At 37.3% G+C, this 142,999-nt stretch overlaps 3 protein-coding genes across 9 annotated transcripts; all 3 read right to left on the bottom strand.

Moving 5' to 3' along the window:
• Positions 1 to 5,638: 5,638 nt before the first annotated feature.
• On the bottom strand, positions 5,639 to 52,857 carry LOC132117561 (gamma-aminobutyric acid receptor subunit gamma-2-like). 4 transcript variants are annotated; one of them, XM_059526926.1, is made up of 10 exons: positions 52,502 to 52,857; positions 44,350 to 44,492; positions 40,582 to 40,649; positions 38,817 to 39,037; positions 37,675 to 37,757; positions 28,436 to 28,573; positions 12,809 to 12,961; positions 9,527 to 9,732; positions 7,987 to 8,010; positions 5,639 to 6,091 (listed from the first exon to the last, which is right to left on the bottom strand). In XM_059526926.1, exons 1-10 carry the CDS (start codon positions 52,618 to 52,620, stop codon positions 5,813 to 5,815), a joined length of 1,434 nt encoding a protein of 477 aa, XP_059382909.1. In that variant the 5' UTR covers positions 52,621 to 52,857; the 3' UTR covers positions 5,639 to 5,812. The 4 variants fall into 4 exon arrangements, with proteins under 4 accessions (XP_059382909.1, XP_059382908.1, XP_059382910.1 ...); XM_059526925.1 differs by having other exon boundaries at positions 5,639 to 6,094; positions 52,502 to 52,855; XM_059526927.1 differs by lacking the exon at positions 7,987 to 8,010 and having other exon boundaries at positions 5,639 to 6,094.
• An 18,338-nt stretch (positions 52,858 to 71,195) lies between these two features.
• Positions 71,196 to 96,362, bottom strand: LOC132117551 (gamma-aminobutyric acid receptor subunit alpha-1-like). Of its 4 annotated transcripts, none has more exons than XM_059526911.1 (10): positions 95,908 to 96,362; positions 94,093 to 94,193; positions 91,493 to 91,599; positions 87,630 to 87,697; positions 86,067 to 86,287; positions 85,273 to 85,355; positions 84,731 to 84,874; positions 83,198 to 83,350; positions 75,802 to 76,004; positions 71,196 to 74,753 (listed from the first exon to the last, which is right to left on the bottom strand). In XM_059526911.1, the coding sequence occupies exons 2-10, from the start codon at positions 94,170 to 94,172 to the stop codon at positions 74,436 to 74,438; spliced, it is 1,377 nt and encodes a 458-aa protein (XP_059382894.1). In that variant the 5' UTR covers positions 94,173 to 94,193; positions 95,908 to 96,362; the 3' UTR covers positions 71,196 to 74,435. The 4 variants fall into 4 exon arrangements, with proteins under 4 accessions (XP_059382894.1, XP_059382892.1, XP_059382893.1 ...); XM_059526909.1 differs by lacking the exon at positions 95,908 to 96,362 and adding an exon at positions 95,242 to 95,559; XM_059526910.1 differs by lacking the exon at positions 95,908 to 96,362 and adding an exon at positions 95,142 to 95,275.
• Positions 96,363 to 120,961: 24,599 nt separating this feature from the next.
• On the bottom strand, positions 120,962 to 142,715 carry LOC132117550 (gamma-aminobutyric acid receptor subunit alpha-6-like). Its single transcript, XM_059526906.1, has 10 exons — positions 142,503 to 142,715; positions 142,281 to 142,399; positions 141,983 to 142,050; positions 141,243 to 141,463; positions 140,621 to 140,703; positions 140,391 to 140,534; positions 140,011 to 140,163; positions 129,002 to 129,237; positions 124,229 to 124,476; positions 120,962 to 121,298 (listed from the first exon to the last, which is right to left on the bottom strand). The coding sequence occupies exons 1-10, from the start codon at positions 142,535 to 142,537 to the stop codon at positions 121,289 to 121,291; spliced, it is 1,317 nt and encodes a 438-aa protein (XP_059382889.1). The 5' UTR covers positions 142,538 to 142,715; the 3' UTR covers positions 120,962 to 121,288.
• Positions 142,716 to 142,999: the final 284 nt, after the last annotated feature.

Raw genomic sequence — 142,999 nt, 5'->3', positions numbered from 1 at the left:
ATGTTCTCTATAGGTGAAAGATCTGGACTGCAGGCAGGCCAGGTTAGCACCCGGACTCTTCTACGACGAAGCCATGCTTTTGTTATAGCTGCAGTATGTGGTTTTGCATTGTCCTGCTGAAATAAACAAGGCCTTCCCTGAAATAGACGTTGTTTGGAGGGAAGCATATGTTGCTCTAAAACCTTTATATACCTTTCAGCATTCACAGAGCCTTCCAAAACATGCAAGCTGCCCATACCGTATGCACTTATGCACCCCCATACCATCAGAGATGCTGGCTTTTGAACTGAACGCTGATAACATGCTGGAAGGTCTCCCTCCTCTTTAGCCTGGAGGACACGGCGTCCGTGATTTCCAACAAGAATGTCAAATTTGGACTCGTCTGACCATAAAACACTATTCCACTTTGAAATAGTCCATTTTAAATGAGCCTTGGCCCACAGGACACGACGGCGCTTCTGGACCATGTTCACATATGGCTTCCTTTTTGCATGATAGAGCTTTAGTTGGCATCTGCTGATGGCACGGCGGATTGTTTTTACCGACAGTGGTTTCTGAAAGTATTCCTGGGCCCATTTAGTAATGTCATTGACACAATCATGCCGATGAGTGATGCAGTGTCGTCTGAGAGCCCGAAGACCACGGGCATCCAATAAAGGTCTCCGGCCTTGTCCCTTACGCACAGAGATTTCTCCAGTTTCTCTGAATCTTTTGATGATGTTATGCACTGTAGATGATGAGATTTGCAAAGCCTTTGCAATTTGACGTTGAGGAACATTGTTTTTAAAGTTTTCCACAATTTTTTTACGCAGTCTTTCACAGATTGGAGAGCCTCTGCCCATCTTTACTTCTGAGAGACTCTGCTTCTCTAAGACAAAGCTTTTATAGCTAATCATGTTACAGACCTGATATCAATTAACTTAATTAATCACTAGATGTTCTCCCAGCTGAATCTTTTCAAAACTGCTTGCTTTTTTAGCCATTTGTTGCCCCCGTGCCAACTTTTTTGAGACCTGTAGCAGGCATTAAATTTTAAATGAGCTAATTAAGTGGATAAAAGTGTAAAATTTCTCAGTTTAAACATTTGCTACGTTATCTATGTTCTATTGTGAATAAAATATTGGCTCATGTGATTTGAAATTCCTTTAGTTTTCATTTTATTAAAATTTAAAAAACGTCCCAACTTTTCCGGAATTCGGGTTGTATGAGCGAGTCATTGAATCATTAATATAAACCAACTTTTGAAAAATAATTCATTCAAATTCAAACAGTTTAAAGAGGTGGTTGACCTTTTTTTTTCTTCAGACCACGATTTCTCAGGAACTTCATTAAAGCTGTAATTGTTTTATCAAATTCTACTCCTGCCTTTAAAATATTATTTAAGGTAAATTCCATAATACCCAAAGCTTGCATATCTCTTATAAGATCATTTTTTTTCCTTTTTGTATTAGTTTATATATATATATATATATTATCAAAACATTCTCTACAGTTTCAATTATGCACCGCATAAACCAGAATTATGTTTGCTGATTATATGAAGAGTTGCATTAAGTATGACCCATTCTTAATCTTGTAAATATAATAAAGTCCTTCCTATTTATATGATGATTAATTTGACCTTGTTTTGTTACTTTGTATTTTATAAACATTTTTTTATACGATTTCCAGTATTTCTGCCATTTGCTCCTACAAACTTGCTTAATAATCACAGACTTTTCTTCTGCCCTGCTTGCAGTGACTGCTACACTAATATTATCCATTCTCAGTGCTTCTTTAGCCACTTTGTCTGCTGTTTTATTCCCTTATAACCCTGCATGCACTGAGACCCATGAAAACTGCACTACACTTTCACAGTTGACTTATTCTCCAAAAAAAAAAAAAAAAAAATCTGGAAATACCTCGCACCAAATACTGTTTTGGTAATTTGCCCAACGGTATTTCGTTATGAATATTGTAGTGGAATACAATCACAAAAATCTCTGGTACTTCTTCTTATTTAAGAAATACATCCATACACCTTATGAATGCAATATTTTATTGAAAAATTCCACAGCTCTGTGCTTCTCCTTCAGTAAAAGGATTTTAGTACATATAATAATACAATGCAAACCCTTACATGAAATCACCAGTGTCCTTTTAGCACACTACTCCATAAATATATAGATACGCTGAACAGCTGAGAGCTTACTTTCAATCTTTTTGCTTTGCAGCTTGTCATTACTGCTATAGAAGCATGGTAAATGATTTAGTTTTTCCCACAGGCAATAAAGTATGTAACAATATTTATTATTTACATGTGCTCTTCACAAATGTTGTATTTGTTACTAAAACACTTTCAATTTCTGAGATTTATCCATTTATATATCTGATTACATTTGTGCAATCAAGTAAGAAAAGAAATATATTTATATAATATATAAACATATTCATAATTTAATAATGCTTTATCCATACGAATATTTTTTTCTGTGCAAACCCAAACAATCATCTGCCGCTTAAGTGAAATTATACAATATGAAACCTTTTAACAATTTAGATCATGTTTGGAAGATACAATTAGCAATAAAGCTCAGTTACAATTATTGTACTTAACAAACAAGATAAAAGAAAAAAGATACCACATTAGATCAGATTTCACATATACAAAACACAAATTTACTCTTAGAAACAAAATTGCATAATGTAATAAAACTAAGTGTAAAACTAAATTTTCCCCTTTGTTTTAAGCATAAATAAAACAATCTCTATTCAGGTTTATATGAGGAAAAAAAAATAAAAAATCAAGAAATATTCTCCGGAAACAAGTCTTCATATCTTACATTTTCTTCTCAAATAGTGCATCTTTTTACCTTAAAATAAGACTACATTCTGATTAAGAAAGCGTCGGAGGCATGTCAGTAATGTCAGCACACACACACACACACACACACACACACACACACACACACACACACACACACACACACACACACACACACACACACACACACACACACACAATAGCCTAGCCTGTAAGTGCAGAAGATGTTGTCTTAAAACATGATTTGTGATTTTTTTTTTTGAAGTGTATTTTAATCTGACTCTTAGCCGGCAGAGCTTGAGACTGTTTGCATTTTCATCATGAGGTTTGTCGTAAATAATTATTAATTCATTTTTCTAAACGAGCTCTCTTTGATACAAGTTGATATTGTTATTTGATATTGTAAAACGAGTTTTTCTTTATGCCAGAAAAGAATACACTTACATTAAAATAATAATAATAATCCTCAAAACAACCAAGAAATTGTGAGAACAAAACAAAAGTGCTGGTTAGCTCTATGAAAATCTCGAGTAATGTCCCGATGGTGGCTTTTACAGTGAGACTTTATTTCCAGCATTAAATTATAGCATTTTGACATTAAAAGTACTGATAATATGTATTAAAACAAAGGGTTAACAACCACATTTATCATGCATGATCAACAGCATTTCAATACAATGAAGACAAAAGGGCTTTTAATTTCACTTAAGGTTGCACTTGACATGGAAATGTCAAGTAGTATGTCCAATTTTCTCTTTGTATTTCATAAAAAAACAAAATGGATAAAGCATTTGGTGTAAAAACAGGAAGCTTGCTGAAATAAGCTATTTAAATCGATGGTAGAAAGCAAAAGGATTCATAGTTTGGCACCAAAGCGATCCACATTCACACAGTTTCTATTGCTACCACATCCATGTGTCCTACAGCAAATAATAAACAGTACATTACGAATGGCTAGGTGATGTCTCTAGGGTGTGGCTGTTGGTTTTCAGGACAAACATCCAGAATAGCTATTCAAAAGAGAAACAAATCGAGCATCGCTCTATAATTGTGATTATTCTAGTGTAGGTGGCACACAAACAACAAACTGATTCTACAAAGGGCTGATAGTAAAGTTGATATTTCTCAAAAGAGGATTTTTCAGAAGTCTAATTTTAATACGAGTATAAACAAATCAAAAATTAACCATGCTCACGTGTATGATGCAAAAATATCAAGATGCATAAATAGGCAAAAAATACAAAAGCGTACCATATGCTGGTTTGTTCAGGTGGAAGGTTAATGCATAGGGATTGGAAATCAAACTGTATACAGGTCTAGATTATGTATTACTGATGTAGCTGAAACATTTTGCTTATCCGTCATTTTTGCTAGCAAACAGTTAAACTGTTGATTTTTTTTTTTTGGGAAGAAAAAAAAGCATTGATTTTAACTCCATCACTGGAGAACTGACCTATACATCTGATTATACCCTCATACTTTGGCAAGTCTCTGATTTTTATCCACAGTGTTTTAGTTGCATTTGTTTAGGTGTTTTGTACTTGAATTTATCAGTGATAAAACTTGAGCAGTGGTGTCCAACACCAAACATAATTATATCACAGGCATAGTTACTAACCTGGGGTGAGATTTCTGAAATTAATGGGTTATTAAAATAGAAAGTTGGTCGTGCTTGCATATGTTACATTTTATTATTGACAGTTTGTAATTTGTTTCCCATGTATTCATGTTAATGCTCTGTCTAAATATAATATTTACTACATGCATGCATGTCATTTTCTAAATGCAACAAAACTGAAGCTGAGTAACACACACATAAACATATCCATCTACAGATTATTTACTCAACTCACTGAAATAAGCAGTTTAGTTTTTTGTCAACTGAAATGTATAGTATTGAGTGCAAGCGTGACCCTCCTCCTACGTTTGAGCCAAATGTATTATTACAACATAAATTAATACACGAATCAAAAATAAAAATACATAAAGACATTTTTTTTTTGGACAACATTCTGTTACATGTGTATATTACTAATTTTGTTATATATCCAAGAATGGAAAGGAGGCTCATACTGATACCCAAAATTATACAAAAAAATTAATACAGTACTTATTTATACATGTAATAATATCATTGTGTATTTACTGTGGGAATGAATGACATCTAATAGTGGCAAGAAATGATGTAAAATGTAGCCTGAACGGTTCTAGTTAAGCTTTCCTGACCCTTTTTTGCTTTTCATTAATTGATGACAATAGAAGACTTTTGCTCATTTTTGGCCTAAAAGGTGCATGCAGTATGATCACTACATTATACAGTATTCATCTATTTACAACATCTGTACGTTTTACCAGCCGTGACCACAGAACGCACAAATAATAAGAGCAAATACGAGTGTATACAAAGAAATTCTCTGACACATTTATTTATATTTGATTGATTGCTTTTACCTCACATAGGCCTGAGAGCCATGCATTTGAAGAAGTTTCCCAAAATCTCTTTAGTGCTTGCTCTTTAGGGGCTAAAAGGACATGTAGGCATGCAGTCCTCAGATCTTCTCCTGTTTGCTCTACACGATTCAGGAATAATCTTACAGATGCAGGTTTTCATCGACCTCCCCGTCTGCGCTTTTTTGTTTTCTTTTTTGCTACAACTTTTGCTTTATGCACAATGTATTTTTACTTAAAAAAAAAAAAAAAAAAAAAAGATGTAAACATAGACAAACTGACAATAACACATTACATAAATGCGCACACACACACACACACACACACACACACACACACACACACACACACACACACACACACACACACACACACACACACAACATCCTAAAATTCACGTAAAAAAAACAAACAAACAAACAAAAAAACCTTACATAGAATGGTAAAACAACAACAACACAATGCAACTAATTTTTATTTCAGTGGGTGCATGTTTCCAAGAAAGGGTCTTGCTGGAATCTGTAACATAAAATAAGGCCAACCTATTTTTTTCTAAATATTTTAAAGATAGAGATAGGAAAACCAGTAAACTACGTTGAATAGACCAAATGCAGTAGGAAAGAAAATGCGGGCGTAAGAGTCTATCTTAGTGACACGGATGTGCAAGCGGCCGTGCCGCCACGCTCCTGAGCGACAGTCCTCAAAGCAGCAGAAGAAGCTGGAGCAGTCCTTCCCATCCAGACACTCGTAGCCGTACTCCTCGTCCCGCTCCTGCATGTGGGTGGCGTTGTTCATCTGGATGGTGGTGGCCGAACGCGGGCGAATGTCCACAGTGGGGGCCTGCTTTTAGAAGAGAAAACAGAAACAGTAAGAGTCCGACATCTCGACCAGCTGTCAGGGGCTGCGTTCAAACGTCTGTCAGTGGATACTTTGCACCTAATATTGCAGGTAGAGTGCAATAGTTGGCTGTAAAACAGGCTTCTTGATTTTGCTTTCTTTCTTTAATACTTAAAAAGTAAATTATGTATATGGTTTTTCTTTGCACATTTATCTGCCTGTGTTTTATATTTGTTGTGCAATGATTATATTACACTAGTATATGCACCATGCAAAAATAAAGCATAACTTTATTATTTATTTACTAGAATGGGGTCCCACTTTTTATTAAGTGGCGTTAAATCCTATGCACATACATCAGAAAATAAGTGCAATGTACTTATGTTGTTCATATTTTACTGCAAAACACATTACATGCAGGTATTTTTAAAATGTGAGTACAAACATGTATGTACACAATAAGTGCATTGTACCAAATTATTAATTTAAATGTAAGTACACAGTAGTTAAGGCCACTTCATGTAAGTCACTACAGCAACATTTCCCATGTGAGACCACATGGCTTCTGTCTAACATGGTACTAAGTGTCAACACAGAACTGCTAAATAATATGATATTATATACTTTCAGTCTTAAATCTTGGCCAGCATCAGTACTAAAATATAAGTCTAAAAACGCACTTGCAATACACAAATGTTATGAGACCTCCATGTAAATATTTCCCATCAAAACCATGGGATCATTGGGACATATCCACATTTCTGGATTCACAATCATTTTGCCCAGCACTGGAAGAGTGCTTCAGATCCCTTTGAAAAACGAAGCATGACCAGCTGTTCACGCTGGCTTCTCCGGGTGCACGTTATGCAGCATTTAGGACAGAGCCACCTGAGGCTGTGCGGAAACAGGTCATGTGACTCGCTTCTCAAAGGGTTTCGCAGAAGCGTTTGGAAAGCACAAGAGCACAAATAGCTTGCTATGTGGAAAGAAACAAATACAGTGGAATTCACAGCTTTAACTGAATGAAATACGACAACCTTCAAAGAGAAAGTTCCTCTTCCGTCTTACATTATTTATCTACATTTATGATTTTATTTTGTTTTGAACTGTGGATCACAACTGGTGGGCTGTGATACAAAAATAGATTGTACATCTGAAAGGATCGCAGGAGGAAACAATAAACACATTAATATGTAATATGATAAAATCACTTACTTAGAATAGCCTACTAGAAATTCATAATTAGAACAAAGTAAGGAATACACAGTTATGTGCATACTCACATCAATTTGGCAAAATTTAAGATGTAATTTGTATAGAAAATGAATAATTTGTCACATTTTTTAAAATCAAGGTCCTGAAGCAAAACTAGTTGAGAACCACTGGAATAGTCTGGTATGTTAATTTCACATTGATCTATTTTCTTTTTTTCCGAATTCTTGAGAACTATCTTTTAATTCTTAATAGAAGCTAAATGTAGGCCTGTGCCCTCATGCACATTGACTTTTAAAAGATAACTATGGCTAAATCCGCCAAAGCCATTGGGCTCATGCTCTTTAATTGGGATAAAGCTAATCAGTGTGGTTGTCTGTTTCAAGCTGTTAAGGCTCTGTCGACTATTTCTGTCAGGTTTAAAGCCTCAAACACACAGAGAAGGAGGAAGGCGGCCACTTTTTAATTAAAAAAATAAAGCAAGTCTTTCAGCCATCGCTGTGGTTTTATTGCATTGAAGTAAAATAAGAGGTGAGTGTGCCCCACTGCTATTCACAGCACAGGAGGTTCAGTGCTAAACTGACTAGATGTTAGTGCAGTGAATCTAAAGACCAGACACAAGAGCAGTGTGGTTGCGCAGAATGCAGAAACATGCATTATTAGTGAACTTTACATGAGCAATATACCTTTGAGGAAAAGAGCCGCAGGAGCTTTTGTCCACACAGGAAACAAAAGAAAATTTGAAATTGAAACAAACAAATACAAACAAACAAACAACAACAACAACATAAAACGGGCATACAGTATAATGCAAAAAAGTATCTGAAAGTGGAAAGAGAACAGATTACTCCAACCTCACACACATATATAGACACAGATGAAGGGTGTGCAAGGCAGCATATATTAAGAGGTTCACTGCATATCTTAAAATACAGACTAGAAATGACTGCTCATTCCTAAGGAAAACACATCTACAAAGTGCATTAATTTCACATATGATCTAAAATGCAATCACATATAGTGTAAACTATTAGAACTGCCAGAATTAATCACATAAGGGCAAACAATCACTACCAAAGAACAAAAGACGAACATAATCATCTAAGGAGGAGACTGGTACTCTTCAACTCTGCAGGGATCAAAACTCTTCTTCAGCAAAAGCTTCTTGGTCTTTTATTTGAAGAGTTTTACTTCAGAGCGTGCCTTTGACTGGGAACCGAACTGTCGAATGTAGTTTGAAAATCATTACTCATTAATCTGCCTGATATTCTAAACCCCCTAATCAAATAAGACATTTCTGGCACCCCTTTAATCATCTGAAAGTGGAACGACCCATTTGCTGAGATCAGCCCTCCTCACACTACGGATATGAACGCCCTGCTGAGATGAAAATCTAAGGCTGCACTTCAAATGTGCTGCTGAAATGATTCAGATTAAGGACATCACTGCTCAGTGACACTGTTTGACAGAGGTGGTCCACGATTGCAAATCTGACCACATGTAGAGGAAGTTCAGAGAAAAAGGTTCTAGTATGGACACTTATGTTCCAAAACCTAGTGAGCTGTCTCATGGTGTACCGCCTACTCAGGTGTAATGGAAACCCATTAGTGACTGATTAGAAATGCTCTTCATAGACAATCAACGATCACTCTTAGCTGCATCACAAATTGCTTTCCTCACACAAAGCACTCAAAGTGGATTCCTACAGAGTTAACAATAAAGACTTAATTGCTAAGCTAAAAACACAAAACTGTACCAATTACACATAATTCACATGCCTTCTGGACACTTTCTGGCAGCTTTTTAGGCAGGTTTATTTAACTACAAAACTCAATTTATGCATTTAAACATAAAATATCCGACACTGAACTCAAAGTAATATCATTCTCATCCAGAAGTGAAGCTGCCTTAGAATTTTACCAAAGCGAGATATCATCTTCACATTGGGAGCACACTGAGCCTAGAAATGCTGTCTAGGTAGCTTGCTAACTTGTGGAAGAGTGTTATTATTTGGAGTACTTTGAAGAACTCAATCTTGAATAGACTTTAAAGTTAGCAGCTAATCCCAACCCTAAAAAACCCTAACAATTGCAGTTCTCAAATAGGCTAATCTTAGAATTAGAAATACTAGTAGTAAATAGAAATACTAGTAGTTAAAAGACTTTATAATGTTGTATTGGTAGTCGATAATTCATCGATAATGACTTGTTCCGGAAGTGTACTCACAGGATTTTTCCTCTTCTTGTCTTTGTTTTTGCTGGGCTTGCGGTTGCTCACAAAGTAGTGGAGCGTTCCGTACTCAATCAGAGCGGCGAAAACAAAGATGAAGCACACTGATACGAAGAGGTCCATAGCGGTGACGTACGACACTTTGGGTAAGGACTTCCTAGCAATGGTACTCAAAGTGGTCATGGTAAGCACAGTCGTGATTCCTGGGGAGCAAAGTAAATAATACTCAAATAAGAACAAGGAGATTTCAATATCTGTTGCATATGGATTAGTGAGGTTATCTGTGATATGTATCTTTTACATAGCAAGGTCATGTTTGTGGTTTGGCTATATCCCACTGTACAAAGACAAGACTAAAAGAAATAATCACTTAAAGAGTCAGAATAGGGCCAAATCCAAAGCCTCCATATCTTCAGCTGAGGATGCCAAAACCTGCACTGGGACAGAGAAACCATATCTTTCCTGAAAGGTAGGAGGTTCATCTAGAAATGACACAAAATCTATACTCTTCAAAGGGCTTCTGGTTGGAGGCCCATTGGTGTAAAGCAGGGGTGTCAAACTCAATTCCTGGAGGGCCAGAGCCCTGCAGAGTTTTGTTCCAACTCTGCTCCAACACACATACCAGGTAGTTTTCAAATAAGCCTGGAGGGCTTGATTAGTTGGATCAGGTGTGTTTAATTAGGGTTGAATCTAAACTCTGCAGGGCTCTGGTCCTACAGGAATTGAGTTTGACACCTCTGGTGTAAAGTCATACAATTTTGCCTCGGGTGAATCCTGTGCTAGTGCATCCAAGCTCAGCAGTGCTCAAGGAGAAAACCAAACGGGACACTGAGTCATCTTGAATGAAAAGATCCAATTAGATCCAAGTCTGATTTTTTGAATTTCTGCTATTGTAGAAATTCTGGCTCACAATCTGAGGATGAAGCCTTCACTCCCTGGACTTCAGACCTTCTTCTTAGCACAACTCCAAACTTGCGACAGTGGTGTTGAAACCCGGGATGAACTGGCAGATGCTGTGGAGCATGATGAGCCAGAAAGGCAGGGCTGTAGACAGAGTCCATTGTTACCCATGTGCCACTCAGCAAAAATGGTCCACAGGATAAACTAGATGCATTTGTAGTGTCATTCGAGAAGACAGCAGAGGCATGTGGATGGCTGCATGCTCAGTGACAGGCATGCCTCATCTGCTGGTGTCCGGAGTAGCATCTCAACAGATAACCATGCAGAACTTCCTGGATTATGAATCTCAAGCAGGTCATCCTGTTTGGATCACACCCTAGAGCAAAAGCAGCAGTGCATCCATCGAACTGGGGAAAAAACAGTCAGCCATTTGTGATGATCCAGCAGGTCTGTGACACCTGCCAATCTGGTGGTCCAGCTCATTGCTGAGCTTCGAAAAGATGTAGCCAAATGGGTCCAGTGCCACCACCTGATGTGCCCCCTTTCTCCCCCCTTTCTCCTGCATTACCTCTCCAGTCCTTCCCTTACTCCCTTCCTCTTCTCAACCCTCAACCTCTCCCTCTACCCAGGTTGTGCAGTAGCATGCCTCCCTTACTGTTTCATTTGGGGACAAGTCTGGAACAGTGGCTTCCACCTCTCCTTTTTCAGCTACTCTCTCTCTTCACCAGAGTATTGCCACCTTCCTGCCATTATGGCAGTGGGGGAGCCAGTTCAGGCTGCCAGCAATGTGCGGACCCAGGTCATTTCCAGGATCATTGTCCAGTCATGAAATTAAAGACTGATGTGTACACAGGGATGTGGTGGACTACCCCCTGGTGCCTGTCTGCTTGTCTGGGGACAAATGCATAGAGTAAAGGTGGTGGTTAGTGCCTCTGGCAAATGCTAATTTTAGGGAAGGATTAGCTACAATTATTTAGGGAGAGTCTATGTGCAGATGCCTCTTTGGAAAAAAGTCAGGGACATGGTAGGTGGGGTTCGGATGTTAAGAACACTTCAGTACTTTCAGGTACATTTCAGCCCTTTTCAGTATAGTACTTTTTTCCAACTGAACTCGGGAACCTGCCGGCAGCCATATCACCCTGTAGCCCAAGACTGGTCACCCACTGAAGCTAAGTAGGGTTGAGCCTGGTCAGTACCTTGATGGGAGACCTCCTGGGAAAACATTTGCCCATTGGCCTCTGACCATCATGGCCTTCTAACAATGCCCATATCTTCTGATTGGCTTCATCACTTTGTCTTCTCTCTACCAATAAGCTGGTGTGTGGTGGGCGTTCTGGGAGCAGGGCATGTCAAGTGTACCATCTCAACCTCCTTAAACAATGGAAGGAGAAGTTTCTGAATGCACTGATGATGGCAGTCTTCAAAACTTTTTGAAAGGCGAATTCAAAGTGCAATTGTTTTCATCGCTTCCACAATAGGATCACCTCTCACTCTCTTAGCTCACTTGCCAAACTGCAAGATGAATTTACAGATGTAGTCTTGCCAGTTGTATTGCTCACATACAGCAGCAATTTAAAATGAACCCTGGATTGGTGGTGCATCTACTTATTGCCTCAGTCCAAACACATTTTGATTACACCCATTTGTGATGCTTTCTTTCAGGATCTTCATGGAACCCACACCCACCATCTTAGACAGAATACTTAGGCCAAACACTGCATGTGCAGGACATCACCGTGTGGATCACCTGTTGGTATCTGGCACTACAGTCCTTTCAGTTCAAGGTGGGCCACAAGATGGGGGCACAGATGGCAGTAGCAGACTACCTCTCCAGGAATGGGGTGCTACAGGCCGGACGGTTTACTGGCTTGAGTAGGGAGGCCAGTATGTGGCAGAAAGGGTGTGGTTGACTAAGGACTGGCAACAGGAGAGCAAACGATCGGAACTGTGAGTGCTCCATTATGAGGCATCATTGATGCAACACCTCGGTGGGCAGAGCTTGTGCCATCTGCCAATAAGTTGGTGTAGACTGGTGTGTAACTGCCCATCATTTTGCACATCTAGAAGACTTAAATTACATATTAAACAAAAATTAAGAGTTTAGGTCTGATATTTATATTTTTGTTTCAGCATAGCAAATAATTCAGGGTAAAACACTGACGTCAGAAGTCATTGCAATTGCTGAATAAGACAAATGGTGTTTATAGGTAAGACAAGATGAGATCTTAATTACGTTTTTTAAATTTACACATAATTTTTATTCTCAAGTGAATTTGTTTTAAGGACGTTTATATTTACTGTATATAAAAAGACAGAAAAAACTTGTGTTTCATAACACAAAGTTTGTTTATCATGTAGAATGTAAACAGAGAGTCTTACCCAAAGAAGTTCTGGCTGGTACTGCATCCTTGTTGATCCAAAATGAAACCCAGGACAGAACAACGATCAAGGTACAAGGGATATATGTCTGGATGGTGAAATAACCCATTCTTCTGCTTAAGTCAAAGAAGACGGTCAGAACCACGTAATCTCCTGGAGAAAGAAAATCATATTATAAACAAATGTACACACCTGCGCTCTCCTTATTATATCAGTTTTCTTTAAAAAAATCATTCAAAACCATTCCAGCACTGCCTAGCAGAGTCTAGGCATTCTATTAACAAACTTCATTCTATTAACCACTGTGATCAGCACTACTGAGTCACCATGTTTCTTTTAAATCAAAGGGATTTTAAGATAACAAGCAACAAATTCAGTCAAATGTTTGACTGGTAGGGGAACCTTTGGCTGAATGTCGGACACAGCGGCTGCTGTTACATCAATTGACCTATCAGTAATGTAAGAGCCATAATTAAAATAATTACAATTAACATTAAAGTTAGAAGTGTTTGAGTAGATATGATTTTAATATGTTTAGATTTATATTTACATTAGTTACCCCCCCCCCCCCCATCTTTATTTTGTAATGGTTTGCTCTCTTATTGGATTGCCTTTAAGCACCTAACTAAGGAAGGGCGCTCCCTTTAAGAAAGAAAGATAGACAAAGCAACAGCAGAGTTTTTTTTTGTTTCTGTTTATTTTACAAGAACATTCAGTAAATGGTTGAAATTTGAATAAAGACATGAGTCAATTCTTTGCCCGAAAGACTATAGAAGCTTATTGCTACAACAGGTAAGCCCCGTCCTGCTTAGTTACTGTTGCTTACTTGGACAAACAAACGGAGTTGCTACTGTCTTACAATGACAGCTGTCAGTGTGAAAACCTTGTCCCAAGAGGTTTTTGATACATTTTCGACACAGAAGGACCATCATTCAAGTGGGACTTAAATATGCCATGGAAGGATATATAAAATATTTCAAAATAAATTTGTAAAAATACAAATCACAGTGCAAACAGGAGAAGTCCCATGTTACAGTTGTTATTGTAACGACAACATCCCGGATCAACACTGTTCATGTACCATAGAGTAAAATTACATTAATTTACATTTAACCAGTTTAATATGGAAAGGCACTGAAATGTAGACCTTCGTTTTTGTGTACGTGATGTTAGAACAGTTTGCTATTTTTTTTGTGCGTTAGCATTGACTCACTAACTTTAGCATCAGCTTCATCCAGAGAACCCTTGCTAAAGCACAAGATGATATTAACGTTCTGTTTGAGCAGATGAGAATTGCAATTTAATGAGAATATGGCAACCAGAAAATGAACGTTTTCGTCTTCATTGTGATTGGGATTGAATGCTTTTTTGCTCTGTTTTGTTTTTAGGAAATGTAAAAAAATAATTGATATTGCCCATCCTCTCAGGATACCAGGGATCAGTGTTATAAGTACCCCAGGCACATTGTTTTCCCATTTTTGTCACATAAACATCATCAAATACATGCAAGCTTCAGATCTTCCAATGTTTCTCTATGGTGAAGAAACTTAAAGTTCTGCTCCCCCTGCAACTGATACACGAAAACCATTGGCCCATCTGCGTCCGAGGGGAGGGGCTTACTGATAGGTCAATTCCAAGCAGAAGCTTTTCCAAGATAAATCACAGGACTCTTCAGCTTTTCAGCATAGAATGGATGTTAAAGAACAATTTAAAGGTCAATTAAGCATACAAAATAAAACAGGACTAAGTTGCCGGGTCTAAGCCACTATTAGGTCTCCTCACACTGATACAACGCATTCCACACAGAAACACAAAAGGAGGACATCCAAACATGAGTGTAAGTGTAGGTGTGAGTGTAGCTGAAATGCATGGAGGACATGGGGGTGATTTCCAATGTTGACTCAACCCACCCTGTGGTGTATCAGCATGGTTGTAGAGCCCAAGACCCTAGACAAAAATCCAGCTGTGCATTGATTTGACTCATGTAAATAAGTGGGTGTGACAAGTAATAATTATCCTCCTGGCTGTTGAACAGGCATTCACAATATTTGCAAAAGCCAGGGTATTCACAAAACTGGATACTACCTCAGGTTTCTGGCAAACTCCATTGTGAAACGTGGCCTAATGGTTGGAGTTAGACTTGTTCGATTCTCAGTACTGGCAGTACTGGGTACGTAATTCAGACACAATATCAACAGCTCGTGTGAAACACATATTCACAGAAGCAAGAAAGGATAATTTGAGTATGTTAAAGTTTTTATGGATGCTGTAATGTGAAGCTATTCAGCTACAGAAGCCAGGCTGAATGTAATAAAGAATCAGAAGGCAAACTCCAACTGTGCTTAACTCATCCAGAACAATACTGGCCTGAAACAGAAAACCTGCCCATTGCTGGAGAGCTGCTCCTCAGGGCCATAGAATTGTGTTTTCCCATGATGAAAGAGATCCTTCCTTCCTGAATTCAGATCCCGAATTCAGCCTACATTAAATTATCATGATTGCATCACACTATGTTTTAAACCTCAAATATTTTACTTATAACTTCATTATAATTCTTCATTAACAATTATTCAGTTATTTGTAATGTTCATTGTAAAATAATAATATAATAATAACTAAAAAAGCCAGCTGTAGCCAGCTAATTTTTGATAGTAACTTGTAGTATAGCTAGCTACTTTTTCAGAAGGGTAGCTTGAATATAACTTAACTAAATAACTTTACAAGTAGCTAGTAGCAGGTCAAGCTACAGTTTCAGAGTAGCTTCCCCAACACTGAGTGAAGCAGCACATCTCAATGTCGCCACAGTCAACAGAGTCATTACAGCCCAGTAAGAAGCATTCAGTCGCCACCGAATTCCAGACACTGTTATGTCTGATAACGAGCCACAGTACTGTTGTACACTTTATAAAGTACGGTTTCACACACATTACCAGTAGTCTAAGATACCTGCAAACAGAAAGTGAGGTGGAGTGTGCTGTGGCTACTATGAAAGTACTCTGGAAAGGAGGAGGGGAAAAACAAAATATTTCTCCCATCCGAACATCAAAGGATTTAGGAGTCAGAAAATCAAGCAAATGAAAAACAACATGGCTGTACTGTACAATCTGCACGTCCCTCAACAACACTGCAGACTGGGAAAAGCATGTGGCTTCTAAGAGAGGAATCACAAGGAGCAGTCATTTCTCAAGCAAAAACACCCAGCAAGAGCACAATCCCAGATACACTGACATGGGCAGAGCAGCCTATGGGACAAGTTCAGGCCGAGTGTCTCCGAGTGACTGGATTTGTAGAAAAGATATAACAATTGGAGCAAAAACATTTGCAATTGGGCTAGGCTTTGTTCTTATTAATAAATGTTACATGTCATATATACTTAATATTATAATAACAACTACATAGTAAAGTTTGTAGGCAAACTTTAAGTTGGCATGAAAAAGCCTAGCCAGGAAGTTAGACGTAGTTTTAAAAGCTTAAAGTTTGAGGGTTTTCAGTTTTAACTAATTTGAAAATAGTGACTAGCATGATTAGCAAGTTACTGGTATGTCGTTATCATGTTTCAAGCATGTTGCTAGAATGATTAGCAAGTGACTAGCATGTTGTTGGCAGGATTAACAAGTGACTAGCATGTCAATATCATGTTGTTAGCATGATTAACAAGTGATTAGCATGTTGCTAACATGATTAACAAGTGACTAGCATGTTGCTTGCATGACTAGCAAGTCACTTTTATGTCATTAGCATGATTAGCAAGTCACTAGCATGTTTCCAGAATGATTAGCAAGTGACTAGTATATTCCTAGCATGATTAGCAAGTGACTAAAATGTCACTAGCATGTTGTTAGCATGATTAACAAGTAGCATCCTGCTAGCATGATTAGCAAGTGACTAGCATGTCTTTAACATTTTGTTAACATGTTTCTAGCATGTTATTAGCGTGATTAGCAAATGACTAGCTTATTGCTAGCATGTTGTTAGCATGATTATCAAGTGACTAGTATGTTGTTAGCATGATTAACAAGTGACCGGCATGTTTTTAACATGATTAGCAAGTGATTAGTATGTTGTTAGCATGATTAGCAAGTGACTAGCATGTCATGAGCATGATAAGCATGTAAATAGCATGTTTCCAGCAAGCAAGTGACTAGCATCTTGCTAGCATGTTTCCAAAGCCAAACTCTAATCCCAACCCTAACCATATAGTAAGTACAGTACATGTACTTAATTAATATTACTCAGTACTTAAATGCATGATTACACTGTAACAAGGACAGTGTAAAATAAAGTGTTACTGTATCTTGCATGTAACTGGACAGACCTAATTGAGTGTAACATGTCTTCATGTGTTCTTTAGCCAAGGCTATTCTGTGCACAGCATATCTGTCTATAGCTAATAGTTATAGTTGTTGCACAGGCTTTGTTGGTTGCTTTTCCTTATTTACTGCAGAATCTCTGTAGTTGTTCTATGTTTTTATAATAATCTTTCCTAATGCACCTTTAAAGACTTCCCTTTTTAAAAAGTTAATGATGAGAGCGCGGTAACCTATTTGCGCTTTTCTGACACAACACTTCCTTCCTTATTTCTCGGTTACTGATGGTATCATTAGGGTACCTACACCTGCAGTCTTTCATAAATACTGAGCCTACTCTTTCTACTGACAGGGCACTTTTCTGATGGACTACTCCCAAATTATGCTTACCGTGGTCCACCATTTCAATTTGTATTCATTACGACCTGCATTAGATGAAGCCCCTAAGCAACAGTCTGTCTTTTTTCTGCTGGCAAATTGCTGTAAAAACACCCTAATTTAGCATACTCAGCAAAGTCAAAGTCAAGGACCATTACTGTCTGTGTTTACTAATAAGGCATCATCCAAACGGCTCCCATGACCTGCTGTCAAAAACACCAGATGAAAGTGTTTGATGGGTTTTGCAAAACTCATTAGAGGAGACATTCATCTTGGGGAAACATACTGATAACATTCAATCACATTAACCCATGGCTCAACAAAGTAGTGGCGATGAAAGAAGAATAGCCAGATAGCTTCCAAACAGACTTTCTATAGCCAAAACTGTGATTGCTGTATGCAATTTTATGATAAAAAGCATTATTGATTATAACAAGTAACCGTAAAAAAGTAAAAAAAACACTGGGTGAACAGACATGCATATACAAATAGAATCACCTCTCACCATTTTCAGATTCCAACCATTACATTCACCAACAGATAAAAGCACAAGAGAAATACAAGGGTATATATATACAGTATCTAGTATAGTATTGTGATATATGATTGGTACACTGGCAATTTCTGAAATATACTCTATTATAAAAATAATTCTTGTGCAAAACCCTAATGTTAGATTAAAAAATATATATATTATTATTCATGACCATCAGCACGAGCATGTTCTGTATTGTCTATACTGCAGTAAATTGCAAAATAAATAAAGAGGGAAATGTATGAATTAAGGAGAACATAATTTTGAATCCCTTACGCATAACTGATCACTGATGTCAAAGCTGCAGAGGCGGAATGTGTTTTTGAACTAAAAATGATTTCTTCCTGTTGCTGTTTTTTTTTTTTTCAAATGAAATCTAGAAGGTACAGGGAAGTGTATCTCTCTCAGATGCTGTGAATGTTTGACTGAAGTAGCTGCGTCATCTCCAATGCATTTATCTCATTCTCAGCTCACGGACTTCAAAGCAGCTCAGTGCTTAGATTGTCCCTAATGAGAGCACAGCGCAGCACCTCAAAGGCTGAATCTGCCAGGAGATCTCATCTGACAGTCTGCTTGCCTGTAATGGAACAAATGGTGCACGAAAAAAAAAATGATGATATGAGATGTCTGTTTGCCTTTTATCTCTGCACAGTGGGAACATTCCCAGGCTTCTCTTTGAGGGCAGCGTTTTTTATATCTCTCTTTTCCTTCTGTCTCTTTCATGCATTGTTGAGACTTATATGCAAATCACAAGCAACCATGAACAGAAAGAAAGCTTGCCAAAAGATGGTTAAAATAGCTTCAGCACAGGGCAGGGACCTCTATGTACAAATGTTGATTATGCACAAAAGGGTCATTAAAATGTGTGTTATTTTGCATTTAGATTTTTTTATTCAAAAATGATTTTTGCAATGTATTAGCACAAATAGCATTTGCAGTCTTGTAGGGTTCCCGACTCTATTTCTGGAGCCCCCTGGCATTGCACATTTTGTAAGTCTCCCTAATCAAACGCATGTGACTTTTTTTAAATCCTTGCCCCTTAAATTTGGAAAAGAACATAATAATGATTAAGCATTGTTGTTAAATCGCTTGCATTTTAAAGGTCGTTTTAAACGGAATTTAAACCGAATTTGGTTGACCTTCAAATGTGGAAAAACCTTATTTTTCCTCGGTTTTACGTCTAAGCTCCATGACAGTTACATAACTAGCTCTGTCAAGCTGTGTTGCAAACCCGTCCAGACACCGAAGATCCTTTTTATTCTCCCCTTTTTAACTGGTTTAAAAGAGGCTTATCTTCACAGAACAATCAGGGCGCTGATGAACAAACTAATCCTGTATATGTGCTGGGGGAGAGAAAAAATAATAATAATGTGCATTTCAAACAGACGTGATCTAATTAGTGAAAAGCAAAAGAGCTGCAGCTTTAGTCAGTGATAAACTACAGGCTCTCGTCTAATTCACAGAATATGTTACAGAAGCTGGGATACTGTGAAATATTCTGTGAATCTTATATAGCTGTTTATATGCCAGAAAAAAATAAAATACAATTCTGTATTTTATGCACCTCCAAAACTGTATGCTGTTGTTTTCTTTCCCAGAAATATTTTCTCGGCCAATATTTATTTGTCTGTCAATTTAAGCTGTTATTAACTAACAATCTCCTTCTCCGCTGAAAAAAAAGAGAGGGATGAAGTTTAGATATATCTGGCAAAAAGCAGTCAGTGTCTGCATTGTTTCTTCAATATTCTATTACAGTAGAAATAAATCTCACAGTTAAAAGGTGATGATGACGTCAGATGAGACGCACTGCTGATTGAACTGAGAGAAGCAGAGATGCAGGCATAGTCGCAGTGATTATCTCATTGCATAAGAAAGCAAGCAAAAGGCAGGGGTTTAGACTCAAATAAAAGCATTGGATTCTCACTCTGTCAAACAAAATGCTGCATGGTTTTAAAAACGAGAATCTAAATCATCTAGATTGGGAGGGGGGGGGGTAATGAATAGAAAGTCTGTGATTTAGACACTTTGATTGTAAAGTTTTTCACTTGCATAAATGTATAAAAAAGTAGGACTGATGCACTGATAAGCTCAGAAACACCAACAGGCCAGGCTCACTACAGAAAAAACTGTCTTATTATCAAAGTCCAGAGGACTTCATCGAAGTAAAAATAAAAAGAAGGTTTACAAGGTGCAAAGCAGTGTTAAGCATCAGGAACAGGAAGGTCAGTATGAATAATTTATTGTGCATTATGTTGTGAGCTGGTAGATAATAATAATATTGATGCACTTCGGATAAAAGCATCTGCCAGATCAATGAATGTAAATAATGTCCTCCACCTTTAAGAGCAGAAGTGATAAAGGTATGTAATAAGTGCATTACCCTTTATGCTTAAATGCTTTAAAATATGTTTTCCTACACTTCAAATCCCATAACAACAAAGCCAAAACAAAACGACAACAACAAGTCACGCACACTACTGTGAGGGAGTGTGGAACGAGGAGACGAGGAGTTGAATTCAAACACGGAGACTTCAATAATCTTTGAGGAACCAGGAAAATCACACGTACTGTACCTGGAAAGATGACATTCAAAACCGGACAAATATACTAAGAGGATGAAACACTTTAAATACAGATGACTGGACTATGGGATGACGAGACACACCTGGAACTAATGAAACATAATTAAACATGAGGGAAAACTGGGTCATGGAACACATGGGGAGCGAAACACAAGACACAGGACTGACACAACATAACTTTAACATTTAGTCAAATGAAAAAACCTGAAATGTCACTTTGACATTTAGTATTCAGACTTTTTGCTATGGGTCATCCAGGGTTAGATTCCAAGGGAACATGCATGCTGATAAAATATGAATACTTATTACATGCACTGCCTCACTGTAATATTCTGCGCTTGAGTAAAAGGGTATAACACTTTTCACCCATTCCACCAGACATGAATCATAAGTCCTTTAACATGAAGTAATAGGGATGCATGTGTTGATAGTAATTGCATGTGTAGTTCCATAGTTCTGCAGCGAGATTCGACTCACTGTGGCACTAAGTAGGCTGATTACATAAGAGGGGAGAATGGTGTCATGGCTTGCATATTTTTTCCTTTGTCTTTCTTTATAAGTATACCCATAATTTTCACACTACAATAATTCTTTATGCAGTCTTATTTAAGCATAGGTTGCAGTTATTTTAAGTGAATGCTCAGGGGCAGCCTAATTACCTGTAGGTACAGTTTTAGTTCCCTGACAAGGGAACGAGGCACTGCGTCCCCTTGGCATACTTCCGGCCAATGAGAAGCTGACAATGTTTTGACGATGATACTGCTAGAAAGCCAAAAGCCAAAATCCTACTATAATAAGATATATTACACTCTTGGCCATGGATAATAATATTCTAATACTGACCAATATTATTTAAGAGCATGCAGCAACAATCGGCATGACTAGGAAAGTTTAAGCAGAATAAAGTTAAGCAGAATAAAGAATAAAATCATGCAGTTTTGCCAAAATCTGCAATACAGCAGATCAACAGCCTGAATGAATCATCCTGATTTTCAACACATCTTTTGAAAAGAGGTGAGTAATTCTCACTGCATCAAATAATAAGACTAAACTTGATACTTGCATGTCTCGCCCATCTGAAAGAGAGAGTCCTGTGTCAGTTTGTTGAGGATCGAGTTGGTGTTTGATGAGAGAGAGGGAGAACTGGTTTGATGCAGAAGATCTTTGATGAACGAGAAACTGCAGCCTGGAGAAGCTTAAAAGTTTGTGAGGCATCATCATCATCTTCATGTCAGAAATTCTAATTCTCCCCTTTGTGTTCTTAAGACAGTGATCTGTGGTGACTGCAGATCTAAACGAGATGAGATAAAAGCATGTATCTTTTTCAAACTCTGAAAAGGCTAAAAAGCACTTAACCTTCGCTAAGAGTTAGTTTACCACTGCATTTATCTGATTATCATATTTCAAAGTAGAATCAAATGCATCCCTTTTTGGTTTTTACTTAGGATTTAACATAGCCATGATACCCAACATTTGATTTATGCTTCATGTACCTGCTGTAGCTACTGTACAGGCCAAAACACTTTTGCCTTAGTCTTACTCTCATTAAAACTGAAATCAAAAGTTTAAGGGCATCCCAGCTTTCATATCCTGCAGACACAGGGAGGTAAGAACTGAGATAACTGATGTTGCTTTGCCTAAAAGACACAGAAATTTGAGAGTTGACAGGATAGCAATGAAACAATATGCAATGCTTATTAAAAATCAGTATAGAGGAGAATAAAATATGGGCAAGAAGAGCTTTGAGGAAGAGAGCTGCACGGGTCCAATTTTGTAAATCCGCACCCGCCCGTACCCGCAGTGCTTAAAACCGCATCCGACCCGTTTTCCGACAGCAGCACTAATTAAAATCCGCACCCGACCCGACCCGACCCGACCCGCTTGAAATAGAAATGACACCCGACCCGCACCCGAAATCAAATCAGTTAAGCCAATCACATTAGACACACTTTTTAGAATTTTATTGCCAGTTATTTATGGAAAACTCTTTTTAAAAGATATTATTTTTTTTATACATTTTATCTTCATTTTGATCAATGTTTTATCAATCAATTGCCCGTATTTAATAAATAGGAAGCAAATATACAGCACACAATGTAACAACCTTAGTGTAATTGACAGAATTACTAAAACATATTTTGCTACCTAAAAGTTAAAAAATGTTTGTGTCACGCATGCATGCATGTGTATTTCCCTCATATTAAATATAAAACGCATGTGGACTGATATTTTTCCAATGTCTGGACTCCTTTATTAATGGAGTATATAAACAGACGTTTCAATATATTGGTATTAAATGTATTTTCTGAGAATTTATATTTCACGTTTTTACTGCAAATGTCGAAATACGTGCTCTTTGGTCCATCAGTGCTTGAGTCACTGATCACATTAGAATAAAATATCTCATAATAAAATACAAAATTGACTGATTTATGAATGTATATGCATAGTTCTCATCAGTCGAAAATACAGATAAATGCTTTCATTTGTTGTATTTTTGATCTTGAAAGAAAACAGAACAACAAAAGAGCGAATCATACCACCGTCTGAGGTTGTGCTTCAAGTCGAACGGTTCACAGCTGAGCATCGCGAGAGGCGGATCTGCGCCAGAGCACACATGTGAATGAGCTACACAAAGTCACTTTCAGATGCAATTAAAAAAAAACAACCCTGGATAACCTAGATTAGGCCCATATTCACAAATGTCTTAGCTATGGAATGAAATATCTGATATTCCGATTGTCAAATATACATGCAAGTGGAAGTGTAGCCTATTGTTGTTTAAACACCTTTATAACGATCGCATTAGTTGAGCTGTATGCGCGGTATAATTTTATGCACATTTTAATTCAGATTCTGTATATATATATATATAAACGGAAAAAAAAACAGCTGGCTGATATTTTACGTCTGTTAACTAATGAGCCGTTTGCGCAGTTGTGCTTTTTAAAAAAGTGGAACGTAGGCCTATTTTTACGTTTGCACGTGACTGTTTAGAACCTGTGTTTAGACCCGTGTTTCCCCTGTGTCCGACCCAACCCGCACCCGTGTCCGACACAGTTGGATATTTTTCACCCGTTTCAGCCAAATTTGCGTGCAGGACTCTACTTTGAGGGACCCCACAGGTCAAAAATGATTATGTTAGGGGAAAAAAACTGGACAGAGAATTAGAAACCGGCCTAAACTTAGGTAAGACTTTTCACCACAGGTCTAACATTCATGTAAGTAAAGTATGTATAGGAATGGTTCTTTCAACAAGCTTGTTTATGGTAGATAGAATACGTGACCCGATATCATCAAGAGTCTGAGTGAAAAGGCTTAATGGAATTAAATCAAATTTAGAAGTAGTGGGTTTAAATCCTGTCAGAAAACAAGGGAGCACTTATCACCTGTGCAATGGCATTTCAACTGTGAAGAATGCTCTGCATTTAAGTTGACATTTTTTCAGTAGTTTGGTCATTCATCTGTTTCAAAAAGAGTGTTGTGCCTAAGAAAGATCAGTCACTGAATTATGCCTAAACTGCAATCTCCCAGCCCGGCCATAATATGAGAGGCTGAAAAAAACCAGGCTGAAATAACTAGATTATATAAGTATTCTGACCTGTAACTCAGCTCTAGCTGTGATTAGAGCCTCAAGTCTTTTTGGATATGATTCAACAAGCTTTAATCATCTGGGGATTTTCTGCCATTTTTCTCTGCATATCCTTTCAAGCTGTGTCGGGTTGGATGGGGGCTGCCAGTGGACAGACATTTTCAGGTTTCTCCAGATTTTCTCAAATCCAGGCTCTGGCTGGGCCACTCAATATTCACAGTCATCCCTAAAACACTTTTGCATTGTCTTGGCATGCTTAGGATACTTGTCCTGTTGGAAGATGAACCTATGGCCCAGTCTGAGGTCCTGAGCGCTTTGGAAAGTGTTTTAATAGAGAATTTGTCTGTATTTGCAAACTGCATCTGTTACTTCTACATTTTGCAACTCCTAATTAGTATAGTGGACAGTATCTACGCCTGTCAGGTGGAAGACGGGGGTTTGATTACATGCCCTATTCAGATTATAATGTTTCACTGAAGTGCGCAGCTTGAATACGCCCATACAACAGAAATAAAGCCGAGAGACTGAGAGGAATAAGACATAATTCAGCCCAAGAAGATGTGATGAGGATTACCTCAGGATTTGAGATTTCCTCAGAAAAAAGAATGAAGCGCTTGATCCAGCATAGATCATAAACATGAGTCTCTTTTTATTTATTTATATACTTTTACTAGTTTTCACATGACGTGGACACATTTTACTAGTTAGACTTTTTCTAAACTATAATTCCTGACTAAATGTATAATCAAGTGAAACATTGTGAAGTTTCAATAATAATATACACTACTACTGTAGGTAAGGAATGTATATTGTCATTCCTTACCTACTTATTTGTATATACTGTATATATATTTTTAAATTCTTTTATTATGTGTTTTTTTTGTTCTGTTGCTGTCATTCTGTTGCACTGCGGAGCTTCTGTCACGAAAAAAAATTCCTTGTATGTGTAAACATACCTGGCAATAAAGCTCATTGTGATTCTGATTCTGATACTATACCATTCAAAAGCTTGATGTTAATAATATAAATGTAAATGTTCTTTCAATTTATCCCAAAAAACTGAAAAAAAAATATCCTCTTTTCAAAATTAATAATAATAAGAACAATAAAGTATTATTGTTTTTTTCTTTCTTTTTTTTTGTAGAAAATCAGATTGTTAAAAGGATTTCTGAAGGATTGTGTGACTGGAGTAATGATGCAAAAAAATAGTTTGAAAGTCAGCTTTGATTGTTCCTAAACTGCACTCACAAGTGAATATTAATGTATGTTGTGGGATAATTAAATATATTCTAAAGAAACTACAGACATAAAATTATATAGATTTATTTTGTCCTCACATTCTTTCTTGTAACTCCTTTCTCTCAGTGGCACACAGCTGACTGAATGGCTTATTATGCAGCTCATTATGCAGCTCATTATGCAGCTTATTATGCGGCTCATTATGCAGCTCATTATGCAGCTCATTATGCAGCTCATTATGCAGCTCATTATGCATCTTATTATGCGGCTCATTATGCAGCTCATTATGCGGGCCTTTGTCTTCTAAGGTGTGAATCACAATGATATTCATGATAGTTGACGCCTACTCGCATATGACTTTTACCAACAAAAAGTGTCTTAGAAAATTTAAATCAATATATTGTTTTCTGTGAGTGGGTAAACAAGATGATTTTGACATAATTTAGAAAGAAAAATTCTAGGCTATAAGCTCCAGTTCTCAAAAGTCCCGGGAACTAATGTTCTGTATTTATTTTATGGCCTTTTTAGTTTTTCACTAACCACGCATAACATTAATTTTCTCTAAAACACAATCATGTACATACATGCTGCTCACATATGATTATAGCCCAGTTTGTGATGATTACAGTAAGACTAGACTTTATCCATTTAGATATTTATAAGAAACTGAAAAAAGCACAAATGTCAGGGCATGAAAAACTTCTCCAGGCCCCAAAAATACCCTTAGACTCCAGAGGACATGTTCACAAGTCCCAAAGGACCAAGTCCAGTCCAATTATGTTTTTTATTAATATTAGTAGTAGTATACAGTAATATATTATACTGTAATACAACTGCAATGTAAAATAAATGTTAATGAAAAATGTATATTTTATAATACATATATTATACAGTTTTGCAATAGGAAAACTTATTTTTTGTCATAATTTCTTCACTTGCTGATTCTTTTTTTTTCATGCAGAAACTTGCAGTTTCAATGAAAACAGGTTAACAAATGTGTCTCATCATGTGAATGTGAAAATAATGCTTAACTGTCCGTGTTGTGTGCAACTGAAGCCTATCGTGATGTGGTAATGACAAAAAGCAATATCACGCTTTTGGTTTTAGTTTGTTTGACAGATGCTTTGCCAAAGCAATAATTTGAAATACAGTTTATGTTATTAAGATAAGTGTAAAAACATCTTCCATTCTTTATGAAACTGTGTCGGTAAGCCTATGCTATTGTTGCATATTGGTTGTGTATTTGAACGTCTCAATAATGCCGAATCAGTGTGTTTAGAAAATAATTGTTGTGTTATTTGCTGTTGCAGAACATACTGACAGAGAATGAAAGAATAAGGAATGAATAGAAAAGTATGCCGTTTGATGCTGTGAAAGAGAGAATATAATTGGCAATGACTTGTGTTGATGAGTCTCTGTCTTCAAGTCTAAAGGCCCGTTCACACCAAGCAAGATAGAGATAAAGATATAGTTTTAAAAATCGTTCTCAGTGTTGAGTCCACACTACAGCTATAACGATAAAGGCGCATAGAAACGATAGCGTTTGTATCATTATCTTTATAGTTATCGTCAATTTTTAAGTGTAGACTTAAGTGTAACTCGAGTCCAAGTCACAGTTTCCATCTCTGCTTAATAGTGTTGCTACTTTCAGAAACCAGCTTTATATTTTTGTCTTTATGTTGTAGCCTGAGGAAAGAAAACGAATGTAGAAAATATTAGTCTGTATGGTGGTACAAGGGCATTTCATATCTTCTGTAAATCTGAACCAATCAAGAGAGTTGAGAGGCTAAAAATGTATACACATGCCCTCAAAAAGAGGCATGTTCATTCACCACCACTGCCTCCAGATTAGCACTGCCAGAGTCTCATCTGCAAACCGTGGGTGTCTGTAAACGGAGAAGGAAGTTGATGTGTCCCAGGGCATTCATGACTCAAGCCAAATCACACAGACCGATGCACACAGACAACAGCGTGACTGCATGTCACAGCATCAGGTCACTCTGAGAATAGCTCTAATCCGAAAAAGGAAGCATGTATCTACACTTACACCTTTCACAATCTTTTTAAAGCGATTCCCATGATGCAAGAGAATGGTGGCTGACTCCCTCCACAAGCCAATCACCGCTCTCTCTTGTTATTTTTGTCATAGTCTCTGTCTCACTCAATTCATCATCTCACACCACCCTGCAATGTTTTCGGTACATTTTAAGCTACATGCTGGTAAATGAGATCACACATGCTGTCGTGCAATGTGGCTCTGTTTCGCCACAGCTGTAATTCAGCCATAGGCCAATGCATTGATCTCCATGAAGTGAAGCATTAGATATACCCCAAATTAAGTATATCTCATGTTTAACCACTACAGAGACATCTGAGCCAGCAGCAAATGTCAGAATGACTTGTTGAGATAAGAGCATTCTCGGTGGATCGTCCGGTGATCACTTGGTCCTCACAACTCTGAAAACACTGGAGCAAATTTTCAAATAGAAGCTATATTTAAAAACGTACCTCAGATTTCAGTGTACAAATAGATTCTTGCTCTTAAAATGACATTTTGTGACAAAAACACTAGTATTTAAAAAAATTAAGTGGATTTTGCCATTGCTGTTCACTGTGGGAAATGCTGAAACCCAGGTACCAACTGCCAAGACACTTGATAAAAAAAATCAATGTGTCAAGTCACTCGATTTATAAGCTTTTTGATCAATTGACCAGGTGCACAAAGCATAGTTTATTATAAAAGACCCGCTTGTGGCAGATATCGGCCAAATAGAAAAACCTATTAAAAATATGCTTGTCAAGAACTACTTAAACATATATTTTAGTACACAAACTAACTATTACTGTTAATTAAATTACAAATGGTATAACATCTAAAGAATTGGGCTCTTCTGTTCAGTTAACCTTGCTTTTGCAAACAAGTTTGCAACAAAGTTTAGAAATGTAAGAAAAAGCATGCAAGTATTTAAGATGTAAAAAAAGCTGTAACCGTACCTGACACAGTCCTGACAACCTCTGTGGTGTTTCTCAAGCCAACAAAGGAGAACTGGTAAAGACGCCAAGAGCGGATGTCTCCAACCACCACTGAGCTGCGCTTCCACTTGTATACAATCTCTTCCTTGGGGTAGCCATCTGCACAAACAAAGAAATGGAGTTGGTCCAAAAAAACAACAACAAATATCTGCACAGTGGCTATTGGAAAGTAATAAAAACATTGCTTTGGATAAAATGCATAAGTGCATAAATGTACAGTACAGACCAAAGGTTTGGACACACCTTTCTCATTCAAAGAGTTTTCTTTATTTTCATGACTATGAAAATTGTAGATTCACACTGAAGGCATCATCAAAACTATGAATTAACACATGTGGAATTATATATGGAATTATATACATAAAAAGTGTGAAACAACTGAAAATATGTCATATTGTAGGTTCTTCAAAGTAGCCACCTTTTGCTTTGATTACTGCTTTGCACACTCTTGGCATTCTCTTGATGAGCTTCAAGAGGTAGTCACCTGAAATGGTTTTCACTTCACAGGTGTGCCCTGTCAGGTTTAATAAGTGTGATTTCTTGCCTTATAAATGGGGTTGGGACCATCAGGTGTGTTGTGCAGAAGTCAGGTGGATACACAGCTGATAGTCCTACTGAATAGACTGTTAGAATTTGTATTATGGTAAGAATAAAGCAGCTAAGTACAGGAAAACGAGTGACCATCATTACTTTCAGAAATGAAGGTCAGTCAGTCCGAAAAATTGGGAAAACTTTGAAAGTGTCCCCAAGTGCAGTCACAAAAACCATCAAGCGCTACAAAGAAACTGGCTCACATGTGGACCGCCCCAGGAAAGGAAGGCCAAGAGTCACCTCTGCTGCGGAGGATAAGTTCATCCGAGTCACCAGCCTCAGAAATCGCAGGTTAACAGCAGCTCAGATTAGAGACCAGGTCAATGGCACATGGAGTTCTAGCAGTAGACACATCTCTAGAACAACTGTTAAGAGGAGTCTGTGTGAATCAGGCCTTCATGGTAGAATATCTGCTAGGAAACCACTGCTAAAGAAAGGCAACAAGCAGAAGAGACTTGTTTGGGCTAAAGAACACAAGGAACGGACATTAGATCAGTGGAAATCTGTGCTTTGGTCTGATGAGTCCAAATTTGACATCTTTGGTTCCAACCAATGTGTCTTTGTGCGATGCAGAAAAGGTGAACGGATGGACTCTACATGTCTGGTTCCCATCGTGAAGCATGGAGGAGGAGGTGTGATGGTGTGGGGGTGCTTTGCTGGTGACACTGTTGGGGATTTATTCAAAATTGAATGGCATACTGAACCAGCATGGCTACCACAGCATCTTGCAGCGGCATACTATTCAATCCGGTTTGCGTTTAGTTGGACCATCGTTTATTTTTCTTCAGGACAATGACCCCAAACACCCCTCCAGGCTGTGTAAGGGCTATTTGACCAAGAAGGAGAGTGATGCGGTGCTGCGCCAGATGACCTGGCCTCCACAGTCACCGGACCTGAACCCAATCGAGATGGTTTATGGGTGAGCTGGACCCCAGACAGAAGGCAAAAGGGCCAACAAGTGCTAAGCATCTCTCGGGGAACACCTTCAAGACTGTTGGAAGACCATTTCAGGTGACTACCTCTTGAAGCTCATCAAGAGAAGGCCAAGAGTGTGCAAAGCAGTAATCAAAGCAAAAGGTGGCTACTTTGAAGAACCTACAATATGACATATTTTCAGCTGTTTCACACTTTTTTGTCATGTATATAATTCCATATATAATTCCACATGTGTTAATTCATAGTTTTGATGCCTTCAGTGTGAATCTACAATTTTCATAGTCATGAAAATGAAGAAAACTCTTTGAATGAGAAGGTGTGTCCAAACTTTTGGTCTGTACTGTATATATATGTAAATGTCATTCAGCGAAGACAATTAATTACCAATAATAAAAATAAAAAAAATATTTATTTTTATAATCTATATTGAAATCTACACAAGATACCAAATATAAATGAGAAAAAAAATAATTTATTCAAAGCCTAATATCAATAAACAATTACATGGTTTTTCCATCGATTGTATAAGCTTTTGCAAATTGAAATTATGAAATATTTGATCAATCTTCTATGTAAGTTATGCAAATAAGATGAAGAGTATCAGTGAACAGCAACCTCCAGGTGAAATCTGAGGAGGATTCATGTCTGGGCTTTGCTGCTGCATTCTGGGATTATTCTTTTTTATTTTTTATGCCTTGATGAATCACTTTGGTTTAGGTCATAGTTATACTATAAAACTACTACTACTATATTTGCCTGTTTCTGTGTCAAAGAGATCTAGAATATATCACTATCTTTATGCTTCACAGTAGCTATGCTGTTTAAACATTTAAACGTTTAAACAAAACAGCCTTACGTTTTCATTACATCAAGGGATAGTTCACACAAAAATGAAAATTTGCTTATTTCAATTTACTTATCCTTTGACAATCCAGGATGTACATGATTTGTTTTTCTTCAAGCAGATTTTCAGCTGAAACCATATTCCTTGGTGATTTATAAAATGCAACTCAGTGGTTATTGAGAGTAAAACAAGTATATCATGCTACACAAAATTAATCCCCATGGCTTCTGTTGATATGTTGAGTTCTTATGAAACTGAACATTATTTACAACATTATTACCTGTAATTCAGAGCCTCAGGCAAACGGGGAAAATTGATTATTTTCCATTAACTGATTCTTTTAGACAGTTCATTTCAACTAACTAATGCAAATAACTGATTCGTTTACATAATCATACAATGATGAAACTTATCTGCAATTTTATTTCTTAAAGAACCCCATAATGATGTGAAATGCAGATGTTTTACATGTACTGTATTAAGCATCTTTTTACATTAACCATGAGAAAACATAAAAATGTTAATATGTCCTCTTCATTCAAGTTTTGGGTTCACACATGCGCATATCAGTGGCTCATCGGTCTTCAGTCCAAGTTGAACTGTTTCCTCAGTCCAGAGACTGTTGCAGGAACTCAGTTCATAATTTTTTTAGATTTTTTAGCTTTTATATATTTTGTTCTACTGCCGCTTCAAACTTTGCTGAAACCAGGAAGCATGGCCTACACTTGTTATGGGCTACAAAACGTTTGGCTCGTGTGTTTGGTTGCTCCGTTACTGATTCTACTCTGTCACTGCTGGGTTTCGTATGACAACAATTCAACTGTGCAACAACACCCTCAGAGCTTAGGACCTGTGCTTCAGTTTACATGAACAAACTGCCCTAACAACATCCCTCCATGGTGCATTCTGGACCCTGACTGGACCCATTTCCCTGACTTCTGAAGCACATCTGCCTGTTTGAACAATGCCCTCGGAGCACTGGACTCTTCCAGCTCATGGCAGGAAATGCATTCCCTGTTGGAGAAAGGAGCTTTTCTTTAACAAGGAAATTAATTTCATGTCATGTGGGCATCAGGATGGACAGCATGTGTCTAAAGCGGTTTTCAAACTAGGCACATTTGCTACAGTCCAAACCTAAGTGTGATTGTTCCAGCCCACTCCACAGCAATAGACAACACAATACAGGTCAATATTAGGGCTGTCAGCATTCCTCTATTCCAATCAAGTACTCGATTTTAAAAAACCCTCGATTGCATTTTACTAATGTCAATTAACCAGCAAACTACTGGAAGTGGTGCATTTCATGCACAATAATTCATGAAACACATTATTAGACCATTTTCCTGGCTGCATGATATATTAAACCCATTTAAAATCAAAATAAAGCATTATGCCATAGTACATTCAAAATCGCTATGACGCAATTAAATAAATATATGCAATGCATGTTTAATATGTGACCTGCAGTAATAAGGTGGATTTCACATCATCTGAAAGCTAAATAAATAAATAAATGTATGGTTTGTTAGGATAGGACAATATTTGACTGAGATAAAACTATTTGAAAATCTGGCATCTGAGGGTGCAAAAAAATCACCTGTAAAGTTGTCCAAATTAAGTTCTTAGCAATGCATATTACTAATCAAAAATTGTTATTTCATGAAATTTATAAAAACATATCTTTACGGTAGGAAATTTACAACATATCTTCATGGAACATGATCTTTACTTGATGTCCTAATTATTTTTGGCATAGAAGGAAAATCATTACATTTTACTCATACAGTGAGAATACATTAATATCTCTAATTATGCTGTTAATCGAAATAAGAGTTAATATTAATATTTACACAATATAGCACTGTCAAACAGTTAATCACAATTAATTGCATACAAATTAAGTTATATATTAAGTATATTTATTATGTTTATATAAATACACACATATACAATATATATTTAGAAAATATTTACATGTATTAACATGTCTATATTTATATACATATAAATTATATTACAAATAGTATAAGTTATACATTCATATAAATTATATTACAAATACAATGCCAATCCTATTGGTGCACATGGCCCATGACTTCATAGGCGGGGTGCCCGGAAGTATAAAAGGGCATCTGCTGAATAGGTCACCAACTTAACTATCTGAAGGAGACCTAAACAGGCCGGCCGAATGCATAACCCAAGACGTTCCCCTTCTTGGGAACTTCATGCTGTACAACATAGGGGCCACATTGGGGAATGAAATCCAACCATGCCACTCCGAGGCGCATGCCTGTCCACCTTGTGGGAGAGCACCAAGAATGCAACAGGCATACGCCAAGCCTTTCCTTATAAACCTTACCTAAAATAACCTGGCAGAAATGGGAACACCTCACCCAAGTAAAGAGCACAGCTTGCCTTAGATAGCTATGCTATGTGAGCAATACTAGCCTGGTTAAACAAAACCAATGAAGAGGCTCAACTAGAAAGCCTCTAGATCAGCTCAAGAGATCACCACGTAAATCTCAGGTGATAAGAGTAGCTGCTGAGCTAGAACACAGCTATCCTCAGATGGCTATGTCCTTAAGTGAAAGTGTGAACTGAAAGTCGTGACATTTGCCAAGTATGGTAACCCATATTCAGAATTGGTGCTCTGCATTTATCCCATCTAAGTGCACACACACAGCAGTGAGAAGTGAACACACCGTGAACACACACCCGGAGCGATGGGCAGCTATAGATCCAGTGCCGGGGAGCAACTGGGGGTTCAGTGCCTTGCTCAAGGGCACTTCAGCCATGAGTATTGAGGGTGGAAGAGAGCACTGTTCATTCACTCCCTCCCACCTACAAATCCTGCACCAAGACGCGAAACTGTGACCTTCGGGTAACTAGTCCAAGTCTCTAACCATTAGGCCATAGCTGCCCCATTAAGTGCTAATGACGGCTTGTAGGCCAGAATAACAATCAAGAAAGCCTTCCTGCAGAGCTGTCTAGACCACAGAGATTGGGATATCTACTTACAACCCTAGTGGTTGTATTAAAATTGTTTAATGCACAGCTAGCCAAGCATGATCCCATTTATACTTTGGTAATTTGCCAGCATTGACAAGTTAAAGCTGTTAACATTGTTCGTAGCACAATATTTGACCGAAAGGCTAAAAATTATGATTATTTTTACAGCTCGTTAGCTCTAGCATTCTGCCTGCTTTAACATTAATGACCACCACCCAATGGAGTAGTAAATGCATCAAGCATAGCTTGTTTCCCTCACTCTCTCCCCTCACCATCACACTGACCTTCATTGCAGGGTGATTGTGAAGCAAAGACCAATGCCCCATTATAAAAGTGGAAACTGCCAGACAGTACTAAATACCAGTGATTGCAGCAGGGGAATTGAGTAATAGCCCAAAGGTGAGGGCATGCACAAGGATGCAGTGTACTGACCCCAAGTGACCATCATGATTCAAGGGGTCAAAACCTCACTTCAGGCATCTGCTAATTTGGTGGATGAACTGGCATGGGTTTTTGCAATTATTAGGAAACATGAGTGTGAATGCTTCTCAAGGGAAAGAAGACAGAGGCGTGAGGGTGCGGAAGGGTAAGGTAAAAAATGTGGTAAAATAAATATATATGGTTTTGCAAATATAAATGACCTCACGTGACTCGAAGCATAAATACAAAAGACATCATGACCCAGTTGTTACCACCACAGAGCCTTTAGAAGTGTCATTCATGGCAGCTCGCCATAATCCTATGACAGGATTTTTCTGGCCAGGCATTTGCAGTAACGTTCACAGATGGTGTGCAACTTCCCGTGATCACAAAAATGCCCCATTGCCTCAAAAGCACCATTGTGTCCTTTTCCTCTGATTGAGGTCCAGTTCAAGTGAATTTGTATGGACTTTATCAAGCCATTAGGACACTCAGCACAGGGGCATCACTCTGCTCGACTATGCAAGCTGATGCCTAGAAGCAGAAGTGATCTGTACCATTGCAGCAAAAAGTGTAGTGAAGGCTATGTTTGTGAATATATTTATATAATATCTTTTTATATACATACACAGTGAATATGCCACATCCTAATTTCTTTTGTTTTTGTGTATATTTCATTTAGATTATCAAATAAAATTTTGAAGAAAGTCGATCTGTTTAGATAAAATAACTGACAAAAATGTACTGTTATTTTCCTCACAAACAAAATTTGCACAGCTGATGGGCTAGTATTATCCAAAAATAAATAATTATAAAAATTATATATAATAAAAAATAATAATAAAATAAAATAAAGTTCTTTCCAGCATTAAGGTAATAACATTACAGTTTTTTATCATCTTGTCTAAGTTACAAGTTTATAACTATATTAAAACTTGTTTTGAAAAATTTCTTTGTCATTTGAATATTGATTTTAAAATCGATTTAAATCATAAATCTGATTTTTAATTTTTTTTTAGGCCATATGCTATCGCCCAGCACTAAAAGCAAGTAAAGAAGGCTCCCTTTAAAATCACTTATGTTGTCAGTTAATGAAGCTCTTTTTTACATCGTATGCATTTTGTTGATTATAATGAGAGAACTTGAGTTTAATCGTGAAGACAGTTTATTAATCCGTCCATTTATTAGAGTTTCAAAGATTTAGCTAAATCGTGCAGGTTTCATTTATTCGTTTCTTTTTTTAGGCTAATTAGTCATAATTAATGTGAACGAAATTATACAGCGCTTCACGTTTAAACATGCAACAATTTCTCAATCAGTTTACAGACAAACGTCTTTTTTCCAAGAAGTTATCTGTCAAAATAAAGGACAGGTAATGAATAACACAAATTCATGTTGTTTTATTAAAGGAATTTTAAAATATAAATTAAAATATAGGCATAATATATGAAAATATTGACATTGCATATTAATCCATGTAGCCAACCCCCCTAAAATAGGCTACCACTTTTAATGCTCCGATGCAAAGTAAACCACAATTTCTTTTGAATAATATAACACATAATTCATGTAATATAAATAATACTGCACACCTTTTAAATGTGTCAAATCTAAAATATGGTTTAATACCATGTAGCTTAGAGAAAATATAATCACAGGTTGAGGCACAGGCTTGACATTTATCCTGCTTGAATTCGTTCTAATAAATGCACATAACTTCATAAAAACCAAACTTTCATCTGTGAATATTACATTTTAAATATATTAAATATTTAAACTATAGTCTTTTTCTTTCATTTTCCGTGACTGAAGCAGTCAAATGTAACACATCAGCGAGGCAAAACTGACGTCTATTTGTGAAAATGTGCAGTGATGCGCTTGTTTGATAACTTGTGGTTAAAGCGCCACTCAGCGGTCAAAAGCTGCAAATGCACTTTACAGACGCGGCGTTACCCGCGGCGGTAAAAAGGGCCTTTAGGCTGTCTACTTAGTTTATATATATATATATATATATATATATATATATATATATATATATATATATATAATAGGCTATATTACATATTGTAATATTATATAATGTTGTGCGCTATCCGTCACGCCCCCTGAAGGCTCGCTGAAGTGAACTAACCCTGGAATCCGGAGCTCCGGAGCAGGTTAAGTTCAGAGAGTGAGTTGCTATGACTACTAACATACCCTGAAAGTTACCTGCGTTTTTGGAACCGAAAGTTGAGGTTATCCGCTTACTTACTCTTAAACATACCCGGGTATGTCACATAACCCGCTTTCTGGAATATCCCCCAGGACAAACACTTTTTCACAATACACACACACACACAATGGTTTTTATACTGTACAGATAATTCTGTATGATTTATAAGCTGCTTTCCTCATTGGGACAAAAAAATAAAAATTCCCCACAAGGACAAGGTTTTTGGATATTGCCATTTTCCCCCAATAATGTAAGGTATACACAATTAAACAGTCTTCAGTCATACAAATATACTGTATTTGTGTGTAAATTAATTTGAAAATTGATTGTGAAATTATTGCAATATAAAAGTTTATAAAAAACTTTAATTATAGGCGGGATTAGTCACGATTACTTAATAATTAATAAGGCCAATAATTGCCCAAAAATGTGCAATTAATTTGTAAAATAATTTAATAGATTGACAGCACTAATATATATATATATATATATATATATATATATATATATATATATATATATATATATATATACATTATATGATTGATTGATTTATTTTTATTAGAAATAGCATTCCTTCATTAAACAGCTGCAGAACTTCAAGACATTGATATCTTTAGTACTTTTCCACAAACTCACTGTCAGTCCATGTGGGTTGAGAAAGAAGTGTGGATTTCAAAGCACGAGGAGACACAAGCTCACTAGCTTCTTCCCACTGATAATCTACAACAATTTGCAAACTCTCATAAAATAACACAAAACCACTATGTTTTTTTCATTTCTTTTGAAACTACAGATGATGCTATCCCATTAGACTGTCCATGGTACATCTGCTGCTTCATTATTACCATCATAAACCATTTCCCCTACATCTTCTTCAGAAGTCAAAGGAAAGGAAGAATTCCATGGGGGTGGTTTCTTCCTGGCACAGCTTGCTCGTGTGAGCATGTGAAGAAAAGTCTCTCCACATCAGGCCAAATTTTCACTCTCCTCATTATCCGTCCTTAATATTTCAGGACGAAAATAGAAGTGCAATGTCTGTATTAGCATCCTAAAAATGGTTTCTATGCTCTCAGCTGCATCTGAGTGTGGAAGCAGACATGAGGTGTAGAAAACTGTTGAGAAAAAGCAATAAAGAATGGAAGAGATGTGGATGGATTTGCATGTAGGGCGTATGGCCAGACTTACAGCTTGAGAACTCCAGGGGACATGAATGTTCATCCATCGGAAAGTTATTCAGTTTAAGCTGGCACTCTGCATCAATGGTCAACCTACAGACAGAAATGTCCTTAATTACAATCCTTTTTAAAAGCCATTTCATTAGCACACCCCTCATTAATTCGCTGATGTACATACAACAGCACAATAATAAAATGACTGAAAAATCAAGTGCTATTAACAGCAGACAATTGCTCATTGTTATAACTGGATGAATTCTTCCTGAAAGCAATTACTAAGACTAGAGATGCATGGTGAATCAATTAAACAGTTAACAATACTAACGATTAAATGGACTTGCTCTCAGGTGACATTTCATCAATAACAAACAAATAAACAAACATAAATAAATAAATAATGAGGCGCTAGTAAACAACATCTTTAAGACTTGAAACTTTGGGCACTTGCATTCATAATACTGTAAAATTGAAGCATTGTTATTGCATATGTACTGTATATATATATATATATATATATATGTATATATATATATATATATATATGTATATTTATTAGTGCTATCAAACAATTAATCGCGATTAATCACACCCAAAATGGAAGTTTTTGTTTACATTATATATATATCTGTATTGTGTATATTTATTATGTATATATAAATAAACACACATACAGTATACATTTTACAAATATTTACATTTATACATTTATATGTTCATATTATATTCTTATTTTATTTTATATTATATATAAATATATTTAATATATCAACATTTTTCCTAAATATATGCATGCATGTGTTTGTAACGTATTTTTCGGACTATAAGTCACACCTGAGTATAAGTCGCATCAGTCCAAAAATACGTCATGATGAGGAAAAAAACATATATTTTAACATCGCAGTTGATTTATTTTGTTAATTTCAATGATCATTCAAAATCAACAAGAATCTAGAATCAAAATCAGCAACTATTAAAAACGTAACACTGTTTTAACATTACCTGAGAGGGCAGAACTGATATTGAACCAACATTGCTTTGTAACTAATTCAGTGCAATTTGCATTCAACAATGACTTTGCATTGTTTCAATGCTTGCTATCTGGGTACGCTCGGTTTATGCATGATAATTCACAATTAAAAACATTGCATGTACCTTAAAGTGTACAGTATACGCCCGTCGTTCCATATCCGAAGCATGCGATTAGGTGTGGTGATCCAGTGGGCATCTGCCTTCTTAGAGTTGCGGAAAAACGTGTCAGGGATCCAGATTTTCCCCACCATGTTGCTGTTGAGACGCAGAACCTTCATGGTGCTGTTGAACTTTAACCGCCTGTCATACCACGTCTGGGCGAAGAAGATGTCAATCGTGTACTCCTAAGGAATCAGAAAGGGCAGACCTTTCATTTATTTGTGTGAACACCAGTGCTTGAATGCATAGCCCTCTATACCATACAGAAAAAAATGCTGCCAGAAACATTTCATGCAGGTCACCGTGAGCGGTTTTATTTTGTGTTTGGTTTTGTTTGTGCGCGGCAGTCGTCCGTGAGGGGCTGTCGCGCTGTTTTGGTTTTATTTTGTCATTAAAGTCTTGATTTGATTGTCCTCCAGTTCCCGCCTCCTTCTTCCAGAGATTATGAAGTTTGTATATTATTACAACTGTACTGTATAGTCATATGTTTCAGTTGATATTTGTTCATTATTTGTTAATTTGAATGTTTGTAGTTTCCTTAGGGTCTCTTTGTTCTTGAATTATCTTCTTATTTAAAAAATAAAGCTGCAATTAGATAGTCGCCTCAGTCCTGGGACTGACAGAGAATACTGGACAGTATTCACTCCTTTAATTGTATATCTCCCAGAATTACCTTTGTTTGGACATACAATGTTCAGTTACTGTAGATATCCTCAATGATTATGTATAGAAGTATGGGAAGTCGTGGCCTAATGGTTAGAGAGTCGGACTCCCAATCAAAAGGTTGTGAGTTCGAGTCCCGGGCCAGCAGGAATTGTGGGTGGGGGGAGTGCATGTACAGTTCTCTCTCCACCTTCAATACCACGACTTAGGTGCCCTTGAGCAAGGCATCGAACCCCCAACTGCTCCCCGGGCGCCGCAGCATAAATGGCTGCCCACTGCTCCGGGTGTGTGTTCACAGTGTGTGTGTGTGTTCACTGCTCTGTGTGTGTGCACTTTGGATGGGTTAAATGCAGAGCACAAATTCTGAGTATGGGTCACCATACTTGACTGAATGTCACCTCACTTTCACTTTCATAGAAGCCAGTTTCTACCACTGAATATATAAAAAATGGTCATTGGTCAAAATTCTAATCTGTTTTGCACAATTCTGGCTTGCAATTTAAAGTTCTAAAGTCAGAATTGTGTGATATGAACTTGCAATTCTGGGAAATAAAGTCAGAATTGTGAGATAAATTATTATAGTATTTTTTCTCTCTCTCAGAACTGGACTTTATAACTCACATTTGCAGGTTCATGTCTCAAAATTCTGAAAAAAAAAATCAGAATTGACTCAGAATCTTTTTTCGTGCAATTGCGAGTTCATATATCACAATTACAGATCCATAACTCACAACTGTGAATTTATAACACACAAATAAAAAAAAAAAAAGTAAGAATTGGAAACAAGCTCCCATACTTATCATTATAGAATGTAAGCATTAATAAACATCCAAAAAATATAAATACAATAAAATAAAATTGGCTAAAAGAAAATAGACTGCATTGCAATTTGTAATATCACTCTGACATACAGTATGTGTAAGAATATCAGCTTCACAGGTTTTTTAGTTTCTAATGTTAATAACATTTGTGTATAAAAAATATGCTGATACATTATAAAATAAAAATGCATTCATGCATATATAATGCATATATTCATAAAAATGTGTTAGAGGATATCTCTTACCATGTTGATGGCGTTTACTGGACCAATACTGTTGACAAACATGTCAGTTTGGATCACGGTTGGTTTGACTGTAGAGAGCAGAGGAGGGAAAATGTCAAATTAGTTCAGCTAGTTCAGAGTAAATTTGACAAGGTTTATTAAGGTAATAACAATGGAGTAAGTTCTTTTTTTTTAACAAAAAACAATCAGAGCAGATGAAATAATTAAGCAGAGCAGATGAAAAAGCAGATGAAAAAAGCCAGATGCACATATGACACAACATACTGTCACTGTCACATACTGACTTCAAAGGATATTCATTAAATCATTATTTGTGTTATATCACTATTTGTGTTCTGCAGAAGAAATGAAGTTATAAGTACAACATAACACTGAGTAAATTATGACAAACTTAGATTTAATGAGATATTATGGTGATCTATGTACGTTTCTAGAAGTTCCTAGAAAATGTTTGTCAACACTAAATCTGTAGATGTATAATTTAAAACAAGCTTCTCTTTAGGAAATGTTTTGCTTGATATTTTAATGACGTGCCATTAATCGATCTATGTACTTTAATTTAATAGTTTGTGGTCATTTCACAGCCAAATTTGATGTACGATTAATTTGTGATTGATTAGATTTAGTGTTATTAATTAGATTCATCTTTTTTATTGCTTGACAACTCTACACTTTAGAATTAGAGAATACACACTTTTGTTTTGTATTTTGACATGAGATTTAGTGATGTAGCATGAAAATGTGAGACTGAGCTTGAAAGTGTGTCCAAATCAGAGGAATCATTTAATATTTAATATTTAATAATAATACAAATCGGAGACAGTTCTCTGTATTCTATACAAAAGCACTGATTTTGGTAGATTGGCAAAAGTCATTTTCACAAAAAGCTAAAAGTTATATTTTATACAATTTTTAACACAATTCAAGAAGCCTCAAACACACATATGACATAGGGACAAAAATGCATTAATTGTGGCCTTGAATTAAGAATTTGTTCCCTTGTTTTATGAATTTTAGTTAAACTATGACAATGAATTAACAGTTTTTTCATTCGTATATATATTTATTTATTTATTTATTTATTGAATAATAAATGCAAAAACTCCACTGAGGCTATTTGCCCAATATTCATTTTCTGTCTCCATTAATCGACTAACATAATTATCTAATGTACACTTTTTCATATTTTGGACTGCACTCAAAAACACGAGAGGTCACAAACCCCTGTGTTAAATGATGTAGTGCAGAAGAGATCAGGAGTTTGTGTTATCACATCTCATCTAGGGTTTCTGTAACAGAATATCTTTGTCTGTCTATTATTCTGAGTGCAATGCATGCTGAGCTCAGTACATAAAGTAATTACATTCCTTTCATGCTGAAAATGTAAACTGCAGAAAGCTGTGCACTCAAATCTCATCTCATGTGGTCCAGGAACAGTAACTTTGTTACTTTTTTCTCCAATGTGTGTTTTTGGCCCAAAGATGCAGGCATCATTTTCTCTTTTACCATGCAAACTACATAAAGTTTGCTGATGGTTGGATGTTTTTGGCTTAATTTTGAAGGTTTTATGTTCAGACAGACATAGAGTAAGTAAGATGAAGACAGGAAAATCAATAAACACTATGAACACCACATTAAACCACTTTAGAGCCCATTAAACTTCAACCGACCCCTCGGAAACCACATCAAACCAGTTCAGACCCAAATAAACCTTTTCAAACCCATTAGACATCATAAGAGCAAGATGTAGCTAGCGTTGATAACATATTTCAGAATGTTTGGTGCTGGGCCCCAATATAACTGCTTGCAACTCTTGTTTTTATTAGGGGCCGAGCACTGAAAGGACTGTAACCGCTGACGCAATTATTATTCCACCCCAAATGTTGTCTATGGCAGCCCTATGAACCATAGGAAGGAGAATGATGAAATTTGGCACACTTAAAGGGATGGCCCTCAATAGAAATATAATTAATTCTGGTGTCTCTAGGGCCAACTCTGTTGTGTGTAAGAATTCTTAACTTTTAAACCCTTTGTCCTAGAAACAAACTAAGATCTCAAAGTCAGTATGTTACATTGAGGCCCCATACATTGCAGTTGTTGCCATTTTGAAATGCACTGTATTCCATTTTTTTCTACTCCTTCAAATTTTGTCAGATGATTACTGGAACTACCTGCACAGCAATGACTGAAGAGCTTAGCATGAATGTTTAATAAATACTGTAATAATAATAATAATAATAATAATAATAATAATAATAATAATAATAATAATGTTCTATTTATATAGCGTATTTCAAAACCCAAGGACACATTATATAAAGTTGAAAGACAACATGAACACAAATACAGTACATATAACATGTCACATGATCAAACAAATAAAGCAGACAGAGATTATCTTATGTTCTAGATAAGTAATACAAGCAAACATGGACTTGTAAAATGAAGCAGACAATCAATTAACATAAGTGAGTTTGAGATCAGTTTTAAAGGTCTGGAGCAAAGAGACAACAGCATGACGGTTTTGAGGAAGTTTGTTCCAGAGCTTAGTAGCTGAAATGCTGAAATCTCTGCCACCCACACTAGAAAGTCTGAATTTGGGTACTGCAAGCAAATAGAACTCAATCTTATATGCGTATGCAGAGAGGTACAAAGCTGCAGAACAATGACAAGCTTTGAAAACTAGGATGAGTATCTTAAACTGAATATGATAGATAATAGGGAGCCAATGTAATTGCTTTAAGACAGCAGTGATGTTGTTGCAGTGGGTTGATTTTTTGGTAAATGTAAGGGCACAAGCAGCTGCATTTGAGTTAGATATGAGCGATTAAGGGCTTTTTTATGTAGGCCATTTAACAAAGAGTTACAATAGTACAGGCGTGAAGTTATCAAACCATGACTAACAGTTTCAGCATCTTTAAAATTTAGTGATTGTCATAAACGGACATTATTGCGAAGTTGGTAAAAACAGGACTTGGCAAGTTGGATGATATGGGAATCATTTTGCAGAATCAAATAGTACACCAAGATTACATACAGTAGGGGAAGGATGTACTATAACTCTGTTGATATTAATAGAAAAATCAAAATGAAAGAATACAAAGCCAACTAAAAGAATCTCTGTTTTTTCAGTATTCAATTTTAAGAAATTCTGAGCCATCCATATTTTAAGATCATGTAGGCAAGATGTTAAAGAACTAGAAGAAAAGACAGTTGAGCTGTGCAGAAAAAATTATTTGCGTATTGGTGGCGCTTGATGATCTGACCCAGGGAAAGCATGTAGATTAAAAACAGAAGTGGACCAAGAACAGATCCTTGAGGCACTCCACGGGAAGAAGTGACGGATCAAGACTTGTGAGACTGTAATTGTGTGGCGACTACTTTTTCTAAGAACTTAAAAAAGGGAAGGTTGGACAAATTACCCAGGACAGTTTCATCAAGGCCAGTTTTTCATCAAATAATATACCAAACACAACTCAAACACAATTGAACTTAAATAAAACCCCAGCTGAAAGAGTAAATCAGAAAGATGCAGTATTCCGACAAAACACGTTGTATGCTTGAACAGTCAAACAAACACAATGAATCACGGTTTGGAATTGAGAGGGTGTTTGCTGTGTTATTAAAGCTATTAAATCAAAATGTAAAGAGGTTCAGTATTCTTGGACATTAAACATGCATTTGAGTCAGTTATTAAACAAAATGACACACTTGCTGAACTACCTTCAGTAGCTCAGATCTGAATGTAAAAAAAGAAACTGAATCTACCTCCGATGTCTGGCCTCAGCTTGTTATCGTAGCCATCTAGTAAGCTGTTCAAAATATGTGTGACGTCGCTCTCGTACACTTTGGGGGTCAGAACCCACGTTTTGTTTGTCACTTCATCATCATCACTTTCCAGCTGGACAGAGCTAAAGGGAAACAAATACAACACAACATTAAAAAAGGTGAATCAAAGTTGCTAATCTGTCACTCTTTTAAATGTCTAACATTTTCGTAAATGAACTTTTATTTCTGTTGTCTCTAGAGTGTAAGCTCATGTTGACTTTGGATTGACCACATAATAAATGTCCATCTGATATGATTTTGCTCTTATACATGTTACTGTTAACAAGCTGTCAAGCGAGTATACTGTAATATATGGTAATATATGGAAAAAATATCTTCCACATGAAAATGTTAACTATGTTCATCAAAACAGAGAAATAAATTACATACAAACACGAGGTATCTAAAATAGCAATTATAAATGTCAAAAAATGAAAAGCAATGCTTCTCCTGGGCTTTACACAACAGATGGAAGCAGATTCAGGATTCACGTGTTCTTAATGTGACATGTGACCATGAAACTCAACAAAGTTCTTTAAAAGGCCATTTAACTAGATCCATAAAAAAGGGCGTCATCTAGAGGAGGACAAAGATAACGTTCAGCCTTTGCAGAGTGTGGGTGTGATGGTGGAGGCTGGAGACAGACAGACAGACGCACAATAATAGTCTTGCATTAGAAGTGGAAATGTGCTCTCGCTCCGTCTTTCTGCCTGGTAGCGCTCCCAGAATCAGATTGTGAGGGGAAGGTGCGACAAACACAAGCCTCGGTCTTGCATTTACAGCATTATCTCATGTGTTCTATGAGAATAGGCTATAATCATTTTAATCACAGCTTATGTGTTTCATAAACTACCTGCTTGGGTTAAGATTAGAGTTTATGTTTGCATAGCAGTGCACAGCTGCCATCTATCTATCTATCTATCTATCTATCTATCTATCTATCTATCTATCTATCTATCTATCTATCTATCTATCTATCTATCTATCTATCTATCTATCTATCTATGTAATTTATTAAAATATTAAAGTATACCAGATCCTTCTCAAATGAATGCTGTGGACCTTGGCAAAGCAATCAGACAACAATGGATGGTGTGAGGCAGTAACCATGGAGTCAGTAGAAGACAGAAAGCACATCTCTGAGAGAAACATGACAGAGCTTTGCTGCTCTGACGAAACCTTTCAGAAAGGCGAGACTGTAACATTTTCAAGACACTTCACTGTACATTAATATGGGGACCCTAGTGAAAAATAAATAAACTCAATGTATTTGAAATACATTTATTTCATGCTAAGTATACAAATACATTTACATATTTATGTAATGGATAAAGTATGAATAAAGTACTGGTATACTTCAAGTCTGCAAAACTTAATGCACTTTAATGGTGAGGAAGTAGTGCTAAAGTCCAACTGAATATATACCGAAGTATATTTGATTATGCTACAGTGGAACTTTTGCAAGTATGCATCAGGTACAAATTAAATATCTTGCATTTAAAGGCTGGTATTATTCAAAGATCATACAGTCTTCATCAGCAGTGACATTAAAACAAAACATATTTTTAGGCTTAATATTAAGAAATGTGCATTGTGCAAAAGTCATACTCTAAATAAAGTGTAATTGAGTTTTTTTATATCAAGAAATCTTGAGCAATATATGACCCTGGACCACAAAACCAGTCTTGATTCTCTGGGGTATATTTGTAGCAATAACCAAAAAGAAAAAGAAAGAAAAAAAAAAAAAAGAAAAAAAAAACATTGCAAAGGGTCAAAATTATCAATTTTTTTTTAATGCCAAAAATCATTAGGATATTAAGTAAAGATCATGTTCCATGAAGATACTTTGTAAATTGCCAATCGTAAATATATCAAAACTTAATTTTTGATTAGTAATATGCATTGCTAAAACTTAATTTGGACAACTTTAAAGGAATTCTCAATATTTTGATCATTGGTTGTTGTAGTTGTAATTCGGCCAAATCCTAACAGTCCTATCCTAACAAACCATACAATTTTTTTTTCCCTAGGCGAGTAGGACTCTCTTAATGATTGTCTTTTCAACGACAAACAGTTTCTGAAGCCATTTAAAACCTTCCTGCTGAACTCTACGCATATTCATTTAAGCAGTTAATAAAAATGAAGACTTTTAGCATCCCAGAACAATTTGAACATCAGTTAGACCTGTCACAAAGATTACATAATTTTCTCATCAAGATATAATTAGAAGAGGATTGGAAGAAGCGATTTGGTGGATGGATGGATGGACACTGTATCCCAAATAAATGATTTTGTAAGTGAAAACTAGAAATGCTTTGACATTTCAGACCATCTTGAGTTATTTCGAACACAAAGCACTACAGGTTTATTTTACTGTCAATATTTTGATCTACCATACAAAGATAATGCAACAAAACATGCAACATGGAACAAAAAAGAAGAGCTTTGTCCTTAATACAGAATGATATAAAATATACAATACACATTAATGTGTATTTATATAATTGCATTATTATTGTGTTTACATTATTGTATACTGTATATGCAATAATGTAATATATACTCAACTACAGAAAGTCTTCATTAATGTAAAAGGAAAGATTGTGGGTTTAATTGGACTGCCTTTAAAAGAAATGGCAAGAGAACAGCTGCCTTTCAATTAATCACCGATCACAACAATTATCATATAATAACTATTAATTACCTGCAATAATAGTGATAACAGCATATAAGTGACAGGCCTAATATCAATCAAGTTATTATATTTCACACATTTTCCCAGCAGTTTAATTGGTGCATCTATAATGTGAAACTTAATATCACACAGAGCTGGAGAGCACTGGAGCTGCTCTTCTACTGAGAACACTACAAATGAAGAGTTTAGAATACAATATATTATACTTCACATATTAACAGTACATTTTCAGATGCTTGTTCCAGAAATTGTCATATTAAAAATAAAAGCCATAAATATAGCCTCAAATGGGGATTTTCAAAGGGCAAGGACAAGTGACTCAAGTAGACGACACAGTGATACAATAGTCATGCAAAAACAACAACAACAACAACATAAAAGATACAAACAACAACAACAATTAAACATTAGAGAAGTACTGTAGTATGCATTATTGCAGGAGATATAAATAATACTGAATTGAATGTGTATGGCATCAAGTGTCATCTGCTTCCAGCTGTGCAATATTGCGCACCAGTGTTTCATACCATATTCTTTTTAAAGCATTGTCTTAATTATAAACACACGGGTTTGAAGCATAACTGTTTTACCTTTTACTGCACTTTGTTATTCTTCTCATTATTACTCTATGGCGGCTCTCTCTCTCTCTCTCTCTCTCTCTCTCTCTCTCTGTATATATAAATACAGTACACGTCAATATACTGAACTATTTATGGAGATTTTAACCTGAGACTTAAGAGGATTTCCTATCATGTGCTTTCCTCTGGACAGCATTAGTTTTACAGCTGATCTTTTAGAAATTGCTGTTAGTCCCAGGAGCTTCAGGGTAATTCCTGAAATTCAGCCGGGATTTCTAACAATCTCACCAAGCTCTGTGACTGTTTCTGATGTACAGATGGTTTAAGGAAGAAACGGAATAATAATAACTAGAAAAACATGAAAAGAAAGTCAGAAAGTCTATGTTCACAGCTTGAACCATTAATAAACACTCATGCCTGGATTGGAAAATAAGATTTTTAATTAGTCTTAAATTAAAAATTCCTTGCAGTGTTCTTGAGATGTAGGTCTTCATCAACCCCTAAGAACATAACCAATGACAGTAAAATGACAAATAAATGAACAGAAGTAAAATCTTAAGATGTTTAATGAGTAGGCCTACCACACCATCTTTTATTCAGAATCAGTGTTGGGGAAAGATACTGTGATGCACTACAATATTGCTTTACTTCTTAAAGCAGTAACTTATTGTGTTACTTTTGCAGTTTTCTCATCTGACTGGTCTTGCTTGTTCTTTTATAATATAGAAATTTATATTTTTGGCAAATGTAAAAGCCCTTTCAGATTTGTTTCCAAATGTGAATTCAATAAGCCTCAGGCTGAAGGAAATGTACATTCACGTCTGTACATTAGAGGACGCAGGAAAAGAAAGATGAACAATAAAAAAAGGAACACAGATGTTATGCTTATTTACGGTCATTGTTGCTTATTCGTATAGTCTAGAACTACAGTAAGATCATGTTCACACAGCTCACATACCACCTCTGCACCTAATCATGATTTCTCTCAACATGTGAACAGGAGAGATGTCAGTCAATACATGGACAAAAGTCAATTAAAAAGCGATGCGTTACTTCACTAGTTACTTGGAACAAACTAAACTGATTAGATATCATGCTACTTGTAATCTACTCTTCAGAATGCAATATTAAAGGGGTCATATGATGAGATTTTGATTCGTCCTTTCTCTTTGGAGTGTTACAAGCTCTTGGTGCATAAAGAAGGTCTGTAAAGTTGCAAAGACTAAAGTCTCAAATCCAAAGAGATATTCTTTATAAAATTTCAAGTCAACCACGCTCTCCTAAAATGCCTTGTTTAAACACCCCACACATATCTACATCACTGTTTGGAAGATTTGCATAATGCTGCTCAAGTGTTCGAGCTGGTCTTTTTTATCACTGTGGATGAAGCTGAGTCCGGCCCGGGATCGTCACATGTGTTTTCCACTTCTGATTCACAGCCTGTAAGTACGTTCTTGATATTTAAAGAATTTGCCACTGATGATTCAAACACGTGTTTTGAGCAGTGTAGAGTAGCACTTTTTGTTTACATTTCTCCGATCACAAATCCAGACATGGCTTTATGTTTACGTGGCACGATACACAACGTAACGCCTAAAAAGACAGTATAAGTCATTATAATCAGTTATTATGTCCCCACTGGATGCAACAAATGCCTCATTTTTAAAGGTTTATTGGTTTTGTCTCGTCGTGCTGGGACACACTGCATCACAGTATGGTCACATTTCCGTCACATGCTTGAGGTATTCAGCCAATCACAATGCACTGGAGAGCTGGCCAATCAGAGCACACCTTGCTTTTCAGAAAGATGAGTTTTGTAAAAATCAATGGGTTTCAGAAGGTGGAGCATGGAGGAGCAACAATAATGTACAGAATCTGGAAATTAACGTGTTTTTTTAACCTTAAACCACATAAACACATTGCATTACACCAAATACATAACTTAATGTTATTTTATAAGGATGCCGAAGGTCCTAAAAAGGCATAATTTTCTTCATGGTACAATATAATGGTATTCAATGGTATACTATGAAATTGTTTCAATTTTTGCAATGTGTGAAGAAATAACTTGGCTCAAATGGCTTCTGTGTGGTCATGAGAGCCATTGCATCAGATTTTCATTTCATACTTATTGAGTATAATGAAATAACCAACCTGCGATTCAAAAATCAGCCCATGCAGCGATGCAGGAACACGCTCACCGTAACCCTTTTGTGACGCTTCTCAGTATAAGATAGCTCATAATGAAAAGGAGATGATATTTCCCATGATGGGATGCTGATGCCAGTTTTGTTTATTGGGCCCAGCTCCTCCACTGATTTACATCATCTGGTGCATGTAGCCCACAGAAGAAATCAGATGTGCCCATCTACACTGTCCTGGAGACAAGGCACTATTAACAATACATCAGCTGAGCTGTAATGGCCTTCAGTTCCCTAATTATATGACCTTTAAACAGTCTGGATATTGACAGGTCTTAAAGCTTAATCCTAACTAAATAAGATCGGTCCAATTCTCTAACTAGACCTTTTCCTCAATAAACTCCTAATTTGTTGCATATTTGCTTAATATGTATGGTATAGGATTAAGAGATCAAATATGCAGAATAAGGCATTAATATGTGCTTTATAAGTAGTAATAAACAGCCAATCTGCTAGTGATGTGCATGCTAGATAATAGTTCGAATTGGTCCTTAAAATGAAGTGTTACCATAAGATCCATTTGGAGTTTAAATAGGGTCAGTTTTAATATTCAAAAATAATTATTTGAAATAAATAAATAAATACATTATAGCATCTTTTGTTGAGTGGTTTCACTTCAGGCCTGTTTATTTTGCTATTTTGACTACAATATGCATTATAATATTTTTTGGGCTGCAACTCACCGAGAACCACTGATTTATGAAACTGGACCAACATTTTTTAATACTGCCCTTTTCATTATAGTTTTAAGCAAGGCAATCAAAGACATAGCACATATTTGTGTTTATGGATCAGTAACACTTCAATCAATGTGCTTTTACTGTGTCCTGGACACTTGGGAAGATTATACTCACTTCTGAATATCATAATGTTCGTCTGTGACACATCGGATGCATTTGGGAGTCAACTTTCAATCATCTGAGCTTAGGTTCAGAACATCTTCCGTGATAAGGTTGAGGTGTTACCACAGGCCTTGCTCTTAAACCAGCATGAGAGATATCAAAGGTAGCAGCAACCTTTCATCTCAACACTAGTCAGTGTATATTAGTCCCTGTGGTGCGACTTCAGAAGAAAATGGCATGTAGTCTTTGGGTGCCGCCGACACGTGCCACATCAACAGCCATCTGATGAGCTTTTGATCCATGTGAATCTGACTCTTGCCTGCTATTCCTTATGGGTCAGAAAAATATACCCTTATATCTTTCAAACAGCCTAATGAACAAAGTAATTTATGTGCAAAATAGTAGAACACCTATAGTCTGAAGAAGATTAGAGCAATAACCCTGAGTGTCAGTATTAGTAACTCTGTCAATGCAATTCCTTCAGTAAGTCACTGTTAATCAATCAATGATTTCTGCACGGTTAAATACACTTTAGGTTTGCACAGCTACAGTATTGACAGTTTGAATCCCTCAATAACTGCACACAAGGTCTAGCTGTCCTTTCTCAATCAATTATCGCTAGCCTATCTCAAATACAGGTGCCTTTCTGGACGGATGCCCTGTGTGAAACTGGCTGGGAAGTACTGTATGATAAAACATTTTATGACATTGATAGCAAAAGTATTGATCGCATTATCCTGACAATGGAAAGCAAGTATTATATTACAAAGTACTGGAACAAAAGCAGGCTTTTACTATAATTACAAAACATGCCTTTGCCAGTAATCTCCTCGGACGTAGAAAGCCCAAGTAACTGATGCAACTAAAAGGTAAAGGTGATAAAATGCATAATGTTTTCATTTAAATGTGTATGCTCAGAATCCCACCTTGGTCAAAATACCCCCAAAACTAAAAAAACAAGCACCAGCAGTGCTTTGTGATGAGAAGTTTCATTAGTACGTGTGAATATCAAATTAATAGCTTCATTTCACAATGATTATTTGTTTTACTTTTGCACACACAGCACTGGGATCTCAAGGAAGCACACGTAAAGTAAAGCCATCTCACCAATAAAACCACCTTTATTTCAGTACTTTAATATTATTATTTTCTTCTAATGCTTGTGTGACTTGTCCACGCACAGACTGTGTAGTTACAGGCCAGAATTATTCCTGATTCTTCATCAGCAGGTGGAGAGGAGGAGTCAATCCCTGACTTAAATCTTCTTAAACAAACGTCTTGACTGAAATGGCGTCACGCACACAGCAAAGCTTTGAACTTTAGCCCTTGACTAAATAAAAGCATGCTTTCGCATTTATCCTGATTCTGTCCTGAATTTGGTTTAATGGCTGTTTGAATCAAGACACACCTCCCGACCGAACAAGATCATTAAATGACTAGTATTAGTTATATAATTATTACTATTATTATAATTATTATTACGCGGACTACTCGATAGATTAACACATCTCTGCCTCATTTAGTGATTTCCTGGAGCTTATTTATAAAGGGGTTCGCCACCAGCAACGTAAAAAAAAAAAGAAATGTCGACAGATATATATCAAATTTCATCTTCATAATGTCACAATCGGCGATCTGAAAACATGCACCCATTCCTAGCCTCTAAGGAGGACAGATTAGAGGAATCCATGTGAAATAGAGCAGCACCAATCACCGCAGACACATAACGTTCGCCAGCCAGCACATCAACATGATCAATTCGTCTGATATTCTTACCTCAGAGGAAGATGGGCGATAAGAAAAGCCCACAGACAGAGCTTGAGCGAGATCGCGGGGATCATCATCACATTCAAGCATTTAGAGGAACGATGAGAAGAAGAAGACATGATCACCATCTTGCTCTCTCTTCACGCAGACGGACGCGTCCCCTTTATTTACTGCCTTTCTTCGCTATGACACATAGCAGATCGCGTTGGCTTTCGCGAGCTCCTTCACTACTGAAATATTACTGGCAGCTCTCTGAAGAAAAAAAAAAAAAAAAAAAAAGCAAGACCGGCTCTGGAACAACTGCTAAATGTTTGAATGCAGATGAAGAGTGTGAAAGCGGATCTGATGCACGTCGCTGCAGCAATACAACACATGCGTGGTAGAGATGCAACCCAAGCTCACATGCTTCTATTATAACAAGCTCTCCATTATACCCAGATAATATTATAACTAACACGCAAACAACGTTATAAACAAAGCATCAACTCATGCATATCAAGGAGTCTTATTTATTTATTTTTTGTTGGTAATAGTTTTATTATTATTACCCTTTAAACACAATGATATTTAATAAAAGGGAATAAACAATCCGAGCGACTAGAATGTCCGTGTTTATCGCGGTATTTTAGTATTTTATTCTTATTAAATCAGAATTGATAAGATACTGTTTTATGTAGGCTATTTTGTTAACGTGTTGGGGCATTTATTAATTTTAGAATACGCTGTTCTCTGACTAAAATCTCTCTGCATTTGCACCTTTGAATGTTTTGCTCATATATTGATGTATTTTTTATTTTATTTAATTATTAGTTTTTATTGCATTTCATTTTCTTTCTAGCTTCTTTTAAATGGATGCGGGGATTTTATATATATATATATATATATATATATATATATATATATATATATAGAGAGAGAGAGAGAGAGAGCGAGAGAGAGAGAGAGAGAAAGAGAGAGAGAGAGAGAGAGAGAGTAATGGTGTGAGCACAGGAAGCTGTCATTCCTCACAGCATGAGGAAAAAGAAGAGCATGGTAATTCCACGTGATATAGGCGACCAATCGCTGCGTACAGCTTACAGATGTCACATATGAGTCTAAACTGAGGTAGAGTGACAATTTTAATGACAACAGCTATTTATAAGAAGAAACTCAGTTTCAGCACCATGTACAAATCTAGTCAGCATCTAGTGTAGGGGATTGTATTCTAGCACCATGGACAGCTCCTCAGCTGTCTCCATTGTGAAATCTCTGGGCAAACTACGTAGAGGGGGAAAAAAAAAACACTTGACACTATATTTAGGGTGGCACAATATCTATTAATCTATGCATGCATGTGTTTATTTATTAATTCACCACTGTTTTGCAACCCTCCTAAAAATAAAGAGATAAATTGGTCAAATGATTACATTTAAGTTAACTTATCCTCTAGCAATGGAGAAAACATTAGAATATCCCTTATATAACATAATGTGTCTAATGAATTAGCTAATGTTTTTAAGTGAGACATTGTGGTTAAATGGTCCATCCACTTCTTTTAGCCACTGGGAAGGAAGAAAATAGAAAACAGATTATAATTCACGCTCCTGGCCTGTTCTACTTTCCACTGATGTCAGCTTACTCCATGAACGCTCAGTATTAGTGCTCAACGCAGAAGTTAGCCGCGGGACGTTTCGTGCCTGTGGTCATGCTTGGTTAGCACATGCATTCATTTTCCTCTAATCTGTTAGATTATCAAAAATCATTTAAATCAAATGCATGTCGACATCTCCTTCCCAAATGTACTAAGCTGTTGGTGAGACCATTACTTGCATATTAAAATGTTGAACTTTTCTGTGTATTCGTATAATCATGTATCTCGCTTTAGTTTCATAGGAGAGGTAAAAGGGAAAATTTGCACAAAACTGTTTAAATAAAATAACAATAAAAACAGATATTATATAGAGATGGCAAAAGAGAAGCGTACTAAAACATGATGTACTATGACATACACATCCCAGTTGAAGAAATAAATGAGCATCTCTCCTGGGAAGAATTCTGCGGATTAATAATAATAATATTAATAATAAAAAGTAAATCAATAATGATAATGCCTTCATCCCATCCACTGTTTGTTTCCAAAGGTTTGCAGAACGTAATAACGTATTTGTCATGAGGTGTAAAGAGTTCATGAAAACCTTACTTGAATAAAAGTTCAATTACTCCAATACACGTCACGAGTCACCACCTCCGAAACAACTTGAGTAAAAGTCTCAGAGTATCTGATTTTAACAGTACTTACTTATAATAAATATAAGCTCAAAGATGCACTAGTCAAAGAGACATGCCAGTGAAAACTGTATTGTTGTGGAAAAGCTGAGGGAAACAGGCAAAGACAAGGATCTATGCGCAGGGATTTAATGGAAAGAACTAGAACCACAGGGAACAAAGAACAGACTGATGGACTAACACAACCATTACATTCAACAACTCACAGAGAATGTAAGAAACACTAGGGCTATATATCCACAGGGGGCTTACAAGTTGAAATAGATAAGATACAAACTGACTACAAACACCAAGGGACAGGAAGTGACATACAAGTCCAAGACAAGGCACAGAGAGCATGTGCCAAAAACAAGAAACAGTTGATTTGATAAGAGAGCAGTCACATTTATATTTAACACCTTAATATTGTATTATATTATATTCTACTCAGATTATTCAGAGAAAAACACCTTTATTTCCAAGTATTTATAGCCCAATTTATTTGTTATCAACACAATTATGTGTGAAAATATGTGTTACTTGTTGCCCCATTGAAGACACACTGATAGATAGATCAATGAGATGGATGGATATGCTGTCATGTGGCTCAATGTATTTCTAATTAATAATACAACAATGTGTTGTAAAAAAAAGAGATAATCAGTCCACATACACCTCCCAGTCTTGCTGAAAAGGAGTAAAAAACTCCAAAATTTAGACACTATCTTAGACACTAACTGCTTACTGGTGAAACCAGTTTATATTCTTTCAAATGATCATACTTGACACTTTTGGGGCTCTAGCATTATGTAAAACTGTTAATTGTAAATGATTAAAAGTTTAAATGTTCTAAACCCGTTAAAATCTGAAAGTGGCCAAGAGTTTAACATAATATATCGTTATTCTTCTGCAAGTAGTCAGCGAATGAGGACTGTACGTTTTGGCCAGAGGGTGGTGCTTGAGGAAAAGTCACAAGTCTTCAAAGAAGTGAGAAGGTTCATCTAGTAAGGACCTGCTTTCACTTGGAGTAAAGTTCTGCATGGACAACCTACAAAGTCACACTTAAGGGAAGACTCTCCTCAAGGAAACTCGTTAACAATATTTCCTATATGTTTATGTATGGATATATGTAAAGTTTTTACTATTAGGGACCAAATGGCATCCTAAACCCTCACAGTCTTTCTCTGAGTCCATGCTTTTGTGATGTAATGCCGCTATGATTGTTGGGTAGAAATTGGGCTCGGCCGAAGTGTGCATCAAAGGTGCATTCTTTAAGCCAGTGACTCCTTATTTGTCTTCTCCTGCTGGTGCATCTCATTTGGTTGAAACTACTGAACAAATACACCATGCTTCAGCAAATCGGTCATCTCATTCTCAAGGTTATGCTGCTGATTGACTTTTGCAACACTGGCAATGTAATGTAAACTAAAAAAAAAAAAAAATCATGCACATTTTGATGTTTGGATTGTTGCACCTAAGTAATTAAAACGATCACTGACTTTTATTTTTGACTTAATTTCCTGCAACTGGACTGACTGGAACTTTCAGATGCTAACTAATGGAAATGACATACAAACAAATAAATCCTTGTAGCTGAACATTAGAGTTCGTACTTGTGCTGTGCTCCTCTCCAAACTTGTGAAGAGTAGAGCATCTCTAAAACTCAGCTCGTAAATCATTCATATCATCATCTCTGCAGAGAAACATGTTAAATATTTATGAAAGATTATCTGAAAGAGAGAGAAAGAAATTATAAAGCTTTAATATCATGGGGATGGGTATAAGGTGATTCATACTCGAACACTTGGGCACACGTTTCTCTGAACTTTGGTTGAATCCAATGTAAGATCATGTTAAAAATTAAAGCACTGATTATTTGAGACTCAAGTAAATTAAATCAACTAAAAACAATACATTCAGGAAGCATTCAGATCCCTGTGTTTTTCATTTAACTATATTGCAGCCTTTTATAAAATGCTTTTTTTTTTTCAAAAATATTTTTTCACATCAAAAAATACATACTCTATAATGAAGAAAAGATTGTGAATAATAAAAAAGAAAGACAAAACTGAAATATCTCACAGTGACAACTATTAAGAGCTTTTGCTATGACACTTGAAATTAAGCTTAAGTGCATTTCTGTGGGTCATATTTGAGTAAGAACTAAATGCCAACAAACTCTCATTAGAGTATTAGTCGACTGTGTAACACTTTATTTTACAGTTACATCTATTAGTTGCTTATTAGCATGTATATTACTAGATTATTAGCCATGTATTAATAGCATATTAATGCCTTATTCTACTTGACCTATTCTACCCAATACCTAAACCTAACAACTACATTACTAACTATTAATTAGCAGAAAATTAAGAATTTATTGAGAGAAAAGTCATAGTTATTAGTAATAAGCAACTTATAGATGGTTAGGTTTGGGTCAGTAGGAAAATTTAACATGTATTTGCAAAGATAGCATATTGTCTGAAGCGTTGAAGATTGAGTCCAACTGTGGCAACTTTAATTGAAAATGCACACGTCTTTATATAAACTCTAAAAGATGAAACTGCATATCGAGGGGAAAAAAAAACAAACAAACCATGAAGTAAAAGGGACTGTCTACAAAGTTCAGAAATATTGTCAAATACAGATCTGGGCTGGACATAAAAAATAAAAATAATAATAAAAAAAAAAAAACATTCCTGCTGCATCTTGGTTCCCTAGAGCCCATGGGACTTCATAATTTGGCTGAGCATTTGGGAAAAACAGAATTGGTCTTTTTTGGGAAAAAATGATGAGAGTTTATTTATTTGTGTTTTATCCCATGCATGGCCCTACTGTCTCTTCCGCTTAACCCCTGGATTTGTGATTTGGATTTGGTTGCTTGAGTGGATTGTTTTTGATCCCCTTTCTGTTCTCCAATTGTATTTCTGGTTTAGGATCCTTGTGAGCCCTCAGTGTCTTCTTCATCACAGAGGAAGACACATGAAAGACTGCTTGGAATTTCCCAAAAGTTTCCACTGCGGTAGCATCATGCTGTGAGGTGATTCAGTTCAGCGTTAGGGACACAGGCTAGAATGAAAGCTGAATACAGAGATATCCTAGATGAAAACCTGGTTCACAGCGCTCAGGCCAGAGCACAAACTTTAACTGAACAAACTCGACCTCTCTGGACAAACTGAAAAATGTCCACCAGCTCCTCAGAGAAGAATAGCAGAAAACCCCAGAGTATTGAAATGCAAAGCTCATCACTTTAACCTCTACCTAAAAGTCTTGAGGAGACTGCAGCCAAAGGTGCCAAAATATGAGAAACAGGTCTTGTGTATGCTTTAAATTTTAATTTAAATTTAAATGTTTTTAAACCGCAGATCCTAATTAATGTCATCAATAACGAACATGAAACAATATATATCAGATAACATATTTTGTGATTGTCTGAGAAATAAATGTTTAACTACTCTATAATTCTTCATATACTCAAATATTTTAAGTAAACAAATATGTAATACAACCCGAATTCCGGAAAAGTTGGGATGTTTTTTAAATTTTAATAAAATGAAAACTAAAAGACTTTCAAATCACATGAGCCAATATTTTATTCACAATAGAACATAGATAACATAGCAAATGTTTAAACTGAGAAAGTTTACAATTTTATGCACAAAATGAGCTCATTTCAATTTTGATTTCTGCTACAGGTCTCAAAATAGTTGGGACGGGGCATGTTTACCATGGTGTAGCATCTTCTTTTCTTTTCAAAACAGTTTGAAGACGTCTGGGCATTGAGGCTATGAGTTGCTGGAGTTTTGCTGTTGGAATTTGGTCCCATTCTTGCCTTATATAGATTTCCAGCTGCTGAAGAGTTCGTGGTCGTCTTTGACGTATTTTTCGTTTAATGATGCGCCAAATGTTCTCTATAGGTGAAAGATCTGGACTGCAGGCAGGCCAGGTTAGTACCCGGACTCTTCTACGACGAAGCCATGCTGTTGTTATAGCTGCAGTATGTGGTTTTGCATTGTCCTGCTGAAATAAACAAGGCCTTCCCTGAAATAGACGTTGTTTGGAGGGAAGCATATGTTGCTCTAAAACCTTTATATACCTTTCAGCATTCACAGAGCCTTCCAAAACATGCAAGCTGCCCATACCATATGCACTTATGCACCCCCATACCATCAGAGATGCTGGCTTTTGAACTGAACGCTGATAACATGCTGGAAGGTCTCCCTCCTCTTTAGCCCGGAGGACACGGCGTCCGTGATTTCCAACAAGAATGTCAAATTTGGACTCGTCTGACCATAAAACACTATTCCACTTTGAAATAGTCCATTTTAAATGAGCCTTGGCCCACAGGACACGACGGCGCTTCTGGACCATGTTCACATATGGCTTCCTTTTTGCATGATAGAGCTTTAGTTGGCATCTGCTGATGGCACGGCGGATTGTTTTTACCGACAGTGGTTTCTGAAAGTATTCCTGGGCCCATTTAGTAATGTCATTGACACAATCATGCCGATGAGTGATGCAGTGTCGTCTGAGAGCCCAAAGACCACGGGCATCCAATAAAGGTCTCCGGCCTTGTCCCTTACGCACAGAGATTTCTCCAGTTTCTCTGAATCTTTTGATGATGTTATGCACTGTAGATGATGAGATTAGCAAAGCCTTTGCAATTTGACGTTGAGGAACATTGTTTTTAAAGTTTTCCACAATTTTTTTACGCAGTCTTTCACAGATTGGAGAGCCTCTGCCCATCTTTACTTCTGAGAGACTCTGCTTCTCTAAGACAAAGCTTTTATAGCTAATCATGTTACAGACCTGATATCAATTAACTTAATTAATCACTAGATGTTCTCCCAGCTGAATCTTTTCAAAACTGCTTGCTTTTTTAGCCATTTGTTGCCCCCGTGCCAACTTTTTTGAGACCTGTAGCAGGCATTAAATTTTAAATGAGCTAATTAAGTGGATAAAAGTGTAAAATTTCTCAGTTTAAACATTTGCTACGTTATCTATGTTCTATTGTGAATAAAATATTGGCTCATGTGATTTGAAATTCCTTTAGTTTTCATTTTATTAAAATTTAAAAAACGTCCCAACTTTTCCGGAATTCGGGTTGTAATAAGATTGTAATAATAAAATAGAGTTTGAATAGAGAATAGAGCTTGACTAAGAAAGGTTCAGCCATGGCAGAATCTAAGCTCCAAATTTAAATAAGCATCACACATACTGTATATACAGTATATGCATGAATTATTATTTTCTTTCAGACAGCTTTTTGGGAAAGTGGTGCTTCTCTCACTCTGAACGGATGTCTCCAAGGATGAGTGCTTTCTCATGTCCTCGACATTCTTGACGTATTAAAGATGTGCAAACTCATGATGACTGTCACTGAGTGTTGTGTAAAAGGCACTGAGCTTTCAGGAAAGCCACGCAGGGCAAATTTAGTATCAGGCTGAGCCGTGTGCAGTGGAAGAGATACCAACAGGAAGCACCTAGAGCTGCATTAGCAAACTGGACTAAAATGAGAGATACAGAACAAGATGAGACCAGACATGGCTGAAGAGCAGAAGTGAACGAAGCACGAAACAAACAAGAGGACAGGAACCACAATAAATAGGAAGGTAAACAGGTGAGAACAATTAACAAATAGCTTAAATGACTTTCAGATCAACCTCCAATCAATGTAACAACTGATGAATTGAGGTCTTGCCATGCATTTTTTTACATTTCACTCATATGTACGACAACCAGGAAGAACTGTCCATACTATAAATGCCACACGAACGAACATTCATTAAGGGAAAAGTAAAAACACTGCATGGCCAGAGTAAAAATAAAGTAAAATATGCATGCAAATTACAGTGAAGTGGAGTAGTTACTGATGTTGTTAGGCAATGGTAAAACAGTTGATTTTAAATTGAGATTTGGATTCACACACCAATTCAGTTCCAGCATGACGTTTGTGTTTGGAGTTCAGAACCTCTGGTCTAATTTACTTTATATACTGTACTTGGTGTAAAACGATGAAGATAATTTCCCCAGTGATGATGATAAAGGTCTAAGCCCTTCAACAGTCACAGAATATGCTTGCATTATGTGAGATTTTATACAATTCAGCAGTAAAAACATCATTCATGTGTGATAACAGATCAGACCAGTTATGGTTCTAAATAAAAATCAGTATCAAAAGTTATTGCAAAAGCAATTTTCTCTACATTTTTTGAAGTAGAGTACAAAACCGATTCACAAAACCTCAGTCTAGTTGTTTCTTCATTTCGTGTGTATTGATTACACTGTAAATCCAAAACGATGTGAATTTGTGTATTTTAATAGAGCCATTTATTCAATTACCAGCTGGGTTTTTTTTTTCGTACCAGGTCAGTCTCGTCGACAAGTTGACAGAATGCAGTGCATCATTGCTGATTTGTGGGCACCAGTCCAACCACCTCAAGGCCTGGTTTCACTCGACTGACAGATAATCAGATATCACACTAACAGGGCAGCCAAGGGCATCCATATCTCAGCAAAGTCCAGAGAGCTTCCGCTCGAAAATGCTCAGCTTTCTAGCTCCTGAGAAAGAGGTGAGAGGATCCATGAACCTGAATGGTTAAATAATCCATCATCCAAGTTTTGAACACGTTCCAGAGAAAACATTAAAAAGTTCTTAACTAAAATAAATTATGCTTCAGTGAGGCAGTTACCTCTGTCTAAATTGGATCACAAGACCGAGTAATTGCCCTCTGGCTTTAAGAAAACTGAGCTTCTCTTTCCTGGATGTTGTCGAGAGGCTCTTAGAGTTCTGGATCAATTAGACTGAAAGCATTTAATGTGGAAAGACAGAGGCTTGTCTAGTGTTATAAATGCCAGCATGTACACATCAACATGTTTTTCTATCTTTTTTAATACGGTAAACAACTACTCGGCTTCTGAAACTTTAGCACTGACAATCAAAAACCACCAGAACAGCGCCTGAGAATTCATGCAGCTCTAGCCTTCAGCTTGAATGTAATGAAAACTATGACTCTTTAAAAATATATACTTACTTTTCTATTCTTTAAATCCTTCCCTGCTTCAACCTGTACAATTACAGACAACGTTTGAAACTTTGTATCGTTTCGAATCTTTGTGCTTTTCATGTTTTTGCCTGCTTAAGAAAAAAAAATCCTTTAATGTATACCTAACTTTGCATTAATGCATCTACTAAATGAGTAATATGTACTGTATATAATAATAAAACTAATAAATTATGTTTCTATAAATATATTAACCAAAATACAAAGATCACTGTTTAATTGTTTAATTCAAGCAATAGTGTTGTTGATTACATCAAATCCTAAAGGCAATTCTTTATCTTAAGTTTTAGTTAACAGAAGCTTACAGAGAGCTAATTTTTAATGTCCAGTGTCATTGTAAGAGACAAGATAATCTATATAGTACGTGACCTGACCTTTCCATGAGAATAGAAATGGGACTATGGGCGAAGCTTAAAAAAAAGCCCCAGCGCTTTCTGGAAAGTCTTGACTGGAAAGCACTTCCATATTTTAAAAACTGAGAGAGAATGATGCACTGCAAAGAAAAAAAAAGAAGAGATTATACAGAGAAGTATTAAATTACAATCAGAACATAGATACAGTTCTAAATAATTACAACTTAAATCCAGTAGTTGGGAAGTTGATTAATTAAGATAAAATTAAATTAAATGGCCATGGCATTTATTTAGTCGGTTGCCACTTGGGGTCAATCTGTGCACTTGCTGACAGTAATGTAGTCTGGAGGTCATGAATGCATGAATTAGCATCAGATACAGAAAGCTTGTGTCATAATGTAGCAATGTTTCTGGGCTGAAAGAAGTCTGTCCTTCAAACACTGGCAGAGTGACTGATATCAAACTCAACACCCTGTAATTATCTATAGAGAATGATAGCAATGTAATGTAAACTGATTCCACGTAGAGGTGGGCAATTATACTACATAATATTGTGGTGACCATATTATTGGAGAGAATGTTAGATATTTTTATTTTTTTTGCATGTATATATTTTCATCCATGCAGCAGAGTTTTTTTTTTTACATTAATGCAAAAAAAAAAGCAACATAGTGGCAGTTATGCTCACACACAGTTCAGTTATTTATTGGAGCAACAACTGCATTGTGAAATAAAACATAATTTTCAGTTTTCAGAAGAACCCTGCTTTGCAACTAGACTGTCTGTTTAGTACCTGCTCACTCTTCATTTTAATGGTCCCCCAACATACAGTACATTCATCTTACTATATAAGTTTGCAACTACTGAGCATTATTCTACTGGCCCTAGCCTTATTACTTACTTGACATACATTTGCAAAGTTAATTAAAATCAGAATAATTTCTAAAGGGGACCATACAAATAAGTGTAACCATTTTGGTCTGACAGATGAACTCCCACTTTTAAACTTTTGTTATTTCAAATATGATAAGACTTGACAGTTTATGGGCATTGCTATCTCCAGTGAAATGACACAGCATGAGAAATGCTTATATTCAGGCTCAGCCTACGCTGTTCTCTGTGTTTGATTCTCGCAATGACTCTGCCCCCCCCCACCCCCCCCAAGAGCTGGCATTAAGGACTTGGTTAAAATGATCTGTCCCAGGAGACCATAGACAGATGAGCAGGGCTGATTGAGAGGATTGTCCTTCTCGCTCTGTGTCTTTTGTCTCTGTTGTCTTATTGGACAGCGTTCAGCCGTTGAAACGCCTCCCCCTGCTGGAGGCTCTGCATTGACAAACAAAAAAAAGCCAACCAAGTCTCTTTTTTTCTCTCTCTCTCTCTCTCTCTCTAACTTCTCATGCAGGTTGTTCGATATGCTCTCCATATGCAAACCGAGATATTGCTTTTTGGACAGTGCAGTATCAAATGCAATCAGAATGCTGAACTGTTGTTTGTCAGCACTGCCCGCTGCTCATATCCCACAGCTTTTTTTTCTTTCCACAAAGGGCACTCAGAATTTGCATATTTTTGATTACAGACTGCTTCAAAAATTTGTGAGGGAACCAGAAATCTGTCTCACTCCTCTCAGTCAGTCATCTGCATTCTTCCTGCAAACCTGCCGACTGTAGCACGCACTTTCAAAGCAAAGTCAAAGGTACAAATGGAACAAAATTCAATTTTGCTAATGTGATAAAGATTCCAATTGGTTGCCTCTCATTCACTGTTGGCTGAGTGTCTAGTTGCAGAAGATGTGAAGTGACTGAATTAAGAAGCTGTGTAGAGACACACTGGCTTACTACGGTTTTGACCTGAAGGTTAGGAGAGAGGATCTGCCCAACAGAACTATTAAGAAGACCTGCTTAGGGCAACATGGAAACCAGCAAATACTTTGTTGGTCTTGTAGTTGGACCAGTGCACCCATGCTGTTCATCCACAAAGGGACTCGTCTCATGGTGCTTACATATACACGCTGTTCTGTTGCCCCTACAAAAACAACAACAAAAAAACAATGTAAGTCAACTATCATGCAAAACATTGCATGCATGAAAACAAGCTATGCCAATACACAAACCCATCATTTAACTATGCATTCTTACCCATTTCCCCCAAATATTCTTATTTCATGACTGTGTACGAATAATTAAGTGAACTAGCATGGAATATCTTTTAAATTATTCTTCCTATGCAGCGGTAACTTACAGCGGTAAATACAGTATGTGATGGATCACAAATTATTTTTGCACTTCAAAACATTCACACATACAGAAACATGATAAATGACCTTGATTAATTAAAAGCGTTTCTTATCTGGTTAAAGTGTTTGGACAAACTTGGAATTTTCCAAAATATCAGCACACATTTGCTACAACTCGCAAGCAGTTTTAGTTTTGGTTTTATTTATAATTAAAACATTAATCTCACAACATCATTTATGCAATTGTAATTGCAGTGTCTCTCTCTCGGGTCTGGCCTTGACGTGGCGAGGGGGCTTGTGTGTTCCAGGAGAGTGACCCTGGAGAGTGATACCGTCTGGAGCTCGCTCCTGGTACGGTCCCCCTAGGCGGGCCGGTCTCCAGGGTAGGTTCCAGACAAACAAAGACCCCAGCATGTCGGTACGCTGTGAGGTGGCAGTCCCACCAACCGACTATCCTGCGGAGGGCTAACAACCCACCTAGGAGAAACCCTTTTGTTACGAAACCGATCAGAGAAAGTAGCCGGACTGCCCAACACGGTAACGGACCCAAGCCTGCCCCCGACCAACGAGTACGCATCAACCTTCGTCGTACCCGAGTCGCCACATGGAATGTCCAGACACTCCTTCGCTCCGGAGCTGCCACCCTGCTGTCCCGAAACCTCTGCCGCTATAACATCTCCTTGGCAGGGCTCTGTGAAGTTCGATGGCATTGCAATGGTGAAACAACAGCAGGCGACCATTGCTACTTCTGGAGTGGCCCCGAGAGACGGACAGGCCTTTATGGTGTGGCACTTGCCATCCCAAAGGCCCTCCGCAAGTCTCTCATCAGCTGGACACCCCTGAGCGACAGATTACTGTCGGCCCGCTTTCTCCACCAACACGGCAAGATGACAGTAATCGTTGCTTATGCCCCCACCGATGTGGCTGATGAGGATGCGAAGGATACCTTCTTTGACCAACTCCATCAGGCTGTTGGCCAAGCCTCACCACATATCACCATCATCCTCACCGATGCCAACACCACTCTATCTAGCAGTGATCCACAGGCTCACCTGTCGGCACAACCTTTGCTGACGGGTCCACAAACGACAACGGCAACCGCCTACTCCTTCTCTGCCACCACAACAACCTCTGCGTTGCTGATACCTGGTTTCCCCGGAAGCTTATCCATCACTGGACATGGTACAGCCCAGATGGCAGAACAAGGAAAGCGCTGGACCATATCCTCATCTCTCTACGCTGGAAGCCGTTTGTCACCAACTGCCGTGTGTACCGAGGAGCAGAGCTTGGCAACACAGGCCATCGCCTGCTGGTGGCCCAGCTCAAGTTAAAGCTGCGAGCCAACCAGCACACCAAGACTCAGCATCGCCTGGACTCCTCGCTACTCATTGATCAAAACATCGCCACAGAGTTCAGCTGCACCATCTGCCTCATCTTTGATAACCTGGCTACTGACAAGGTGAACGACTGGCAGACCTTCAAGGAAAGTGTCATCCAGTCAGCTCACAATGTCTTCGGATGCTTTCGACCTTCCCCGAAAAAGCTTTGGATATTGGAGAGGACACTCAACATCATCGACCGGCAGCGAGAGGCCCGGCTACGAGGTGACCTGAGAGAGTATCAGCGACTGAACCGCCAGCGCAATGTGGCTATAGCCGAGGTTAGGGAGAAGTTCTGGCAAGCAGAAGCTAAACACCTAGAGTCCGCGGCCAATAACAACAATTTGAGCAGTGTCTTTAGTCTGCTGTGCCAAGCCCGTAATGGCCCATGCATCAAGACAGCCCTGGTGAAAGATTCTGATGGCAACCTTATAGCAACTGAAGCAAACTGCCTCGAATGCTGGAAAGAGCACTTCAGCCTCCTTCTGCACCACGGTACCTCCCCGGCTGATCCAGCCATCTTATTGGCCGTTAACGCTGCAGCCCCTAGTGCTGTCTGCAGTACAGACCCTGTCACACCTGACGAAGTCAGAGCCGCTCTAGAAAAACTTAACAACAAGAAAGCCCCCGGCATCTGTACATTAACCCCTGAGATGCTAAAATCAAGCAGTGAAAGCATCATTGAGTGGCTTACCCACATATTCAATGAGGTGTGGGAGACAGAGAGGCTTCCCAGCGACTGGACCAGAGGAGTGAGCTTGCCCTTCTGGAAACATAAGGGTGACAGGCTAGTCTGCGGCAACCACAGAGGCATAAACCTTCTCTCCATCCCCGGCAAGCTCTTTACCAGGATCTTGCTCACTTGTGCTCTCCAAGCCATCAGAAGCAGCCGCCATCCACAGCAGGCTGGCTTCATGCCTAAGCGCTCCACAACAGACCAAATCTCCGCCGTTCACTTGCTGATAGAGAATACCTATGAATTCCGTAAAGATCGCCATCTTTACATCGGGTTCATAGATCTGAAGGCTGCCTTTGACACCGTCTGCCACACTTCACTGTGGAGTATCCTACACGCCCTTGGAGCACCACCCAAGATCGTAGCCCTGTTCAAGTTGCTTTATAGCAATGCTCAGAGCTGTGTCCGCATCAACGGCAGAGACTCAGACTGGTTTCCCATCTCCAGTGGAGTTCGCCAGGGCTGCATGGCTGCTCCTGACCTCTTCAACTGTATCATTGACCATCTGATGTCCAGGGTTTGTGAGCGGGTCCCCGGAGTGTCCTTCGGCAATTACCACCTGACTGACCTGGAGTACGCTGGCGACACCATCCTGCTCAGCACGTCCTTCAGCCAGATGAGAGACGCTCTGGGCATATACAGTGAAGAGGCTGAGAGGCTTGGCCTCCAGGTGAGCTGGACGAAAACCAAGTTCATGTATGTCGGTGATGGACCGCATCCACCTTCCCTTCGGCTTGGGAATGACATTGTTGAGCCTATCAAGAACTTTGTGTATCTGGGATCCATAGTGACAGATAACGGGACCTAAAACCAGAGATTACCTGCAGAAGAGCCCTGGCTGCGTCAGCCCTGCAGTCTCTCTGGAAACCACTCTGGCGGCACCAGACCATCTCATGTAAGACGAAGCTCCGGATTTACAACTCAGCAGTACTCTCCATCCTGCTTTATGGCTCGGAGATTTGGCCCTTAAATAAGATACTGGCTGCAAGATTAGACGGCTTTGACGGCAGGGCTCTCAGAACCATCGAGAACATCAGGTGGCCCCAGCGGATTTCCAATCAAGTGCTTAGAGCCCGCATGTGCCAGCCCAGAGCATCCTGTCTGGCTGCGCAATGTCGCACCTGCTGGTTTGGCCATGTCCTCCGCCTCCCTCCTGACCATCCGACGAGAGCCATTCTCCAGTTTGATTCAAGGGCCGCAGGCTGGAGACGACCACGAGGTAAACCCCGCACCCGATGGCTTGACGTCATTGCGGGCGACCTCCAATAACATGGAGTTGCTATGGAGGATGCAGAGCAGCTGGAACAAGACCGTCAGCACTGGAAACAACTCGTTCATCTGGTCGGATCAACGCACAGGGATGGGATGACCGCCTACCCATCGCAGGAGCCAAATAGATAGATAGAATTGCAGTGTCAATGGATTTTGTTGATAGTGAAATCATTAACAAAGTGAAAGATGTTGAACAGTATAAAACTATATTTTATAGAAAATAATGATGAGAGGAATGCATCCATCAGTCTGGAGTGAGTCAGCTCCAAGCATTGTGTTTGCTTCTGTTTAAGTGGCATGTTTGCTTTGGCTCTCCTCATATGTCATCTCGCCAGCACGAGGCAGATATTTATGCAGGATGGCAGCTCTTATGACTAGCTTTTGTTTTTTGAATGTTGTCTGGCCTCCAACTATGCCTCAGTCCAGCAACCCCTGTTGTGAATTATTATTGTAAAGTCTGGTGCGAAGAACCACGGAGCACAGAAATCTGTCATTAGAGTCTGAGCACATCTCCACTGTAACATTTGGAGAACTCAGAGACAAATGTAATATCAAAAATACAATTAATTCAGCAACTGGAACACAAAACACTACCTGAATACACTAACACAACATCTGTGATGGAACTATAATAGACAATCAGAAAACAATAGAACTACATACACAGGGAAGCTAACTGAACAACAAGACAAAGAGTAGTCCATATTACCAAACAAGAGCACAGAACAGGCAAAATATGACATAACCCTGATGGGGAGAAAGTAATCTATTTTCAGTAATCTAGATGGAATTTACATTTTTTTATTTATTTTTTATTTTTGTGGTGATATGATGGATGGAAACAAAAATATTGTAGCATTTATAGCAAATCAGTTAATTCAATGAGTCAATAACCTTTTGATTTGTGCATCAGCTGCTTCACATTATTTGAGTAAAACCAAAAGACAATAAGACTGGGTGGGCAAAGTGTAGCATATGAAAACTACATATCAAATTACCAAACAGAAAATTGAGTGCACAACAGATGATTCAATACACAAAAAGACTAAAGCATGGAATAAATTAATGTTAATTTCAACATTTACTAATACATTAGAGGGAAAATTAATAAACTGCCTGTAATTGACCATGAAAACTCACGTTAAATATATTTTAAAGTGTCACAGTTTACAGCATTTGCTATAGCTTTCTGCTTGGTGACGGACGTCACCGATACACCGCTTTATAAACTCTAAAGTAGGATTTTGGTTGACGCATCTCTACCGACACATGATATATATACAATCTTACCACAAAGCTCACAACAAAGAACAAATGTCAGGGCTGTATGGCTATTTATATACTGTGAAATTCTGTGCAGTTGCTGGGCAAACCAGCAGAATCAGTATCCTACATAGAATCTATTTGCACTTCCTTTGGGAAAAAGAGCTTGCACACAACAGTGTGAATAAAAACAGAGTGCCGTTTTTAATTGCATTACATAAGTTGGGTTATGTAAGCCTGCCTCACAAACATAGGTATTCACGAACTAAAATGAGGAAATGATATTAGGTAGTGTTGATAAAGAGATGACACAAGGATGGTGAGATTGTTTCTGTCTTCACACACCTCCTCCTGTCATATCGTCCTGGGGGCAGACGCATGCAACAACAGCTTCTGCCGTGAAGGAAGGATGTTTACCTTTGCTGTAACATATATCTCCTTTGAACATGACACAAACAAACAGAAATCACCAGCTGAAAAAAGATTCAGGAATAAAAGAACAAAGCATTGCATTAACAAAGTGCGTACCAAAACTAACATATTCAAATATATTTTACGTCTGCAAATGATCCCATGCCCGAGTGCTACAAAGTGCACTGATTTCATGTGATAGTGTGTCGAGTAAACATGCACAAAGTAGATGATGAAGGCAAATAGAATTTAATCAATCCACAAACAGGTAGGCAGGAGACAGATCATGATTTAAAGAGAACATAACCTCCTATGATCAGCATCCTAAATAACACCATTTTCTTCTTATTGGTTCCTTATCATTAACTAACAAGCACATTCAGATTATTACACTGTGTGCACTGTTTGTAAATGATGTAATAGTGTGTAATAATGGTCTCTCTGACTCCCTGCTCTCCTCTGATTCCTCTTGCATCATGGACAAGGAAGCGTGAGAGGGTTTGAGAAGACGAGGTGAGCACAGGAACGCTCCACTGAAGGAGCACCATGCTTATGTAACCGTCCTGAAGCACACCTCAGCTGCTCTGGAGGAAGAACAAGCAGTGCTTCACCTGAGGAGGGGGAACAGACTCATCTATGGGTCTCAACCAATTAACACTCCATCACCATAAAATGAACTGATTCTCAGAGCACATTATGATTGCCTGTGCCCTGGAGATGACTGGAAGAGAACTGTAAGTACTGAGAGAGAGAAAAAAAACTATTAGGTGAGCTGCAAAAATAAATTTAGTTCCTTTTTTATATTAGGCAGCCTTAATTACTATATACTTACATTAAATTGCATTTATGGTAACACTTCTACAACCTACACATAGGAGCCTGATAAAAAAGCAAATTTTATAAGAAAATTTCAAACCGCGCTTAGGGAACTTTTGCATCTGAACTCTTCTTTTTACTAATACAAGAATAATGTGAAAATAAACAAAAGACAGCACAATAAATACATATAAAGAATTTCTTTGTTAAAACAGATAACTCTTGTTTTCTTTTAATTTTCAAAAATTGTGTTTCTTTATTGTTATCGTGTTTTATTGTGCTGTATTTATTTTTATTTTTTTAACCCAACTGCAGTTTGATTGAGATGAATTGAAATGCAGGGTGAAAAAAACTTGACTTTTGAAAATGGTTAAATGTTATCTGTTTTTGCAAATAAACTCTTTATATATTTATAGAAATATAACAAACACATATCCCAAATGCACCTGACTGATGTCTCGTCATTGCTAAGGTTTTTGGCATCAGCATGACATCAGAGTAAGTTTGCATGCATCTGGAGGGCAACACATCCATGAGACTGCAGCAAAAGCCAGTCAGTTTTCAGCGAATCGTGTTGCTGCTGTCAAACAAAGGTTGTTATTTCTATCGCTCACTACTCTACAGCTCACTACTACTGTGTTGCTTCTTCTCAGGCTTTAACCAAGGGTGCATCTTTGGAGGACAGCTGTCTGATTTGATTCACTTTTGTCAGATTTTATAATCTGCACATGGATTTGTCTTCTGTTTTCCTCCTGTTTGAACAGGTGTTAGTGCATATTCCTCTATGTGCTGTGGTGTAGTGTTCACACTGCATTAGCTACTGACACAGCGTCTAATGAATCTCGTTCCCTACTCAGGGATACCCGTAGAAAACTTAATGCAAAAATATGCATCAAGCAAATTAAAGCAACAAAAACGACCAAAATGAATCGATTTCTTTTTTATTTTATTGTATGACTAATGAAGATAATCAAATTCTACAGGGCCATAACATTTAAGAAAGCAAACTTTTACAAAGACGATTTCCCAGTGTACAGTACAGAATAAATCATACTTCGCCTCAGGACTTGTGCACATTGCTGACCGTTTATGCACATGTTCAACTTTTGCCAAGCACAAATGCAGTGTTGGATTTCTTCAGTACATAGCAAAATCAAAAATGTTACCACTTTTACAATCTGGTATGTATATGAAATACTATAATCTCCCATAAGACAAATAAAGTAAAATTACAAGTTCTTAATCCATAGCACAGGTCATCAAAAATATATATTATTAGATGCAACAAAACAATCTAAATATATCTATTATTCGTTGTGTAAATAATATAATACATAAAGCTGAAATGTTCTTTTCAATCTATCTTTTTTTAATTTATTTTTGTATTGCCACATTACCCTGTCTTTAAAATGGATTATTCTAGATCTGAAACACCCGTCTTTACATGCTTTCAGAATGACAAACAGTCATAAACAGCTAAATAGGGTGAACAGTTCCTAAATGACTTTTTACAATATATACTGGAAACAACAGTGGGGAGGGGTGTGAAGCTAATTAATACGGTTCAAAGCTACCCTTGCATAGCACAAAGCTGACTACATACATATTGAATATGCCTATAATGTGCAAAATGCAAGAGGTTGGTACAAATAAAATGTTGCATCTTTAGAACAAGTATCATCATGGAATGTGTGTGTGTGTGTGTGTGTGTGTAACTGTGTGTGTGTGTGTGTGTGTGTGTGTGTGTATGTGTGTGTATATAGCATAAGTGAACTCATAATTTTACCGCATTCACAAAAGTCTGGCTCCAACGACTGTGCATTTACATACTGTTTCACACATATCCCAGAATCAACTTTCCATCTTTGCTCAATCTGGCACAAACTCAGCAAACTCTATTCTGTCAAAAAGCTCTTTGTGAAGATCAGAGAATTAAATAAAGAGGGATAACACAACATTTATCTGCATCACAGAAAATGTGAGAGAGATACTGATCCAGTGTCATACCCCAAAAACATAAATTACAAATTGTGTCTGTGTGCACATTATTTAAAATAAACAACAACAAAAAAAACAACAACAAAAAATCAAATCGACAAAAAAAAAGAAGAGTAATGCCAACTTATAAGAGCTTCTTATTTCAGGCATTCATAAACATACCAAGAAGAGCAACTGAATTTAATCCGAATGTTGTGCCTTTTATCACTCTCCGTCACAAAAAAGCCCTTCCTAACCTATATTGCTACATCAAAGTAAAGTATGATAATGTCAAAGTTCCTCATTAAAGAGAACTTCTTCTTTTTTTTTAACTCTCAGTCCAAAAGTAGAGAGCATACTCTTTATAAGTTTGGTTTCTTTTCAAAAAGAGCAACTGACATGCCACAAACATAAAGAAATAAATAAAATTGGCATTGTTATAGCACTACAAGACATATTTATATGTAGAACAGTGTATTCACATACATGGCTAATCGCTAGACATGTGTTCTTTTAGTTTTCATTAACGAGCAGAGACAAACATGTCTGGAATGGAATATATGTTCACTATGGGCTGTGAGACAAAAGGCAGTGTGGCTGATACTTTCTTCAGTGATGTTTTTGAAAGGTTGACCATATCTAATTTAAAGAAACAAGGAGAGCACCTTCTAAGAAAGTGCCCTCTTAACTTGCAAATATATACAAGGCACTACTCTTGATCCGCTCGGACTCGTTCACTTTAAGTGATGCTAGCGAGTAACCCTAGTGCCATCATTTATATATCCCATATGCACCCGCCACAATTTCTCTTTTAAAAAGCATCTACTAAAATAAATAAAGAGTATTTTAATGCTAAATATAAAATTGCATTCCGACACCAAGACAGACGTTTACATTCTTTCTAAGCATCTACTTTAGTCCCTCCTTAAAATACTAGTTTTTACTTATATCGGCACACGCATAATCATCAAAAGGTAAATCAAAACTAGTGTCTACTGGATCTAGAAAACAAAAAAACATAAATAAAAATAAAATCAATATTCATATACACAATGCTCTCTCTCTCTCTCTCTCTCTCTGTCAAGCACTGAGTTTGTACCTTGTAGTTACATTTAGCAAAGCTCAAAATTAATATTGACATCTCTAAGATTTTATAATATTTACATGAAAACAAAATAAATAGTATGCTTTATGATATACACATGAACCTTTTCTCTACACTTGTTATATCCAAGAGTAAATGATTGTTTTTTTCCCCACTGAGACATGTTTTATTGCTGTTAATGGAATCCTAGTAGAATATAAGGTCAAATAACAGAACACAGGCTAAAGAGAAGAAACAGAGGAACACAGGACTGTTTAAAACTGGGTATTCTGCATCACCCATGCAAACGTATTCCATGTACATTGCTAACGTAATGCAAAAACATATTTCATGTTAAAAAAATCTTAAAAGAACAGTTCACCCCATTTTATTATTTTTTTTATTTCTCCCTCATGTTGTTTTAAACCTGTTTTGTCTGTTTTTTCTTTTAGAAACACAAAATTAGAAGATTCTTCAGAACGGTTACACGTACAATAACGCCAACAGCACATATGTCCAAAAACAAACAAACAAACAAAAAAAGACAATGTGAGCGACATAAAAAAATAAAAAAAAACTGCATACAACATATATATTTCTAAGGGGTGAGGAGCACATCAGAAGACTTGGAATAAAGTGCGTGATTTGCGAAGACTACGTTTAATTTTACGCTGCGTGTTGTTGTTTTTCACAAAAACTGCCGTTATAACAGAAAGAGCAAAGTGTTTTGTGTTCAGCAATAGCATACAGGATTGGAACAACACAAGGGAGCGTATTTAATGAAAAGGATCTTCTTATGGGGGTTAACTATTCTCTAAGGAAAGAGTTTTAAACTATAATTCTATGTGCATTTGCAGAATAGCATTCTCTTAGGTCTGATATACTGTGTCTGTTTGTATATATAGTATGAGTTTTCTTCCAGTGCAGTGGTTTGTACATAATACAATCCCTCTCGTTATAATATAGGAAGATACAGTAATGTTAAATATGTCGACACAAACTTGAAAGTGGGAGCTTGACTATCATTGAAACAAATCGCTTCGCTTCACATTTTTGTCATTGTTTAGAAACATAAGAAAGAAAAGAGAGAAAAACCGGGGCGATAGAATTAGTGTGGCTGCAGGGCGCCCTGTAATTTGGGTTTTTTATTCAAGTAAGTTGCCCAATACACCAAGTTAAAGGTTCCGAAGAGCAGCGGGAAAGCTATTCTGGCGATCCTGTCGATCTTGCTCACGCTGTTGAAGGTCTTCTTGGCCTCGGGGGCTTTGGGTTTTGGCTCTTCCTTGGGCTCGGTTGGTGGAGGGGGGGCACTTTTAGCAATAGTTGCCAAACCAGGGTCTCTGGCAATGTTCGGAGCAAACGTCGTCGCCGTCGCAGCCGTGTAGGTGTTATTCTTTTTCAGCAATGACTCCTTCTTCTTCTTTTGCTGTAAAGAAGGTCAACAGTAAGTATGTCATCAGCTCTTACTATTGCTGGTATTTTTGATACCTAACTATAGCATCATTGAGTATCGTTTTGTTCATAAAATGCGCTACAAATGAATAAAATATACAATAACAGATACAATATATTTGATGCTATAATTAAACTCTAGATCATATTTGAATGAAAACAATTACTGTGCATGATCTTCTCACATTAATGCAGATTTGACCGGTGGATGTCGATTGTGTAATTATTAATTATTAGAAGAACATGTCTTATTATTATGAAAAACTCAATTATTATGAAATAAGAAATTGTATCATTATGTGAAAACATTCATTTTTTTACAAGATAATTATTTCCATATAGTAAGTCAATACAATGCATAGTCCTTTTGTTGAGATGTTAGATCATTACTGTCTCTAAATTTCACAACATTTAATTGTAATTATGAGAAAGTTTCTCATTATTATGAAATACAAAGTCATAATTATAAAAAAGTTTCCTATTATTAAACTGTTTTAGGTTATTTTGGTGACACTTTACAATAAGGTTCATTAGTTAACATTAGTTAACTACTTTAGTTAAACAAACTAAGAATGAACAATAGTTCTTCAGCATTTATTAATCTTAGTTCATGTTATAATTTCACCATTTACTAATGCATTATTAAAATGTTGCTTGTAAACAGTTAATGTACTCTGAATTAACACAAAATAACAGTCAACAACTGTATTCTCATTAACTAACTTTAAAAAAGAATAATAAATACTGTAATACATGTATTGTTCATTGTTCGGTCATGTTAATTAATACATTAACTAACATTAACTAATGGAACCTTATTGTAAAGTATTACCATATTATAAGTCATTGTCCTAATATATTATACAGTAAATGTAAACACGATACACTGTCAGTGTATGGAAAACAGTAACTTCAAAATATCATGAGAGTGAGAAAATTACAAATTACAAAACAAATCCTTTATTGATGTATGACTAAAACTTTTTTCTCCGTCGTTTGTTTGAAAACTGAAATGGTTTTACCTTTTCGGGCACCACACTTTTCCCGTCCCAGGCGTACCCCCTCTTGGTGAAGTAGTTTACAGTGGCAAACTCAATCAGAGCCGAGAAGACAAAGGCATAGCAGACGGCAATGAACCAGTCCATGGCTGTGGCGTAGGCCACCTTTGGCAGAGAGTTTCTCGCGCTGATACTCAAGGTGGTCATGGTAAGGACAGTGGTCACTCCTGCAGTGGACAAAGCATGAGAAAAGCGCTTGCATTTAACAACTATATGTCAGGTTTTAATCAGTCTGTCAGAAAACGTAATAGTGTTTAATAGTAATGGGCCCCTTTGGTCTTCAGAACTGTCTTAACTCCTATTTTCAACAAGGTAATCAACAAGGTTACGAAAACATTCCTCAGAGATTTGGGGTTATATTAACATGCAAACACAGGCTCACTGGAAAAACGTGCCTCTTGAAACCAACATGGAAATGACTGAAATTTAAATTGCATCTTTAGAGCAGAAAAGTGAACAAAAGTGTACTAGTACAAAAAGTGATTTCGGTCTATATAGCAAATTTTGCCCCCATTACAACTATGAGGGGGTTGATTAAAAAAAATTATAATTCCACTTAAATTATATTAAACCTTACTGTGTGTTCACACAAGACGCGACTTGCGCGAATAAATCTATTAAAGCTATTCGCGCGTGGTTGGACGCTTGAACGTTTTGAGTTTATTTGCTTCATTCGAACGTGAAATTAACTTCAAAACAGACACAAATTCGCATCATTGGGGGGCTTCAGCCAGTTGAGTTCACGCAACATTGTGATTTCAACCACTATTTTTTTGGATAATTTTCAAAATATTACTGTTATCATGTCATTGAATGTAGTTTTAAAGGTATTTCAGGCGAGAATGTAGTTGTTTAAACCTCAAATCTGCTGGTTATTTATAAAGACAGAGCCTATTTAAAAACATGTTTCGCCGATTTCATAAACTCATTCGCGCGAATCGCGTAGCAGGTTGTCTATTCGAGTCTTTGCATTGACTTAACATGTAAATCACTCGCGCGTAACGCTTCATTTGCATCTGGTGTGAACGCACCATTAAAGTTCTGAATAATAAAGGGCGTGGCCACTTGAGTGACAGGTGGATTGTCCTGGTTCATAATTCAAGAATCCGTGTTTTTTTTTTTTTGAGAAATGTAGGTAGAGGCACGTATTTCCGATGAGTCTATGTTGTTCATATGACAGCATCTCTGTTGTAACAAGTTGCTATTTGTGATGCCATTGCCTTTCTATAAACTCAAAGTTGAAATCTCCCGATGTTTAAGAATATTTATGGTATGCACTGTCAAAAATGGATATTAGTATGATAAAACAATGTTTCATGTAGCTACTCTTTAGCTGTTTTAGTCCTTAATCTATCTATATGTTGAAAATAATCTAATTTATGTAGCTCACAGCACGTATCTACATTTAAGATTCATTCAAAGCTACATAAAATGACTGTAAATGTTGTATTAGAATGCAACATGAATTCAACAACTACTTCTTTGCACAAGCATGTCTTTCAGACGAACACTAGCCTATATTAAAACATTTTGGTGACTCTTACCGCATCAATAAAAGCCTTCCAAAAGAATAACTGCAAATAAATACATGCTCCTGGTTTCTGCTGTTCCATAGATGTTCTAGTAACATTAGCATACTCTGTCACTAATTCAGTTCAGAGATAATTTATACTGACCTACATGAAGTACAAAGAACTGCTGAGAGCTTTTAATGTTTTGTGACCATGGTTCCTCAAAGAGATCCTGTAATGAGGCAAGATCTCCAGCAGACAATGCACTCAGTTTTCTACACAGTGTTTCTATACATTTTAGAACATATTTTCAATGTGAACTGTGTCGGCTGGCAAACATTCGTTATTATGAATTATGTGTCCTGATTAATGTAATTAAACTGAAATTGTAGTGCATATTTTATTACTGCTATCTCTTCTGCTCAATACGTGCCTTCATCCTGAATCAGGCTGATCCTCTTGGCAAACACTGATTCTCATCGCTGCATTAACAATGTTTATCTGTTCTTAAGCTACAAAAGTAATACCAGAGAAAAATAACGCCTCATTTGCTGTTTGCTTTCACATGACAAACATGTCAATAACGTATCTTTGGTACTTCAGTACTATTCATAATAAAAATAGCTAAATATTTAGGGCAGATTTTGCCGAAAGTGTCCATGTGAAACAATGCTGTAAAGATACACCCAAAGGTAAAGCTCTAATTAGTTTAGTCAGCATGGTTTTGAAAAAATTCCACTCATCTTGTTTAAACACTGAACATTTGTTAAGATGATCTGTATCCTTTCACAAAATTTTCCTTGACACACAACAGGATAAGAGCCAAATTAAGGAACAATGAATAATGATATTGCAACAAAAATGAAATTAAGTCTCAAAGGTGTTCAGTAATGTTGTTAGGGAAAGAAAGCCTGTGGAGACTATAAATGATGGAGAAAAAAAGAGCTAATTTTCTTTTTGGCAAGCATGTAATATAGCAATAAAATGTCGATAAAATTATAATTTTTTCTTTCTTTCCTTTACTTTTTTTTTGATCCACGAAGGGGGAGATGGGGGAGTGTTCAAGAAACATGTCTGAAATTATTATTTTTGCTTTTCTGTTTGGTAATGAAAATAAAATAAAATAAAAAACCTGGAGAAGATTCTAGATGCTTTTTCTTTTTCTTTTTATATATTAGTGCTGACAAATGATTAATCGCAACTATTAGGGCTGGTTATTTAACATGTTAATTATATTAATTAATTATGGGGAAAAATAACACATTAAAATTATTAACGCATTAGACACACTTGCCCTGGCCCAGACCTCTGTGGATCATCTGCCATTTCATTCAGTCGACTGATGACTAATATGAGGCAGAGCATGGGGCAAAATGCCCCTTTTTAAAATTTTGTCTCATATTTACATCACGTAGTTAAGAAATATCACACGAGCTGTAGGCTAAGTGCAATATCACACTATGTGTGTTTATATGTGTATTAAAATGTTTCTGCCCTTTTTATTTCATTTATCCATTAATCAAAAAATATTATTCTTTTTTTTTAGTAATTAAATTTCAATGTGTATTTCAATTTTTTCTGCCCTTTTAAATTATTTAATTTATAAATTAATAAAATAATAATAAAGTGTACAATAAAGCACAATCAAATCCTTATATTATAATCACATTGCACTTGCCGATTGTCCTGCAGGTGATCACATAAATCTTTCTTCTTACGATGCACTTAGGGCTTTATGATTACTCCAGAGCACCTGTAGATCTACGATGATTTTCAAGTGCTACTTAAGTTACGATGCTTTTGGGAAACAGACCATTATATTAAGAACAGTTGAACGATCGTTTTTACGAACTTCTTAGGCTTACGAAGCTTTTGGGAAACTCAGCCCTGTTCATCCTCGAGCAACCCACAGTGGCATTTAATTTCTTAATCCATGTTTTGAACAAATTTGGTGAACCATTTGGCGTGTTGAAACACTGGCACATGCGTTGGCTTTGAAGCAGCGCTGCACAGACCGATCGGTGTATGACATCACAGTACCGCGAGAGTGACAAGGAGTCGTCTGCTCTCTAAAGCTCTTGCGGTTCTTTGATGCCACACACCGATCGATCTGATGGTGATGATCCGCTTCAAGCCGAAAAAGCCTAACGATTCAATGAACTATTCACAAAGAACCATTTACTTCACTCCTGAATGAATCAGCCATTTGAGCGAATCAAACGAATGAATAAATGACTCGATGACTTAATAATTAAGACATTACCATCACCTACTGGCAGCTTTAGTTTATTAGAGTATCATTTCATTAAAGAAATAATTTAATAATTTCATAGTAATAATAATCAAAAAATAAAGTTATAGTTCACCTAACCAAAAATGACAATTTTGTCAACATTAACTCGCATGGTTCAAAAGAGTATATGTAATAAACTTTATCAAACTAAATATTTCTTGCTGAATCTACTTTTTGTAATCTCTGTTTGATGCTTTGCACAAGAAAAGACTTTAAATGATCTTTTAGATAGAGTAATTTCTCCAAATTTGATGTGCGATTAATATACATATATATGTTATATTTATATATTAAGTAATTAATTCTGTGAGTTCCTTATGTTCTATTAAACACTTTAACATCCTTGGCCTAATTTCCATATTACTCTCAGAATTGCATGGTAAACTTGTTCTTGGTGTTGAAGATTACTTCTTAAAAGGGTCTTTTCAGCAGCTTTGTTTGGGTGGAATTTGAGTTTTGGCTGTCTTGAGTTATTTAGTCATTCCTCTCTCTCTCTACACTGATAATATCGTCTCAACAATGTTATCCTGGTCTTGAGACCTATCCAGAAGCAATAACCTTCTCTCTGGTTTAATTTGCTTTGAAAACCCCAGGTCTCCGGAGTAATATCTTCAGCACAATATGTTCAGCCTTGTGCTGCTGCTTCTGTGATATACAGGTAGATCCCCCATGGACCCATAATACTGGTCATCATTTTCCTTTAACATCATAGTCTTTACTGACTTCTTCATACTAACATAAACCAAACTATCGGCTTTATGCTTTGTTATAAATCAAATTATGAACCAGCAGGGTAGTTTACCAGCGTGTTGTGCTATCATAGAGATTTACACCATTGTCTAATCTTAAAGGGATAATTCACCAAATAAGATTTAGCAAATGTTGATGAACTGGAACTGTACCCTTCGGATAAGTTTTCCCATCAATCAAGCATGTACAGAAAAAAAAGGTACAGAAAATAATTAAAAAACTGTTTGTACGATTGTACAATTTGATGTTTCCATTTTAAGCCTTTCTCAACCAATTCTGATAACATTCAGATCCACAAAGGGGGATCTTGCATCCCCACTATTTATGCTCCCTGTATTTATTCAGTTAAGTGCTTGTGTCCTAACACTTGTTAAGGTTGCTCATTTGAGATGTAGTTCATGTAGTTCAGTTTCGTGAATCAAGATGTTGTTTCTTCTGGAGGCAAATGACAGAAAACTTTCCTCAAGATGATGCGCTAAAAAGCTGACATTATGGGATACCCTTCAGGTGTGATGAGAGAGAATTTTTATCCTAGTTCATTAGCTGATGGCATTAATTGCCTTAAAAGAACGCACCCTCGCCATTACTTCTCAGATCTCTTTTCTTCAGGAAAACAATTATCTACCCATGCAATCTTCAGAGTTTCATTGTGTTTCAGCAACTCACTTTACGTGGAGTTTATGTTCCTTTAAAGTGGAATGCTGTTTCTTTTTGAGAATGGAGAAAGCTTGGCCCGTCACAATGGTTCTGTCTATGTACGTTCGTTTTGTAATCTGTGGAGTTTGGCAGTGATGCTCTACCTCCACGAGTGTTCAGGATGCATGGACCGATTTGTTTCTTCAGGCTATCAAAATTTGGCTCGTGAAGTTAATTGCTCCATGGTTGATTCTGCTATGTCTGCTCTATGGTGGTTTGTACATGATACTGAGACTTGCATTTGGGGATGAATTTCACTAGTTCCAGTGTTTCCATTAGGCCTGGCCTTATCACCTTGTTTCTTCACAGAGAACATGGACACTGCTCTGGCTCCATTCAGGCTGAATGGCATGCGTGTTTCTAATTACCTCGAGGACTAGCTGATTTTAGCACAGTCTGGGAATTTTAGCCAATGAATATAGTAATTTTCATATTTAATAAATGACTTGCGCCTCAGAACGAGGAGATGAAACGCAATAAATGCAGTCAATGCTTTCAGAGGTGGATGCTGCTGTTTGGCAATGCAGTTATGGAACAGTTCAGGGAGGCAGTTTTACAGAAATACTTTGATAACAGACTTTGCTCGAGCATTTCAGAATGACCAAAACATTTCAGACGCTGTGGAACGAGATCGGTCCCGTGGTTAGTCAGGTTTTGCCATCCCATAGTGTAAAGTCACATGACGTTTTTGATGCACATGGAGAAATTGACTTGGTAAATGCGTTTCCATCTCCCATCATTCACATTAACCCTTTTCACACGTCAAAAACCACCTCAAGCAACTGTAAAAACTTTTTTTTTTTTTTGCGGATTAAGGGATTTTTTATCAGAAATGTAGCAATTTTTATCACTCGTTTCAGATGTAGTACTTCAAAATGCACATAAAAACAGGGTGATGGAAACACAGCTACTGTCTATTGACTCAGTCCAGCCGTATTTAGCCTTTGTTTGAATTGACTCAGAGCTAACCTAACTCATAATGAATAATAGTTTCAGTGGTAGGCTGAAAAAAGAAAAACCAACTTGTTAGGCTATTTCTCTCAGCTGTTAAAGTGACGTTTATAGAATAATTATGAATTGTAGAATAATTGTGTTATCTTGAAAAAATAATTTCTTAATTTCTGTCAGTAGTGCAAAATCAGTTATGAATATTTCAAATAGAATAATGTGATGTGAAAAGAGAGAGAGAAAACAGGAACAGAAAAGGGTTCATTCAAACTTGGGCCAATCAACCAGGCAATGGTGCACAAAGTTATTGTAAAAGCCTTTGCCAACAAGGCACTCTTCTTTTATTATTTTTCCCAAGAAAAAGTAAACAACAAATCACATCCTTGGGCCCTTGGATATGTTTCAATCAGAGTGCATTTGTGAAATACAAGTTAACAGAATTGAGAATGTGAATATAGTTTTGCAAAGCTACAGTCAAGCTACCCAGCAAGAACTAAGGCACAGACAGCTCTCAGAGGCAACTTTTAACATTTGTCTGAGATGCCAACGCTTGGGAATCCAAAGTGCCCAGTCAGGAGACTTAAATCAAGGTTAACCCGACAAGCTGACAGAAATCTCTCCTCTCTGATATGTGTTACATAATACATCACACAGAATTCTCCTGGCACAGTTTAAAACTTTGAAAACTGTTGTGCTCACTGTCAAATTAAGGATTTAAGATTTTGCAGTTTGCATGCTTCTCCTAAAAAGCACAAGCAATCGGTGCATGCAGCCTTTTAATAAAGTATTGAAGAAAACATGAGGATTTCATTAAGCTGTAACTGGAAATGGATAATTTTTTAAGACCAAATAAATTTGAGCTAGATCCTTGAATCCTCTTCTGTTCCAAATCCTGCTGACCTAGATATCGTACAAAGGATTTTCAGGATGTGCCTGAAGCTGAATACCTTAATCAGAAAGGCTTGGATGATGACTTCTAAACAAATAAATAAATCATTTTTAAATAATTTTGCCATTGTTACAGATTCAGACCCAAATACTAAAAGTGGCTTTGCTTCACATCCTGAACAATTATGCTTGATATTTGGTCACACCTTAGTTTGGGGACCAGGTCGCACTATTAACTATTTATTTTATTTATTATAACTCAAAGGACACTCACCAAACACAGTTCTGGCGGGGACAGATTCCCTGTTGAGCCAGAAGGACACCTGGGACAGGATCACGGTCATGATGCACGGCAAATATGTCTGGATGACAAAGTAACCGATCTTCCTTTTGAGGTGGAAATGTGTTTTCATGACAACATACTCTCCTGGAAGTGAAAGAGAAGGAGATTTTTTAATAAACATTAATTAATGCGTATATTAGGACAGTCAGTTAAACATGTTAATTTACCATGGTTCATTATAAAGAAATTAACACAAAATGAATGCAATTAATCATGCTCCCTAATCCATACGTGCAACAGCAGAGGCACAGAATGAGACTACTTCACAGAGACAAACCTGTTTTCTAAAACTACTTTGTCTAAGCAAAGATTACTCAACTTCTATAACAGATCTTCATTTATGCATGATGAACTATAATACACAAACAGATATCATGTAGTTATTTAATTGACTATTTCTTTACTCTATTTTATAGAGTACTGCTTATACAGTATGCATGTGTTATTATGGCAGATCATGCATTATTCATTAATCACTGCACTGCACATTTTTTGTTTCATGCTTTTCCGTGGATTGTCCATATTCACGTGTATGGAAAACATCATGGAGTTTAAGCACTTTATGTCTGATGCTGCTAATCTGCACCTGCATTTCCCAGATGGGAACAAATATAGTACCATATAGTGCTCATATGTGTTTTCATCTGGAAGATGTGATATTTAGAGCATGTGCAAATGCTACAAAATCATTCTTAGTTAATATAAGAGCAATTCAGGAGACGCTCATGTTTTAGAATGCATATGAATCTGATGTTTATCAGATGGTTTATATGCAAATATGGTGCTTAAAATAGAACATGTTCTATGATGCTCTTTTCACATTTCAGTATTGTGCTTACTGAAAAGCAAAGTATGATTTTTGAAATGATCAAATCTGGAACATGCTACTTTGGCTAAACTTATTAAAAAATCAGCATCCAGTCAAATGATAAACATCCTCTTGTCACTTAAGGTGCAACATTTAGATTGCATTATTAAAATGTTTGGAATGCATATGTAACTGTCTGTAAATTACTTATTTGCCAAACAACTGCAATTTTCTGCAAATCTGAGACAATTCCAGAGAGATTCAGGTGAGTGCATCCACATCAGCTTTGGCGACTGAATCGTCATTATTGTTCTGCGTTCTCATCGGTTTGTTGGCATGTTGGTGATTTCATGTGTATTCAGGAAATCAGTCCACAAACTCCTCACCCAAGCACAAAAACGTGAAACATTGTAACTTTATATCGTCATGTTGCCTCAAGCAAAGAATTTCGAAACTTCACTGAAAACTCTTTTGACAAGTATGGCATCACAATACTATTTATTTAATAGTTACTAATTAAAGGGCAATTTATTTGATTATATTATTCAAATTATTATACATATACAGTATATTGGAGCATTCTACTTTGGCTAAACTTAACCATAAAACATAACCATAGGCTTAATTTCTAAGCATCAGAGGGTGGAACCACGCACCTGTGCTGGACTGCACCACACCTGAGTCCACCGTCTGTCCCATTAAGTCATACTGGTTGAGCCTAGAGCCATCGTCAGCCACGACCACAGACTGAGCCGCCCCTCGTGTCCAAACGTACACCACCTCAGCCCTCGTGTAGGCATCTGACAAAAACAAACAACACAGAATCAAGCGTCACTTGTCAGCCGTATACTGCAGCGGATTCTCAAGCACAGCGGAGACGCAGCAGACGCTGAAATATTTAGAGCCTCATGGCTTTGAGTCACAAGCTTGTTTTTTATTCATGTCCCCCCCCCCCCACTCTTCCTCCAGTGCAGATGCATCTGTTCTTTCTCTGCGAGGATTAGTTGGGTCGAGGAAGAGCTCGCTAAATCAGTTCGACTGGCTGAGTGGACGCGTTGTGTGATGTGTTGTGTCAGAGATGATCTCTACGCTCTGTGGGCCTAAGAGAGAGTCCCCATCTGCTCACACTACTAAGCCTGGAGACTCAGAGTAATATGTGAACTTTCAACGGAAGCGTGTATAATGATGCAGTACTTACAGCTGCCGAATTTGAGAGGGCAAGCATGGGCATCCATTGGGAAGTCCTCCAAATGCATTGGACATTCAGCTCTGACTGTAAGCCTGAGACAGATAGAGAGAAAGCGGGATACAATATTATAGTCAGTTAATTAATATACATTTGATACATTTGGACAGTATAAGGATAGATGGATGTGTATATAATTGTTATTTAGCAGTGTAAAGCAATGCATTAATATGGAAATCCACTGATGTGCTGTTGCTGCTCGCCCATTCTGAATTTAAAGATGTAACCATACATTTGTGGAACGCAAAACCAGTCTTAAGGTCCGTTTTTTTATTTTTTTTATTGGTATTGACGCTGTACATCATCTGAATAACTAAGCTTTCCACTGATGTATGGTTTGTTAGGATAGGATAATATTTGGCAGAGATATAACTATTTGAAAATCTTTACTGCTGCTGTTGCTCCTGTGGCTCAGTGGTTGAGCATTGCATTAACAGCGCAAAAGGTTGTGGGTTTGAACTTCCATCATAAGCTACTAATTAAGCAGACTTAAGGATGCTTTATAACGTGTCGTCCTAATGTGTGCGTTAGTCCCCTGAGAGGCTGAGGTCCATGTCATGACAAAATTACACTAGCAATCCAAAATATACATTTATAGACTAGTGCATATATTTATTTTATATGTTGAATATGTTTCTATACTGAGTGAGACACATATCACTTACATTATAAGGAAATGACATGAAAAGGTGATCAGATACACCATCTGTTCTTGCTAAGCAGAGGAAAATAAGCAGCAGCTTCACCTCATGGTGTAAAGCAGAGTTCCTTCCTCTTTGATCCGCAGAAGTTTGTTAGGCATGGTCATGTTATGGGCGACTGACTTCTTTCCGTTGTGGAAAAACGTGTCGGGGGTCCAGATTTTGCTGGCCATGAGATTGTTGAGACGGAGCACTGCCATGGGACCTTTGAACTTCAGCCTCTCGTCCTTCCAGCTCTGCCTGAAGAACACATCGATGGTGTACTCCTGCAAGATAACACAGTGTTTTCTCTTCCCATACATGAAGAAAGGCTACAAATGATTGACAAATTCTGTAGTTTTAGCCACAGGTGTTACAGTATATTTAAAAGAATACGTTACACTCTTGTGATACAATTATGGGTCACAGTTACCAGCTGCTGTCAAGCTCCTAATAGACCAAAATAAGTTCCTTTTTCATTCATCCTCAAATGCTTTGAGGATTCTAGCCGAGACTTTAGCTTTTGTGCCGTTATTTCACTAAAACTGCAGTCGTCAAGAGGAGCAATGAGTTTTCTGAAGCACTGGTGGTCATAATTAGCGGCATGAATCATTCTAACAACTACTGATCATCATAGCTGTGAGCATTTATTCATTTTCACATGATCATGCATTATGACAGAGATACAGCCGGATGTTCTACGTAGAGTCACATAACTAAGCAAAAAAATAAAGCAAATAATAAACACCTACACCATTTGTAACTGGCTTTATGAAATCAGATGACTTGATTTTTACTTGCATGCTTGAATAATATGTAGAGTTACTTAATGACTTATGTTTGGCAGGAGAAATGTGATTCGATCCAGTCAGTATCTGATATTCTGCAGGATACGCTGTTATGTTATTAAAATATTAAAAGAGTACATTTCCCTAATCAAGTATATACAGTGGCTCCAGATTGATCATGAAAGACATACTGAATAATATCTGAATGACAACACTATTTATCACACCAGGTGGCATCTGACGACAAATAATGCTACAGCTTTAATCAGAAACAACTTTACTTTTCCAGTCATTTTTACATTGTCCAGGTGGTTTTTATAGACGTTCATCTCAAGTTTACCCAGCGATCACAGGTTCATCACAAGATTTATGAATATGTTCCATTAATGCTTGAACAAACAAGTGTCATTTTATGTTTTCATGGTTTAAAATATTTTATTTAGTTTTCAGTTTGACAGGCATCTATTGCTTAAATCGAATCTAATCATAAATAAATATCACTTGGTATTTTATGTATTCCAATACTAGATTTTGATTCTATATATATTTTTTTATTCTTTAAATTTTTTGTCCCAAATTTTTTTTTATTATTCTAAAGAGGTAATTAAAATATGTGTTATGGCATTATATTAAGTTAGTCACACAAGTTTACTTCCACTATGATTGAATAATGGGTCTGGCTTGCACATTTATGATTAAATAACCACATTTCAAGCTTTTCAGGTAAACAACAAACAAACAAACAAAACAACAACAACAAAAAGATTTAAGTATGTAAATGACTCTTCTGAACAGTGGCTACACAGAAAACATGACATTTATAAAAAGTAAAAAGTTTTACCATGTCATGGTCTGAGACCGGCCCAATACTCGTCACAAAAATGTCAGTCTTGACTTCGGTTACACGCTCTGTTGAAGCAAGAAATTAGGAATTTGAGTGTCAATCAGTGATGGTCATTATAATATTCACACCTCACTATAACCTGTAAATACTTTGGTGTCATTTATGTGGAAATGCACCTTACTTTCTTGCCTCAAAGAAAATATCATGTCTTTGTGCCACAGAACGATGACTGATGTTGACAGAAGTTGTTAGTCAACATCACTTGTTATTTATGACAAGTTGTCACTTTGTGGGCGCTAAGTTAATGCTAGTAAGGTCAAACAGATGCACTGAAAATTAAAAATGATATGCCGCATGTGTGAGGAGTTCCTTGCCAACTCAATGAATCATTCAGTTACGTTCAAAGCTAATTTATGTCAGGTGTTAAATGATCTGCATTTATGTGGAAAACAGTGTTCAGTAGATGTGATTTGTTCAGAACGAAACTGCTCTCTACCATCGCCTTCATCACAGTTTTGACGAGGCATTTAATGTCTTTCAATGACCATACTTTCAAAACGTCTTTTAATGTCTGATCTCTTGCTTTCATTACAGTTATACATAATTTATTTCTACATGATCGCATGATCGTTTCACTAGATTGTTGTAACATGTTTAGCAAATTGTATACATTTTAAAGGGATACTGCTCCCCAAAATTTTTATTTTATCACTAATCACTTACCCCCATGTTGTTCTAAACCTGTAAAAGCTTCGTTCATCTTCAGAACACAATTTAAGATATTTTGGATGAAAACCGGGAGGCTTGTGACTGTCCCATAGACTGCCAAGTAAATTACACTGTCAAGGTCCAGAATAGTATGAAAAGCATCATCAGAATAGTCAATCTTCCTTCAGTGGTTCAACCTTAAAGAATATGAGTTGGACGCAAAGAGAGAACGCTATTCTGTGTCAGCCACATCGCAAGGATATGTTTTCTATGTGTATTTTCGCAGTAATTTGAAAGAAAACAGCATATCCTTGTGATGTGGCTGACACAGAAGAGCGTTCTCTCTTTTACTTTATAACATTAAGGTTGAACCACTGATGGAAGATTGACTATTCTGATGATGCTTTTCATACTATTCTGGACCTTGACAGTGTAATTTACTTAGCAGTCTATGGGACAGTCACAAGCCTCCCGGTTTTGTCCAAAATATGATAAATTGTGTACCAAAGACGAACAAAGCTTTTACGGGATTGGAACGACATGGAGGTAAGTGATTAATGACAACATTTTCATTTAGGGCAGGAGTATCCCTTTAACACGTTTTAATATTAATATTAAGAAATGTGGATTGCGTACAAGTAGCACTCCAAATAAAGTTTAAATCAGTAAGTCTCGAGTGATATGTCAGCAAATATGTCAATATATATAAACTATACTTAGTATTAAATAAATGTATTTTAAATATAATACACAACCACTTAATATAACAACCTTATAAGGTATTATATATGTGTTTCAGGACCTACTCATTGTCGAAATCATACTCTAGATTTAATACTGTCATATGGAATTGATGTTGATAGTGTTGAAATTATGCAGCCAAGTGATGATATCTCAGATCATTATTTAGTTTTGTGCAAAATTCATATAGCCAAAATTGTAAATTCTACTTCTTGTTACAAGTATGGAAGAACCATCACTTCTACCACAAAAGACTGCTTTTTAAGTTATCTTCCTGATGTAATTCCTTAGTATATCCAAAACCTCAGAACAACTTGATGATGTAACAGAAACTATGGACTCTCTCTTTTCTAGCACTTTAAATAAAGTTGCTCCTTTACGCTTAAGGAAGGTTAAGGAAAACAGTTTGACACCATGGTATAATGAGCATACTCGCACCCTAAAGAGAGCAGCCCGAAAAATGGAGCGCAGCTGGAGGAAAACAAAACTAGAGGTATTTCGTATTGCTTGGCGGGAAAGTAACCTATCCTACAGAAAAGCATTAAAAACTGCTACATCCGATTACTTTTCTTCTCTTTTAGAAGAAAACAAACATAACCCCAGGTATTTATTCAATACAGTGGCTAAATTAACGAAAAATAAAGCCTCAACAAGTGTTGACATTTCCCAACACCACAGCAGTAATGACTTTATGAACTACTTTACTTCTAAAATCGATACTATTAGAGATAAAATTGCAACCATTCAGCCGTCAGCTACAGTATCACATCAGACAGTGCACTATAGACCCCCTGAGGAACAGTTCCACTCATTCTCTACCATAGGAGAGGAAGAATTGTATAAACTTGTTAAATCATGTAAACCAACAACATGTATGTTAGACCCTATACCATCTAAGCTCCTAAAAGAGGAGCTTCCAGAAGTCATAGATCCTCTTCTGACTATTATTAATTCCTCATTGTCATAATGATATGTCCCCAAAACCTTCAAACTGGCTGTTATTAAGCCTCTCATCAAAAAACCACAACTTGACCCCAAAGAACTAGTTAATTATAGACCAATCTCGAATCTCCCTTTTCTGTCCAAGATACTAGAAAAGGTGGTATCCTCACAATTATGTTCCTTCTTAGAGAAAAATGGTATATGTGAGGATTTCCAGTCAGGATTTAGACCGTATCATAGTACTGAGACTGCTCTCCTTAGAGTTACAAATGATCTGCTCTTATCATCTGATCGTGGGTGTATTTCTCTATTAGTTTTATTGGATCTTAGTGCTGCGTTTGACACTATTGACCACAACATTCTTTTGCATAGACTTGAACACTTTGTTGGCATTAATGGAAGTGCATTAGCATGGTTCAAATCGTACTTATATGACCGCCATCAGTTCGTAGCAGTGAATGAAGATGTATCATATCGATCACAAGTGCAGTATGGAGTACCTCAAGGCTCAGTACTAGGGCTGCTACTCTTCACGCTTTATATGTTACCTTTGGGAGATATCATCAGGAAACATGGTGTTAGCTTTCACTGTTATGCTGATGATACTCAGCTCTATATTTCTTCATGGCTCGGTGAAACACACCAATTTGAAAAACTAATGGAATGCATAGTCGATATAAAAAACTGGATGACGAGTAATTTCTTACTGCTAAATTCTGAAAAAACAGAGGTGTTAATTATAGGACCTAACAACTCTGCTTGTAATAACCTAGAACACTGTCTTAGACTTGATGGTTGCTCTGTCAATTCTTCGTCATCAGTTAGGAACCTAGGTGTGCTATTTGATCGCAATCTTTCCTTAGAAAGCCACGTTTCTAGCGTTTGTAAAACTGCATTTTTCCATCTAAAAAATATATCTAAATTATGGCCTATGCTCTCAATGTCAAATGCAGAAATGTTAATCCATGCATTTATGACCTCAAGGTTAGATTATTGTAATGCTTTATTGGGTGGTTGTTCTGCACGCTTAGTAAACAAACTACAGCTAGTCCAAAATGCAGCAGCAAGAGTTCTTACTAGAACCAGGAAGTATGACCATATTAGCCCGGTCCTGTCAACACTGCACTGGCTCCCTATCAAACATCGTATAGATTTTAAAATATTGCTTATTTCTTATAAAGCCCTGAATGGTTTAGCACCTCAGTATTTGAATGAGCTCCTTTTACATTATAATCCTCTACGTCCGCTACGTTCTCAAAACTCAGGCAATTTGATAATACCTAGAATATCAAAATCAACTGCGGGCGGCAGATCCTTTTCCTATTTGTCGCCTAAACTCTGGAATAACCTACCTAACAAAGTGCTGTTACATCCATTTGAAGATGTACGTTCAGAAATCTCCCACATGGCTGAAAACTGGGACACAAATGTATGATGTGAGAAATCCTCAGAGAAACTTCTTCACGTACCTCCGAGCCCAGGCCTGAGACGGTTGTCGTAGCCATCCAGGAGGCTGTCCAGAATCCTGGTGAAAACTGTGGTGTTGTCTTTCTGCTCATCTGCGCTTTGACTGGAACTGACAATGCAAAACAGACGTTTGATTCAAAACCCAAAGTCACCAGCAAAGGGCAGCTATAACATACCCTGATGTGTAAAATCACTGCAACACCCTCCTCGGGGTAACTCTCAAACATCCAGCCAGTTTAAAGAGAGTTTCCAAAGCAATAGCCTGCAGATAAGCAACAAATCTCCTTCCGTCTTAGGAGCAAAGAGGAATATACACAGGAACAATGCATTATTAATTAGCTAAAATACTCTTTTAGATGCAAATAAGCATGAGTTCTGGCAACACGAAGCCAAATCCTAAAAGACAAACCCATGAACTCTGTCGCTCATTAATATTTCAGACAATGCTTAGGAGCAAAATGCAGTTTAATCATATAGTGCAAAATACTACTTCATGAATAAGAGCCTGTGAGGATGGTGGCCAATTTGACCGTCTCTAAAAACAATCCCCGGCTGGTCGTTCATACATTATTGCTTGCTTTTTTTTGGTAATCATTGACATTCTTTTCCTGCTGGCAGGTACCGGACCACAAATGCGACTGCATACTCAATAATCACTGTTTGGTGTTTCAGAAATAAGCTTGGCATGGAAACAGATTTGAAGGAGAGGATGAGGTCATCATGATTAGGTAGCATGGACGCGTTTCCAAACAGAGAAAAGAGAGAGGGAGAGATGTGACAGACCCCGAATGAGAGAGAAATGCAAGTTGTGTCCTGTGGTTTCGTATTATTGCCAGTAATCCCACTATAAATCTTCCCCTAAACCAACATGGACAACTATCGAGTCAAAGCAGTTAAATAAGATTTAAGCTCAATTGTCAGATGATATATGCCCGCTGTCGCTGAGAAGAACAGCGCATGCTTTTTCTACTCATTTCAATCAGTCTTAATGTCTCCCAGCAGAATTTCCTTTGTGGAGTCCAAAAGTCTGAGAACACTTTGGTGATTTTAATAAAGAAATTATGTACTATTTCTAGGTCACCAAAATTAAATGTAAGCAAATTTTGATGTGGACCATTCCATTCTACAAAGGTCAGATTTATTTGCTTTAATTAATACAAACATTTTCACATCATATTGATTTGAAAAAAAAAAAAAAAAACTTAAATTTTTAAATCTAAATTTTTGTTCTACAATAAAAAAGCAAAATAGAGGCTTTTTCACAAGTAGTCTCTCACACCTTTGGACCTCATTGGGTTCTGGCTCAAAATACAATGAGAATAAAAATAAAATGAGAAGACTTCCACCCTCCCCCATCTGCACAGAGAGACATACACACACATGCACACAGACCCCATGAGTGACACGGAAAAGGGGTCATGAGAGGAAAACGCAGTCTCATATATTACGCATGCATCCCAGTATAACACTCACCGCATGCTTGTAATGTCAGCCTGACCCAAAATTACTCTCTTGCCACTCTTACCTCTCATAACTGCACAAGAATTTAGAGCTCAGGGCATTTTTAGATATTTTGGCAGATTTAGGAACCATACAGACATGAATAACACACTGCAAAATCCATGTGCTTATGAGCAGCATACCGATCTCCATTAAATATTGTGCAGCAACCCCATCTACAGGTCATCTGAACATCAACAGTGTGAATGCATGTTGTCCAGAGCCATGGTGCTCTCACAAATAACACCCTGTATGCCTGTGGCATTTTTAAAGTATTGTTATAAAATTTTCAAGGGAGTGTCAACATCACTGTGACGGTCACTTGTCTAAACGTATAAAATATGTCTAAAGCAATAAAAATGCTGCATTGCATTTTGCAATTAGTATTTCACAGCTATGATTTCTGTAAAATAATGTAATATTATGCATGATTAAAACTCATCTCCGCCTCCCAACATCTTTATGTATTATTATAAACAATAATTTATCTGTGGCATGATTCTCTGCTAACAGTACACATTAATCTAAGCTGCATTCATCGAAATATAAACTTGTTAATATTACACTTTTAAATTAAAACTTAAGAGCGCTTTCAAGCCAAATCCTCCCAAAGAAATATTTATGTTTATTTACAAACCTTTGCATTTGTTCTTACATTTAAAATATTACATTTTAATATGCATATATGTATATCTATATCTTACTTAATGTTTTTGTCTAAAGAAACTAATTCACTGATGTTGCTAATGGATTACGGACATGCGCACAGTTTTTTTTTTTCTTACTTCACAATGTATGTCAGCAATATTCAACCGTAAATGAACAGCACTCCACGAAGCAGTATAGCAGTAAAAGACTGCAGAATGAAAAGCTTAATGATAGCTTCATTAGCATGACATCCTTTTTGAAGTCTGAGGTTCTGATTCAAGTTAACATTGTAGATTTAGATCAAAGACTTAAATTTAGATCAAAGTCCTCACATATTAAACTCAACATTATTGTAACTACAGCACAGAGAGTGTTCTTTATCAAAAGCAGAAAATGTGTTAATCATTCCAAGATGTGAGTGAAATATGCACCAACGTCAGGTGCGTAAACATACCTTTTCCCAGCCAGAACGCTGGACACCAGTAAACAGGCCCAAATCCAAAGCCAAGCTGCTCCTCTTCCACCCCACATCATTCTCCAAAGGATGAATCCCCACTAAAGAAGAAGAAGAAGGAGAAAAAAATACATGAATTTAATAAATCCTTACTGGAGCGGAGATAAGAAGAGAGGTATATTTGTTGTGTGATTGGTTGATCCGCAATAGAGTAATGCAAGACACTTCATACAATGCATTTAATCATCTAAACACAAATCCCATAAAAGCACAGTACCCTATGCCAGTTTAACAAGTGCTGAACAAAATGTTAATATTTCCCCCTTTTAACCTTTGAGATATAATTCAAAGCCTGAGCATATTTACTGGAGGAATACTGTGCTCTGATGTAGTCAGCTTACATATAGTGTAGATTATTACTACAGCAATTATATACATGATCAGAATTGAGAGTAAACAAATATCACAGATTTGCATGACACCATACGACAGTCATTACGTATGCCACAAGACCCACTATGCAAATCCTCAATGTTTAATCGCACTTAGCCATTTTAGAATATTAATATGTGCTCATATACATAAGAATTTGCATAAGAGTTCTATACACATAAAAACACAGGGAGCTTCCATTCCGCCGGTTAGCACTACGCATTAACATTACATACACAATCAGCGCGTTAATCCTGCATTGACATCATTCAAAATGATTTACAGCTTCATGTAAAACCTTGATCATTTGCCGAAGCTCTCTCCGTGATGCCCACATTCAGATCGCACGGGATATATTTAGGCAAAATTCCCCGACTTCCCAGGGATTATAATGCTTACACAATCCCTACCGTTCACACTTTTGAGTTCTGTCGCGAGAGTGCATCATCAAAAGCACGTCTTAAGGTATCTCGTTATTAGTAGCCTATCGGGCGTGCGCCTCAGGGTTGCTCCTAAACGTGTAGTAATTCAACTGGAGAAATTAAGCAAACAGTGCGCACATCGCCAAGTTCACAGCAATCATGCGTACTACAAACATCATGCAGAGACAAAAGTACCTCATAATCCATTTTAGGTTTCCATGAATACGGCACTACCTTTATGCAGTTGCGATCCCTCAACCCCCGGTTTTACAATATGCAAGACGCAAGCACTTACGTTAAATCGATTGCACCTTAGCATCAAACTTTTGCACACGTCTTTTCTGTCTGGATGCGAGGAGATGATGCTCTGAGTTGTGAGCTGTGCTGAATTTGAGCTCGAGGCTGCTGCTGATGATGATGATGCTGCCGAGCGCGCGCAGCTCTCGCGCACTCTTCATCGAAACTCTTCCCGGTTTACAGCAAATTAGTCATCTACCAAGCCCAAATCCACAAGAATAAAGCTTTACTACAGCAGCACACTGGTGCTATGTCGCTGAAACGAGATCGCTTGAGTGCATGGCGATTGTGTTAGCGGTGGTAGCAATCTCACATCGAAAGTACAATCCGTACCATTTTTATATTCAGCACAATTTCACTTGCGCTGCTGTCGACTTAATCTCTTTCAGGGGTTGGAAAATCAAATCCGCTTACATTTTTTTTTCTTTCTTTTTTTTTTTGCCCAGATCTCGCCTCTTTCGTGCTATCTTGCGTTGCGGTAGAACAACAATACACGGCGCATCGTCTCCGTCACAATTAACATGCTATTAAATATATCACCAACATTGTTGAGCGCTGCCACGTTAAAGGCATGCCAGGCATGCATGCAATAATATGCACGGCAATCCGCGGTGCATGCACACGCACACAACCCCAAATAAAGTCAAATGCATGCATTTCTCACCGAAAAATCCCGATGGCTCGAATCTTTCCCAAAATCAGCTTGTAGCAGTGTCTCACCCACCGCCTGGAATATCGCACACTATGATTTTTTTCTTCTTAAATCAAACGCTCAGGGAAGATCCGCAGTCCTTACAGCGCATCTGCAGAGGAGCTTTTCTGATCATTTGCGTAGTGAGGACACAAACTAAAAGCCGGAGGGTGTTTTAAACGTGACATTAACGAGGAAAATAGCGCAGCTTATTAGAGGCCACGTCGCGAGCATCGATCTCCGCCTGCTGGGTGTTAGAGAGCGATGCTGGGGCGATCTGAAGCATTAGGACAGCTTTCATACAAACTCCACAGCGTCTTGACGTTTATGCGTCCGTGTGCATGCTTAACAAGAGATGACGACGAGTTTCCTATAGTTCCACTTTAACCTGATGCAATGCGAGCAACAGCTGCAACACAAATAGGCTAGCTACTTTTAGTTTTAAATTTTAAAGAGAACCTTAGTATGCAATGTCTTGGTCTCTTAAATTCACCATGTTGCCATCCTGGAACTACCTGAGCAAAGAAAGTCGGATCTCGCGTATCACTGCACGTTTCGCACGTGACTGTGCAGACGGCGTCATGTGCAGCAGGAAAGTTTTTTTTTTTTTTTTTTTTTTTTTTTGCACAGCGTACCCTTCATCTAATCAGCAACTCATAAATGATTCACATTTATGGGGTGACATTAGTTCTAATGCATGGTTCGATGGCTGTAACTTTTCCCGTTTCGCTTCAGCACCGCGGACAGCCACGAGACTGCAGACAGCTTTCATAAAGGTTTCTTACAGCAAACACGTGCACTGTAGGGTTGTGAACAGTTCTTGAAGACACAGACCCCCACATATGATTAAACCTTTGCATGATTAAGCATTGTAACACAACATATTGTTAACAAACATACGTACTTAAATAAATACAATTACCGATCATAGTTGCGTGCATATCATTTCCTGTGCAAGGTTAAGCCTCTAAAATGTATAAATAAATGAATAAATAAATGTCCCACAGACATGGTAATAAAGCATAAAATAAGTAAAATACGTGGACACAATTGTCCTGCTATACTGCTAACATTGTGAAATAAATGTATAGCCTACATTGAATGCACAATATATAAAAGTTTCTGACAAATGCTCATTATCTCTTTATTACACTACATTTGAGTAGTTTTGGACAATAATTATCTCACTTTATAATATATGTACAAAAAAATGCTATGCAATGTATGCTATTTCTTGGAATGTTCATAAAATGTAGTCACATCTTTGCTTCAAAACTGTTTTAGTTTTTTAGTATTTTGACTTTTTGCAACTATTTGTACTCGATATCGCTCAGAATAACCTTTGTTTCGATATGTTGAGATATAAATCAATGTTTTCACTCTGTGTTTACTATTCTTGAGTTAGAGAAATCATTGTACCTGATCTTTGACTGTGTTACAGTCTTGCTCATTTACTCTTCCTCTTAACTGTTACACTGTCAAAGCCAATGCTTTGAAAAACTTATAATTAAAGTCTCACATATGCAAAGCAATGCATGCATTCTAATGCATTCTGCTCTAATGCATCCCTGTACATTTTGTGCATCTGATAAATAGCAACACTTTTATGCATATTTTAACTTATTTTTAACTTTTTACTTTTCCTACCAACACCGGAAAAATTTGTCCTTTGACACAAAGAAGGCTGTGAAATGCTTTGTGCATAGAATGCCAAGAAAATACGCCAACTGTCTTCATCTTTTGATAGTGAGCATTGGTGATGCTAACTGTTAGTTGGTTAGTTGTCAGGCTGTGCATCTACGGGGGAGCAGACAGTGAGCAGTTTATGTAACAGTGATTACAAGCTCGGGATTTAGTAAACCGCTGCACACATTTATACTTCTCAGGCCATCTGTTTTGCCTCTTGCTTTCTTTCCTTAACATTTAGCATTCTTTAGCATGCATGAAAGAGTTTTCAGTGTTTGTGTACATAGGTAAACTTAACAACTGGAAATATAGCCGAAAGTAAACTTTCTTAGAGATAGCACTGTATGACAAAGCCTCAAGATGTTTCAGCTTGTTCAATAGAAAAGTACATTTCAGATTCTGAAATTCTGAGTTATGAGTGTGTCACAAGCATTGGCCTGAGGTTATGACAGAAACTGTCAGCCCACACTTGAAATAGGCAGAGAAGGACGAATCTCAGATTTGCTGGAAGAAACTGGTGACATAATCAACACCTATGTGCTTCAACCGTTCAATACTGCCAGATCTGTCACTATTTTGGGAGAAGCGGCAACCAGGCTTCCAGGTTTCCGAAGCACGAGATACAGGTGCACGGTTAATCACATGATGGGTAGGAAAGCATCAACAAGTGCTCATAAGATTTGCCTGCTGAACCAGGTGTGAATGTCATCAGTAAGGACACAAACACATGGAATTCATTCAGAGATGAAACCGAGAAAGAAAAAAAATATAGAATCTTTATTGCATCATTGTATTTCAAACCTTCTAAACAAGAGATATGGACAATGAAATTAAATTGAAAGGCTGACAGCCCCTATATGACAGAGTCAAACCATATATATATATAATAATTATTATTATTATTATTTTACTAGTGGGTGCTGTAAATAGAACATGTGTTAGGTAAAAAATGCTAGCCTGAATGGACTGTAAGTCACTTTGGATAAAAGTGTCTGCTAAATGTAAACTTCATAATGACACTAATACACACTCTCTCTTCACTCTCAGAGATGGATGTTTCCAAACTTATCCTGTCCAATCATCCTACTACTTATCCACTTGATCCTATCCCCACTCACCTCCTTCAGGTCATTTCTTCTTCAGTCATAACTTCACTTACTCACTTTATCAACACCATTCTTCACACTGGTACGTTTCCATCAGCATTTAAGCAGGCTGAGGTAAGCCCACTGCTTAAGAAACCATCTCTAAATCCAGCACTTTAAGAAAATCACAGGCCGGTATCCCTTTTTCCATTCATTGCAAAGACACTTGAGCGAGTTGTGTTCAACCCTCTATGTTTCTTGTACAGAACAACCTCCTGGACAGCAACCAGTCTGGCTTTAAAAGTGGCCACTCAACTGAGACTGCCCTGCTCTCGGTTACTGAAGCCCTGAGACTGGCAAGAGCAGCTTCCAAATCCTCAGTACTCATCTTGCTGGACCTTTCTGCTGCTTTTGACACCATTAATCACCAGATTCTCCTGTCCAGCCTCAGAAAGATGGGCATCTCTGGAACCGCACTTCTGTGGGTTAAGTCCTTCCTCTCCGATAGATCCTTCAGGGTGTCTTGGAGGGGTGAAGTTTCTAAGTCACAACTTCTTGCTACTGGGGTTCCTCAAGGCTCAGTACTTGGACCACTTCTCTTCTCCATCTACATGACATCATTAGGATCTGTCATTCAGAAGCATGGCTTTTCCTATCACTGCTATGCTGATGACACCCAACTCTACTTCTCATTCCAACCAGATGACCTGACGGTAGCTGCTCGCATTTCAGCCTGTCTGTGTGACATTTCTAGCTGGATGAATGACCATCACCTTCAGCTCAACCTTACTAAGACAGAACTCCTGGTGATTCCAGCTAACCCTACATTTCATCACAACTACTCTATACAGCTGTGTTCATCAACCATAACTCCTTCCAGGACAGCCAGAAACCTAGGAGTTGTGATGGATCCGATTAGACCCTTCCTGTCAGAGCAAGCCACCCAACTTCTTATCCAAGCTCTTGTCCTCTGACTGGACTATTGTAGCGCTCTCCTGGCTCTTCCTGCATGTACTGTCAAGCCTCTGCAACTGATTCAGAATGCAGCAGCGAGGGTTGTCTTCAATGAGCCAAAAAAAAAGCTTGTTACTCCTCTCCTCATCAGGTTACACTGGCTACCAGTAGCCGCTCACATCAAATTCAAGATACTGATGCTTGCCTACAAGATGACCACTGAGGCTGCACCAATATACCTAAACTCACTGGTTCAATCTTATGTGTCCTCCAGAAGTTTGCATTCTACAAGTGAGCGACGCCTTGTGGTACCAAAATCACTCTCACGGACCTTTTCCTGGACTGTGCCCAGCTGGTGGAATGACCTCCCAATCTCAATTCGTACAGCTGAGTCTTTACTCATTTTCAAGAGACATCTAAAGACACATCTTTTTTGTCAGCACTTAACCAATTAATACTAGCACTTTTCTTTCATTTCTATTCTATTCTATTCTTGGAAAAAAAAATAAAAATCTACGTGTTCTGTACTAGACTAACTGAGACTTGTCATGGCACTTGTATACTGTTGTTGTCCTTTCGTTGGTCTGATTGCTTTTGTTGTTCTCGTTTGTAAGTCGCTTTGGATAAAAGCGTCTGCTAAACGATTAAATGTAAATGTTAAAATTATCATTTTCTAAACTATAGGAAATAAACTGTGATAATGTGAGAAATGTTGGAGGTGTCTGAATAAATTTTGGTGTGACTGTACATATTTACATTTATATTTTGTCATTCAGAAGACACTTTTATCCAAAACCATCTTACAAATGTGGACAATGAAAGCAATCAAAAAAAAAAGAAAAAAAAGAGAGCAATAAAATGCAAGTGCTATGACAAGTCTCAGAGTTACCCAACCCAGTACATGTAGCAAGGTTTTATTATTATCATTATTATTATTATTATTATTGTTATTATTATTATTATTATTATTTTACACACACACACACACACACACACACACACACACACACACACACTCACACACATATATATATATATATATATATATATATAAAACACAAATCCATAAATATATACTAAATATTGTAGAAACTTAATTTTCTATAAAGATGCTTTGTAATGATTTGTATCGTAAAAATTGCTATACAAATAAACTTGAATTGAATTGAATATATACACACACAAACACAAAGAAAATAAGAAGATAGAATAGAAAATTAGTTAGTTAGTATTTTAAAATTAATAGTTATCTAATAGAAAATAAATTAGTTAGTATTTTTAGAGAAATAAAAAACAATCAGTTAGAAAATGAATATAGAGTGCAAGTGATAGATGGTCAAGTATTTAAAAAATAAATAAAAACATAGATAAAATATAATTAAAATAGAGAGTGCTAGAGTTAAAGGGTCAAATAAAAATGGAAGAGATGTGTTTTTAGCCGTTTCTTGAAGATAGCTAAGGATTCAGCAATTTTACAAATATTAAAATTATAAAAAAATATTTGGCACTGAAAGTGATTCTATAATTGTGATGAAACCCTATAACCATTATTATGGATATTCTCTAAAGAAATGGTGGAAAATGTGAGGAATTTCAGTGCTGAAATATTTTGCAATCTCTACTTCAAAGATAATGCTGGTGTGGAGCTCTCCGTGGTCCTGAACACTGAGTACTGTATACGCTGTCCCCGACCGTATGACTGTCGCTTTCTGTTGGTTCAGAGGATGACAGGGTCTACAGCGAGCTGTCACACTAGACTGGCTCATCTCAGCATGGGCCTGTCTCATCAACCTCCAGCGGCTCGGAGAGTACCTCTACACACGCCATTGCACTGCAAAGCCAAGCTTGTACAAGAGACAGACAATTTGAGAGCTATTTCAGTCTAGTCTGAGGGCCGGCCACTGTCAGGTCAGGCTTAAAGACAGCTATCATGCAGTAGATAACAAAGAAGGAAACATATGTTCGTCGTGTCCTTTCATAAATTAGGATTTTAACAAAATATATATTAATGTTTCACATTAAATTAGTGAACTGCTTCCATTGGCACATATTTTGCCTTCTCGGCAAAGCATTGCAATCAGCTCAAAAATTGATTTTTATATATTTATGTATTATTTATCTCTTTCTTGTTCCCTTCTCTTTTATCACCTTGTTCCACTATTTTCTTTAAGTTGAAAGCACCCGACATTGCTCATCCCAAATATAATCAGTTCAACATGGGAACATAGAATGATTGCATTTTCTTCTGGTGAGGCATTTCCTTTTCTAAATTTCTCATTGCATTTTCTCCACACTTAAATGGCACAGGGTGAAATGCCCCCTAGTGTGCATTAAGTACCAGCCTGTCAGAGATTAGAGCTTGGCTCAATTTGGTGCAAGTTATGGTCAAAACTGTTTACATAGCTGGTCGGTTTAAACATTAAATTGTTTTGACTCAATAAAAGAGTCATGGATTATAGAAATATATTTAAAGCTACACTTGAGCTTGTTTAATTTATTGGATATTTTTGCATTATGTCACAAGTCATTTTTAGATTCATATTACTGATTTATAAATACAAAGAGATACCATTGGTGAAGATAATAATAATAGAAAAATAATACAAAATAGCATTAATATAAGAACACAATGGAGGAAAGAGAAAATAAATATTCCTGCTTTCTAGTGGAAAATATGCTTTAAAGACAGTAATTACTACTGCAATCTGTAATCATGTTTAAGCCTCCTCTGCAACGATGGTAAATCTTCAGAGTGAGGAAACTGATGAAGGTCAAGAGTTTAGGAGGTAAGACTAAGGCTTATTCATACTGCATTATTTGTAAGGAGCCTAAAGTCATCATCCAAAGAGACTGTTAAAGCGTTAGAGCATAATTTCCTAAACCTATAATCACTAATTGACCAAACTCTACTGTAAGATGATAGCATCATAAGCACTTTTCACAGGTATATAATAGGGCCTAAAACTATTAAAACTTTTTAGGAGTAGTTCACCCAAAACATTAACATTTTCTGAAAATGTGCTCACCCTCACCCAAGATTAAGATGAGTTTGTTTCCTCATCAGATTTGGAGAAATGTGTCATTTCATTACTGTCTGAGCAATGGATGCACTGCAGTGAATGGGTGCCGTCAGAATGAAAGTCCGAACTGCCAATAAAAACATCACAATAATCCACAAGTAATCCAAACCACTCTAGTCCATCAGTTAACATCTTGAGAAGCCAAAACCGGTGTTTGTAAGAAACATTAAGCATTCATTATTAAGACATTTTAAACTTCAAACCGTTGCTTCAGGCCAACATACAAGTCTAAAATACAAACCAAAACAGCTCTAAACAAACATGTGGGTGGATTTTGATATGAGAGGAAAACAGGAGATGGACTTTCTCACTGGATGAAGCGTTATTAACAAAAACTGCATTTTACTTCACAAGACATTAAAGGGGTCATGTGATGCAATTTACATTTTTCCTTTCCCTTTGGAGTATTACAAGCTCTTGGTTTATGAAGAAGATCTGTAAATTTGGAAAAGTCTCAAATCTAAAGAGATATTCTTTATCAAAGTTAAGACTCTGCCACGGCCCCCTAAAGCGGCTCGTTCTAACAAGCCCCCACATGTCTACATAACAATGTGGAAATATTTGCGTAATGTTGCCCAAATGTTCATACAAAGAAAAAAGGCGTGGTTTCAGTAACACAGTTAGTGTTGAAGCAGTCATGTCAGGGAGATGCTGTGTGTATCTACGGGAAAGCAAAAACACTTTATTTGGCCACTTTATTTACTTTTATTTTCTGAAAGTAGATGCATTTAGGAATCTTTAAGATTACTTATGACAGAACAGCAATGCATTTAATGGATGACCGTTTCGTGAACCTAGGAGAGGAGGTGATTCTGATTTTGCTATGACAATCTGGCTCTTCTGAATCAGCAACTGGAAGTATGTTTTATTATTAGTTTATTTCCTATTAACTGTTCAAATGCACAGCTGTCTTAACCATCTGTGTCCGTGTACTGCAAACACATACGAGCTTCATACTGTGTCTGTTACTCTTTCAGGCTTGAACTGATGGTAAAACTAAGGACATTATTAACTATCTTTACATTTATTTTAAAAGAAAAAGGTTGCGATTATGGAAAGGGGTGTTACATTTTCTATGAGTGCTTGTGGTGATCAGCCAATCACAATGCACTGGGTCAGCTGGCCAATCAGAGCAGACTGTGCTTTTCAGAAGGAGGGACTTTGTAGAAAACACATGTTTGAGAAAGGCGAGGCACAGGACCTACAATAATGAACAGTATTTGAAAAATATTGTGTTTTTGAACATTAAATCATGTCAACATATTCTGTTACACCAAATACACGAAATAATGATCTTTAAAAAAACATCATATGACACCTTTAATTGATGGATTGGAGTGTATTCCCACAAATGAAAGAAACCATGGTTGGATATGAAGAATACAGTCAAAACAGGAGAAGATGGAATGAGAACATTTAATTATTTGCCCTATTATGGTGTCGAAAATGTGTTGCTTCTTGGGTGTCACAAATATAAGTATTTTATTTAATTAATTTAAATTTCTTCTGCCAATTGAGAATCAGCCACGGGATTATTTATCTAGGTTATTAGCATCATCAGCATTATAGCAAACGACTGGAGGCTGTGTCAAGACACGGATTTTGCATAATAAGCATTCCACATTCCATGATACATGCACTAATGCTTAAATTAATTAAACAAGAGCACTACACTAATAAACATTTGACCATACCTCATTTTCCCTGTGGCTCTACTCGCATAGGTTCATGGAAAGATAACAGGTGCTGACAGCCGCTAGAAGTTTTACAGAAAGTTATTTGAGCAGATGGAACCAGCTCGGCACCACTGTGTTTCCATGGTAATGTGAAGTTAACATTATTTTCGTGTAGAATTTCTCATTTCCTTCTCAACACATACAAATCGCACTCACACACTTGAGCTAAATGTGTCCTTGTGTCACACTTACACAAATAACCCAAGGGCATTTTCATCTACATTAGCATAGCTTCTGTCCAGCGAACTCAAGGCACCTTCAATCATCGCTCAGGAATATGCAAACGTTATGTAGAGGGAAAATAAGGAGCATCAGAGGCAGGGGCTCCCTTTGATCTATGGCTATTCCTAGATAGATAAATAATGTAATGCTCCTCCAGATTATATCAGCAAAGTGTTTGCTATCAGTGTTAAATCTTAAACCATTTGGCATAGTCAAAAAGAGCAATTCTTTATTATGTCCATTTTATCCTTCACTTTAGACAGTTATGCAGAGATAAGAGATAATCTAGATCTACAATAACTGCTGTGCTTGTGTTATAAAATCCTTCTTCCCTTGCTGTTTTGGCAAAGAAATTCAAGGTATTTCGGTTGTGTGCAGCTGTGGATTTATTCCATTTAAGGCATATTACCCAAAGCGTTTTTTTTTTTTTTTTCTGTTTTGATTTTGTCTTTAAAAAAATCCATTAATCTAAAATTATTAAATCTAAAAACATGTGTCCACAAATGCCTCATTAACAAACAGATACACTTTGATATTCAACATGATACAATGCCACAAATCACTGTGGGTGAACTGTCCCTTTAAAGTGCAAAACCACTACAAATGTCATAGACTATAAGTATAATGTTAAATTCTTTAAGTATGGTGCAATGATGCTGGTTAGTTTAATAGCACTGGCTGTTCAGACCAATGTCTGATAAAGGTCACATTTTAAAACCTTTAAAAAAGTTTTTGGCTTCAGAAGAATGCATTTACCAAATGCATAAATATAAATCAAAATATTATTATAATATGCCAACCAACCCCAAAACCTTTTTTTTTTTAACCTGGGGAGTTCATTTTATTTTTGAAACAAAACAATTAAGTAAATCTTTTTAATTGTCTTGAATTAACAGAATGTCTTTAAGAAGAAGATTTGTGGAATTATATTTGAATAAATATAACTGTGTGTGGATCAAATTTTCAGTTACATTTCTATGACAGCAATCTGTTATTACCCAGACATCAATTCCTCTGCTAACCAACAAAACACATTTTGTTCATTTCTATTTGAATTCTATGAATGCTTCTAATTAAATGATTTGTTTTCGAAGCTTTTGTGTTTAAGAGTCTCTTTCAGGTCCTACACATTCTAGATTAATACATGGCCTCCTGCCAATACAACCTTGTCTGAAGGTCAAGACCTCAGATAATTGAAGATTTTGACTGCTTCCTCTCAGTTTCGACTTTCACCAACTAACAATCCCAGCATCCCATGTGCCAAACCCATTATCTACCTCTGGATCCATGAGCTCAGTTCAGCCCATTAGCTGAGTTGCGTTTGTTAGGACACCCACACATCTGCAAACATTTTCTCTGCCAGATACCCAAGGATAGCCATTCAAGACCAGTAGAATAAGCAGGTAGTCATTACTGTGCAGACATCCTAGCATGATTATTGGAAACTTCTCCTACTGTGTATTTACAGTCACCTCCCACGCACAGGCAAGAGGTGTCGATGCTAACTGCTGTCACTCCAGCGATCACATGCTCGTCCAGGCAGGCTCAAGTCTCTATAGACTCTGACCCAGCTGCTAAATAAGACTCTTTTCTTCAGCATGAGAGATCATTAGAATGCCCTTGCTACATTAATTAGTGAGTTATTAGGGTGTCCCTTTGCTATGTTTGCTATGTTTGCAATGTTTGTGGCAAAATGATAAATGAACGCGCGCACACACACACACACACACACACACACACACACGCGCGCGCATAAATAAATAAATACATATATAAACATGTTTATTTTTCAGTAATTACATGAATCCATTGTTAAATAGAAAAATCCACTATGCTTGGCCTTTGGTTCCAAATGTATAAAAATAAAACAAAATTGCTGTAAAATAATAATAATAACAAAGAGCGCACAGAAGAGGAAAAAAAAAACTCACAAAGATCCTGTTACAATATATATATGATCAGCATTTGGCCACATATTCTCATCCGCTTCATATCTGTCGTCTCTTGCCATACATCCAGGATAGAAACACTCAGCATGCCTTATCCTACTCTTCAGAAGAGATTCTCTGCAGCCGCCATCCATTGCATCTAGGAGGGACAATTGCTCATGTGGCCAGTGATCAAACACAAGATTCCTCAATATGGGTGAGGATAGAATTTTTTTTATAAATAAATACCCTGAGAACATTGTGCAAGGGAGAGGAAATGAAGCTTTTACTGCAGCAATCATGTCACGAAAAAAAAGTAGGATGGTTTATAGTAAAGAATGAAAAGATATGAAGCAAAACAAAACAACAATTTAATTTGGTCTGTTGTATGCAGGTAGAATTGAAACATGACAATTAATGCCGTTTTTGTAACACCATCAACTGTTAGTATTTTTGTTAGAATTTATTCCCATTTAATAGAAAACTTGCTAGTGTGTTGATAGAATGATGACATGTCAGGTCAGGTTTTAATATAGTTAAGTCCAGATTTACGAAATAGGGCAAATTAGCACAGAAATGCAATTCCAGAAAAGTGCTAATGGGAAAGTGGAAAGTTCTGCAGGTGATGTACTAACAAAGATCAACTTAAAGAACACAGATGCAACAACTTATTTCCATAATGATCACTGCAATCTACCATAAGGATATGTTTGGATAATGTCTTCCTCTGACATTACAAATAAATTAATAAGAGGGTTAAACATGCTATTTGTGGGCAGTAAATAATGGTGCAAATACCAAAAAACTGACAACTGCAAACCTTAGTAAATTGTGTAGTGCTATTCATTTAAATATTATCCAAATGCACATGCAATAAGGTCAGCTGCAAAAAAGACAGTGTCCATGCCTTTCCATAGACAATTTTTCACTGCATGTCTTCAGTAAAGCAAAAAGAGGGTTTGTGCAAACTGTTAGTAAATCTGGTCCTTAGGGTCTATTGAGAAGCCAGGCGACTAGAAGGGAGGGAGCATAGTGATCGAAGCGGCTGGGTCCAGATGCTGAAGCGTTAATTTAGTGCAGTGCAATTTCTGCTGTGTGAACACCGGCCCCAAGCACTAATCTACCACAGCCAGTGCAACGCTCAGTGCTTTTCATCATGGCTAGACTGACTAGATGGACAGCATCATTAAATGAGAGACTGTCACAAAACATTATTACTTATAGGAAAGAAAAACATGGCAAGGGAATGATCACTATCTGTTTTCAAAAATAAGCTTGAAAGTTTTCACTACAAATTAAGAACAAACAGGGTTGCTACAAACTGAAGTGCTCAAAGCTGGTATTAAAGGGGTACTCCAACCCTAAAATGAAAAGTCGATTCAGAGGCATTTTCTCATGATAACCCCAAAAAGAACTTAAATTACACTTTCAGTTTTAATCGTACAGATAAGAGAAATACATCAATCGAATCTGTAAAGGGTCTACTTTTATTTGTATCCACACATAATAACAACATAACTTTGTCTGCGCTAATCTTCATTTACAAACACGTCATTAAAATGAACTGTAACTCAGTGAATACTCAACGAAGAGACATGAGAGATATATCTATAGCTGCCGAAAACAAATATTCTGTGATAAAGTAATCCATATGAAAACAACGCGATGTCCGTTTTTCACGTCTCTCTTCATTATCTTTTAATGTGACCACGCCCCGCGCTGAACGCTCTATTCAGATTCTAATGTTTCACTGAAGCGCGCGGCTTTAATACGCCACACAACAGAAGACAACTCAGCCAGACTGTTCTTCAAGTTCTTTTATTTTATTTTACTGTTTCATTCGCTTTGAGAGGAATAAGACATTATTCACCCCAAGAAGATGTGCTGAGGATTACCTCAGAAAAAAGAATGAAGCACTTAATCCAGCAGAGATCACAAACATAAGTCTTTTTTTATTTTATTTTTTTATTTTTATATACTTGTATTAGTTTTCACATAACATGTACAAATTTTACTAGTTAGACTTTTTCCAAACTATAATTCCTGACTAAATGTATAATCAAGTGAAACATTATGAAGTTTCATTCACATCATCTAAATGTTCTACTGTACTACTAGTATCAGTGACTATCACAATAGTGTTAATAATGTAGTTTATCATTTTGTTTATTTTTTCAGAGCACATAAACAATATACACTTCGGAAATGCTAGTTATGTGATGTTCATTTTTAAATTTCAACATGACACAATACCAGTCAATACCAATAATTTGCTAAAGCAGTAATATTGTGAAATATTTTTACTATTTTATATTTATTTTTACAACTGTTTTATAATTGAATATATTTGAAAATTTTAGTTATTCCTTTTATCAAAGCTACATTTTCAGCATCATTACTCCAGTCTTACTCCAAGTGTAACAATATACACTATACCATTCAAAAGCTTGGAGTCAGTATATAGAGAAATTAAAACTTTTTAGCACACATTATGATAATTTAAAACGACTAATACGAAAGTTACAAAATATGATGTTATTTCAATTTATATAATAATAATAATAATAATAATAATAATAATAAATGATAATATAATATATGCATTCATTTAAAATGCTTGCAGTGAAATCCCTGGGATCGCATGGTATGATCATGTACCCCATTCCCAAGTATTTTCTAGGACAAACATGGAGCATGGAGGCCACATTTAATAATCGACAACTGCGCTGGCTTGGGCAGGCTATCAGGATGCCTCAAGATCACCTACCATAGCGAGTCCTGTGTGGACAACTACATCTGTTCGCCAGTCTGCAGATGGGCGAGAACAAGAGAAATACACATACGTACAAAGACCATATTTAAGGAAATGTCAGATTATTACCTCACAAGTATAAACTGCTTTACAGCTAAACAGCTTTGTCAAACGGGTGCGTTTTTCGTACAATGATGTAACTCACTGCTTAACCACCAATATGCATTGCATTGCTGTAGAAACTTACTAACTAGTCAAGACTGTTTTCAGGAACTTCACAACACAAAGGTCTTTGTTTGAGCAACGTTGGTTCAACAATATAGGATGGTGATTAAAGATGTCAAACACAGGGGGTGGACTAATGACTTATAATTCACTGATTGGGATTTCCAAGATGCTGCAGTAACATACATGGCAGCTGAGGACTACTTCATTTTTTGTAATTTAGCTTTTTTTGATGTATTCATCATTGATTATTCATCGTGGGTTGCATCTTACATCATACTCCAGGCTTCCCTTACACATTTCTTCACATGTGCACTCTACAAAAATGCCATTTACTGAGGCCACGCTAAAATATATAGTAGATTGAAATGGATATATATTTGAATGGAATGGAAGATATAGGATATACTGCATGTTAGCTTGGTAATTGTGCTTAAAGACATACAGTAGTTTATTAAGTCCACATGTCTTAGTACCAAGACCCTGTAATTTTAAACACAGGTCAGGAGCTGTAGTTCCAATAGTGTAAGTCTGCGATGCTGTTTGGGAATGTTTGTTTAAAGTATGTTTTCAGGAAACAGATTCATTGAACTATGTTGATAACAAGTTGGAACTTGACCATAGTTGGCTAACAAATACCAACTTTTGGGTAATAATGGACTACCTTAATCAATGAAGCATCCATGTTAGAAACCAACTTAATTTCTTTCTTTTTTTCAGCTGAGTATGCAAACACCAGTAGCCTTCAGCAGAGCCAGTGCAGAATCTGTAGACTTGGTGAAAGTGGAGACAGTGACAGATCAGACAGTAGGACCTTTAACCAAAAGACGTACCCCTCAAAGCAGGCAAGCCTCAGAAAAGTCTGTCACAAGGGGTTATTTGTATGTGAAAGAATGTGTTATTCAGGTCTACATATAAAACCTCTCAGATGGACGGACATGAGGTCAGATCTATTCTTTGTTGTTGTTGTTGTTGCTGTCATCCTCCAAGCCTTAGAGGGAAGCAATGGCCCATACATTTGAGGATTTGAGGCACAAGTGAGCTTCCACAATCTCACACTGGGTTTGGGATTGAAAAACGCCACAGTGGCGTGATATGTCCTTGTATTCAAGCTCTCACAGCATGGACATGATGATCAATCGAGAACATCACAACACAAGCCCACCATCTCACAAGCAGGGAATTAACTGATCAATTCTCTGGAGAAAGTATTCAAGTATAAACCAATCTTTTATGAGTTTGTGAAAGGATACCCTGTCACAGCTTGCAGAGCAGGCTGTAGTACACACAACCCCGAAGACAGAAAATTCTGAATGGATGATGCCATACTTTCACCTTTATACACGGCTGTGTCACACACAGTGCATTGCATCGTCTTGTCTGGAGATCCCATTGCATTTCCTGATTCATTTGTTGCTAATGGTGTTATAATTTTGTACATACCTTACAGTCATGGCCAAAAATATCAGCACCCTTGGTAAATATGGTCAAAGGAGGCTGTGAAAAGTAATCTGCATTGTTAATCCTTTTGACCTTTTATTAAAAAAAAAAAAAAATAATCACAAAAATCTACACTTCCATTGGATATTAAACTGTCAAATGAAGATTTCAATTATATATATATTACAACCCGAATTCCGGAAAAGTTGGGACGTTTTTTAAATTTTAATAAAATGAAAACTAAAAGACTTTCAAATCACATGAGCCAATATTTTATTCACAATAGAACATAGATAACATAGCAAATGTTTAAACTGAGAAAGCTAAACAAGGCCTTCCCTGAAATAGACGTTGTTTGGAGGGAAGCATATGTTGCTCTAAAACCTTTATATACCTTTCAGCATTCACAGAGCCTTCCAAAACATGCAAGCTGCCCATACCGTATGCACTTATGCACCCCCATACCATCAGAGATGCTGGCTTTTGAACTGAACGCTGATAACATGCTGGAAGGTCTCCCTCCTCTTTAGCCCGGAGGACACGGCGTCCGTGATTTCCAACAAGAATGTCAAATTTGGACTCGTCTGACCATAAAACACTATTCCACTTTGAAATAGTCCATTTTAAATGAGCCTTGGCCCACAGGACACGACGGCGCTTCTGGACCATGTTCACATATGGCTTCCTTTTTGCATGATAGAGCTTTAGTTGGCATCTGCTGATGGCACGGCGGATTGTTTTTACCGACAGTGGTTTCTGAAAGTATTCCTGGGCCCATTTAGTAATGTCATTGACACAATCATGCCGATGAGTGATGCAGTGTCGTCTGAGAGCCCGAAGACCACGGGCATCCAATAAAGGTCTCCGGCCTTGTCTCTTACGCACAGAGATTTCTCCAGTTTCTCTGAATCTTTTGATGATGTTATGCACTGTAGATGATGAGATTTGCAAAGCCTTTGCAATTTGACGTTGAGGAACATTGTTTTTAAAGTTTTCCACAATTTTCTTACGCAGTCTTTCACAGATTGGAGAGCCTCTGCCCATCTTTACTTCTGAGAGACTCTGCTTCTCTAAGACAAAGCTTTTATAGCTAATCATGTTACAGACCTGATATCAATTAACTTAATTAATCACTAGATGTTCTCCCAGCTAAATCTTTTCAAAACTGCTTGCTTTTTTAGCCATTTGTTGCCCCCGTGCCAACTTTTTTGAGACCTGTAGCAGGCATTAAATTTTAAATGAGCTAATTAAGTGGATAAAAGTGTAAATTTTCTCAGTTTAAACATTTGCTACGTTATCTATGTTCTATTGTGAATAAAATATTGGCTCATGTGATTTGAAATTCCTTTAGTTTTCATTTTATTAAAATTTAAAATCCGGAATTCGGGTTGTATATATATATATATATATAGAGAGAGAGAGAGAGAGAGAGAGAGATTCCTCTGCAGTTTAAAACAGTGAAGCTAAAATGAGAACACCAATCAAACAAGGTCATTTTTAAGTGATCTTAGTAATATTTTTAGCTGGAACTCAAGAGGATTTTAACTAGAACATGGCTTTCCATCTAAAATGAATCAAATGAGAATGCAAAGACATAGAGGTGGGTAGTTACTTTATATTAGAAAGCAGTGATTTATTTATAAAAAGGCAACTACATGTATTAATTTAGGGGAAAAATAATAAAATATAATAAAATTACATTAAAAATAAATAAATTAATTAATTAATTAAAAATAATACAAAATAAATCGTAACCAGAACCATAATATTATTATAATTTATATTTTAACTACAGGGGAGGCTGTTTTTTAATCTTTCCATTGATTTTTTCCCCAAGTTCCATTTACAAATAATACACGTTTTCTCATTTAAGGTTTTATTTCTATTTTATTTTATTTATCTTTTATTTGGGGGGTGGGGTTACTGTTTTCTACATAAAATCATCCTTCATAAAGATGTAGAACATTCTGTGAAAATATAATCTTTATATCTTTAATATTGACTGAGTAAGGCCATGTCAAAGATTGAAATCATAGTAATATTAGTGAAGTGAAGTGACATACAGCCAAGTATGGTGACCCATACTCAGAACTGGTGCACTGCATTTAACCCATCCAAAGTGCACACACACACAGCAGTGAACACACACATACCATGAACACACACCCAGAGCAAATCATAGTGAAATTAATGAAAATAAACGTTAATGCTTGATATCTCAAAATTAGATTTTAAGACTTTAGCCTGGATTTCACAGACAGGGTCACAAATGATTGAAATCAAACTAAACTATACATTTATATATATAAAAAATACATTAACGGTGTATGGACACCTGGCCCTCCTTTCAATGTATCTTCTGTCTGTGGTCCGAGACACTGGGGTAAAGCAGTTTTTGAAAACGTGTGGAAGGATAGTGTATGGCCATTGTATGGACATTTATATGGTGCTGACTACGACAGTTCAGTCATGCATCTTCAATATAGGTCAGCAGGACACATGAGGCTGTGTGGCTGCTCACAGCTCGGGATCACATTGTGTGTTACTCCTTTGATGCCTAGAAATGGAAGATTGTCATAAGAAGCTTAAGGCAGATTGAAAAGAATTTTATCCATGAGCATTCACAGTGTTGATGGCCACAGTTTGGCTAAGCCATATATTGAATTGATTCTGCATATCATCTTCAAAATCAATATGCATGATGGCACATCAACTGAGAAGCCTTCAACAGTGAAATATTTTCATAAGACTGTCCTAGATTTGTCTAGATTGGTTATTCCAGACCATTTGCACACTGATGGTGGAGTGCCCCTTTAATCAAAACAAACAAAACACATTCTAATGGATAAATGATCATTAATATTATCAAAGGGGCCATTATTATAATAATGTACAGCTGATACTGTGGATGACAAATGAACTGAAAAATAAATCTCTCTTTAATGAGACACCTGAGATTTTGCAGTCTTACAGGCAACAAAGACATGCATTTTCAACAAAAAAATGTGCAATATTTCCAAGTATCCCTGGAATGGGACATAATATCCCCTTGAGGTGCATGTAGCCCTAGTCTGGTTAATATTTCAATGCACTTGCAATAATTTCCCATTGATGCACATATGTCCACATGAATACCCACACATGCTTTCACAATGTGATTGAACCATGGCAGATTGTTGGAGGCTAATGGATGAGTATGTTTAGCTGTAGTCTAGCGTGAATCTAGTCTGAGCTGGATTCCACTGACATGTTTATTGAACGATAACTTGGCATTTGAGGCTGCCGTGATTCTGCATGTGTGATTTTTCTATTTATTCACCCCTTTCTCTCTCTCTTTCTCCCTCTAGTCATTTTCTCTGCTTTTGCGACGTCAGAACGCAGAGTGAATCACATGGCATGTGACAGTCTGCTGTTGGAGCAGGGCTGAGCTAATTTTGGCATTGTTTTGAAAAAAAAAAATAATAATTATCCTGGTTGTCATCACAAGAAGGAGAAGAAGAAAAAAGGAAAAATCTCTAAATCATATTCGAGGAGTCTGATGTGGTAGCTGACTTGATTAGGTTGATTACGAAAGCCACAATAGGGGTTCTTGAAAAACAGACCACAATGTTCTGTTTTTATGGTAATGCAGTGTTTTAAACGCAGAAGCTTCTGAATCAAACCATGATGCCTTCTGCAACTCTTCAACCAAACACACTGCTCGCCATCCCAAACAGCACAAACTGAGCATGGGACAAAAGTTAGTTGTGTGCCTGCTTGTGAGTATATAATCATGAATCTGGCACTAGACGGGTGGAGGTGGAAGGGAGGAGTGAGGGCACAGGGCAGGTTACAAACTGTGTACCAATAGGTGGCACTCTACCCTTTTTGACTAGAAAGGGCAACCTTGAGCATTTTGGCATCGGGAGGGTGGAGGGACTGGATGGATTCTGGCACACTAGTGCAGTTTATTCATACAGGCAAGACTTGAAAAAAATCCATTGTGGGCTGTGTGTGGAGCTGTAATTGGATGGTTGATGTTTATGAGCATAATCTCATGCCGTTTGGCTGTAAGAGAAAACTGCCCAGACCAATATCTACTTACTCCATGTCAGTACATGAGTCATTCGTTCTGGGACACGACCCCGATGATTATCAAAGAACTATCGAAAAATGCACATAATGTATGTATAGCTTTTTAAAAAAACTTTATACATACTGGATGTATCTCAAGGATGTATCCCAAGGTAAGTGATATTAAAGCTAAAACTGCTTAAAAAGGGTAATCAGTTCTGTCCCTGGACACTGTTATATATAATAATTTCTGTGTCAGTATTTGAATTGTTTTTAGACCAGAGAAAATTGATAATAATAATTTCTTACATTTTATATAGCACTTTTCTAGGCACTCAAAGCGCTTTACATAGTCAGGGACATCTCCTCATCCACCACCAGTGTGCAGCATCCACCTGGATGATGCGACGGCAGCCATAGTGCGCCAGAACGCCCACCACACACCAGCTTACTGGTGGAGAGGAGACAGAGTGATGAAGCCAATCAGCAGATATGGGGATTGTTAGGAGGCCATGATGGTCAAAGGCCAATGGGCAAATTTAGCCAGGATGCCGAGGTCACACCTCTACTCTTTTCGATAGACATCCTGGGATTTTTAATGACCACAGAGAGTCAGGACCTCGGTTTATCATCTCACCCGAAGGACGGTGTTTATTGACAGTATAGTGTCCCCATCACTACACTGGGGCGCTAGGACCCACACAGACCACAGGGTGAGCGCCCCCTGCTGGCCTCACTAGCACCTCTTCCAGCAGCAACCTAGTTTTCTCAGGAGGTCTCCCATCCAGGCTCAACCCTGCTTAGCTTCAGTGGGAAACCGGTCTTAGGCTCCAGGGTGATATGGCTGCAGGCACTAATTCTGTCAGCAATTAAAGGTGCTCTAAGCGATGCCGGGATTCGTAACTTCTTGTTGACGTTCAAACACGTTGACGTTCTTGTTGTCAAACAAAATGGAGGCTAGCTAGACCCTCCATCTTCCTCATCCGTGCACAACCCCCAAATCTTTCTTGTCGGTTATTGGCAGGAACAGTTTGTTATGTTTTGTGGTGCGGGTGAGCCCAGTTTGTTTTTCTTGTTGTTTGTGGAGCCTGTGGTGTCTAGAGAGACCCCGTTTATTTACAGTGTGTTCAGGGGACAAGCAGCTAGCGGATAGGGATGAGATGTTTGCTGGATGTGGCAAAAAATGTTTTGGCCTAAAACATGTGTGACATCACTTAGAGCACCTTTTATATTACAATTTCAATACAATTACCAATTAAACCGCCTTAAAAAGAAGAAATAATTATAAATTAAAACAGTATCTTTAAAGACAACTTTGCTTTGTTATGCAATGTAAATTGCTTAATATAATATCATTGCAAGTAAGTTATTAAAAAATAAAATAAAATGAAATAAAACTATATTATGGAATTACTTTTTTTTTTCAATCTTTATACACTGCAGCAGCATATACAGAAACAGTCTACATGCTTTGTGTGAATACCAAAAAGACTTTAATATAATTAACATTTGACAACATGTTACATAGACAAACAAAAATGTATTTTATTGTGAGCACCCCCCCCCCAAAAAAAACAAAACAAAAAAAAACAACAACAACAAAACAAAACAAACAATAACTTTATAATGACACTCCGAAAAGGAGAAAAAAAACATTAAATGACAGTAAGTAAAACTCACAAAAAGGAGATACAAATCAATCATAACTGACATAAAAGTCAAACATCATATGACGACATTTGTGTCATTATATGTTATGGAGATATTAGTGTATATATAATATTGTGCTTTTAACGTTATCTCTGCATCTGCTTCGTGGTGACAGGCTCTCTCTCTCTCTCTCTCACACACACACACACACACACACACTTTTCTGATAAAACTCTGCATAATGTCGAAGATTAGCAGGTCACAGAAGCTGTCAATAAGTGTACAGTATGTGTGCATGAGATGAAAACTAAAACAGACAACAATCAAACAGTATATTATTATAAATAACAGATTATAAATAACTCATAGCTGCACATGTATGTATAGCACATTAATTTGCATGCATTTGAACATAGACAGTTTTAATGGGTGGATCCCCATTGTCGCAGGACCAAGTTACCCCCAGATGATGAGCCTTCATATTTTTGCATTGACTTGTCTAAACTGGAAATTTCATAACTGTTTGTGAACTGGATTAGTTAGTCCTTTATTATTAAGTGATAATGTACTGTACTTAAGTATTAAATTGCAAAGAAAGCGGTCAATATACCTGATAATAAGCTAAGAACTGAACATCTTTTCAAGCCCATTTCTAAATCAAAATCAAAATGCAACATACATAAACATGTTTCACAGCAGGTGGACTGTTGCCAGGAAGGTTTCTGCCAAAAGAGGCTTGGATGGTGAAGTATTTAAATATACATTTTTTATTATATACTTTAACAGAGCCCAACAAATAAATCATCTTCAATTATAATAGCACCTTATATAAAAATAACAATTCATCAATGGCAAAAAGCACAGTAGCACTGAATCTGCTGATGCACTCTCGAAAAGGGCATATCTGTAGGACAGAGAGTGTGTCTGTGTGTAAATAAATCAGTGCATACTGTACATACTCAGTTTTCCCCAGGAGGGCTGCTTTTGTCTAAAAAGGGAGAGGGTTCTAAAATAACTCTCTCCTGAAAGACCCCCATCAGTTCAATGAAGCGAAAAGAGCGGAACAAAATGATTCAAGAAAACAGCTACTGTCTGAAGATAGCACGCATTCTTTGCCCCAGGTGGACTCCAGTGTCTGGAAAGACTATAACTGTTTGCAGTTGTGTAGAGGAAGTGGACCAAATAAAGGAATCACCACAATAAATAAAGCATTTTAACTCTGAAAATAAACCACAACTATATATGTCCGTGTACAAAGATAAGTCACATCCGGTTGACTGTCAATTAGCAGGATTTGTAAACAATCGAGATAATTGTCTGCGTAAACAAATTGCAGGTGCAAAATTATTCAATGTGCCAAGAGGAAAATACAGCACTTTATTTTACAGTCCTTTTATGCATGTACATACACATACTATTATAATAACAATAAATTATGCATAATGCAAGGAACCCTAAGTCAAACTCTAATCCCATAACCACATAGTAAACACATGTAGTTAATTAATATTCCTCAGTACCTAACCCTACATTATTAACTTTATTTTGATGGTCACTGATACTAGTAGTACAGTAGAACATTTAGATGATGTGAATGAAACTTCATAATGTTTCACTTGATTATACATTTAGTCAGGAATTATAGTTTGGAAAAAGACTTACTCATGTTTATAAGACTTACTCATGTTAATGATCTCTGCTGGATCAAGCGCTTCATTCTTTTTTCTGAGGAAACCCAAAGCTCAAATCCTGAGGTAATCCTCATCGCATCTTCTTGGGGTGAATTATGTCTTATTCCTCTCAGCTCGAAGCAAACAGTAAAAAAAAAATGTAATAAAAATAAAAACTCGGAACAGTCTCGCTGCTTTGTTTTCTGTGGTACGGGTGTTTACATGCCGCACACTTCACGTGGAAAATTATAATCTCAAAAGTGCGTTCAGCGCGGGGCGTGGTCAAATTAGATATAATAACGGAAGACGTGAAAGATGGACATTGCGTTGTTTTCATATGGATTACTTTATCACAGCATATTTGTTTTTGGTAGCATTTGCTTAGTTTAAAAGTAGACATGTCAAGCTTTCTATAGATATATCTCTCATGTCTCTTTGTTGAGTATTTACTGACTTACAGTTCATTTTAATGACGTGTTTGTAAATGAAGATCACCGCACAAAGGCTGCAGACAGCACACCTTGTTTGTTATCTTTATTTTATAAATGCACAAAGTTTTGTTGTTATTATGTGTGGATACAAATAAAAGTAGACCCTTTACAAATTCGATTGATGTATTGCTCTTATCTGTACGATTAAAACTGAAAGTGTAATTTAAGTTCTTTTCAGGGTTATCAGCAGAAGATGCCTCAACACGCGTATATGCGGGGATCGACTCCAGAGGTTTAAATGTATAAGTACATTAAGTGTGACCCAATTGTTATAGTAATTTGTAGTAACTGTAAACTAAACCTAAACTTGTGGTCACCTTATTTTATTCACTTCTTTGCTGTGTAAGTAAATTTTACACTACGTGCATGTACTTTAAAATATAGTGCAAATGAAAATTCCCCTAGGCATGGATGGACAAAATGGACACCTGCCCAAGTAGTGGCTAAAATTCCAAAAAGTACCATATTGGAAACTAAAATCCATTGTGTACCTAATAACCATCAAACAAGTCTCAGCACACTGGAGGATCTGTAATGGTTTGGCCAAACGCTATGTTTAATGATTGTCTGCAGAGTCACAAAAGCCAAAGAATATGAGCCATTTACAAGACCTACAACACCATAGGTGTTACCTATGAAAATAATAATAATAATAATAATAATAATAATACAATGCATCCTTCATTATGTTTCATTGATAACAATGCATCAATTCAATCACTTGTCAGTGAGTTCTTAAACAACAGATACAATTTTTCTTTTCTTTTTTCTCTTTTTTGTGTTATTGTAGAATGTTACACTCTCCCTGTTACGTATGACAAATCAACTCAAGTTGTTATAGCAAAGACTGGCCTTAATACAGTTTTGCATTACTTGGTGCTTCTGTTCAGGGTTAAAGTAATATTAGGTGCTTTCGCACCGCATAGTTCAAGGAACTCAGTTCTAGAAACTAGCCACCATGATATTTCCTATAGAGAACCAATTTCCCACTTTGGCCATTTTCCTGGTTGCATTTGCGTCCAACTGCGATGTCTTTAAGAGCTGCATTTACCAACATCAACAACCGGTGAATGGAGGACACCGTGATCGGAGCGGTTTTTGTTGTGTGTCATGGGTTTCGTTATAATGGAGATGGAAGGTAAATGCACAATTTATGCGATTGAAAGAGAATTAAAATATGACTAATTCTCTTGCAGTGTTGCATATAACCGAGACAGAGAAAAGAACACAACACTGCAGACAACAGGTCAATTCCGTTATTGCTGGTTTACATGTTTGTGAGGTAAATATTTTTACATGGCTCTTAAAAAATGCCAGGTAGCCAGTGTTTTGTATGTGTTTGGCCAATCAGCGTATACTTATGTCGTTGATAGTCCCTATAGTCGTGAAGTCGTGGCCTAATGGTTAGAGAGTCGGACTCCCAATCGAAAGGTTGTGAGTTCGAGTCCCGGGCCGGCAGGAATTGTGGGTGGGGGGAGTGCATGTACAGTTCTCTCTCCACCTTCAATACCACGACTTAGGTGCCCTTGAGCAAGGCATCGAACCCCCAACTGCTCCCCGGGTGCCGCAGCATAAATGGCTGCCCACTGCTCCGGGTGTGTGCTCACAGTGTGTGTGTGTGTGTTCACTGCTCTGTGTGTGTGCATTTCGGATGGGTTAAACGCAGAGCACAAATTCCGAGTATGGGTCACCATACTTGGCTGAATGTCACTTCACTCACTCACTAGAACTGTTTTAAACCCTACTCTAAAATAGGAAAAGTGGGAACTTCCACCTAGTGTTGTCAAAATTAAAGACCAGTTTACTAATCTGTACTGAAATTTTGAGCTGTTGTGCAGATTCTTAGACAGTGCTGATTGGTCACTGTGTGACAACACTACTTCCACAAATAGGAACTATAAAAAAAGGTTGCTCCATTGCGAAAGCCCCTATGGCTGCTGTAAAGCTTGCATTTGCCAGAAAGTCTCACCTGCACATTATTGTGAGTGTCTGCAGAAATTTTTTGTTTTTTTTTTGTTGTTTTTTTTTGATGGTTGTGTGAAGGGAGGATGAGTGTGTAATTGTGTGACAGAGTCAAAACAAGTGTGCCATAACTGCCATTGCACCTTGACTGTCTTTAGGGAGGAGGAAAATCATTCTGCAGTCTGAGAGTTTCATGCGATAAGAGGTCAATACATGCTATTGGGCTGAAAGAGAGGAAAGGGGCAAAGGTGAAGAAGAGTCAACACTGTCCCCTCTCAGCACAATCACAGTTATATCTTCAGCAGCAGATCCTGAATGTGTCTCTCATCCATCCTTCCTTCCATCCATTCATCTATGCATTCGCCAGTTTAATAGATGGTCATGTATTCGGCCCCCCTTCTCTGTGATTTCTAACAGGGCTCACACTTCCCTGAGAGAGAGAGAGAGAGAGAGAGAGAGAGAGAGAGAGAGAGAGAGAGAGAAGATAAGAAAAAAAGGGCAAAAGGCACGGACCTTAAGCACCAAGTGTAAAGAAAAAGATTCACTTGTATGAAGCTATGGGTAACAAATAACACATCATAGATGCATAAACATAACATTTAACTCAGATAACAGGTTTAACAGTTTAAAACATGTTTTTTAACCACATTTGACATGGCTTGAAGACCACTGTGTTGACCGCTATTAGCAAATGTAACTGAATGTCAGCTTTTATTCTCCACATAATATTGATTTTACATCACACTGTTTAGAGTTCATCAACAAAGCAAAAGGCCTATCCAGTACGTATGGCTGAGAATGTTTCTTATTTATGTTCCAAATACAGCCATAGATTTGCTTATTTGCGTTGACAGGTTTTGGATATAGACTCTATTCTATTTGCAGCAGGCCTGGTTTTTGCAGTTATAGCAGAGTGACAATGGGGGAATCCTGGGTGGATGATAGATGGATGGATGGATGGATGGATAGATACATCTATCTTGATTTATCTATGTTAAGCTGTTGTTTAATTGTGATTGTATTTTTTCCTGTGTTGTTTGGTTTCTTTATCTTGTTCATTTATTAAAAAGCTGCAATTATAGATACGTATATGTAAATAAAAAAAAAGTAACAAACCCAAAACTAAACCCTGAGGGACACCAGCATGGACAGACCTGATATGTTTAAATAAATATCAATAAACCAATACATGTTTGTTCAATACTTTTTGGCAACCGCCATTTGCCAAGATAACAACTCTAAGTCTTCTCCTATAATGATGTTGGAGAACACCTAGCAAAATATCGGAGACCAAATATTCCAGGTCATTCGAAGGTGCATGTTAGTGCTTCACCCAGGGGTTAAAGCAAAATAAAATAAAACATTCTGATAAAAAAATTGCCTTCCTAATATGAGGTTGAAACACAGCTGTGTTTGCTTTTAGAGATGCTCAGCTGTTACTTTATTTGGATCTATTTTCATTGCCAAAACAGAGCAAAATCAGGCAACAGTGTTATAGTCAGACAACGTTAGCCACTTAATATTAATGTCTTGTTTATTGAACTTTTGTGATAAATCAGTATCACATTTGCAAACTACCTTAATAATATTTAAAAGCTGTCACTCTCGGTTTATCACGATCTGTCTATAAGAAAGCACATGCGTGAGTTCTCTTTCACTTTAAATAAGCAAGACTCAAAAGCACATGCAAGTGAAACATTACGTCATCTGTAATCGCGTTATAAGTACAGAACCTGTAGGAATAAGCTCTGTGTCACTGAGAAGCGGATGGCAGGGATGATTTTGGGTGTGCCAGCAGAACAACAACAACAGCAATGCGCTACATGTTTCTTTCCCCATCATTTTATTTTTCCAATTGACGGAAATCCATCATAGAGATGGAAAAATTCCCTGTTCTCCTTTTCGGATCACTCCACTCATTTTCTATAGGGCTCAGGCCAGGGGATGGACTGGAATTGCCACGGCAGAACCTTCATTTTGTGCTCAGTGACCCCTTTTTGTGTTAATTTTGACGTTTGTTTTGTATCATTGGCCTAATGAAAGATCCAGCCATGGCATAATCATTTCTCTGTTACAGGTAAATCATGTTAGTATGGCGCTGAAAATAAATAAATAAATAAACAGACACAAGAGTAAGTACCCACAGCACTTAAATGACATCAGTATATACGATCAATCAATCAATAAATCAATCAAATAATTGGATGACCTGGAAAGACATATGTAACAACTGTATTCAAAACATATGCATACAAACATCTATTACAGTACCTCAGACTGTGCTATGTGAGGGAGGACCCATAAAGATATAATAAATCTGCATCTCTGGTTCTCACATTACCTGCATTACCTGACATATCGTAGATGGGCAGTAATTGAATGATCATTACACCAAAGTTATGGCAAAGGTCTGCGTAAAGATGGGAAAATGGGGGATTTTGGGCTGCGCTGACATTTATTGCCTTTGATTTATGAGAAAAGCGTCAGGCACTCCACTGAAGCGAAGAGCTTATCAGCCGCAGGTAGCTTCTGTGAAACTGCCGCATACAGTATGTGTGCGTTCACACCAGCCAGCCTTAATGTCTGCTCCTGAATGAACTATTCATTAAACAGCCACCGGCAGGCTGGCATTGCCCACTTCGCTTTCTGTGTCAGACATACTGAGAGAGAGGAGATATCTTATATGTTCCCTTTGTCCTATGACAGCACTTTTATGGAGGCTTGGAGGCCTTTTTCTTTCATTCTTTTTTCCCTCTGGATTTGAGAAGAGAAAGGTGACATGAGGATAGAGAAAATCTGACCCACGTTCATTTTGTGAATGAAAAGATAAATGTAAATGAACTTCTTGGAACAAAAGTCTTTGCCCAGATTGGACTATTGCACTATTTATGTCTAGAATATTATGAAAACAATGACTCAGTTGTCAACAATGTTTTAGCACAGCAACACTTAAACATTTCAGTTTATTAGCTTATTTGAGATATTTAAACTACTGTACAATGTTTTTATTTATGAGTAACATAAACATAACTTGACGATACTTCTACATTTTGTTCTACAACGTAAATTACACACATCCATAACCAAAAAATAAATACATTTGAAGCAGTTATGTTCATTTTTGAAAACGTATGTCTTTAATAAGTAACTAGATAAGAGCGTTCGGGCTGTGAGTGTGTGCAGATACACAGCCACTGCAATTTTACTCTGATTAATAAAAGTTGTACACAGCCAGTTTTTAAGCATAGACCATCCATGTCAAAAGAAAAACAAAAAAGCTATTTTTGACCCACACATTTCTTTACATTCTTAAAAAGAATGAAAATCAAGCTCTACCGAACCAACAGAGCAGATTCCTACCTGGATTCCATAGTGTCTTTGGTGAGATAGACAATCCAGTAAACCAGGTTGAAGGCCCCGAAGGACAGCGGAAAAAGTATGCGAGAGTACTTGTCAATAATACTAGTTGTCAGCGTGTTAAAGGCAGGGACAGTGGAGCCTTGCTGATGGAGATCAGGCTGTGGAGCTCTGGAGAACCTCTCAGGAGCATCTCTTTGAGAGGCAGAGTTCAGCCTTTTCTTCAGCACACCTCCAGGGTCCAGAGGATTCTACACACAGACAGACTCATTTGTGACATGAGGACAAGCAAACAGTTATCAAAGTGACACTTTTCACATTTAAGTCTGGAACGCAGACTAGAAAGGAAACAGTGCAGCTGGTTTAATGACAGACCACAGAAAATGTTATTACAGTGATCCTTTTTGCTCCAGTGACATAAACAAACAAATACATCACCAAAATAATAATATTCACTATGATAGTGTTTCTTTTGATTTTGTTGCAAATAATTTTTTCTTGTAAAACACTTTAAAGACACTAGGGAGAGTTGTTTTGTGATGTAGTAGCAATATCTACTAGTGATGATTTATACTGCTGCATTAAAGCAAACTTGATAAAAAAGGGATCCATTAAAATATGCATTTTCCAATTTTATATACATTGTAAATTGATGCACTTTGCTATTATTTGGACATATATTTATTTATTTCAAGGATCCGATGTATCTTCTTACACCGTGATCTAAAGCTTATTTTATTTTATGATGTTATGTTATCCTGGAGGCTAACTCAACATCTACAGTACAACCAGTTAATGTCTCTGTAAAGAATTGTTGGTCTCACTTTATATTAAGGTCCAATTCTCACTATTAACAAACTATTATCTATGACTTTTGCCTCAATAAACACCTTATTTGCTGCCTATTATTAGTTAGTGAGATAGTTGTAAAGTATAGATATGGCATAGAATATGGGATCCAAAATATTCTGATGCAGAATAAAGCATTCATTTGTGCTTTATAAGTGCTAATAAACATCTAACATGCGTGTAATATGCATGCTAATAAACAACTAGTTAACAGTGAGAATTAGTCCCTAAACCAAAGTGTTACCGAACTGTTGTATGCAACAAGACAATTTATTATTTATTTTTTTCATTATTAAGAGGTCATAACCGCAAAATATGATATTCAGAGCATGTGGGCAACAATAAGATCTGTGAAATGAACTTTAATTAGTCTTTCTCTCTAAGTGAACAAGGCTATTTATGGCTTTCATTCAAAGCGCCTCAGCCCTTTTCCGGCTGGGGAAAGTTTTGGCATGGAGCAGCAGCTTTGACTCGGTTCCATCATTGAGCAGGTTTCCAAGCTGTGAGTATCAGCTGCAGATCACTGTCTCACCCAGGGAGCACCTGGCTCACGCTGCCATAAGCACGCAGCTATTTTTGACACTGCAACAGGCAGCACCTAACTCAGACTAAATACTCAAGGCAATATGATGTTTAAACACTTGTTTCCCGTCTCTGGGATCAATGTGCACCATTGCACTGTTCTCCAAAAGAGCCATCATATGTGACCCTGGACCACAAAACCAGTCATAAGGTTGCATGATTTTTTTTTTTGACAAATAAAGAATGTGAGAACAAAACAAAATGCCAATTACGAATTAGAAGTGTAAAAGAAGTAGAAGTTGTCTTCCTGTGACTCAGTGGTAGAGCATTGCTTTAGCAGTGCAAAAGGTTGTGGGTTCAATTCAATTCACATACTGTTAAAAAAATGTATAGCCTGAATGCACTTTAAGTTGTTTTGGATAAAAGCATCTGCTAAATGTAAATGTTACAAACCAAGGATTTGTAAAGAAAAATGTCGGAGGATTTCGATTTTGTCATGTTACACTGGAATCGAGGAGCAAGGAGATGCAGGAGACGCTGGAGATTTTTTAAACATGGAAATTTAATATAATAACGATAGGGAAACACAGGATCTCAAGAAGACATTTAATAAGACATTTAACAGCTGACAACGAATTCAAAGCAGGAAATATTATTTATACACAGACAAATGGGAGAACAGACTAGACACACCTGGGATCAATGAAACACATAGGAAACACCTGGGATGAAATCAATTAACATAAGCAAAAATACACACAAAACACGAGACAGAGTCTGACATAACGCCTCCCTCTGGAAGGCATGACCTCGTGCCACATAACATCCAAAAGAGAGGGGAGGGGTGGGTCGGTACTGTGGAGGTCCTTCAGGACAGACACGGGACAGTGGGCCTCCAGAGCATTACACACTCGGGGGCCATGGCAGAGCAGGGGACTTGGGAGGCCATGGCGGAACAGCCACCAAGGCCACAGCCACAGCCACAGCCCCCACCTCTGCCTCTACAGCTGGAGCCTTAATACCCCCTTCCCCCCTAAAAAAATACTTGTGGAAATTTACAGCACTGTACTCGAGGCCTGCTGCCCTCCCTGGGCTAAACTGGGAATTAGGAGCCCTCCCTGTGCTTGATGGTGGATCAGGAGCCTTCCCTGGGCTTGACGGATGATCAGGAGCCCTCCCTGGGCTTGACTCGGGAACAGGAGCCTATCCTGGGCTTAACTCGGAAACAGGAGCCCATCCTGGGCTAAACTCGGGAAAAGGACCCCATCCTGGGACTAACTCGGGAACAGTGCCCACCCTGGGCATAACACAGGAACAGTAGCCCATCCTGGGCTATGCTCTGAGACTGGAGGAGCGGGCACTTAAGGACACTTGAGGGCGCTCTTGAAGGTGCTTTCGAGGAGCGGACACTAGAGTGAGTTTTGGGAATGGCTGGCTTGGCGCATTTATGTTCGTTGGGCTTGCCATATTAATGTTCGTTGAGTGGGCCGTGGACGGCGGTCTTGAAACAGGAACTGTAGGCTGACTAGACTCGCAAAATGCTGGCAGATGGGTCCCGGATCGGGATCAGAGGCTCTCCAGACAAGGGATGGCTGCATCCTTCCAGCCGAGGTTGGTGGTGTCTGGGAGCTCCGCGGGGCAATGGTATGTCATCCCGATCAGGAAAAGCGTCACCAGGGTTTCCCCCTCGAGGGAGCTGGCAAGGGCGAGCGGCACAAATTTTTGCCCTTGCATAACTGATCAGGTCGGGGCTCTCCTGAGCCATGGTGATAAACATCGCTCGTTCATCCATTTTTATGATGCTAAAAGAATAACAGAAGACTTCTAAAACAAACAAAAACAGGAAAAAAAGGTGTTGCTTACTTTATAGGTCGGCTGTTCTGTCATGTTATACGGGAATCGAGGAGCAAGGAGACGCAGGAGATGCTGGAGATTTCTTCAACAAGAATTTTAATATAATCACGGTGGGGAAACACAGGATCTCAAGAAGACATTTAAGAAGACGTTTAACAGCCGACAGCAAACTCAAAGCAGGAAACACTATTTATACACAGACTAGACACACCTGGGATCAATGAAACAGATAGGAAACACCTGGGATGAAATAAATTAACATGAGCAAAAAAATAAAAATAAATAAATAAAAATAAAAAAACAGCACAGAGTCTGACAGATATAAGCCAAAAGGTTTTCCTTTGCTAAAGTAAGGCAGATTTGCTTATTTTGCTCCTATAAACAAACTCGCGAGACTAGCATACCTCAGAGGTGTGCACGCTGAGCATATTATGTACTACATCCTCAACCAGAATGGACAGATAACAGAAGTGAGAGAAAAGTATTTATTATTTTGAAATATGGATATTTTTCTTACAAAAACACATGGATTCGCTAGAGGGGGCCTTTATTATCCTGGAGCCACCTGAGGCACGTTTTATTATGAATGTGTGAGCTTCATTTGATGAATGTGGACTGTTCCACTGCATTACCCACTGACTACAGCAATATAGCTTGGAATAGCCAGGATAATTTTCAATATATTCTCTGACTGGATTCGTCTGAAAGAAGAAAGTCATATACACCTAAGATGCTTCAAGAGCGAGGAAAACACAAGCTAATTTTCATTTTTGGATGAACTAACCCTTTTAACAACTATCTTACTGACTATTAATAAGGAGCAAATTAAGAGCTTACTGAAACAAAAGCTGGGGTTAATAGTTGGTTAATAGTGAGAATTGATACCCAAATTAAAGGCTGACCCCAAATGAATGTAAAATGCCACTCAAAACATTTAAGCATCCCAGCCAGGACAACATTTCTCAACCAGTGGGGTGAGTTTGGGACAAGCCTATTGGTTTTGTCCTATTAATAGTGGAGTATTCAGGAAACCTGCTGGAAAATGTATTATCTGGTAATAGTGCAAATAACACTGGTGTAAAGAACACTATGGGACCAATTACTGTAGATTTGTTTTTACACCACCAAGAAGCCAATGGAAGTCTTAATGAAGTCAAGGTTGAGCTGAGCAAACCACTTCCAAACTCCTACAATTCTGAACAAATCCGAGCCATAGTCTCTGTCATTACGCCTGTGACTTTACACATGATGGAACTGTGACTTCACACAGTAATTTACTCGCTCCGGGCAAGTGTACGATGGCATTGCGTCTAATGCCTCCAGCAGTCATGAGAGACACAGAGGATAGATCTCCTCGCTTTGAGCCTGGCATGCTTTTGCTTGGATGTTTTGTTACATTGAACTGATTATATAATCTGCAGCAGTAAAAAGGCTAGGGAGGCCACTGGCTGTCTCCTTTCGTCTAGTGTGCCTGTTATCAGCTAAAACGAGAGTGAACCATGAAAGGGAGAGAGAAGAGAGGCTGGAGTGAATGGAGGTACAAATAATTACCATAACAAGTTCTCCATCACTTCTGACTGCAGCACAAGCCATGCTGGCCCGCCGAAGCTCCTTATTGGCCTGCAAGGTGGAGAAATAGTTGACAGCGGCGAACTCGATAAGGGCTGAGAAGACGAATGCGAAGCAGACGGCGATGAACCAGTCCATGGCGGTGGCATAGGAGACCTTGGGTAACGAGTGGCGAGCGCTAATGCTCAGCGTGGTCATGGTTAGTACTGTGGTGATGCCTGTCAGGAACACATGAACACAAAATCCAGTTAGCTTGACTGATCTTAGAAAGTCTTGGTAAAAAATCTGTTCTGTTCTCAGTGGATTAGGTTAAACTTTACCTCAGTTCAAAACAAACCCACACATGAATGAAAATTAATTCATTCAAAAATGAAAATTCTGTTATTGTTATTATTCACAACTGACACCCAAAATGGTTAAAAGCCTTTTGAATGATGATGAATTCTTATTTGAAAATTTGAAATATGTTAATCCTACTAACTAATTATTAACTATGACTTGCCCCAATAAACTCTTAATTCGCTGTTTAGTTAGTGAGGGAGCTGTTATGTATGGAGTGGATTAAGGGATCTAAAATATGCTCATACAGAATAAGACATTGATATATGCTTTATAAGTACTAGTGAACATGCAATATGCATGCTAATAATAAGCAACTAGTTAATAGTGAGAACTGGTCCCTAAAAAAATTGTCTAGGAGCTTTTAAAATATTTTGTAAATGCATTTCGTCAGACTAATGACACTGTCTAAGGCAACACAAGGAACAGGTTACTACAATTCAGATGGCCAATTAGTCATTTTGTTTCCATTTGCACTTTGTAATAGTAATTATGAAAGCTGTGTTACGAAACCTATAGTATTCTTTCTTTCTTCTTTTTTCCAAAGCACCTATACAAACCTAAAAACCTAAAAACCATCCCAAACCTATCTCACCCCAGTAGGGTTCAAGATAATAGAAATCTAAAACTGGAATCTAGATACAATATAATTATGATGAAAATAACTGGATAAATAAATAATAAAAAAGAAAATGCAGGGCTATAAAGAAGATAAAACTGTTTGAAACCTATATCTTTCTAGATGCTGTTTAACATCTAAAGTCCAACAAGAGACGTGTTGTGGTTCTGTGTCTTTGTACTCTAGTTTTGTTGTGTGGACTCTTAATTTGTAGTTTTGCCTTGTGTTCATGTTTTCCCTGATGGTTTGCACATGTTCTATATTAATCTATTACCCCAATTTGTATAAACAGTCTTTGTGTTTCTTGTATTTCTGGTCTGGCCTTGTTCATATGTGGATGTCATGTTGGTAGACTCAGTTCTGTCTCTTGGTTGGCCTCTTTCCTGTACCCTTGTTGTTGTTGTTGTTATTATAGTCATTTTATAATGGATCATAGAGACCAATGGGCCGCTGGTGCATCTTGGCTCTACTGAATAGGTCATTTACTGAAAGCTCTGCATGAACTCTCGTGGAATAGCTTCAGGATAAATAATAGGCATTAGTACGGTAAAGGCTGAAAAGCCTTTGAGTTTCAAAGTGATTTGCCCAAAAATATATCAGAAAACATTATCTAATAAGCTTTGTGCTCATTTATTTTACATCTAATGCAACACATCTTTTTTTCAAGTGTTGATTCATTTAATAAAATAGATGTATAGAATAGTCATCCAAAGGCAAGGTGTTTTTATTTTATGAGACAAGAATGGCCTTTTTATATTTCATTCAGTTGGAATGCGCCCACATAAATAAATGTATAACATTTGCATTATAATTTTGTATGTATACAAATTATACATACAAAACCAATAGAAAAATATTATGTGATTTCTCATTGCATCCTCGTAGTCAAGTACTTTATTTTCATTATGTAACACATCAAAATGTATCTTGTGATAGCTGTCTAGATTACTGATTTCTTTCAATGCCATTCATTTCATTGCAATTAATTAATAAATTAGTTAAAGTACCGTAAGGGCTTCTGAATAATAAATAATCATTTTTCATGAGATAAAACATACATTCCAAAGAATATTCATTCATTCATTCATTTAAATCATTGCTGCCAGAAAAGCCTTCAAATTTCAAGTGAACTGGAATTCAATATCAGATGGGCAAGAAAAAATTGTCCATAAGATGTGAAGTCTGATGTGCAAGATGACTGTAGTTCTGCTGTTTACCTTACTCAAAGGAGTACAAACACCAAAAATGACCTGATATTTGGGTACGATTAGAAGAGATCTTTTCATAACAGACTGAGAAAAAATGGCCTGGGTTGCAGCTCCCATTATATTCTGTTGAGAGCAAACTTTATGACATAGCAAGTCATATGCTGTCACTTTAATTTATACACACACACACACACACACATACACACAAGTAAAACAAATCTGGTCTCTCTTGCATTTTACACCCTTTCTGCGTCACCTTCTCAAAACCTGTTACTTTAAGGGCAAAGGTGTTGCTGATCCAATCTGCCGAGCTCTCCATGTCAGGACTGGCCTACTGTGTTCATGTTGGCCTGCTGTGGGTAATCTATAGGGCAGCTTATGGTCACTGGGTCGAGCAGATATTAGATACGTTTTCTCTCCCAAAAAGATACTACATTCAAGAGAAGGAGTATCTGCTATGAGGACAGTAATGATTAAACATACCCAGGCCTTAATAGAGACATCAACATTTTATGGCAAGCACAAAGCTTGATTCTAGATGACTGAGCCCTATAGAGACAAAACAGGAGTCCATTATAAATGGACCTTATGGGAAGCTGAGCTATCAGGGATCAGGTTTGCTTGTCTCACCCAGTAATAAAATTCAATATAGACAGAACTGGATAAACTTAAATAAACACTATGCCTTAAAGGTATATTTCACAGTAATCATCATTTATTAACTTTCATGTATTCCAAACCTGTGTGATTGTCTGCATGATGAACAAAGGTTGTCAAGTTCTAAATCACAAAAAGTGCCTGTGATGAGTGGGGCGGGGCCGAGAGCCGTGGGAACAGGAGCAAGGCCGGTGGAGTGATTGGAAATAAGCGAGTCCCACGGAGGAGATGGAAGGATATAAAAGAGGAGCGACGACAGTGAAGGACGAGAGAGGAGCAGATCTGGGTTTTAGTTGTGTTTGTTTTTATTTGTGCGCGTCAGTCGTCCGTGAGGGGCTGACGCGCTGTTTTGTGTTTATCTTGTCATTAAAGTCTTTATTTGATTGTCCGCCGGGTTCCCGCCTCCTTCTTCCCGATGATTATGAAGGATTTACTGTTACAGTGCCATAAAAGAATAATAGTTCATAGAGCACAAACTCTATATTCCAAGTCTTTTGATGCCACACTCTAAAAAATGCTGGTTAGTTTCAACCCAACTTTGGGTCAAATATGGACTAACCCAGCTGTTGGGTTAAATTTTGTAATTAAATGTTTAACCCAAAAGTTGGGTTAGTCCATATTTGTTAGTCATATCTTTTTTGAACAGCTCTTTTCCCAGGTGTTCAGTAGAATCTGATTGATTCCCAAAAGCATCATTAGCCTAAGCAAATCGCAGAAAAAAAACAAAACATGTACCAATGAACATGCAATGCTTTTGGGAAATGCAGGAAAGTATAATTCCTTACAGATGGGACATAAAAACATTTTTATGTCTAAAATGCTCTTGAATAGGTCAATGGACAAACTCTAATCTCATAACTGACACTCATATAAATATCGGTATAGCTCTCTTTTCAACCACTATAGAGACTGTGTCTGTTCCCCGAACTAGAAAATACAAAAAACGTCCAAACCAAGTTAAGATTAACAATTTAATTGAGGTTCAACAAATAAAAAACAGAAGCAATATGGATAAACAAATGATAAAGCTTGGCTTATTGAATATCAGATCCCTTTCTACGAAAACACTTTTTGTAAATAATATGATCACTGATCATAATATAGATGTACTCTGTTTGACAGAAACCTGGCTAAAACCTAATGATTACATTATTTTAAATGAGTCCACCCCCCAAGATTACTGTTACAAACATGAGCCACGTCTAAAAGGCAAAGGTGGAGGTGTTGCTTCAATTTATAACAACGTTTTCAGGATTTCTCAGAGGGCAGGCTACAAGTATAACTCGTTTGAAGTAATGGTACTTCATATAACATTATCCAAAGAAACAAATGTTAATGATAAATCCCCTGTTATGTTTGTACTGGCTACTGTATACAGGCCACCAGGGCACCATACAGACTTTATTAAAGAGTTTGGTGATTTTACATCCGAGTTAGTTCTGGCTGCAGATAAAGTTTTAATAGTTGGTGATTTTGATATCCATGTTGATAATGAAAACGATGCATTGGGATCAGCATTTATAGACATTCTGAACTCTATTGGTGTTAGACAACACGTTTCAGGACCTACTCATTGTCGAAATCATACTCTAGATTTAATACTGTCACATGGAATTGATGTTGATGGTGTTGAAATTATTCAGCCAAGTGACGATATCTCAGATCATTATTTAGTTCTTTGCAAAATTCATATAGCCAAAATTGTAAATTCTACTTCTTGTTACAAGTATGGAAGAACCATCACTTCTAACACAAAAGACTGCTTTTTAAGTTATCTTCCTGATGTATCCAAATTCCTTAGCATATCCAAAACCTCAGAACAACTTGATGATGTAACAGAAACTATGGACTCTCTCTTTTCTAGCACTTTAAATAAAGTTGCTCCTTTACGCTTAAGGAAGGTTAAGGAAAACAGTTTGATACCATGGTATAATGAGCATACTCGCACCCTAAAGAGAGCAGCCCGAAAAATGGAGCGCAGCTGGAGGAAAACAAAACTAGAGGTATTTCATATTGCTTGGCGGGAAAGTAACATATCCTACAGAAAAGCATTAAAAACTGCTAGATCCGATTACTTTTCTTCTCTTTTAGAAGAAAACAAACATAACCCCAGGTATTTATTCAATACAGTGGCTAAATTAACGAAAAACTAAAGCCTCAACAAGTGTTGACATTTCCCAACACCACAGCAGTAATGACTTTATGAACTACTTTACTTCTAAAATCGATACTATTAGAGATAAAATTGCAACCATTCAGCCGTCAGCTACAGTATCACATCAGAGCGTGCACTATAGACCCCCTGAGGAACAGTTCCACTCATTCTCTACCATAGGAGAGGAAGAATTGTATAAACTTGTTAAATCATCTAAACCAACAACATGTATGTTAAACCCTATACCATCTAAGCTCCTGAAAGAGGTGCTTCCAGAAGTCATAGATCCTCTTCTGACTATTATTAATTCCTCATTGTCATTAGGATATGTCCCCAAAACCTTCCAACTGGCTGTTATTAAGCCTCTCATCAAAAAACCACAACTTGACCCCAAAGAACTAGTTAATTATAGACCAATCTCGAATCTCCCTTTTCTGTCCAAGATACTAGAAAAGGTGGTATCCACACAATTATATTCCTTCTTAGAGAAAAATGGTATATGTGAGGATTTCCAGTAAGGATTTAGACCGTATCATAGTACTGAGACTGCTCTCCTTAGAGTTACAAATGATCTGCTCTTATCATCTGATCGTGGGTGTATCTCTCTATTAGTTTTATTGGATCTTAGTGCTGCGTTTGACACAATTGACCACAACATTCTTTTGCATAGACTTGAACACTTTGTTGGCATCAGTGGAAGTGCATTAGCATGGTTTAAATCGTACTTATATGACCGCCATCAGTTCGTAGCAGTGAATGAAGATGTATCCTATCGATCACAAGTGCAGTATGGAGTACCTCAAGGCTCAGTACTAGGGCCGCTACTCTTCACGCTTTATATGTTACCCTTGGGAGATATCATCAGGAAACATGGTGTTAGCTTTCACTGTTATGCTGATGATACTCAGCTTTATATTTCTTCGCAGCCCGGTGAAACACACCAATTTGAAAAACTAATGGATTGCATAGTCGATATAAAAAACTGGATGACGAGTAATTTCTTACTGCTAAATTCTGAAAAAACATAGGTGTTAATTATAGGACCTAAAAACTCTGCTTGTAATAAACTAGAACACTGTCTAAGACTTGATGGTTGCTCTGTCAATTCTTCGTCATCAGTTAGGAACCTAGGTGTGCTATTTGATCGCAATCTTTCCTTAGAAAGCCACGTCTCAAGCATTTGTAAAACTGCATTTTTCCATCTCAAAAATATATCTAAATTATGGCCTATGCTCTCAATGTCAAATGCAGAAATGTTAATCCATGCATTTATGACCTCAAGGTTAGATTATTGTAATGCTTTATTGGGTGGTTGTTCTGCACGCTTAGTAAACAAACTACAGCTAGTCCAAAATGCAGCAGCAAGAGTTCTTACTAGAACCAGGAAGTATGACCATATTAGCCCGGTCCTGTCAACACTGCACTGGCTCCCTATCAAGCATCGCATAGATTTTAAAATATTGCTTATTACTTATAAAGCCCTGAATGGTTTAGCACCTCAGTATTTGAATGAGCTCCTTTTACATTATAATCCTCTACGTCCGCTAGGTTCTCAAAACTCAGGCAATTTGATAATATCTAGAATATCAAAATCAACTGCAGGCAGCAGATCCTTTTCCTATTTGGCGCCCAAACTCTGGAATAACCTACCTAACATTGTTCGGGAGGCAGACACACTCTTGCAGTTTAAATCTAGATTAAAGACCCATCTCTTTAACCTGGCATACACATAACATACTAATATGCTTTTATTATCCAAATCCGTTAAAGGATTTTTAGGCTGCATTAATTAGGTAAACCGGAACCGGAAACACTTCCCATAACACCCTATGTACTTGCTACATCATTAGAAGAATGGCATCTACGCTAATATTTGTCTGTTTCTCTCTTGTTCCGAGGTCAACGTGGCCACCAGATCCAGTCTGTGTCCAGATCAGAGGGTCACTGCAGTCATCCGGATCCAGTACGTATCCAGACCAGATGCTGGATCAGCACCTAGAAAGGACCTCTACATCCCTGAAAGACAGTGGAGACCAGGACAACTAGAGCCCCAGATACAGATCCCCTGTAAAGACCTTGTCTCAGAGGAGCACCAGGACAAGACCACAGGAAACAGATGATTCTTCTGCACAATCTGACTTTGCTGCAGCCTGGAATTGAACTACTGGTTTCGTCAGGTCAGAGGAGAACTGGCCCCCAACTGAGCCTGGTTTCTCCCAAGGTTTTTTTCTCCATTCTGTCACCGATGGAGTTTCGGTTCCTTGCCGCTGTCGCCTCTGACTTGCTTAGTTGGGGACACTTCATCTACAGCGATATCGTTGACTTGATTGCAAATAAATGCACAGACACTATTTAACTGAACAGAGATGACATAACTGAATCCAATGATGAACTGCCTTTAACTATCATTTTTGCATTATTGACACTGTTTTCCTAATGAATGTTGTTCAGTTGCTTTGACGCAATGTATTTTGTTTAAAGCGCTATATAAATAAAGGTGACATTGACATTCAACCTCAAACTGATGTCTTTCACAGATAATTATAACTTGACCTTTCATCTCCACAATCTAATTATAAAAAAACTTCACAGAATATTCAATTTCAGCTTTAAATCAAATGTTAATATCTACAAACCCAATTCCAAAAAAAGTTGGGACACTGTACAAATTGTGAATAAAAAAGGAATGGAACAATTTACAAATCTCATAAACTTATATTGTATTCACAATAGAATATAGATAACATATCAAATGTTAAAAGTGAGACATTTTGAAATGTCATGCCAATTATTGGCTCATTTTAGATTTCAAGAGAGCTACACATTCCAAAAAAGTTGGGACAGGTAGAAATAAGAGGCCAGAAAAGTTAAATGTACATATAAAGAACAGTTGGAGGACCAATTTGCAACTTATTAGGTCAATTGGCAACATGATTGGGTATAAAAAGAGCCTCTCAGAGTGGCAGTGTCTCTCAGAAGTCAAGATGGGCAGAGGATCACAAATTCCCCCAATTCTGTGGCGAAAAATAGTGGAGCATTATCAGAAAGGAGTCTCTCAGAGAAAATTTGCAAATAGTTTGAAGTTATCATCATCTACAGTGCATAATATTACCCAAAGATTCAGAGAATCTGGAACAATCTCCTTGCATAAGGGTCAAGGCCGGAAAACCATACTGTATGCCCATGATCTTTCGGGCCTTAGACGGCACTGCATCACATACAGGAATGCTACTGTAATAGAAATCACAACTTGGGCTCAGGAATACTTCCAAAAAACATTGTCGGTGAACACAATCCACCATTCCATTCGCCGTTGCTGGCTGAAACTCCATAGGTCAAAAAAGAAGCCATTTCTAAACATGATCCAGAAGCGCAGGCGTTTTCTCTGGGCCAAGGTTCATTTAAAATGGACTGTGGCAAAGTGGAAAACTGTTCTGGTCTGATGAATCAAAATTTGAAGTTCTTTTTTGGAAAACTGGGATGCCATGTCATCCGGACTAAAGAGGACAAGGACAACCCAAGTTGTTATCAGCGCTCAGTTCAGAAGCCTGCATCTCTGATGGTATGGGGTTGCAGTCCCCAGACATTTGCAGACTGTTATAAAAAGGAGAGGGGATGCCACACAGTGGGAAACATGGCCTTGTCCCAACTTTTTTGAGATGTGTTGATACCATGAAATTTAAAATCAACTTATTTTTCCCTTAAAATGATACATTTTCTCAGTTTAAACATTTGATCTATTTTGTCTTCTGAAAAAAAAAATATTGAAATGTGAAACTTCCATATCATTGCATTCTGTTTTTATTCACAATTTGTACAGTGTCCCAACTTTTTTTTGGAATCGGGTTTGTAGACAGATCCTATTTACAAGAGAACATGTTTACAGATCCTGAGCATGAATGGAAATGTATAAAGTAAACACAACTCCTAGGGGTAAAAACATGCTTTTAAGGGCAAAAGGTTGGTCCAAATTAACCTCAGTCAGTTCCATCTCTGAACCCGATGCTCTGGGTTATTTCAGCTTTTAGTGGAAGAAACAACCACAATGGATATGGACAGTGAGTGCCTCTGACTATTCAATTCTACTCTCTAAAGCAAGTCATTTGTTAGAACTCTCACTGCATTTCTTTTTTACCCTATATTATTTTTTCTTTCACATCTCTTTTCACAGGAATTATACTTTCACCTTAGAACTGAGACAGAACTGAGAAACACACTGTAGGTTGCTCACCTCTCCACATGAGCAGTGCTTGCTTGCAGAAACAACTCCTCTGACATGGTGTATCTCACACCTCACTTAGAGCAAAGACATTTTCATATTAAAGTTGTGACTTTATCAGCAAAACATGAACGTATCCCAATTAACACATTTAAAGTTCGCCCAAAAACTAAACCGACATCATTTACTCAGCTTCATGTTGTTCCAAATCTGTATGAATCTCTTTCTTCTGTTGAACACAAAATGTATATATATATATTGAAGAATGTGTTTTCTGTAGTGGAAGTAAATGGCTACCGTCCAGTGTTACACACAATCTTCAAAATATCTTTTTTTTGTGTTCAAAAATGGGTGAGGAAATTATGACAGAATGCTCAGTTTTGGGTGTCTGCAGTTCAAAACATGCTTATAATCTTAATCTTTGCATAGGAGTATATCTTGCTCCAAACAAGAAACATTTCCTCAGAAAATTCAAATAGTAATTTCCAAAAACGTTTTACCATCTTACACATATGGAATATGACAGCTTGCAAGGGATTTAATTGTTTCATGCTGATGTGTTTTTCATAAAGAGAAAAAAACACTTTAGCTGTAGGTTATAGACAGATACACTCCTAATTGCCCAAGAAGCTCATTCTAATGGTCTCATTCAAACACAAGTGGGAGACCACAAAGACAGATGATTCATTCGTGCATATACATTAAGTAATTAAGTAAAAGTTAAGATACTGAAAAGTCTGGTTCATTCAAAGTTAAAATAAAATAAACAGTACAACTATATACTGTATTTGCATCCACTGAAACATGTATTGTTCTTCTCATGTTTCTGTTTGGAAATGAGGGCAAACAGAGGAAGACAAGGAAGAGGATCTCAGTATGTTTGCTTTTATCTTACACCACCACAAAACAAGGGCCAAGCACTTTAAGTGATTTAGGAGCATTGCCAACAGCTGCCAAGAAGAGTGCATTAAGATAATGAAGCAATGGAGATCTACATAAAAAAGCAACAGAAAATGTGCATTATCTCATCAAGTTATAAAAGACTGAGTATCAAATTTGTCTGGTTTCTTTTCTGTTTATGAAGAAAGACTTTGATGTATATTTATGATGGCACCATTTGTATGAGTACAAAAATGATACTTTCAGTATCAGTATCACAACGTCCAACTATTCACTTTAAATTGTACTGTACCAATATAGATTAATTTGTTTCAAATCTGGTGTATTTAAAATACAAACACCTTCTGCTTTCTGTGGCTCAGTTCCAAGACTTAGTGAATTGCTTTGCACTCCACAGCCTACATGGACAGCATCCTCATATTCGACAGCAGTGGCAACTTATAACGTTCAGCATTAGTTTGTTCACTATGAATGAAGAACAAATAGGTAAACCAGTCTAAATAGCCTTAGTAAAATGATTCAGTAGTGTCAAAAGTCTGTTTAATGATATTGTTTACTTATAAGTGATTTCTATCACTTCGTTCACTGCCTGGGTTGTTTTCACTGAGCTTGTTGCTGTGCATGCTAGGATTGCATTCTGCATGAGGAAAACATTGAAACTTGGCCAAAAAAGGTCATAATGATCTTAGAAACAGCCTTAACGTCAGGAAACAATGATCTATTGTGCCTTAAAATGCTGCATCTCACTAGGTCTAAAATACAAGGTCTCATTTCTAATCTGATTTTGTGTCCATACCGTAAAATGCCATGCACTTTAGTATTGGCATATTGGTGCTTGCACAATGAGCCCCACATATGAACAATTAAAAAAGGAAATAAAATACAGTGGCTTACCAAACACAGTTCTGGCCGGTACTGACTCTTTGTCGATCCAGAAGGAGACCTGTGCTAGGATCACAGTCATAATGCAAGGGATGTATGTCTGGATCAAGAAGAAACCCATCTTCCTCTGCAAGTGGAAGTACACCGTCATGACTATGTATTCACCTATGAGAGATGGATATGGGACATTAGTGGAATAGGCAATCCTAAACTACAAACCATAGATTCTGTACGAACACATTCAAGACAAAAACCCATTTCAACACATATTCAACCCATATGTTCAAGATTGATTGAAATCATTACAATTTTTTAAGAGGTTTGCATTAAGAATTGGTGCTCGGCAAACCAGAACACATTTGTCACTGAATCATCTGTCCCAAAGCTCATACCTGTGTTTGACTTTAGCCTCTCACTAGACACCGTCTGTCCAATGAGATCATACTGAAGCAGGCTGGAACTCTCCTGAGGAACCTCCACTGAAAATAACGGCCCTTTCTTCCACGTGTAAACAATCTCACTCATTGGATAGGCATCTATATTAGACACAGATCGAGACTGAAGTCAGTCATACCAGTAAATCCATGCAATGGGAAAATGTGCCATTTTACAACATACTTACAGCTGCCGAATTTCAAAGGACATGAATGTCCATCCATTGGAAAATTTATCAGCCGCATGGGACACTCAGCATTGATGGTTAACCTGATAACATTAAAAGCATCACATTAAATTTATGTAAAATAACAGATGATTTTCTTCAACTCTACAGTGAGTTCCAAACCTGTATGAGTTCTTTCTCCTGTTGAAAACAAATAATGATAACTGAAGAATGTTGGTAACCAAACAGTTACTGGTAGCCATTAACTTCCATAGTACGGAATAAAAATACTATGGCTACCAGAAACTGCAACATCCTTCAAAATATCATCTTTTGTGCTCCACAGAAGAAAAAATACAGGTTTGGAACCACATGAATCTTTACCTTTGCACTGATTTTAACACAATTTATTCTACAACTTTTATTATCAGCATTAAAAATGTTAAGCATACATGCATATTTACAGTTATCCAGTGAATGGTGTATAATAGAATGTAATTTATTTTTATTTATTTTTTTTTTTTCTGTGAAATTCTAGGAAAGAATGTGTGTTATTAAGAGTTTAATTTCTACTGTCATTTTAAAGAGCAAGTGTGCAGTGCATCTTTGAGTGGGAGAGCAAATGTTTTGGCACACAGGTTACCTCATGGTGTACAGAATAGTTCCGTTCTGCATGATGCGGAACAGCTTGTTGGGGGTGGTCATGTTGTGCGAAATAGAACGTTTGCCATTTCGGAAGAAAGTGTCCGGTGTCCAAATCTTGCTGACCATTAGGTTGTTGAGACGCAGGATCTCAATGGGGCCCTCAAATTTCAGCCGGTCGTCTATCCAGGTTTGCCGAAAAAATACATCCATTGTGTATTCCTGAGAAATGGTTTTAAAGGTTTTATAAGATGTAGTTTTTGTGACTGCAGTTTGAAATCAGCACAAATACATTTTCCATGTGCAGAGCATGTGCAAAAATAGATATATAAAGTAATAAAGCAAAGTGTCATCAGGTATGTATCTGATTCAGGCTGGTATACAATCACTGTGGAATGGTATTTTGTATCTATTTTCTTTTTTCACTAATCTTGGAGGGGACTTATCTATACTGTCTTTCGGATTGTCACAGTGGATCACATGGCAAGCGACGTGGCTTTGGACATTATAGAAAAATAGTGTAGTGTGTAACAGAGGAAAGAAAGCCGAGCCGGGACCCTCACTGTCAGGGATTGTCAACCAGATTAAAATCCCTAAGCTGCTATAATGACATCCTGCCCAAATGTCAGAATAATGAAGCCAGACCCGGGATGACTAGAGGCAGTGGGCATAGAAAACATGCAATTATGGTGGATTTATGTTTGCCTGTATCAAATAAATATAATTGCTTTACTCACATACCATTTCCACATCAGAAACAGGACCAAAGCTGGTGACAAAGATGTCCGTTTTAACCTCTGTGACAGGACCTATAGTTTATTTTTTAGTTTAACATAAAGAAAGGAGGAAAAAATCTTTAGTTTATTCATAACACATATTTTAAACAACATCGACTTGCAAAGTGATAAGGCAGTTTCTGGTGAAGAACTTGTTAAAGTCTCAGCTGCAAAGTACATAATCGTTTTATTTCTGGTGAAATTTGGATTCAACTCTCTAAAGTAAGACTTTAATATATGAAGTGATGCCAGCAATTGCCTACCTCCAAATCCAGGTCGAAGTCTGTTGTCATATCCATCTAATAATCTGTCCAAAATGCGCGTAATATTATCCAAATATATCCTCGTCTCGGTTGGCGGATTTGCCAACACCTGACCAACACTGCAAACAGACTCACAACTTTATTTCCATTTTCACACACGAACGAGCAAAGCTGAAAAATAAACACGCATGCAAAGTCCGATAAAAACACATTGCTACTTACAAAAACAGGAAAATACATGAGCGTATCCAAGTCATGCTTTGCGCGCGCTCTCTTTCCAAGTGTCCCCTTGTCAACTAGTGTTAGTTGTATGTCCCATAATGTATGTGTGCGAAAAGAGCTGGTGCGGTTGCGAGGCTTGTGTGCGTTAATCTCGAAGCTTTTATGCGTGAAGTCTTGCTGGAGTTCCTCAGTGGGGTTACGCTTCTTCTGACTCACTCTGATGGAAAACTAAAGCGCTTTCAAAGAGGCGGAGTAGATGGAACCAAAAGACTTTGACAATGATCGAATAAAGCATTATGAGAGATTAGAAGAGAACGATAGAGTTGTCAGGGAATTATCCGAAGATTTGGGAAAAAGCGCGAACGTTCTGTTGTTTGAGTTTGCGCTATGGTCGGTGTGCTGTCTCAAACTTTGATCATTTGTTGATGTTCATTCAAAAATCGAGAATTGCATGACTCTTTAAACAATATATCTTTACAGGCATAATTCAATTTGAA

This window comes from Carassius carassius, chromosome 36, assembly GCF_963082965.1.
Source record: "Carassius carassius chromosome 36, fCarCar2.1, whole genome shotgun sequence".
Taxonomy (NCBI): domain Eukaryota; kingdom Metazoa; phylum Chordata; class Actinopteri; order Cypriniformes; family Cyprinidae; genus Carassius; species Carassius carassius.
This window is presented reverse-complemented; position numbering and strand designations above follow the sequence as displayed.

Bases quoted from the DNA above. Each gene is read 5' to 3' on its own strand.
- LOC132117561 (XM_059526925.1), bottom strand. From the start codon at position 52,620: ATGGTGATCATGTCTTCTTCTTCTCATCGTTCCTCTAAATGCTTGAAT. The intron at 39,038-40,581 runs GTAAGAGATATC...CTGATTCCTTAG, and splicing joins CAGTAAACGCCATCAACATG to GAGTACACGATTGACATCTT. The intron at 12,962-28,435 runs GTACGGTTACAG...TTCTTTCTCCAG, and splicing joins GGTTGTCAGGACTGTGTCAG to GAGATTACGTGGTTCTGACC.
- LOC132117551 (XM_059526909.1), bottom strand. From the start codon at position 95,265: ATGCTAAGGTGCAATCGATTTAAC. The intron at 91,600-94,092 runs GTATGTTTACGC...TTGCATTGTCAG, and splicing joins AGCGTTCTGGCTGGGAAAAG to TTCCAGTCAAAGCGCAGATG. The intron at 76,005-83,197 runs GTGAGTGTCCTT...TGTCCACTGCAG, and splicing joins CCCCGCCAGAACTGTGTTTG to GAGTGACCACTGTCCTTACC.
- LOC132117550 (XM_059526906.1), bottom strand. From the start codon at position 142,537: ATGACTTGGATACGCTCATGTATTTTCCTGTTTTT. The intron at 142,051-142,280 runs GTAGGCAATTGC...AATAAACTATAG, and splicing joins ACTTCGACCTGGATTTGGAG to GTCCTGTCACAGAGGTTAAA. The intron at 140,535-140,620 runs GTAAGTATGTTG...TGTCTAATATAG, and splicing joins TCCTTTGAAATTCGGCAGCT to ATGCCTATCCAATGAGTGAG.